Source organism: Muscardinus avellanarius (assembly GCF_963383645.1).
Source record: "Muscardinus avellanarius genome assembly, chromosome: 14".
Taxonomy (NCBI): domain Eukaryota; kingdom Metazoa; phylum Chordata; class Mammalia; order Rodentia; family Gliridae; genus Muscardinus; species Muscardinus avellanarius.
Genome location: NC_137800.1, coordinates 91,933,894 through 92,056,015, shown reverse-complemented (window position 1 = coordinate 92,056,015; position 122,122 = coordinate 91,933,894). Strand labels below are relative to the sequence as shown.

The following is a 122,122-nucleotide window of genomic DNA, read 5'->3' as shown; positions in this document are numbered from 1 at the left end:
AGACAGAGAAAGGCCTTGGGTACTTCTAACTCTATACATCTGGTGGGGGCAGGATTTTTCTAGGGGAGGGGTACCGAGGGTTGAACTCAGGGCAGTCTACCACTGAGCTACACCCCAGCCCTATTTTACTTTCTACTTGCTGAGGCTCACTGCAAACCTGCGGTCCTCCTGTCTCAGTCTCCGAAGTACTAGGATCAAAGCATGCGCCACCACGCCCAGCTTATTCTACACTTCTGATGAGACGGACACGGCTATCCGTGGCAGAAGGGCCATCCCAGAATGATTTTTGCATCACTATCATTTTACCAGAATAATTAAGGATTCACGTAACATGATGCAAACACTGGATTTTGATTTATTTCATAATGTTCAAAATGGAGAAGAGCCAGGAAAGTTTTTGACCAGAGTAAGGAACAAGAGTCGCCTTGGGACTGAGACAGAAGAGTGGGCAGGACACTGGGCTGGAGAGAGGCACGGTGCTGCACTTGAGGTTCAAAAGCAGCAGCTGTGTGCGTGTGTGTGTGCGTGTGCGTGTGTGTGTGTGCGTGCGTGTGTGTGTGCGTGCGTGCGTGTGCGTGTGTGCGCGTGCGCGTGTGTGTGCGCGTGTGTGTGTGCGCGTGCGTGCGTGCGTATGTGCGTGCGCGTGTGTGTGCGTGTGTGCGTGCGCGTGTGTGCGTGCGTGCGCATGTGCGTGTGTGCGTGCGTGCGCGCGTGTGTGCGCGCGTGCGTGTGTGTGCGTGCGTGTGTGCGTGCGCGTGTGCGTGTGCGTGCGTGCGCGTGTGCGTGCGTGTGCGTGTGTGCGTGCGTGTGTGTGTGCGCGTGTGCGCGCTGGGGATTGAATCCAGGACAGCCATCCATCAAGCTACATTCCCAGCCCCTTTTATTTTCTGTTTCCGAAACAGAGTCTCACTAGGTTGCTAAGAGTCAAGTTCCTGAGTATGGGCTCAACTTGTGATCCTCCTGTCTCACCGTCCCATGAAAAAGTCATTAACCTGATCTAACGCACTCATTTTTAAGAATAAGAACCCACCTCCACAAAAAAGAACAGAGACAGGCAAGCACCAAGTCACTATCACCCGTGCAGAGACAGGTACGTGAGAGGTAAGCAAGAGAAAAAAGGATAGAATGGCATGATTGTGAGACTACTGTGGACGCTCCAAAGTAGTGAATGCAGTACGGTTTAAAACAGCTTATGGTTGCAGAGAACTCAAAACGGGCAAACAGGGTGGGCGACCACCTGGGCTGCAATCCTCAGGGATAGTGGCCGGGTTGAAGAATTGGTTTAGAGCCGGGGGTGGTGGCGCACGCTTGTAACCCCAGCATTCGGGAGGCCGAGACAGGAGGATCACAGTTCGCGGCCAGCCTCAGCTACTTAGGCCCTGTGCAACTCGGTGAGACCCGGTTTCAGAATAAAGAACAAAATATCGGGCTACGGTACAGCTTGAAGGCAGATGCTCCGGGGTTCCATCCCCAGCACCACAAAAAAAAAAAAAAAAGGAAAGAAAAAGAAAGAAAACAATGAGAAACGGAAAGCTGCCGCTGATCCCAGCAATCTCACCAGCAACCCGCCACACTGGGGCTGCGGCTGAAGGCGGCCGTCGCCGTGCGAGCGCGTTCCCCAAGGGAGCCGCCCGCCCTCGGACCCGCAGCCCCCGCAGCCCCCCAGAGCCTCCCCGCCCAGGCGCGGCCGTCTCGGCAGGGCCCTCGGGGGCGGCGCGGGCAGCCTGAGCGGAGGGAGCGGCGGCGGGCGGCGGCGCGAGCTGGCCCCGGGGAGGCCGCGGCCGCGAGGGCCCGCCCAGGGACCCGCACGCCGCCGGCCGGACGCAGCCCGCCGGCTCGCCGGCTCGCCAGGCCCCGCGGCCGGGCGCCGACCCCCCGCCGCCCGGCACTCACGAGGGAGAGGCGCCCGCCGCGCCGCCGGACCGCCGCCGCCGCCTCCCTCAGTTTCGTTTCCCCGCCAGCCCGCCCCGGCGCCCCGCCGCGCGGTCGCGCTCGGCCCCGCCCTGCGGGCCGCGCAGCCTGATGACGTCGCGGGCAGGCCCCGCCCCTGGGAAAGGCCGCGCGGCGCGAGCCCCGCCCGGCGCGCATGCGCGGGAGCCCCGGCCGGCCCCCGGCGAAGTACTAAGGCCGAGCCGGGAGGACCGCGGGCTCACGGCCAGCCCCAACTACTTGGACCCTTCGCAACGCAGCGCGACGCTGTTTCACAGTAAAAAGAATCAAATAGGCGTGTAATCCCAGCATTCCCGAGGCTGAGACAGGAGGACCGCTGTTCGAGGATAGCCTCAACTACTTAGGCCCTTTTCAAAATAAAGAATAAAAAATCGGGCAGGAGGTGTAGCTCGGAGGAGGAATGCCCCGGGGTTCCATCCCCAGACACGCAAAAAAATAAAAGGTTTATCAGGGCGTGGGGGCGCATGCCTGTAACTCCATTACCTAGGAGGCAGAGACAGGATCATAGGGTCGCTGCCAGCCTCAGCAACCTAGCAAGACCCTGTTTCCAAATAAAAAAATAAACAATAGCCCAGAGGTAAAAGGTCCCTGGGTTCCACCCCTAGCACCACACACACACAAAAAGAGATAAATAAAAATTTAAAAGTTTTGGGAAACTGGGTGTGGTGGCACACGCTTGTAATCCCTGCAGTTGGGAGGCTGAGACAGAAGGATCACGCAGGTTCGAAGCCAGCCTCAGCTACTTAGTGAAACCCTGTTTCCAAATAAAGTATAAAATAGGTCTGAGAGTATAGCCCGGAAATAGAAAGCTTCTGGGTTCCACCCCCAGTGCCACAAAAAAAAAAAAAAAAAAAAAAAAAGTTTTGGGGTTTAGTTCATTGGTTAGAAATCTCCAGTTGAATTCATAATACCACCAAAGAACAAGAACAACAAGAGAGAGGCTGCAATCTGAGTGAGGGGTGAGGGCAGGAGCCCAGTGTGCCTGACCTCTGCGTGTCCCAGGACGCTCAGCGCAAGCTGTATGAAGAGCGGGGCTGGTGCAGCTCGGTGGCTCGCCCAGGCCGGGGAGCCTGGCAGACACCACCTGGGGCTCCATCCCCAAAGCCCAGGCTGTGCTGTGTCCGGAGGCTGCTGCTCAGGCCGAGGTCGTCCTGGGCACATCAGTTCTAGCCCTGCCTCCTGTTCTCCCCCGAGAAATCCCAGGCTCCTCCGGCTTCCTCATTCCCGGCGCCTCCAGTGCACCTACCTCCTGCGCCTCTGGATTTTGTCTGCTCCTTCCCGCTTGCCACAATCCAGCTCCCACTGGCTCTTGGCAGGATTTCTCCAGTGACGGGAGTCCTGGCACCTGAGTCCTCTTCCTTCAAAGGCATTCTCCACAAAACCACAGTGGTCTGTCTCTCCCTGCCTCTTTTTTCTTTGGTAGTGGGGGTTGAACCCAGGTGTGTTCTACCACTGAGCCACACCCCCAGTCCTTCTTATTTTGAAACAAAGCTGTGTTTTAGAGGGAGACATTGTTTTGTTGTTTTTGTTTTTGCTACTAGGAATGAAACCCAGTACCTCCCACTTGCCAAGCAGGGGCCTACCCCTGAGCTACATCCCTAGCCCAATGTTATGAGAGAAGAAATATCTCCACCCGTCAAAGATGAGAACCTGCCAGGCCGAGAGCCTGCAGTCTGCCGGAGCGGGCTGTCTGCGCGGCTCTGGTTTCCCGGCCCTCCCTCTCTGTTGATCAGCCATGGCGGATCTCCTGTGCGCTGACGGCCCTGCCTGGGTCCTCAAGCTTCCCTGGCTCATCCCTCAGGTCTGCTCACTGTCCTTATCCCTGACCCCACAAGCCCGTCTCCAGGGCCAGAGCACGGCCCTTCAACCATCACCTATTGCTCACGGCCTGCCAACTCCCCCAGTTGCCCACGCCGGCTAAACTCGGTACAGGAAAGGTCTCGTCTGTCTCTGTAAGTCCACCGGGTTAGCACAGCGGCTGGTGGTAGGTATCACAGACATTTTTTTTTTTTTTTTTTTTTGCGGGTCTGGGGATGGAACCCACGGGCATTTGACCTCCGAGCTACACACCCTGCCCGATTTTTTATTCTTTATTTTGAAACTGGGTCTCACTGAGTTGCAGAGGGCCTCACTAAGTAGCTGAGGCGGTCCGCAAACCGCAATCCTCCAGTATCAGCCTCCCGAATGCTGGGAGTACAAGCGTGCGCCACCACGCCCGGCTACAGATGATTGAAGACTTAGTGGTACCCAAGGCCATAGAGCAGGAAAACTGTAAGCACCTAGCTCAGGCTTGCGGCCGCTGATGCCGCACGGGGAGAACCCTGGCACCCCCCGCCAAGCTGTGCCCCCCGTCCCTTTTTACTTCTTATTTTGAGACAGGGTCTCATTATGTTGCTCAAGCCTACTCCAGCTTTGCTCCTCCTGCCTCAGTTTCCCAGGTAGCTGGAGTTACAGGCATATGCAGCACCCATGGCTCTTGGGTCTTCCTGGTTCTAGAGCCAAATGTCTTTCATCTCACCAAGAATTCATGTTTTTTAAGTTTTTTGGTTTTGGTACTGAAGGTTGAACCCAAGGGCATTCTACCTCCAAGCTTCACCCTCAGATCTTTTTACATTTATTTTTTAAACAGCATCTCTCTAAGTTGCTGAGGCTAGCCTCAAAACTGCAATTTTCCTGTCTCAGTCTCCCAAGTACTAAGATAATAGGTGTGCACCACCAACCACCACCCCTGGGTTCACCAACATTTCTTTTTTTCTTTTTCTTTTTCTTTTTTTTTTTTTTTTCCTTCAGTACTGGGATTGAACCGAGGGGCATTCTACCTCCAAGCCACATCCCCAACCCTATTTTTTATTCTTTTTACTTTGAAACAGTGTCTCACTAAGCTGCAAAGGACCCCACTAAGTAGCTGAGGCTGGCCTCAAATCATGATCCTCCTGTCTCCACCTTCCAAATACTGGGATTACAAGTGTGCACCACCACACCTGGCCCTTCAACAAGAACTCTTAACATGCTTTGAGACATGGATACCATTGGTAATCATTTTGTTTATTTGTTTATTTATTTATTTATTTAGCACTGGGTATTGAACCCAGGAGCAGTCTAACTCTGAGCTATACTCCCAGCCCTTTTAATTTTTTTACTTCAAAACAGGGTCTCAGCGGGGTATAATGGCACACACTTGTAATCCCAGTACTTGAGAGACTGAGACATGAGGATTGTGGGTTCGAGGCCAGCCTCAGCAACTTAGTGAGACCCTGTTTCAAAATAAAGAACAACAACAAAGAAATGGAGCTAGGGGTATAGCTTGAAGGTAAACTGTGCCTGGGTTCAATCCGCAGTACCACACACACACACCAAAAAAAAGACTTAAAAAAATTGAATAGCCAGCCAGGCGTGGTGGGCACCCTTGTCATCCCAGCATTCGGGAGGCTGGGACAGGAGGATCGGGGTTCGCGGCCAGCCCCAACTACTTAGTGAGGCCCTCTGCAACTCAGTGAGACCCTGTTTCAAAATAAAGAATAAAATATAGGGCTGGGGGTGTAGCTCGAAGGTAGAATGCCCCTGGGTTCCATCCCTAGTACCACAAAAAAAGAAAAAGGAAAAAGAAGCTTCCAGTCTCGGTCACAGAGGACAAAGCGCACTGACCCCGCTTCTCCGCTGAGTGTAACATAAAGCCTTGGAGTGCAGAGGAGCAGCTCTCTGGGGATCCTCGGGAAGGAATGGAGCTGGGCGGCAGCCAAGGGGGGCCCTCCCGGCCCTCTGCTCCCTCAGCCGGACTCCGAGGCTGGACTCCGAGGCGGCCGAAGCTCCGCATATTACACCACGACGTGAACGCAGCTAAGGGAACCAACTGGACACTTCAAAATGGGGCCAGAGCCGGGCGTGGGGCGCACACTCGTAAGGCCAGGACTTGGGAGGCTGAGACAGGAGGAGCCCAGGTTTGAAGCCGGACTCAGCAACTTAGTGAGACCCTGTATCAAAAAAAATAAAATAAGCTGGGCGTGGTGGCACACACTTTAACCCCAGCATTTGGGAGACTGAGACAGGAGGATCATGGTTCATAGACAGCCTCAGCTACTTAGTGAGGCCCTCTGAAACTCAATGAGACCCTGTTTCAAATAAAGAATAAAAAATAGGGCTGGGAGTGTAGCTCAGAGGTAGAATGCTCCTGGGTTCCATTCCCTGTTACACACACACACACACACACACACACACACACACACACACACACACACAACAGTTATAGAAAGTCTAGAAGAAGCCAGACGGGGTGGTAGCACACATTTGTAATCCCAGCATTTGGGAGGCTGAGACAGGAGGATTGTGCACGTTCAAAGCCAGCCTCAGCTACTTAGTGAGGCCCTTTGCAACTCAGTGAGACCCTGTTTCAAAGTAAAGAATAAAAAAATAGGGCCGGGAGTGTTCCTCATAGGTAAGAATGCGCCTGGGTTCCATTCCAAGTACCACAAAAAAAAAAAAAAAAGAAAGAAAAAGAGAGAAAGAAAGAAAGAAAGAAAGAAAGAAAGACTAAAAGAAATGGATAAATTTCTGGATGCTTATGACCTATCAAAATTAAAACAAGAGGATAAAGAAAGTTAACTAGATCAATAACAGTAATTATATTAAAGAAGAAATAAAAACTTTCCCAGCAAAGAAAAGACCAGGACCAGATGAATCCATGCCGATTTTGCCAGACTTTTAAAGAAGAATGATCAGCCGCGCTCCTCCAGGTGCTCCCTAGAGGAGAAGGGAGCGTGCCTCCCACGCTGGTTCAGTCAGTGTCGCCCAGCTAACAAAGCCCCATAAGGACTCCATAGGAAAAGAGACCACAGACCAGGGTCCCCCATGGACGCGGATGCAAAACTCCCGCACAGAACGCTCGCAAACCCAGTTCAACAGGACCGAGAAAAGAGAGTACACCGCGAGCGAGCAAGGATGACGCCACACATTCAATCAATAAATACCATACAGCCATAAACAGAATCAAGGATGAAACCCAGGTGACCAGCTCCACCGCTGCAGAAAAGCCTTTGATGGGACCCACGTCCCTGGGGCTCGCCTGTCATCCCAGCTACCGGGGTGAGCCGGAGGCAGGGGTGCGGCACTCAGGGCCAGCCGGGTAACTCAGTGACACCCATCTCAGAGCAGAACAACGGGCGGGGCGGACTTCAGTGCACCGAGTTCATCCCTGGTGCTGCGCGTGTGCGCGCAGACACACACACACACACCCACACCCACACGCACACCTGCAGAGACCAGGTACAGAAGGACTGTACTTCAACACAACTAAGGCTCTACAGGATAGGCCCACAGCCGCCTTCACAGTAAGTGGGGAAAGAGGAAAGGTTTGCTCTAGCCAGGAGCGAGCCAAGGGCGTCCACCTCACCACTCTCACTCAGCTCACGCCTGGAGATTCAGCCCAAGGGACGGACAAGAGAACAAGTCAAAGGGATCTCAACAGGACAGGAGGAAGTCCAGCTACCCCTGTTTACTGGTGATACGGCTGCAGTTAGAAACCCTAAAGATTTCAGTACAGTTCTCAGAGCCGATCAACGCAGTAAAGCATCTTAAAACAAGATTAACATACACGGAGCAGTAGATACCCAGCTGGACGTGGTGGGAGGCTAGCCAGGAGGATCGCAGGTGTGAGGGCAGCCTCAGCAACCTAGAGTGGCCCTCTTTCAAAACACAAACAAACAGGACTGGGGCATGTAGAGCTTGGCGGTAGAAGGCTCATGGGTTCATTTCCTGGCAACAAAAAAAATGATGGCTTAAGCTACTGACTGGCTATTAAAATGGATAAGTTAGACAAATGCAAATAAACAAATTATGTCTAAATAAGAAGCTGAGCATTGACAGCCAAACATAAGATATGTACCTGTGACCATAGCTGTGTTTATACCTAAGAACTAGATGTGCTGTGCACCTGGATTCACCTCAGTATGTCAAAAGTTTATAAGTTAAAGGTGTATGAGTTTCATATTTATATGTAACCTGACCAATAAGATCTTTTTTGTCATCTTTATTCAAAAAGTTAGCATTAAGACCTGGTTAACATGTTTTACCTGACTGAGTAAATGTCTTACTACTGGGCAAAAACCCCACAATCGTCTGTCAGGTAACACGTTTACCTTTTATTATTGTTAATGCTGTTCTCTACAATAATAAAGCCTAGAGCTGAGTTCTGTCAGCACCATTAGCTCACACAGTGGAACCTGCTCTCTCACACTGTGTCCCGTTGTTACTTACCTCCTTCTCATGGGAATATCTTGTCTATGCCTATAATTCTTTTCTAGGTCCAGATCTGCAAGAGCTCTCATCCTCTCTCCTCTCTGAATTTTCCTTTATTTCTTCTCTCTTCCCTCAACTTGCAGAGAGGGGTACTTAAGAACAGCACCACCTACTTTTATTTGTAAACAGGGTCTCTTAAGCCAACGCACTGGCTTCAAACTGGCGCGATCCTCCTGTCTCCGCCTCCCAAGTGCGGGGATTACAAGCGTGCGCCACCACGCCCAGCAAGCACCACCTACTTTTAAGAACTGTGCTTAAAATGTAGTTTTAACCTCTTGTTAACATTTGATTTTGCTTTAGCTGGAAAATGTCCTTAAGATTACAAAAGTGAGCCTTGCAAATTATAGTGAGATTATGATGTGGACTCTTGTTCCTAGCTGGTTCTCTCCCTCCTCCCATTCTGCTTGACAAAGTTTTTCTTTTTCCAAATGCAGCTGCAAGTCTGCCAACTATTTCTGCCTCTTGTATTGGATTTATAATAAAAACATGTTACTTGGCTGGCAAGGTCGGGGGCTACATGATACATTCCTGCTTTGAAGTTTGGGGCATGTACTGTCCACCTGTGTCCTTGGTGAATTTTTAGACTTTTTCTATCTCTATCTGCTAAAAGTAGTCTTTTGTGTCAAAAACTCAGCTTATAAATATAAAAAAAATACAGGGATATAGTCTCTTAAAACTCTTTTGTATAATTGGTAATTAACATTGGGTTAATACAGCTTGTTTTTTTATCTTTTAACTTTAGCCTAAAGTATTGTAAAAATCTATATAATACTTTTTCTAAGTGCGGGTGTCTATGTTTTAATATTTGGAATTCAACTGGGCTAACAGCCGAGTTTTAGCTGACCAAGGTCAATACTGGCTGCAGGTCTTGGCTGACAACTTAGAGGTAAAAAACTAATTTTGTTGTTTTGCCTATGTAGAAAAGCTTATTCTTATTACATCTTAGTTCATGTGGTTTAAGTTTTAAAAGGTTTAAGTTTGTTGGTAAAATCAAAACAGAAAAATGTCACTAAAATTAAAATATTTTGTTTTCCTTAGGCTAAGGCAATTACTATTATATTGTTTTCCTAGTAAATGTTTAAATCATAATGTTCATCTATTTTTTTTTTGGTGGTACCGGAAGCCCTTCTACCTCGGGGCTACACTCCCAGACCTATTTTTACATTTTTATTTGGAAACAGGGTCTCCTAAGCCAGCGCGCGGCTGGCTTCGAACCTGCGCGATCCTCCTGTCTCCGCCTCCCAAGCGCGGGGATGACAAGCGTGCCCACCACGCCCGGCCTCATTAATTTTTAATGTTGAATCATCTATTGTCTGGAAGTGTCACAGTTTATGCATTGACCTATCCAGACACTTGGATCGTTCCAGAGTTGGTAGTTATGAATCGAGCTGCTATAAGTGTCTGTGTGCAAGGTTTTCTGTGCGCCGAGGTTTTCAGCTCAGTTTGGAAGACCTGACCGCCTCCAGCGGTGCCAGCTTGCTCTCCCGTCAGCATGGGTGAGCGTGGCCCCCGCCTCTGCAGCGTCGGGCGCTGTGGGTATTTTAGGTTTTGGCCACTCCAGTAAGGTGTGTGTTGGGTTTGTGATTCCTCAGCGACATGTGGGGTGGGTATCTCTTCACATGTTTATTTCACATCCGCGTGTCTTGGTGAGATGGCTGCTCATGTCTTTAGTCCATTTTTAGTTCTTTGTATGCTTTGGGTAGTTTTTTGTTTTTTGGAGGTCTGAGCCCCCCCCACCTTTTGGTGGTCTTGGGGTTCCTGGAAGCCCTTCTACCTCCGGGCTACACTCCCAGACCTATTTTATGTTTTTATTTGGAATCTGGGTCTCTTAAGCCAGCGTGGCTGGCTTCGAACCTGCGCGATCCTCCTGTCTCCGCCTCCCAAGCGCGGGGATTACAAGTGTGCGCCACCACGCCCGGCCATAATGTTCATCTTGAGGATTTATTTTGTTAAAACGATGGTTTAAGCCAGGTGTGGTGGTGCACGCTTGTAATCCCCACACTTGGGAGGCGGAGACAGGAGGATCACGCAGGTTCGAAGCCAGCCTCGCTGGTTTAAGAGACCCAGATTCCAAATAAAAATATAAAATAGGTCTGGGAGTGTAGCCCGGAGGTAGAAGGGCCCAGAGGTAGAAGGGTTCCATCCCCAGTACCACCAAAAAAAAAAAAAAAAAATAGGGCTGGGGGTATAGCTCAGAGGTAGAATGGCCCTGGGTTCCATCTCCAGTTCTGAAAAAAAAATTAGAGCCCCATATAGGGACATCTCTCTGGGGGTGATAGTAACCAATCCCCTCTTCACAGCTAAAACTATAGGTCCTCTAAATCAATCAAGCTAAAGGTCAGGATGGGCCATAAAAGTTGCCCAATCAAATAGCCAGGCGTGGTGGCGCACGCTTGTAATCCCAGCATTCGGGAGGCTGAGACCTGGAGGATCACGGTTTGCGGACAGCCTCAGCTACTTAGTGAGGCCCTCTGCAACTCAGTGAGACCCGGTTTCAAAATAAAGAATAAAAAAAAAAAAACAGGGCAGGGGATGTAGCTCGGAGGTCAAATGCCCCTGGGTTCCATCCCCAGACCCGCAAAAAACAAACAAACAAAAAAGTTGCCCAATCAAGAGGCTCTTTGTCTAAAAAGGTATAAAAATAGAGACTAAAGGGTGCTCAGGGCTCCTGTTCAGAATGATTTGTCAGGCACCCAAGCTTAACTTGAATAAAGGCTCTTCTGCTGTCGCATACGGATTCAGCTACCTGGTGGCCTCTCCAGGACAAAGGATCTGGGCACAACAGTATCATGTTTGTTTAGGTACTGGGAATTGAACCCAGGGGCATTCTATTTCTCAGCTACACCCCCAGCTCTATTTTATTTATTTATTTATTTATTTTTGGTGGTACTGGGGATGGAACCCTTCTACCTCCGGGCTACACTCCCAGACCCATTTTTTAATATTTTATTTGGAAACGGTCTCTTAAGCCAGTGAGGCTGGCTTAGAACCTGCGCGATCCTCCTGTCTCCACCTCCCAAGCCCGGGGATTACAAGTGTGCCCATCACGCCCAACTATTTTTTTAAGTTTGGAAACATGCTCTTACTAAGTTGCAGAGGCTGGCCTCGAACCTGTGGTCCTCCTGCCTTAACCTCCCAAGTACTGGAATTATAGGTGTGCACCACCAGAACCAGCTTGATTTTGGTTACACACTTCAGAAATTAAATTGTATGAGATGGTCTTTGACTTTATCTTTTGTTGATACTCAATTTTTAGTTATTATTTCATTGGCCATGAATGTTAAAAATCTCTATTTGTAGATTATCCAAAAATAACTATTGCTAGCTGGGCATGGTGGCACACACTTGTAATCCCAGCACTTAGGAGGCGGAGACAGGAGGATCCCATGTTCAGGGCCAACCACAGCTACTTAGAGACGCCCTCTGTAACTGAGGAAGACCTTGTCTCAAAAGAATAAAAAATGGGACTGGTGGTGTACCTTGGAGGTAGAACACCCCTGGGGTCCATCTCCAGTGATAGAAAAAAAAATAATTTTTTTTTTTGTGGTACTGGGGGTGGAACCCAGGGGCTTTCTACCTCCGGGCTATACCCCCAGCCCTATTTTTTTTTAATAATTTATTTGGAAACAGGGTCTCACTAAGTTGCTGAGAGCCTCACTCAGTAGCTGAGGCTGGCTTTGAACCTGTGCGATCTCCTGTCTCAGCCTCCCAAGCGCTGGGATTGCAAGTGTGCACCACCACTCTTGGCCAAACAATTTTTGTAAAACAAGTAAAGCTTCTAGAAGTCGGACATGGTGGTGCACACTTGTAATCCCAGCATTCAGAAGGTGAGACCAGAGGATCTGGGTTCCCAGACAGCCTCAGCTACTTAGTGAGGCCCTTTGCAACTCAGTGAGACCCTGTTTCAAAATAAAAAATAAGTGCCAGGTGTGGTGGCGCACACTTGTAATCCCCGCGCTTGGGAGGCGGAGACAGGAGGATCGCGCAGGTTCGAAGCCAGCCGCACACACTGGCTTAGGAGACCCTGTTTCCAAATAAAAAAAAATATAAAAAATAGGTCTGAGAGTATAGCCCGGAGGTAGAAGGGTTTCCAGGAACCCTGGTACCACCAAAAATTAAAATAAATAAATAAATAAAAATAAAGAATAAAAAATCGGGCTGGAGGTGTAGCTCAGAGGTAGAATGCCCCTGGGTTCCATCCCTAGTACCACAAAAATTAAAAAAAAAAAAAGAATTAACGCTTCTAGAGGCTATTTCTTTATTTATGCAGTTCTAGGGATAGAACCAAGGGGCATTTTTTTTTTTTTTTTTGGTGGTACTGGGGATGGAACCCAGAGGCTTTCAACCTCCGGGCTATACTCCCAGACCTATTTATATTTTATTTGGAAACAGGGTCTCACTAAGTTGCTGAGAGCCTCACTAAGTAGCTGAGGCTGGCTTTGAACCCATGTGATCCTCCTGTCTCAGCCTCCCAAGCACGGGGATTACAAGCGTGCACCACCATGCCTGGCTCCAAGGGGCATTCTACCTCCAAGCTACACCCACAGTCCTAATTTTTTTTATTCTTTTTTATTGTGAAATAGAGTCTCACTGAGTTGCAGAGGGCCTCACTACATAGCTGAGGCTGTCCGCGAACTGTGATCCTCCTGTCTCAGCCTCCTGAATGCAGGGATTACAAGCATGTGCCATCACGCCCAGCTGAGGGTTTTTATTATTATTTTTTTTGGAATAAAAATTTATTTTATTTATTTATTTTTTTTATTTTTAATTTTTTATTGGTGCACTGTATTCATACGTCATAGTGGGATACAAAAAAAACTTTTGTAGACATACACGCACACTTCGCCAGTCAACCCCCACCCGATCCCCACCCCATTCCCTCCCCAGCCCTCCTTCCCATGCTTGGCTTAGTGGTTGACATCTAGTATTATAGCAATTTATCCAAAATTAAATATGATAATCTCACATAACAGTTTCATTTGTCTGATACCAAGCTTTTGATAACTTAAAGATAACATTTCAATATTTCTTTTAGGCCCTAAAAGAGGGACCAGGTTATAATTGTTTTTGAAAAGTGTGCTACAAAAATGGATGGCCTGTGATAAGCCAGGTTACAAAGCAAGGATGGGGTAAGGGAGGGACGTTTTCTTCCAGAGAAAAAACAGCATTTCTGAAGAGTCCCAGTCCATATTTTTCCAAAATGGGTGGAAGAGGGGATAAAATCTCCACATGATCTCCAGCGTCCTTTCTCTGTGAGGGACCAGTCGTTGCCTTGCTCAGGGGCGTGCCGAGTCCCCGGCTGGGGAATGGGAATGGAAAGTTTATTGCCCGGTGGCGGTGACGTAAGCTGAAGCTCGACTGGCACTGAATTCTCTAGGAGGTTTCTTCTAGAAACAGACAACTCAGACTCTTCCTCTCACTTCAGCAGGGAAGTTATTTTTAAAAGCACTTGGGAAGTCCTCCCTCCACCCCTCAGGCGAGGAAGGCTCAGAGAAGGGAGTCATCAGTACAGCCGCCTTCTAGGCCATAACGGAATTCCTGAAGGTTGGAGACCCCGTAGAAGTGGACGAAGGCCGCAGCCACCACCAGCACGTGGAAAATCTGATGGGACTGGAACCGTATGTCAAACTTTCCAGGAAAGAAGCGCTCAGGAATCCGAGCAGCATAAAGGCCAGCTCCGGTGATGTACATCACAGCCACGAGGAAGAACCAGCCCATCTGGCCCACTGTGGTGGCCTTGACAAAGCCCTCAGCGATAGTAAAGGGCATGGTGGGCACCGCACCACTCAGACCCAGTCCCAGGAACACGCCTGCTCTTGTCTGCCGGTGTTTAGGAGTGGCAAATCGGTCCCACTGTGCTACGATGATGGCAGAGACGCCCAGGACACAGACGATGGAGAGGTGGATGAGCCGAGGCTGTGGGGAGCAGTAGAAGGAGTAATAGAGCCAGGGGACAAAGCTCCCCATAATTAGTAGAGCGATCCCTGAATAGTCCAGTGTGGAAAAAGTCCGAGAGACTTCTCTGAATGACAACAGACGGTGTGAAAGAGCCAGGAGAAGCTGAGGCAGAGCACTGCACCCAGGAAGAACATGCTGAAAACCACCTTCTCCTGAAGAGGGGCCGTGGGGTACATACTTGGTCTGAGCATGGTCAAGAGTCCCAAAAAGAGAAACGGCAGGAAACCAAGTAGATGGGTCCAGATGCTGCCGGTTTGTGTGGATGCGGAAGATGCTCTTGAAGCGAGCCCGAAAGGAGGGCATGGGTGGCCTGTGGCCATGTAGCAGGGAATCGTCGTCTTTCAGCCAGTCAGGGAGCACATCATACGGAATGACCCGCCAACGTCCCTCCCAGACCTTATACACGAACTCCTCCATCTTTTCCATGGCATGGTGGGCCTGCAGGGGCAGCGTCAGCACCCGCACCTCCTCCTCTTCTTCCTGGGGCACAGGGCATGCTTGTTCTTCTTCAGCGTTGTTTGGGTTGGCGATGACCCGCTTGCCCTTCTCTTCCAGCAGGGGTCCCAGTTCAGCCAGTTCCACTGTGTCAGTTTCCCGGTTACTGGCAGGAGCTCCATTGCCTTGTGCCACCACAGAGCCCTTGTGGGAAGACATCTGGCTGGTACCTCAATATCCTGCAGCTTCGCCTTGGGGAAAGGCTGGGGCTCTCAGCCCCAGGGGGCAGAGATCTCCCTGTGATGGCAGGCACGCGGGCTGGGACGGCTCTGCTGGGGGCCGCGGTCCCCCGGCCGAGCGGCCCCGATCTTCAGCACCCTCCCCATGCCGGAACTGAAGGTTTTTATTATTAATCAAGGCAAGAAAAATCCTTTTTTTAAGATATAAAACAATTCCCAAAGCTTTTTTCAGTTAAACATCTACTATTTGTTGGTTTTGTTTTATTTTGTTTTTGTTTTCTGCTGTTTTTGTTTTTGCAGAACTAGGGATGGAACCCAGGGCATTCTATCCCTGAGCCACACCCACAGCCCTATTTTTTATGCTTTAATTTTTTTTTTTCTTTTTTTGGTGGTACTGGGGGTGGAACCCAGGAGCTTTCTACCTCCGGGCTATACTCCCAGACCTTTTTTATATTTTACTTGGAAACAGGGTCTCACTTAGTTGAGGCTGTTTGTGAACCATGATCCTCCTCAGCCTCTGAGGCCAGCCTCTAATTTAGTGACATCCTGTTTCAAGATACAACTTTAAAAAGGGCTCATGAGCCAGGCGTGGTGGCGCAAGCTGGAACCCCTCAGGAATCCCTCATTTGGGATTACAGACACGCACCTCCATGCGTGGCTTCTTGTTGTTGTTTTGGTTGGGGATTAGGCCCGAGGGCATTTAGCTGGGTGTAGTGGTGCACACTTGTTATCCCAGTGCTTGACAGTCCGAGACAGGAGGACTGTGGGCTCTGTAGTGCCGACTCTGACACTGAGTTGAAGGGTTGGACTCACGCACAGTGGCCGGAGTCTGCCAGAGAAGCCGGTGCATCAATAGAAAAGCTCCCCGACATCCCGAGAGTGGACTTCTGCTTTTATTTCATTTTAGGTAAGGTACCATTTCTGCCCTAGTTTGGGAAAGTGCTTCAAGGGATGTCTCCAGGAAGGCCAGCACCCCTCTGTGTGGTAGGAGGCAGTTCATAGTTTGCGTTCTCTGTGTGTGTTTGGGGGTGAGCCCAGGGCGTTCTACGTCCGAGCTACACCCCCAACCCATTTTATTTTTTAGTTGGAAACAGGGTCTCACTAAGATGTGGAGCATCTCACTAAGTTGCTGAGCTGGCCTTGAACCTGCGATCCTCCTGTCCCAGCCTCCCCAGTACTGGGGCTACAGGCAAGCACCACCACACCAGCTTTGCGCTCTTCTTCTCCTTCTCCTTCTCCTTCTTCTTCTTTTTTTTTTTTTTTTTTTTTTTTTTTTTGCAGTACTGGGGATGGAACCTCTGAGCTGCATCCCCCAGTCCTATTTTTTAGTCTTTTGATTTTTTGAAACAGGGTCTCACTGAGTTGCAGAGGGCCTCACTAAGGAGCTGAGGCTGTTCGGGAACCGCGATCCTTCTGTCTCAGCCTCCGGAATGCTGGGATTGCAAGCGTGCGCCACCACGCCCGGCTTATTTTTTGTTTTTGAACAGGGTCTTACTAAGTAGCTGAGGCTGTCCTCGAACCACGATTCTCCTATCTCAGCCTCCTAAGTACTGGGGTTATGAGCATGCACCACCACACCGGATTAAAAAAAAATTTTTTTAAATGTGTTTGACTCAGAGACCTGCCTCGTTGATGACAATTATGGTTGTTGACAAAACTTCAGGCCCATCAGAGGGATCTTTGATGCCAGTGTGTGGCTGTGTGAAGAAAAAACAATAGTGACGATGATGCCAACGTGCGAAGTTTGCTTCCTCGTTAGACTAGCGAAGCTCAGAGCCGCGCTGCGAGGCCCATCTGCGCAGAGGAGGAAGGCCTGTCTCCAACGCTTTGCTTGGCAGAAAACCCTCTTACCAATTCCACGTTCGCAGCCTTGGTCGTTTAAAAAGAGACCACAAAATAAGAATTCCTCTTTGCCGGCACTACCATGCAAAATGGGAATTAGAGAGAGGGCGCCGGGGGTGTGGGCCGCGGAGGCCGCTGCAGTCCGCGCACACTCACACACGCGCACGTGCGGCCCGCGGGCTCTGTCCGCAACCTCTGACCTTCCGCAGTAGGAGTGAGGAAATATAACGCAGGATTCTCATCACTCATTCTTTCTCTTGACATTTCTCTTTAAATACATGGGGTTTGCCGGGCGTGGGGGCGCAGGCTCGTCATCCCAGCACTCGGGGGGCGGAGACGGGAGGATCGCGGTTCGTGGCCAGCCTCAGCTACATAGCGGGCCCTTCGCAACCCAGTGAGATCCTGTTTCAAAAATAAAAAGACTAACAATAGGGCTGTGGGTGGAGCTTGGAGGTACAATGTCCCGGGTTCCATCCCTGGTACCGCAAATAATAATAATACTAATAATTAATAAACAAATGGGCTTTGTAAGAAGCCTGAAACGAAGCTCACAGAAAACGCTGGCTTCGACTGACTTCTTCTAACCTCTGACTTAGACATGATTCAGACTGGAGAAAGGGTGCGTCATGCAAGGAGCTTCCACACGCCTCACCTGGTCTCCCCGCCATATCTGGCCACATTTTCTGTCACTTTCTCTACATACAATCAGTCCGCGCCTCACTGCTCTGACCCTGCCTCATCTCTGTGGAATCACATTCTTCTCCGTATATACAGTTTTGTCTCGTGTGCGCATGCATGTGTGTTGCTGGGGGTGGAACCCAGGGGCATTTTACCTCCGAGCCAGACCCCAGCCCCATCTTATTTTTTATTTTGTTATTATTATTATTATTATTATTATTATTATTATTATTTGCGGGTCCGGGGATGGAACACAGGAGCATTCAACCTCCGAGCTATACTCCCTGCCCAAATTTTTTTTATTTTGAAACCGGGTCTCACTGAGTTGCAGAGGGCCTCACTAAGTAGCTGAGGCTGTCCGCGAACCGCGATCCTCCGGTCTCAGCCTCCCAAATGCTGGGATTACAAGCGCGCGCCACCACGCCCGGCTCTTATTTTTTATTTTGAAACAGGATCTCACTTAGCTGTTGAGGCTAGCCTCAAACCCGAGATCCTCCTGTCTCAGCCTCTAAAGGGCTGGGATTGCAGCATGTGCTACCACACCCGGCTTCACAGTTTTCTCTATTTCATTTTACATAAACACATTCTCATTTCCATGTCTCTCTCAATACATAGTTTTTTGTGTTTGTTTGTTTGTTTGTTTGTTTGTTTGTTTGTTTGGCTGTACTGGGGATGGAACCTCTGGGCTCCACTACCAGACGTTTTTTATATTTTATTTGGAAACAGGGTCTCTTAAGCCAGTGCGGCTGGCTTTGAACCTGCATGACCCTCCTGTCTCCGCCTCCCAAGCGCGGGGATGACAAGCTGCGCCACCACGCCCGGCTCAATACATAGTTTTTATGAGCCATTTGAAAGTAAACTGCAGGCAGAGCGCCTTTCCCCCAATACTAAAGTATTTATGTCATGAAACAAGGATATTCTCTTAACTTCAGGATACTTTTCCCACAAAAAAGAGTAAGAAGATACTCTGACCTGTAAACCTTTTTCACATTGCTCCGGTCGCCTCGCCGTTTCCTTCTAGAGAGTGACATTTTCCAATCCGGAGACTGATCCAGAATCGCACCTCGATTGGCACGGAAACCTCTTCTGGTGTCTGTGGATCTGAAAGGCTCCAGAGCCTACTCTGTCTTTTCAGAACCTTCTGAAACAGTTTCAGAGTCTCTTTATCATAACCTTGATGCCTGAAAAAGAAGTTACTTAAAAGTTATTTGCTGAAACAAATATTCCATTGGCTGTCACTTCACAATCCAGTTGGAGTCATGGGCTGTGGGCAACAAAGCCTGGAAAGAATACTGTACCTCCCCCGACTGGAGGCGTGTGCACCAGTGCTACCTCCAGACTAACACTAATGCCGATTTCCTGTCCACGTGCTGTTAGTCAAATGTCTCCACCTTAAATTACCATTTTTCCTTTGCAATCAAAGTGTTTTGAAGCGGGGCGCACGCTTATAATCCCAGTACTTGGGAGGCTGGGACAGGAGGATCACAGGTTCAGGGACAGCCTCAGTAACACAAAAAGACTCAACAAGGTATTGAGACCGTTTCAAAACAAAACATAAAAAAGACGGGGATGTAGCTCAGACATAGATGTAGCTTCTGAGCTCACAGTAAACCTCCACACAAATATTTTGCAAATAGTTTTCTGATCAAACTTTCACCAACTAGGTTTACACCCACTGATAACTCTTGCCTAAAATGATTTTTACTGAGATATGTTGTTACCCCAGTAACAGAAGGCCGAGTACGACTACAGATAATAAGCAAAAGGGAGCCGAAAGGGGAGCGATGGAAACGGTGTGCACTTGCACCACGTGTAGCTCTGTGCACAGCCTGGATCATGTGCCAGCAATACGTTCTCGTGCTTATAATTATACTCTCGTCCACGAGTCAAAAGATTAGGCTGAGCCGGGCGTGGTAGGCACACTTGGAATCCCAGCATGCGGGAGGCTGAGACCAGAGGACTGCAGTTCGTGGACAGCCTCAGCTCCTTAGTGAGGCCCTCTGCAACTTAGTGAGAGCCGGTTTCAAAATAAAGAATAAAAATTAGGGCAGGGGGTGTAGCTCGGAGGTCGAATGCCCCTGGGTTCCATCCCAACCTGCAAAAAAAGAAAAAAAGATTAGGCTGCCGTGTAGAGAATTCTCATTTGGTCTGTCTGGTTTACAAAACCTTAAGTGAGTAGGGTGTGGTGGCGCACGCTTGTAATCCCAGCATTCCAGAGGCTGAGACAGGAGGATCGCGGTTTGCTGACAGCCTCAGCTACTTAGTGAGGCTCTTCACAACTCAGTGAGACCGTTTCAAAATAAAGAATAAAGAATAAAAAACAGGGCAGGGGGTGTAGCTTTGAGGTAGAATGCCCCTGGGTTCTATCTCCAGTACAGCAAAAAAAAAAAAAAAAAAAAAAAAAAAAAAAAAAACCTCCTTAAGTCAGCAATGAAAACAACTCATCTCTTTTGCTTAACAGACAATTTTTATGGAAATTTCTAGAAAGCAGCAAAGATGCTATCTGGAATTTCTATAGGGAAACACGTGTCACACTTGGCGGCTCCAGAACGCTTAGCTAGGGGCCAGTGGCACCACACAAGCATGTGTAGACGGAGGATTGTGGTCACGTGTTATCTTGTGCTAGATCTAATCATGTGGCAGCTCTGGAATAGCGAGTAGAAATTGCATTCTCAAGTATTCAGGGCATCGACATGACATGAAAATACCTATTATTTCTATCGGTGACAAAGTCACAAGTATTATTACTATTACTGGTTTTACTGCCTGCTCTAAGTTCTCTGTTGCTGCCTTGAACAAACAGAAGAACGCAGCTGCTGAGACGATGTTTCTCACAGGGTGCCCGAGGGCCGGGAAGAAGCAGCTGGCCTGAGCCCTCGGGAGCGGGGCCTCAGGAGCGGGAGCGGGCTCAGGGCCGGCCTGTGCTGGAGGTTCCCTGCAGCTGGCAGGTCACAGCACGCTGGGGCAGCGTTTTCCCAGAATTTGGAAAGATGCGGCCCAGGATGGCCTGTAGCGGCCGGGGAAGCCAGGCTGCCCACACGGTGGGGGGACCCTCCTGGGTGGGGCGGACTCCCCAGGCCCTCCCCCGCCCCCTCCGCCTCCTGGCTGTACTAGCTCAGCTCACTGTCCGGCCCCCCACCCCCGGATGAGTTTGGACCCAGGAGTCCTGGGACTGACTAATAGCAGCTACTTTTTTATTTTTTGGTGCTGGGGACCATCCCAGGGGCATTCTACCTACAAGCTATACCCCCCACCCCAGGCCATTTTAGTTTTTTGTTTGGAAACAGGGTCTTGCTAAATTGCTGAGGCTGTCCTCAAACCTGCCATCCTCCTGTCTGACTCCCAAGCACTGGGATTACAGGTGTGTGTCGCCGTACCTGGCGGAAAACGGGATTCTGAAAGTATCGGTGCCTCCCGAGGTACAGAGAGGGCCGTGGGAAGGGCTCTTCTGCCGCTTCTCCAGGGACAAAGCTGCTAGCGTCCCGGGCAGCCCCAGGCCAGAGAGGCCGCCCTGGGCTGAACCGTGGCTCTCCTGCAACGGGGCCCTGGGGCTGTGGGGACAGAGATGTTGTGCAAACAGCTAGACGGAGGTACGAAGGCCCCTGATGGCCAGCACTGGCCGCCTCTGCGACACTAGCGCTGCCGCTGACTGCAGCCACCGACATGGCCCCGCTGAAGGCTCACCCCCAGCCTTGTTTTTTGTGGTCCTGAGGATTGAGCTCAGGGGCATTCTACCTCTGACCTGCATCCCCAGCCCTATTTTTTATTCTTTATTTTGAAACAGGGTCTAGAGGTTGTGGAGGGCCTAAGTAATTGAGGCTGGCCATGAACCTGCGACCCTCCTGTCTCAGCCTGCCCCCTCCTTTTTTATTTTTTACTTTGAAACGGAGGCTGAAGTTGTTGAGGGCCTCCCAAAAAACTCAGCCAGGCGTGGTGGTGCACATCTGTGATCGCAGTGCTTGGGAGGCTGAGACAGGAGGATCGCAGGCTCACAGACAGCTCTGGCAACTGAGACATTCAGCAGCTTATCAAGACCCTATTTCCAAGTAAAGAGAGAGTGCTGGGGATGCAGCCCAGTGGCAGGAGACCCCGAGTTCTACTCTGTACCACAAAAGTAAATAAATGAATAAAAAAATAATGAAAGGCTCCTGGTCTTGGAAGGCTGCCCCCTCCCGCCCCCACCCAGGGGCTGCCTGGTGCAGTTCCCACCTGGGAGTTCTGGGCTGGGCCTCCCGTGGCCTAAGCCCTTTCACAGAGGGCTGCTGGGCAGCTGCCCACCCGCGCAGGCCTGTGCCACGAAACACTGCAGGCCCACCCTTGCCAGAGACACCCAGCAGGCCCCGGCTGGCATCGGAGCTCTAAGCTGGCCCCCACATCCCGAGGGGGGTGACCAGGCCAAAGGGCTGAGGACATCCCAGCCCCGGGGTGGGAGGCCCTGGCCAATGTGGACGGCCCCGCGCACCCGCAGCTCTGCTGCTGGAGCTTAGGACCACAGAGCAGCACCGTCTTCTTTTTGGTGGTGCTGGGGATTGAACCCAGGGCGGTTCGGCCTCTAAGCTATAGCTGTTTTATTTATTTACCCAACTTGTTTTAGTTATTTCTTGTGGTCCTGGGGATGAAACCCAGGGACATTTTACCTCTGAGCTACACCCCCAGCCCTATGTTTTATTCTTTATTTTTGAAAGTGTCTCTCTGAGTTGCGAAGGGCCTAAGTAGCCGAGGCTGGCCACGAACCCCGATCCTCCTCTCTCGGCCTCCCAAACACTGGGATTATAAACGTGCACCACCACACCTGGTTTTACTTTTTATTCTGAATCAGGTTTCACTAAGTGGCCGTGGTGGGCCTCAAACCTATGATCCTCCTGTCTCAGCCTCCAGGCCCAGGGTTACAGGTTGCACCACCGTGCTGGCTTCCTTCTCTTGTCTACTTTGATAGACAAGCTAGCCATGGGCTTTGCCAGGGGGCAGCTGTTAAGAGTCAGATAAACATACCTGGGAGCTGGGCATGGTGGCACACCCTTGAAATCCCAGCATTTGGGAGGCCACGACGGGAGGAATGTGGTTTTCGGACAGCCTCAGCAACTCAGTGAGATCCTGTTTTAAAATAAAGAACAAAAGCCGAGCGTGGTGGCCCGCACTTGTCATCCCCGCGCTTGGGAGGTGGAGGCAGGAGGATCGCGCAGGTTCGAAGCCAGCTGCTTTGGCTTAAGAGACCCTGTTTCTAAATAAGATATAAAATAGGTCTGGGAGTGTAGCCTGGTGGTAGAAGGGTTTCCGGGAACCCCAGTACCACCAAAAAAAAAAAAAAAAAAAGAACAAAGAATAGGGCTGTGGGTGTAGCTCAATGGTAGAATGACCCTGGGTTCCATCCCCAGTACCTACCGCAAAAATAAATAGAAATTAAAAAATGAAGAATAAAAAAATGGGTTCACAGACAGCCTCAGCTATTTAGTGAAGCCCTTTGCAATTCAGTGAAACCTTGTTTCAAAAAAAAAAAAAGAATAAAAAAACAGAGCTGGTGGTATAGCTTGGAGGTAGAACGCCTGGGTTCAGTCCTCAGTACTGGAATCCCACGCCTGTAATCCAAGCACTGGAGAGGCTGAGGCAGGACAGCAGGTTCAAGGCCAGCTGTCAGCAATGTGGTGAGGCGCTTCCACACAAAGATGATCAGTCAAGGACAGGGGTTGTGGCTCAGGGATGCCCTGGGTCCAATCCCCAGCACCACACCCCCACAGCACATGGATAAGTGAACAAATAAAGGGAGTGGACGACATCTTTTCATTTCTGCCAAAGGGGGAGAGAGCACATCAGTTGTCAGCAGCCGCCGGCCATGGTCCCTGTGGGAGAGCAGGCCTGCCCGCACAGCAGCACCGGAAGGGCGGACGCCCTCCCAACCCGGACAGGAGGCGGCCGGGCTGAGTCCAGGGCCTCCTGGGCGACCTGTGAGCGCAGTGTTTACTCGTGAGACGGTCTCGGAGCGGGAAGGAAGGAGGCAAATATACCAAAGCCCAGCTGAGCAACCAGCAGGCTTTACATTTTATTTCCAAGAAATGACATCTTGCTTTCACAAAAAAAAGATAAAGTAGCCTCTCCTAACACAGGCTGCCTTCAGGGGCAGCGGCGGGGTGTACCCCGCTGTCCAGAACAGACGCCAATGGCGTTTCTGAGGTAGCAGCAGCAGCAAAAAATTAAAAAACAAACCCAAAGTCAAGCCGCCCATTCAAGGTGGTGCAGCAGCCCAGGAAGCCCCCAGGAAGGCGAGCCACGTGAGCCCCATCAGCGCCTGTCCCACGCAGCCTCAGGCCACCTCTAGGGTGGCCCAAGTCGTGTCCAGAGAGAATCTTCAGAATACCACCAGCTCCCATGGGCTGCCAGAGCGCAGTCTGGGGGACAGCCTCTTGGTTTTGGAAAGAGAACTCAAGAAGCCCGGGTCCCTCCCTGGCCGCGGCTCTGTCCTCACCAGCCCTGGTCTCGTCCCCACAGCAGACAGCAGCGAGGCCGTGCAGCTCCCTCGGGTGCGCGGGGCTCCACTGTCAGTCCACGTCCCACGCTGGCCTGACAGGCGCTCGAGGCCGGGAGGGCTGGCGGCTGGTCAGGCCTGGCTCACTGGCAGGGCGGGAGCTGGGCTCCAGTGGCGTCTGTGTGCTCGGGCGCAGTGGAGGCCGCTCTCCGACCCAGGAGCGTCTCCAGCTCTGGGTGAGACTGAGAAGACCCCGAGCACTGAGCCCTGAAGCCAGGGGCAGCCTGTGTGCTGGAGTCCAGCGTGTGTTGTGTGCCGGCCGGCCGGCCGGCGAAGGGCAGCCTGGGCTGCCAGCGTCTGCAAGGGCAGCTCTGAGCATCACCACGACGAGTCTCAAGGGACCTGGCGGTGAGTCCGGGCCGCTGCCGCTTCGAGGACAACCCTCCTGCGCTGTTCCCAGATGCCCAGTCATTTCACACTGCATCCTGAGACGTCAATTAAGGGCGGGGGGGGAAAGAAATTAAACAGATGAAAACCCCACTGTGGTGACAAGGACGGACCGCAGGCGGCCCCAGAAGCGGTAGAGGGCGGCCCTGGGAAGTAATAAGGCCGGCCTGCTCTCTACCACATCACCTTTCTGCAAAGCACCAATTTTTGAAAATCCAAACGCGAAGGGCAGCGTCCTGTGCCATCCGAGTGCAGGCGCAGGTGGCCCCCGCTCCACCGGGCCCCGAGGGCCTTTCCTCAGCAAACACCATCCTAGGCAAGACAGAGGCGTGGACCTCGCACACAGGGCACTCGTGGGCGAGCCCCGGTCCTGCCAGTGAGCGCCCTCCCTGGGAGAGCCTGGCCAGTGTGCGCACGGGAGTGTGGTGCTGGGGATGGAGCCCAGGAAGCTCCCTCCGCCACACCTCCAGCCCCATTTTATTTTTTACTTTTTTTTTTTTTTTTTTGCGGGTCTGGGGATGGAACCCAGGGGCATTTGACCTCCGAGATACAACCCCTGCCCTATTTTATTTATTTTAAAACAGGGTCTCACTGAGTTGCACAGGGCCTAAGTAGCAGAGGCTGTCCACGAACCACGGTCCTCCAGGTATCAGCCTCCTGAATGCTGGGATTACAAGCGTGCGACACCACGCCCGACTTTATTTTTTACTTTGAAGCATGGTCTCTCTTAGTGGCTGAGGCTGGCCTAGAACCCACGATCCTCCTGTCTCAGCCTCCCCAGTACTGGGACGACGGGCCTCGGCTGCAAGCATTCCTTTACAGAGCTCTCTTCCAGCAAAGGAGGATGGCAAGATCATCCGGAGAAAGATGTCCGGGGAGCAGAGACTTCAGAGCCCGCCTCAGCTGGTTTCCCCCATGATGGACAGAGCGGCAGGTGGCCTCACAACCCCCGCCAGCGCGCCGAGCCGTGGTACCCTCGCTAGAGCCCAACCAACACTCGGGCAGGGGAGTGTGAGAGCCAGAGCTGAAAGCAGCGTGGGAGCCGGGCTGAGACGGAGGACCGCGGTTCACGGCAGCCTCTGCTACCTAGTGAGGCCCTCTGCAGCTCAGTGAGACCCTGCTTCAAAATGAAAAATGGGGCTGGGGGTGTAGCTCGGAGGTAGAATGCCCCCGGGTTCCATCCCCAGACTCGCAAAAAGTAGATAAATAACTAAAGCTGGAGATGGGCGTGCTGGCAGGCCCCTGTAATCCCAGGACTCGGGCTGAGACAGGAGGACGGTAGGCAGAACGACCCTGCGTTCAACCCCAGTACCACAAAAAAGAAACCAAAACCCAAGAGATGAATGCTGTAAGGACCAACGAGACTTTATTTCTAGATCCTTGGCGTTCTTCTTTTCTGAGCACGAACAAAAGAAACTGTGAGGGAAAGGAAAGGGTGAGACGTTAACGGGCGGGGGCCGTGGGGTCACGGCCCGTCCCCTCCAGGAGGCCCAGGACACAGGAGCGCTGTGGCCAGGCTGGCCGAGCTCGGGTCAGCCATCGGCTCCAGCTGCAGACCCCTTTCTCCCGACACCCTCCTCAGCGGCCTGGACCTAGGGCCCAGCAGCTCACGCGCACAGCAGGCAGCCTCTGCTCTGACCCCCAGCCCTCCCCCAGGCCCCACGCCCTGGGGGCTCACACCCAGAGGCTCGCCAGGCCCGGTCCCCAGACCCTAGGGATTCCTGTGCACTAGGATTACCAGCTTTGGCAGGCGCTGGCATGGAGGTTGGCATTTGAACAGAGGGTTTTCCTAAAGCCCACACGGCAGCCCAGGAGGCTGCTCGGGGCTCTGACCTGTCTCTCCCTCAATCAGGCCTCAGAACTTCCTGCTTTTCTCTAGAGCGAACCTCCAGGCAGCACTCACTGTGAGCCCGCAGCCACAACTGTCGCAGCGAGCGCGTGCCCACGGAGGGCGGTCCACAGCGGCCCTGTCCACTGTGCACCTCTGGAGGGAGGGGTCGGGCCAGGCGCCCTGCATGGGGCCCTGGGGAGGGAGCAGGGGCCACTCACGGCCTGGGGAGGGCGGGAGGGCTGTGTAGACTCGGCTCAGAGGCCTCGACCTAACCCTGCGTAGACCTGGCTCTCCGACAGGGCGGGAAGCTACCAAGGGCTGGGAGGCCTCCGCACACGCCACGCTGCAGCCGTCCTCTGGCCACCTGTCCAACACACATGCCCAGTCTCTTGTTCTGTGGCCCTGCTGGGGACCGAGCCTCAGGCACTGAACCCAGCCTTTTTACTTTGAGGCAGTGTCTCACCAAGGTGCTGAGGCTGGCCTCTAATCTCCCATCTCAGCCTCCCAGGGTCTGGCAGAGGAGCCTGCCAGACTCGAGTGCCCTTGGGGTCTGGCGTGGGACCCCAACGGTGCACCGTGGCTGCCGGGACTGGGCCCAGGCTGCCCGCCTGCAGCACAGAGCCTCCCGAGGCGAGGCCAGCCTCAGGGCCCATGCAGGCTGGAAGGGACAGCGGACAGAAGACCTGTGGCCAGCAGTCTGGCTTTCAGGCCTTCCCTCTTGTCTCGACTTAGAAAGGTACAAGCACAGATGCACAAGCACGCAGGCTTCTGACGGCCAGGGCCGCCAGGGGCAGCGACTCCTGCTTCCGCCCCGCGGGCCATGGCCAGAGCTTCCCAGGGGCACTGTTTGCTGGACTCCCGAGGGGACGGACAAGGTGATTGTCTCTACCCGCCGTGACTGATCATGTGCGGGGTTGGATCCAGGGCCATTCTACCTCTGAGCTACACCCCCAGCCCTAGTTTTTATTCCTTATTTTGCAACAGGGTCTCACTGAGTTGCAGAGGGCCTCAAGACGCCCGGCTACCCATAGTCCTTTTTATTTATATATATTTTATATATATTTTGTGGTACTGGGGATGGAACCCAGAGGCATTCTACCTCTGAGCTACACCCCCCAGTCCTATTATTATTATTATTTTTTTTTTGCGGGCCTGGGAATGGAACCCAGGGGCATTCGACCTCCGAGCTACAGCCCCTGCCCTATTTTTTCTCCTTTATTTTGAAGCAGGGTCTCACTGAGTTGCGGAGGGCCTCACTAAGTAGCTGAGGCTGGCCGCGAACCCTGATGCTCCTGCCTCAGCCTCTCAGTACTGGGATGACAGGTGTGCGCCACCCGCCCTGCTGGCATCGTGCTTTGTTCTACTGTGAAGCACACATCCCCAGTGCTCCCGGTTCCCTACTCCTTCCTCAGGTAGTCCTCACACAGCTGTGTGCCCTCCCGCCCTTGGCTCGGGAATCGTTAACTCTTTCTTCCCCACCCCGAGGGAGAGTGCGGAAGTGCCTCGGGAGCGCTCACCTTTCCGCTCGCGAAGGAGGTTGGCCCGTCGCGTCTTCACCTCCGGGCCCAGGTGGTCCACCATCTTACTGATGCAATTGTCCAGAACCAGGGAGCGGGTCCTGGACTCGATGTCCTTCCGACAAATGGGGCACTCCATCTTCCGCCTCATCCACTCACTGATGCAGTGAGAGCAGAAACTGTGGGCGCAGTTCAAGGTGGTGGCCTACGGTAAGAGTCGGACACAGGCTCGTTCCCACCCTGCTCTCCTCACGCTGGCACCGGGGCCCGGGGTGTGGATGCACGCACGGTACTGGGGTGAGACTCAGGGGCATTCTACACCCCCAGCCCATTGTTTATTCTTTCCTTTGAAACAGGGCCTCACCGAATTGCAGAGGCCTCACCAAGTAGCCGAGGCTGTCGCGAGCTTCCCAAACACTAGGATCCCAAGCGTGTGCCGCCAGCCTGGCTCGGCCACGGGAGCGGACTTCTACAGAGGAAGGGCGGCGACAGTGCCACGCGGGGACTCACGGAGGGGCAGTCACCCTCCAGGAGGCCCCACGCTTCCGTTCATCGCCCCGTCTCAAAGACCACAGATGGAGCTGGGGCCAGAAACGCACTTGTCTCTTTTCTACAAACTGAGTTCTACCAACTGCCAACAGGATTAGCTCCTTGCAAACAACTGGATGTAAGCAGAACATGGGTAACTGCTACGGTACAAAAAGATCACTGATGCACTCAGGAAAAACAAGCTTCTCTCCTGCTGAGGCTAAACTGGAACCTCTATTTTAGAAAGCCAGGGGGAAGCTACACTGAATGCTCTGTACAGACAAGCAGGTGTACCAGCCGGGCCTGGCGTGCACACAGCTCATCGCAGCAGCCCAAAAGGCTAAGACAGGGGGATCTCAAGCTCAAAGCCAGCCCGGCAACCAAGGAGAGCCTGGCGCAACAAGTAAAACAGCCAGGCGTGGGCGCACCCTCGCAATTCAGCATTCGGGAGGCGGAGACCAGGGGATCGCGGGTCGCAAGCAGCCTCAGCTACTTAGTGAGGCCCTCTGCAACTTAGTGAGACCCTGTTTCAAAATAAAGAATTAAAAACAGGGCTGGGGGTGTGGCTTGGAGGTAGAATGCCCCTGGATTCCATCCCCAGGGCTGCAAATATAATAAATAAATAAATAATAAAAATACTATGCCGGGCATGGTGGCGCACACTAGTAATCCCTGCACTTGGAAGGCTGAGACAGGAGGACTATGGTTTGTAGACAGCGTCAGCTACTTAGTGAGGCCCTCCACAACTTAGTAAGACCCTGTTTCAAAATAAAGAATAAAAAACAGGGCAGGGGGTGTACCTTGGAGGTCAAATGCCCCTGGGTTCCATCCTAGACCCACCCACACACACACACAAAGTAAAAAATAAAAACACTAAAAAATAGGACTAGAGGTGCAATGGCCCTTGGTTCCATCCCCAGTACCACAATAAATAAATAAGTAAATAAATAATTAAAACAATAAAAAGGTCTACAGATGTAGCTCAGTGAAAGCATCTCCAGGTTCAAACTCAAATACTGCAAAAACAAAAAATTGTAGGAGGCATTATCACTAAAGATAGTGAACGCAGAATAAAGCCAGGTACGGTGTTGCACACTCATAATCCTGGTATTTGGGAGGCCGAGACAGAAGGATCCCAGGTTCAAGACCAGCCTCAGCAACCAGCAAAAGCCTGTCTCAAAACAAAACATAAAAAGGCCTTGGGGATGTAGCTCAGAGGCAAATTACCCTGGGTCCAATCCCCAGCACCACAAAATACTAATCCAATAAAATAAAACGGGGCTGGGGCGTACGTTAGAGGCAGAACATCCAAGGGTCCAAGCCAGGACTGCCACCAAAAGTAAAGTAACACCAGGCCCCGGGCTGGATGAAAAGGAGCTTCGGGAGCTCCGGGGCTGCCTATGCCCGCCACACTTCAGAGGAGAAAGCAGAGCAAGCTCAGAGGGCCTCTGAGCTCACTTCCGAGGCTCTGCCGGCCTCTCACGCCAGGAGTGCACACCTCCCGTTCCCGCTCAGAGCAACTCCCCTCCTCCTCTTCCTTTTGGTACTGGGAGATGAACCCCTGGGCAGTGGCAGTCTACCTTTGAGCTACACCCTCAGCCTTATTTATTTATTTATTATTATTATTATTATTATTATTTATTTATTTATTTATTTTTGGTGGTACTGGGGTTCATAGAAACCCTTCTACCTCCGGACTATACTCCCAGACCTTTTTTTTTTGTTTGTTTTTGAAACAAGGTCTCTTAAGCCAGCGGGATCCTCCTGTCTCCGCCTCCCAAGCGGGGGGGGGGGGGGGGATTACAAGCCTGTGTCACCACGCCTGGCTTTTTTTTTTTTTTTTTTTTTTAAACTGGGGATGGAACCCAGGGGCATTCTACCTCTCAGCAACACCCCCAGCCCTACTTTTTAGTCTTTATTTTGAAACAGGGTCTCACTGAGTTACAAATGGCCTCACTAAATAGCTGAGGCAATCAGCGAACCTGCAATCCTCCTGTCTCAGCCTCCCAGGTACTGGGATTACAAGCGTGTGCTACCATGTCCGGGTCCTTATTTTATTTCTTATTTTGAAACAGGGTCTTGCTAAGTTGCTGAGGCTTGCCTCAAGCCTGCAATCCTCCTGTCTCAGCCTGCCAAGTACTAGGATACTAGGTGTGCAATGCCAAGGTACCTGCTTCAGAGGCTCAGAGTCCTCATCCTGCTTTTAGGTCAGCAGTGGAAAATAACAGAGCTTATGTACTGAAAAAAAATGTCACGGAAACCTAGAAAGCTAGGAAACTACGGCACTGTTTAAAAGGATTACAAACTGGACTAAAGACCTGTCTGATTAAAACGAAGCGTGGTGGCGTACACTTGTAATCCCAGCATTCGGGAGGCTGAGACAGGAGGACTGCGCAGGTTCAAAGCCAGCCTCAGCTACTTAGTGAGGCCCACTGCAACTCAGTGAGACCCTGTTTCAAAATAAAGAATAAAAACTAGGGCTGGGGGTGTAGCTCAGAGGTAGAATGCCCCTGGGTTCCATCCCCAGGACTGCAAAACAAATCAAATGAATCACCTTTTTTGTGGTACTGGGGGTGTGGCTTCCTCCGGTGTGCACAGCCCTGCACAAACACTGCGTGCCTCCAAAGTGGGGAATTCTCTCACTAGAAATATGGGGGACGCTCTGACCTTGAGTCAAGATGAACCCGGAGCAGCCAGGCATGCCAGTGCACTGGGACAGTCTCAGCAAGGAGCGCGACCCTGTTGCCAAATCAAATAGGGCTGGGGGCGTAGCTCAGAGGTGGACTGCCCCTGGGCTCAAGCCCCAGTACGGCGGTCTCCCCAGGAGCAGCCCAGGAGGCCGGCACCCCCGAGTGCCCTCGGTGCACGGGAAGGCAGCACCCAGAGGCAGTCTTGGAGGGTTTAAGCACTGCCATTTAACAATCTGCGGCCAACATTCGCAGCCCAGCACAACCTAGTCACAACTGGTAGAGCCACGCACGCAGCACAAGACAAAAAAGAAAAGGCGGAACAGGGCAGGATGAGCCAAGGGCCAAGTCCCTGAGACCCGCCAGCGGCCCCACGCGCCCAGTGAGCCACGTTAGTGACATTCCCCTGCCTTCCCTCAAGGCTGCACTGCGGGCCTACTCTTAGCACTGTGCTCACTCAGAGTGAAGGAAAAAAGCTGAGCTGGGCGCCGTGCGCAGCCTGGCGTCGGTACTCGGGAGGCTGGGGCAGGATGGTTACAGGTTCAGGGCCGGCCTCAACAATTCAGTAAGGCCCTGTCTGTTTCAGAGTAAAAGATAATTTAGGGCTGGGGGTGTAGCTCAGAGGTAGAATGCCCCTGGGCTCAATTCCCAGTACCACACAAAAATAAAGCTTGATAAGTAGCTATATTCTGACACTTAGAATTCTAAACACAACGTGGCCCATTTCCTCCTCTCCCTAACAACAAAGAAAGATTTTATTTCAGCTAAGTATGTTAGCTGTACAAATAAATATCCAAGAACAAATAAGAAAAAGATAGTGAAGGAAAAACCAATAAAACCCAACGAGCAGACGTCGCTTTGCAATCACACAGCTCCGTGGCTGGGAGGAGGAGCTCCTCCCCAGGGCCGTACCTCAATGAAGTACTCGGAGCAGATGATACACTGCAGCTCGTTCTCCAGCACGTCCGCCACGCGGCTGAGCACCTCCTCCTTCTCCTCCTGCAAAGGCACACACACCGGTCAGCAGGGAAGCAGGAGGGCGGGCGGAGGCTCAACTAAAATCATCTGGTGCGGGCGGGCGGGCGCCAGGAGGAAGCGTTTTCCCTGTGGGTTGCCATTCCTCAAGAACGGCTTCATTTCTTTTCTTCTTCTTCTTTTTTTTTTTTTTGTATCTGGGATTGAGCCCAGGGATTTCTATCTGAGCTATACCCCCAACCCTACTTTATTTTTTAATATGAAACAGGGTCTCCCTAAGTGGCTGAGGCTGGCCGTGAACCTGCGATTCTGTCTCGGCCTCCCCAGCACTGGGAAGCCAGGCGCGCTGGCCGAGAACTGCCTTCTGGTACAGAGCACTCCTTCCTTCCCTTCGTCACCCCACTTGCTAAGGTCCTCACGTCTGTGTCTCCCCAAAACCCATGTGCAGGGAGGCCTGACTCTCATGAGATGGCGTCAAGACACGGGCCTTCACGGCGAGCCTGGGCCTGTGCCCCTCCACCACGGAGGGCAGAGCAGGAAGACGTGGTCCGCACCCCGGCACACAGGGCCGCGCCTTGGACCTGTGCCCAGGCAACAGACACTCTGTGGCCTCCTCTCCCCGGTCTATGGCACCTTGTCAAAGTGCCCGAGGGGGCGACAGTGCCACTTTTTCAGTATCTGCACTATAGCTTCCACCTCCTTCTCCAGAATTGACCAAGTAAAGAAGTCCCCTGGGAAAGCTACAGCTCAGGGGCAATACACATAAAGCCATCCCCCAAAACAAAAGCCTCACCGGACAAGAAAGAAAACACAAAGACCATGCAGAAAGGCAGAAGCTAGCGGGCTGGTGGCGCACACCTGTAACCCAGTACTCGGGAGGCTAAGACGGGAGGATCCCAAGTTCTTGGCCAGCCTCAGCTACTTAGTAAGGATCTGTTTCAAAACAAAATATAAAATACAGATGGGGATAACTTCAGAGGTAGAATGCCCCTGGGTTCAATCTACACACACACACACACACACACACACACACACACACACACTGCACACAGCCAGGTACAGAGAACTTAGGAGGCTGAGACAGGAGAGTCACAGGTTTGAAGCTAGCCCACAGGAACTTAGATGTTGTTTCAAAATAATAAAACAGTGTGGGGAGCCGTTAAGGTCTTCCCCTTACCTTTACTAAAAGTATACTTCTGCCTGTCCTTCCAGCCAGTCAACAAGGTTTGGGGTCATGGAGGTTTCAAAGTAATTAAGGCTCTCTCAGAACTAATGATGCTATTGTTCTGTCTGAGATTTGAATTTAATTCCTAGAGTTACATTATTTCATCTTCACCCCTCTCTTCGGAACTGTACTTTTGCCGGCTGGCTCCAGCACTGACCTTGAGCCAAAGTTCGGTCGGGGGGCCCGCAAGAGCCTAAGCCCCCATGAAGTATGAATAGCATCTCCTTCTTCAACAAATTATTTTAGCCGGGCGTGGTGGCGCACGCTTGTCATCCCCGCGCTTGGGAGGCTGAGAATGGAGGGTCGCACAGGTTCGAAGCCAGCCTCAGCTGCTTAGTGAGGCTCTCAGCAACTTAGCGAGACCCTGTTTCCAAATAAAATAGAAAAAAGGTCTGGGAGTATAGCCCGGAGGTAGAAAGCCTCTGGGTTCCACCCCAGTACCACCAAAAAAAAAAAAAAAAAAATTATTTTAAGATTTTTTGGATCAATACATGTAATTGGAATTTTTATGTATAAACATTATAACTAAAACAGGTGTGCGATGGCTTGTGAGAGACTCAGTCAACAAAGAATTTTTCCCCAAGGACAAAGTCTGGGCCAAAAGATTAAGTCCCAGCTGACCTGAGTTTGAGCCAACATGTAAGATTAGGTTCAAGCTGGCCTTGTGATAGAAGACAAAGCTGACTTTCTATGATTCATTAAATGTCTGGCACCCTCCCTGAGGCTTTTTTCTCTGAACTTTCCTGCTCACGTGAATATGTTTTTTTCTGTCCTGCATGAAAAAGTATAAACGATTGTTGTAAGTTCTAAATAAACGGAGAAGACTGATCTCGTGGCAATTCTTTTCTCATTTTGACCTCGGCTCTTTTCTCACTGGCACACAAACCCCGACTTATGCTAGGGCTGGACCCCGGCAAAGCAGGGCCGGGGAAGGAGCTCGGATAGAACACTCCCGGGCGTAATCCACAGCACCATCAATACACGCATACAAACACCTCAACTTACACGCGCGCTAATGTGGAAGCCGACGACCAGGGGAGGACTCAGGCAGACCCTTCCAGAGGCCTGAGTGGTCTCCCGGTCACCCCCGAGGCAGGGCAGCCGCTCTCCACACCGCAGGGCCTGCACCGCTGAGGGCACGGCGCTGCACTGCCCAAGCCGGGCCTCGTCTTCTCCCCAGTACCTTGGTCTGCTCCAGCTCTCTGTCCTTGGCTTGGATGATGGTTTCAAAGTCCTTCCTGCTGCGGCTCAGCTCCTCCATCAGAGACCGGTGCTGCGGACACGCGGGCGAAGCGGTCAGGAGGCTGCGTCCGCTCCAGCCTCGTGCCTGCCTTCGCCCCGGCATCCCACCCACTGCTGCTTTTCACAGAGGCCCAGCACCCTCCCTCGCCCCCAGCCGAGGGGCGCTCACTGCAGAGAACCTCACCAGCGCCCAAGAACCAGTACGCAATAGGAGACGACTCAGCCCAGGGAGCAGCTTTCCAGAGTCCAGCCGGGCGTGATGGCGCACACTTGAAATCCCAGTGCTTGGGAGGCCCAGACAGGAGGATCACAGCAACCTAATGAGGCCCTCAGCAACTGAGTGAGACCCTATTTCAAAATAAAAAATAAAACAGGGCTGGGGTGTAGCTCAGAGGCAGACATCTCCAGGACCGTACAGACAAAAAGGACCATTCACGGAGCTGGGCACAGCGGCTACTTGGGAGGCAAGGAAAGAGGATCCCAAGTTCCAGGCGCACCTGGGCAGCTTAGCAAGACCTGTCTCCAAACAAAAAAAATAAAAAGGAGAAATGGAATTCAGGGATACTAGGTAACCATTTTCATTTAAATAAAAAAGCCTTTTATCCGGGCATGGTGACACAGGCTTGTAATCCCCGCGCTTGGGAGGCTGAGACAGGAGGATCGTGCAGGTTCGAAGCCAGCCTCAGCTACTTAGTGAGACCCTGTTTCCAAATAAAATATAAAATGGGTCTGGGAGTATAGCTCGGAGGTAGAAAGCCCCTGGGTTGCACCCCCAGTACCACCAAAAATAAATAAATAAAAAAGCCTTTTAAGCTTTTATTCTACAAAGTACAAAGAACACGCTCATAGGGCTGCCTAAGTCCACCAGCGTCTTCCGGAAGGTGGCCAGCCCAAGCAAGGTCAACAGGTGGTGTGGACGGCCGTCTGCACACTGTGGAGAGGCGTACGGGAGCGCAGCGGGGCTGACCTGACTGGAGGTGGGCAAGGAGGTATCTGTGAGCACCCTGTGCACAGTACAGCTCATATCTTAGACGCTCACCTAAATTCCTCTCAAAGGAAGGGGAAATGACATGCTTATGAAAAGATATTGTTTATTGTGGCACTGAGGACTGACCACAGGGGCATTCTGCCTCCGAGCTACATCCCCAGCCTATTTTATTTATTTGGAAACAGGGCCTAAGTCTCCAACGCTGGCCAGGAACCTGTGGCTCTCCTGTCTCAGCCTTCCGGGTAATGGGATGTGCCACTAAGCCCCCTACCTTTCTTATTTTGATAAGAAAATATGGGTACTGAGCCGGGCGTGGTGGCACACGCTTGTAATCCCAGCATTCAGAAGGCTGAGACGATCACATTTCACAGACAGCCTCAGCTACTTAGTGAGGCCCTCTGCAACTCAGTGAGACCCAGTTTCAAAATAAAGAATAAAAATTAGGGCAGGGGGTGTAGTTTGGAGGTAGAATGCCCCTGGGTTCCATCCCCCAGACCCACAAAAAAAAAAAAAAAAAAAGGTACTAAGCATTTGGGAAAGTTTCCAGAGTTCTAGGTAAATGAGATTTCTTTAATGGGCCTGGTGAGCAGCTTCGGAAAAGCCACGAGGTGGAATGAACCCAGCCACAGCTTCAGCACGGGGTGTGGAGCCAGGACCTGAGAGCCACGGTGCATCTTGGGGCGCATGGGCTCTGTGGGTGCAGAACTCAGTGATCCCTCAGGGACTCCCAGGAAGCAGAGCCTAATTCTCTTCCAGTCAATTTTAATGACACTCCAAATGGAAACATGCCAGCCCCACCCCATAACGGGAAAAGCTCGGGAAATGAGATTCCACAAAGTCAGAGACTCTTCCCGAATCCCTCCCAAAGCTGTCTGGGGGCTCGGGGAAGTCGAGGCGCCTGCGGCTGGGCCCGGGCGGCGGGAGGCAGCGTGTGTACGGGGAGCGGCCCGGACAAGCCCCTCTGCCTCTGCCCACCCCTCAAGAGCTCTGAGCCCTAACACGGACCTCCTGAGACTGGCACCAGCATAAACACGCACGAAGCGAGAGGGGAGGCAGGAATTAAGATGCGCCGCAGCCAGGTAAGTGAAGACACCGCAGCCGCCTCTCGGGACGCAGACCCGTGAGGCCTGCTCCTCTGTGAGGGGATGTCTCGCTGACTGTCCACTGCAGCCTCTCCAGTGGCTTCTGGGGCCGCAGCTCAGGGGTGGGCAGGGTGGTGGGGCCAGGGCCGCTCTCTGCTGCCCGCCTCTCCCAAGGACAGCCCTCCCCCGGGAGCCTGAGCGGGCCCTTACCTCCTGCAGGGCCCGGGCTAGCTGCTGCCTCAGCGCCTCTTCTCCCTGCACCGCCAGACCCTGCAAAGCCAACACAGAGCAGACGTTCCTGCAGAGGGGAGACCCGCTGCAGGGCAGCCGCCACTGAGCACCGGGCACGCCCGCCACCCGGCCGTCTGGGCAAAGGGTCTGAGCGAGGCCCTGCACCCCTTGGCTTCGCCCTGCAGCACACTCCAGGCTGATGGCCCGCCCTCCCCATGGTGCTCCCTGGCCAGCACCCCATGTCCCCTCACTCTGCACTGACACTCTAGCCAGAGAAAGCACCTCCTCCGCCCGGGCTCCACCGCCCACCCCGGCATGGTGCCTCCCCAGGAGCCAGCCTCCCCAGGACCCACCTACGCGCACAGCAGGGCAACTTCAACTGCGGGCCAGTTTAAAACACTGACCGAAAACTGCTCTCTCTCTTTTCATGTGCATAACTCATCTTTCCTCTTGGACGAGGTAAATTACTTAATGGTAATTCACTGGGCATTTTCCTGCCCAGCCGACTGCGTAGAGCAGGCGTCATGGATGCCCAAACCGCGGGTGGGCTGGGCTAGCCAGGACGAGGCTGCCTCTGAGCCACCTATACAGGACCTGCAGGAATTCCCCAAACCAATCTTTTTCACCTTCCTCCAACAATTTGCTACAGAAAAAGCTTTTGTAGCGATACCTTTAAGCACCTGCAGCGTGGTGCAGCGGGGTTACTAATAACAGTAACTCTTGGGGACAGAGCTCCTGGTGCCTGGTGAGACACAGGCACAGCAAACCAAGCAGCTGCCCTGCTCCCCAGCATGCTTTCAGAGGCTGTCCTGACGTCTGACACACTGAGTAGGTGGCGCTAAGCCCCCACGAGCCCCAAGGACTAATGGAGGAGGCACACACACGGCAACCGCAACGTATGCCCTTGGAGAGTGAGTTAATCCCTGGCTTCAGCCTCTACTACCAGCTCAAGGGGTCAACAGATTAGAATGCAATTTATAAATTATTAGAAATGCCCAGAACAACCCAAAAAAAAAAAAAAAAAAAAAAGCAGATTCGCTTCAGTTGTGATTGGTGCTTCTAAGTCAATTGGGGAATTCTGACACTCAGCGGTACCTGCGCACACCTGGGGGAGTAAACGCGTCCCTGCCAGATGGACTGACATTTTGAGCAGGGCTAGGGTCAGCTCAGCTGAAGCTCTGTGTGACGGCCAGAGCCTGCGCAAACGATGAGAGGGGCCATGGAGGTCTTCCTCAGACAGTCCTCACTTCACCTAATGGGAGCGGCTCGCCACACAGCCCGGCGGCAATGGCGTGGCGCGCCTGCGACAGGGACAAAACACCTGTCCTTCTAGTCCCCCACTTCCCAGGCTGGCAACGGCTCCCCTACCCGGCCTGGCCCGGCCCACACCGTCAGGCCCAAAGGCAGAGCAGAGACGGACGTCAAGAGTGACCCGTGCTCCCGCGGCGCCCTGCCCTCCACCAACCTCTCCTGAAGTGGTCTGAGGCACCTCCGCCTGCACTGGCACCGAGTCTGTGCCTCCTCCTCTGCACTTTCCTCAACCTCCTTCTTTCATAGTCTGCCCTCCTGGGGGTGTAGCTCAGAGGTCAAATGCCTCTGGGTTCCATCCCCACACCCACAAAAAATAAATAAATAAATAAGGCCGGGCGTGGTGGCGCACGCTTGTAATCCCCGCGCTTGGGAGGCAGAGACAGGAGGATCGGGCAGGTTCGAAGCCAGCCGCGCGCGCTGGCTTAGGAGACCCTGTTTCCAAATAAAAATGTAAAAATAGGTCTGGGAGTGTAGCCCGGAGGTAGAAGGGCTTCCAGGAACCCTGGTACCACCCAAAAATAAATAAATAAATAAATAAATAAATAAAATAAAGTCTGCCCTCCTGTCCCTTCCTGCCCCGTGGTGCCCAACATCTGGCCCCTGGACCAGAGACAGGCCACTCCGGCTGGGGGCTGGCAGCGGCCGGCCGCCCTCCCTCCGTCCCTCAGGCCGCCCTCTCCGGGCCCTCGGCCCTGGTACCTGGAGATGCTGCTCCTCCTCCCGGAAAGTCTCCTCGAGCTGCGCCACCCGGGCCTGCTGCTGCGCCTGCTCCGCGCTCAGCTGGCCCCGCAACTCCTGTAGCTCCTGCTCCATCTGCGCGATCTTCTTGGAGCTCCCCTTCTGGGTCTGCTTTCTTGCGCTCAGCACAGCTTCCTGCTTCTCCTGCATCTGCGTCTTCAGCTTCAGCATCCTGGCCATGGTCATCTTCAGCAGCTCCAAGCTGCCCTGGGACGCCAAGGCTCTCTGCTCAGCCGTGGAGGGGGGCCCGGGGCTGGCACACGCCCCCGAGGCCTTCTCATCGCCTTTAAGCGAGGCCAACTTAGGGTCCGAGGCGTCTGAGGGCTGAGCGGCCCCAGGGCCCTTCCCACGGGGCTCCGCCGGGTGGCAGGCGGCACGCGGCCCCCGGCCTGCCTTGGGTTTTGGGTGTGAGGGGCCCTCCGGCTCCTCTGTGCTGGACTTCCTCTTGGCCCTCAGGCCCTTTCTGTCTGCTGTGCAGTCACTCCTGGGGGCCAGGCAGCGCCGCACCCTCTCCCAGTCTTCCTCGGCAACTTCATACTCATACTCGGCGTTCTCCTTGTCCTCCAAAGGCACCCCGAGCTGCACATGGTCGCCCTCACGGATGACAGAAACCCTGAACGGCTGCAGGCGCTCTCCATTCAGCCAAACACCATTCAGACTCTGGGGAAGAGAGAGAGATGAAACACGCCTCTGACCTTCCTGCTCTTAATGGGACTTCTCTCTGGCTGCCACAGAACCTCCTGCCGTTTCAGAAAGACCCCAGGTGCTCGATCCACCCTCCCTGGAAGCAGGTCCTTCAAACAGTGCCACCACCTTCCTCCACAATCGCACTCCACAGAAGAATCACCCGCATACACCCAGGAAGACTCCAGCCGGCTCCCCGCTGGCCTAGCTGGGAAGCCTGCCAGGGGCAAGGGAAGTAGCACCTGCAGGGGGGCCCCCGCGGGGGCGCTTACTCAGGAACCACCCTCAGAAGTGCTGTGACAACAGGCCAGCAGCGTGCACCAGAGAGAGCTGGCAGGGTCTGAGCAAAGGCGCGGAGGCCCGGCACCGTGCCAGGGCACGCGTCCTTCCTTAACCTCTGCCTGTTTTGTATACGGTACAGCGTTCACCTTACACTGTTCCTACATGGAATGAATAAAAGCTGGGCATATGCTGGGTGTGGTGGTGCATGCTTGTAATCCCAGCATTCGGGAGGCTGAGACCAGAGGATCACGGTTTGCAGACAGCCTCAGCTACTTAGTGAGGTCTTTTGTAACTCAGTGAGACCCTGTTTCAAACTAAAGAATAAAAAATTGGGCAGGGGGTGTACCTCGAAGGTCGAATGCCTGAGTTCCATCCCCAGACCCGCAAAAAAAAAAAAAAAAAAGCTGGGCATATAAAACATATAAAAGCTGGGCGTGGTGGTGAAGTACCTGGGAGTCTGAGACAGGAGGATCATGGGTTTGAGGCCAGCCTCAACAACTTAGTGAGGTCCTGTTTCAAAACAAAAGGAAGCCAGGCATGGGGGCACACACTTGTAATCCCAGCATTCAGGAGGCTGAGACCACAGAATCACGGTTTGCAGACAGCCTCAGCTACTTAGTGAGGCCCTCTGCAACTCAGTGAGACCCTGTTTCAAAATAAAGAATAAAAGTAGGGCAGGGGGTGTGGCTCGGAGGTCAAATGCCCCTGGGTTCCATCCCCAGACCCGCAAAAAAAAAAAAAAAAAAAAAGGAAAAAGGGCTGGGGTATAGCTCAGAGGCAGACTGCCCCTGGGCTCCATCTCTAACACCATAAGTAAAGCACAGAAAACAGGCAGAACAGTGACTGGCTTAGTACGTGCTTGATGGTTACGTGCCCAGCTTTAACGAAGTCATAGGACAAAGGTCAAGAATATGGAACCTGGGCTGGGGCTACAGCTCAGTGGAGCAGCACTCCTCCAGCATGCACCGACACACACACACTCACACACTCACGCGCCCCCCCAAAGCCAGAATGCCCAGGTCTGCAATTTGGCTCCATCACCTAACAGGACCAATCTCTCCTCTCTTTATGGACCACTTACTCTTCTGTAACAGGGAACAAGAGCCTTCCCTCCTCTGGGATCTCCGTGCGACTTAATCAGATCGCACAGGCAAAGGGCTCTGACAGAGCCTGGCACCTGGTGATTATAAATGCTCACTGCCCCAACTGATTTATCAAGTCACTTCAATCCTACGCTCGGCATCGTACAAAATAAACACATCAGGTGCAAAAGGAGAAGACAGAAAAATAACTTTCAGCAGCTGGCTCTGGAAAGGATGCCACAAGGGCAGGGCGAGTGTGCGGGCTCAGGCGGCACAGCCCTCAACACGGGGAGCCAGGGTGACGAGATGACAGGCCCAGAACTGATGCGCAGCGGACCCCAGATGCAGGGATGACGGACCCGCGCTGGCACTTTATCTGAGCCAGGACTTCGCTCCAGGGCAGAGCCGGAGGTGAAGGCACTTTTGGATGGAGGCTAAGACTTGTGGCGGAGGGGGGTGCGACTCGGTGTGGCTGAGCTGCTGCCTGGCATGTGCAGCCACCTACTGTCAAAGCCCTGCTCACCCGAGGGCCGGGGGCGTAGCCAGAAGGACAGAGGACGACAGGGAGGAGAGGCCGGCCCCCGAGTCTGCTACGGCGGTAGTGGTCACCTGCTGCCTTGGCCTGACAGCGGGCCTGGGCGGCCTTCTGAGCACTCTCTATTCAGCCCGGAAAGCCACAGGGGGTGACGGGCTCTGCAAAGCAAGGCTGGCCAAGAGGGAGGAGGGCACGGAGCCAGAACCATCTGAGACCAGTGAGAGTGCGTGCAGAAAAGGTCTCAGGTAACGTGGCAGGGAGCCAGTGCCAGCCCAGCCACGGAAACTTAAGGAATGTCTCCGAGGCAAGGGTGAGACAGGCTACCAAAGGAACCCCAGGCTGGAGAGAACAAGCCATTCCACCACTTCTTGGCGACACCTACTGGCATACCTTGAACCAGTGCTACGGCACACTGTTCACAAGGTGCTGCCCGTGTAGGTCTCAAAAACAATAGCGTAAATAATTTCCCCCGCTCAAGGACTGAATTCAGCCTCCTGAGCTTGCGCAACGCCCAGCAGTGGGAGTGCTAAGCGGTGAGCAGCCTGCCGGAGGTCTCTTGCCATCACATGGCAAAAAGGTGGGAGAAGGAGCCAGGCGTGGTGGCCCACACTTATAATCCCAGCATTTGGGAGGCTAAGACAGGAGGATCGCGGTTCAAGGACAGCCTCAGCTAGTTAGTGAGGCCCTCCGCAACTTAGACCCTGTCTCAAAATAAAGAATAAAAAGTAGGGCAGGGGTGTAGCTCAGAGGTCGAATGCCCCTGGGTTCTATCCCCAGACCCACAAAAAAAAAAAAAAAAAAAAAAAAAAAAAAAAGGGTGGGAGAAGCCATGCCCCTGGACCTAACTAACTTCGCCTGCGGCTCAGCTTCCTCCAGATGTGTTTGTGTACAGGGGCTAAACCCAGGGACATTCTATCTCTAAGCAGCATCCTAGCCCTATTTTATGTTGTTGTTGTTTTTTTAACTTTGAAATAGGGTCTAGCCGGGCGTGGTGGCGCACGCTTGTAATCCCAGCATTTGGGAGGCTGAGACCTGGAGGATCGCGGTTCACATACAGCCTCAGCTACTTAGTGAGGCCCTCTGCAACTCAGTGAGACCCGGTTTCAAAATAAAGAATAAGAAAATAGGGCAGGGGGTGGAGTGTAGCTCAGAAGTCAAATGCCCCTGGGTTTCATCCCCAGACCCGCAAAAAAAAAAAAAAAAAAAAAGGGTCTAAGTTGCCAGGGGCTGCACGAGGTTGCTGAGGCTGGCCTTGAAGCTATGATCCTCCAGTCTCAGCTTCCCAGGCCTGGGATCACAGGTGTGGGCCACCACGCCCACCTAGCTTCTGTCCAGATTTTTTTTAAAGGAGGGCAGAAACCCAAAGGCAATGTTTCCTGGAATTTTCTGGAGGATTTATGCAGCTCAGTGGTTCTCAAGCCTGGCTCTACAGTTAAAAAAAAAGGACCAGGGAGGCTGAGACCGGAGGATCGCGGTTCACGGACAGCCTCAGCTATGTAGTGAGGCCCTCTGCAACTCAGTGAGACCCTGTTTCAAAATAAAGAAAAAATAGGGCAGGGGGTGTAGCTCGGAGGTCAAATGCTCCTGGGTTCCATCCCCAGACCCGCAAAAAAAAAAAAAAAAAAAAAAAAAAAGTCAACTTTATGCCAGGTCATTTCTCAAAGTAGTCCTATTGATGCTTACTCCCCCCACCCCCAAGAGGAAGAGCCCACCTGCCCTACATCCGCTGGTCTCCCTCAGCCGCGCCGGGGCTGCGGGGATTGTGCCCTGGGAGTCCGTGCTGGTTTGAGTTTCACTTCCCCAGCCAGCATTCGTGAGGGTGCGTAACTTTTCGTAGAGAAGCCCATTCGGGATGGTCTTCTGTGAAGTGCCCATCTGCATTCATTTTGAGAATAGGCTAACGTCTGTCACTTTGAAACCGAATGAAGGATGTGGACGTGTGAGGAAGGCCTCTCATCAGCACAAGGCGCAGAGCTTCCACCCAACTGCCCGTCCATTCACTAGCAGCCCTTTATTTACTTATTTTGTGGTACTACCTCTGAGCTATCCCCCCATTCTTTTTTAAATTTTTGTTTTGAAACGGGGTCTAAGTTGCTGAGGCTGACCTCCAAGTGGCGACACTCCTGTCTCGGCCTCCCAAGCGCTGAGGTTTCAGGCGCGCCCCACCACACCAGCTATCCCTGGCCCTATTTTCTTTTTAATTTTGAGACAGAGCCTCACTGAGTTGCCCAGGCTGGCTTCAAACACTTCATCCTGCCCCAGCCGGAGTCGCTGGGCTCACAGACATGCACCACCACGCCCGGTCAGCCTAGAAAGGGGAAGAGCACACATGCAAGGCCCTGGACTGTCTTCAGTACCCCCAAAAGCCAGTCGCGGCTACTCCAAACTGAGTTACTGTGGAAAAACAATTAAAGCTAGGAGGTCTGCATCGACTGTACAGAAAAGAGGAATCAAGGACACATCTTTCCTCGAGATTACCTGAGACCTGAAAAAAGATCACCCTGAGCTGGGCCCGGTGGCTCACGCTTGTAATCCCAGTCCTTGGGAGGCGGAGACAGGAGGAGCACAGGTTCGAGGCCAACCTCAGCTACTTAGGCCCTCCACAACTTAGTGAGACTCTTTAAAGAATAAAAAGTAGGGCTGAGGGTGCAGCTCAGAGGTAGGATGTTTCTGGGTTCCATCTCCAGTACTGGGGAAAAAGTCACCATGATTTTGACAGCCTCAGAAGGCCGTGACGCAGACACCACAGCGCAGCCCAGAGCGCAGCGAGAGCTGTCGCTGCTTCTACTTCATGGCAGGCGCTGGGGAGTCCCACAGTGCGCGGAGGCACCGGCCAGCCTCCAACGCTGCCACCTGACGCACTCACACCATGTTGTGTGTGCTGGGGTGGGGCCCGGGGGCTTTCCGCCTCCGGCTACACTCCCAGACCTATATTATACTGTATTTGGAAACAGGGTCTCACAAAGCTGCTGAGGGCCAAAGTAGCTAAGGCTGGCTTCGCACCTGTGCGGTCCTCTTCTTAGTCTCCCAAGCGCTGGGATGACAAGCGTGCACCCTGCGCCGGGCTTATTTTCTTCTTCTTCTTCTTTCTTTTTTTTGCGGGTCTGGGGCATTTGACCTCCGAGCTACACCCCCTGCCCTATTTTTTTTATTCTTTATTTTGAAACAGGGTCTCACTGAGTTGCAAAGGGCCTCACTAAGTAGCTGAGGCTATCCACGAACTGCGATCCACCGGTTTCAGCCTCCTGAATGCTTTGATTACAAGTGTGCACCACCACGCCCGGCTTTATTTTCTTATTTTGAAACAGGGCTTCACTAAGTTGCTGCAGCTGGCCTAACCTGGGAGTCTCCTGCCAAACCCTGGTATTACAGACATGCGCCATCACAGGTAGCTTTATAGTCTATATTTTTGCCATATTCCTGGGTGCTTATTTATCTGTGCTATAAGTTTTTTTTTGTTGTTGTTGTTTTTTTGCAGTACTGGGGATTGAACCCAGGGGTGTTCTACCTCCAAGCTACACCCCTGCCCTGCCCTATTTTTTTTCTTTTGCAGTACTGGGGGATTGAACCCAGAGGCATTCTACCTCTGGAATACCCCTGGCTACACGCCCAGTCCTATTTTTATTATTTTGAAAAAGGGCCTAAGGAGCTGAAGCTGGGCTCCAACCTGCTACCCTCCTGTCTTAGCCTTCCAAGAGCTGGGATTACAGTGTGGGCCACCACTCCTGGCTGATGGTAAGCTTCTGAGTTATACCACGGCTTGAGGAAGCCAAAAAAAGGGAAAAAATTAAACCTCAACCAAAGTAGCCAGCCATTTGTGAATACCTATACCTTGTTGTCCATAATTGTCCACTGTCCCTCAGAATTCTGCTTCAAGACACAGTGGTTTCGAGAAATCATCAGCGGGCAGAGTTTCGACACCAGTTGGTACGTGACCCCAACCCCTCGTCCTATGGTAACCTGGAAAGACAGTGGGGTAAGAGATGCAGTCAGTCCCGGGCTGAGAAGGGAGCCGAGGCGGGAGGGTCGGGTTGGCGGCCATCACCAGCACAAGCCCGCCATCACCGGGCGCGGCCTGGCTGAGGACAGCAGACCTCAGCTGCCACTGGACCCGCCAGTGGGAAGAGCAGCTATGACCGGGAGGGCGGGAGGGCCCTCCCGTGGCTGGGTCTGGAAGGCACCTACTGCAGGCTCCTCCAGATGGAGGGCCTGTGCACCCCGGGAACCCAACGGCGGGGCAAGGCTCCACCGGCTCCCTTCTCCCCGAAGCCCATTCCCGGGACACTGTCTGGCATCCTCCGGCCTGGCAGGGCTCCAGCATCTCCTCCCCGCTCTGCGCTCCCAGTGACTCAACACAAATTTCCAGGCTGTGTGTATATGTGTGAGACTGATTGATTTGGGATTAAAGCCTTGGCCTTACACCTCTGAGCTACAACCCCAGTCCTTTTTATTACATTTTTTATTTTTTGGTATGAGTCTCACTACTTGCTGAGGCTATCCTCAAACCTATCATCCTCCTGTCTCAGCCTCCCAAGTATTGGGATTACAAGTGTGAGCCACCATGCCCTGCTATATATATATATATTGTGTGTGGGACCCAGGGGCATTCTACCTCTGAGCCACACCCCCAGCCCTGTTTTTATTATTTTGAAATAGGGTCTCACTGAGTTACAAAGAACCTCACTAAGTAGCTAAGGCTGGCAGCGGACACAGATCCTCCTGTCTAGCCTCCCGAATGCTGGGATTACAAGCATACACCACCATGCACAGCTTCTCACCTAAAGATTTATATTTTTTAATGTTTATTTATTTATTTTTATTTTTATTTTTTGGTGGTACTGGGGTTCCTGGAAGCCTTTCTACCTCCAGGCTATGTTGGGGTCTGCACAACCTCCTGACAGAACTTCCGGTGAATCAGCTACATGTAGCGTCGAGCGCAGGTCTGCACAGCCGCCTGAACTTCCGATGAATGAATCGGCAACATGTAGCGCCGAGCGGATATGGAGGGCGTAACTACTCTCCTTGCCCCCGCGAGCCCAATTTGGTAATGTTGAGCCTTATTGGCTCAAATAATGCTTCTGTGCTCGTGAACCCCTCGTGCACTGGATAATGATTGGCTGCAAGTTATGTACTTTACACATGCAAGGGTGACCTTTATCTTGATAGGTTAGAAGTTTCCTGTGGAAATCCCCCTTGCGGTTTTTTGCTTTAAATTGGGTTGCCTGAGAGAAATAAACGAGATCCTGCTTGACACGTCTCCCGGCTCCGTGTGGTTTTGTTCGGGCCGTCAGCACTCAACCTTCTTGTTCAGCCCCACAGCTGACGGGCTGGACCCCTCAGTCTGGTGCCCCATGTGAGGCTCCGCCGCTTCTTGCTCTGAAGGAAACGCTGACAGGTAATCAGTCCGCGGGTGAGTGTCCCCCATAAATTATGGGGAAGTCCAGTTCTAAACCTGACCCTGCCCTAGAATCCCTTCGACTCTTTCTCAAGAGCCGAGGACTTAATCTCACCGATAACCAAGCCACCCAGGCCTGGGGGTACCTTTTAAAAACTGCCCCATGGCTCCCCGAAAGTAATCTTTTAGATTGGGATACCTGGGATCAAGTTGAGGGGCTGGTTAGGCTAGCCCAGACAGAGCAAGGGGAGATCCCCCCCTGGGGGTTTTCCCCACCATCTCCGTGCTTAAAAGTTGTTTTCCCCCGCGACCCCTGAAAAACCTCACTGACCGTGGCCCCAAGCCAGCAGGAAAAGGGGCTGCTGAACATACACCCTCCTCCAGTCCCGAAGCCCCTAAGAAACCTCCTGATCCCTCCGATCCCTTTGGGGACGCTAAGGACTCCCCACAACCCCTTTCCCCCGGCCAATTTCTTCTCCATACCCTCCACTCCGCCACTATATGCGGGTGAACCGGGAGCCGGAGGAACTGCGGGCTTCTTTCCTGTCAATGTCAACCCGGGAGAAAACCGGCCTGCAGCCTGGTACCTAAAAGAACTTAGAAAGGCTGTGGCAGAGGACGGGCCTAACTCACCTTGGGCAGACACCCTTACAGAAGGACTAGCCCACCAGGCGCTTGTTCCAGGCGACTGGCGAGACCTCACTAAGGCTGTGCTCCCTGGGACTCTTTTTCTTAAGTGGACAGCGTATTTTCAGGAAAAGTGTAAAATCCAGGATAAACAAAATCAAGCTGCTCAGCCTGTTATACCTCTAAATTATGGCATGCTCTTTGATACAGGCAATCAGTTCACCACTGGCCTCCAACAGGCGGCCTTACCCTCCCCCTACCAAGACCAGGTACGGACAGCCGCTTTGACAGCGCGAAGGAAATTAGATGAAGGGCCTACTGAAGCCCCTATCGCTGGGATAACCCAAAAAGCAAAAATACAAAAGTCAATTAATGAGGCATCCTTAAGGCGATTTAATCCCACGCTGCCTTTAATTTATGTGTTTTCATGGGAAGCACCCTATGCTTGGCTCTTCTGGCCCAGATGGGAGAGCCCATTCATTGGATGCACCTCTCCATAGGAAGAGCACCCCAAGTATATTCCATAACTGATCAAGTAGCAGATTGCATTACTAAAGGAAGAGACATGGCAAATCGGCTTTTTGGAATGGACCCTCAAGATATAATTATCCCCTACCGATTATCTGATTTCACCTGGTTACAAAAAAATACTAAAAGAGGGCCGGGCGTGGTGGCGCACGCTTGTAATCCCCGCGCTTGGGAGGCGGAGACAGGAGGATCGCGCAGGTTCGAAGCCAGCCGTGCTGGCGTAAGAGACCCTGTTTCAAAAATATAAAATAGGTCTGGGAGTGTAGCCCGGAGGAAGAAGGGCTTCCAGGAACCCCAGTACCACCAAAAAATAAAAAAAATAAAAAAAAATAAATAAATACTAAAAGAGTGGTAATAGAATTAGAGGGATTTTTAGGTAACTTTGATTGTCATTATGGTCCCTATAAGTGGATGAGCTCTTTTACTAGATTGGAGTGGAGGCCCCCAAAAATCTTTATCCGAGAGCCTAATTCAAATTTCCTGATGGTGTTTACCGATGGGGGGGCGTATGGGGGCAGCTGTGGTTATATTTCCTTTATTTGTCAACAGACAAGACCCACAGCCAATTCAAACAATATCCCAGCCAATGGAAGCTCCTCCCAGTTCAAGGAATTATTTGCAGTAGTATTAGTGTCAAATGCCATTCATGAACACATCAATTTATTTTCAGATAGCCAATATGTGGCTAATCTGTTACCTTTATTGATGGAGGCCCATATTAAACTAGATTCCAATCCTATGACCCCTCTAATGATTCAAACACAAACAATTTTAAAACAACAAATACATTCTATATTTTTACAACATTTGCGAAGCCACCAAAATATACTGGGCCTCCTCTCTAAAGGCAATCAAACTGCAGACAAATTAGCCTCCTCTATTCCCTCCATAACAGAGGCCACCGAATTCCATCAACTTACTCAGTCAATTGGAGGGGCTTGAAACATAAATACCCACAGACATCGGCAACTGATTTAAAAAAGATTGTGCGTGCCTGCCGATCCTGCCAACGCTTCCTTCAAATACCCCCCTACAAATCTCGGGCAGCAACCCTCGAGGATTGTGCCCCAACAATCTTTGGCAAATTGATGTAACTCATTATTCCCCCTTTGGCAGACTAAAATATATCTTTGTTTCAGTTGATACCTTCTCCTGGGCATGTTGGGCCTCAGCCCATGCTGGGAAAAAGACCAAACATGCTATTAGTCATATGCTACGGTGTTTTGCCACCCTCGGGTTGCCCGACCAGATAAAAACGGATAATGGACCATGTTTTATTGGCAAGGCCTTTGCTGTTTTCCTCCAAACTTGGAATATCTCCCATACTACGGGCATTCCGTATAATCCTAGAGGACAGGCCACTGTAAAAAGATTTAATCATACCTTAAAGGTTGAATTACAAAAACAAAGGGGGACTCATTACCCCCACACGATCAGCTTAGAATATTAAATTTTTCGAAATACAGCCCAGAACTTTCACCATTCCAGGAACATTGGTCATCCTCAATCACATATGCATCTGTCCTGGTGAAATGGAAAGACCCGCTCACAGGCATGTGGAGAGGGCCAGACCCATTGATTACGGCGGGAAGGGGATTTGGACGTGTCTTCCCTCCAATGAAAAAAGACCCCTGTGGGCACCAGCAAGGGACATTAAATATCTTCCTCCATGCACTAATAATTGTGATTCCAGGGGAAAAGAGATCCCTGAGATTAGCTCCCTCTTCTTAATTGCAAAAAGAGAGACGAAAATCCTCATCAGTCTAATCCTATTAGCACAAATAAGGGATGGTATACAAGGATTTGGAGACCCAGGCAAGGCAGGAGAGATCCTTAATAAAGGGATGGGGCGGCCCTGTGATTGTGGAGGGGGTGCCTTCCCAGTACTCCCGTAGATGGACAGGCTGTCCAGCCATTTTACAAGCCACCTTTAGACTCCCTTGCAGGTGTAGTGTTACAAAACCGGAAAGGATTAGACTTATTAACGGCCGAAAAGGGAGGCATCTGCTTGGTTTTACAGGAAAAATGCTGTTTTTACCTTAAAAAACACTGGCAAGATCTACAAGACAACCCATCATGGACAAGCTTCAATGGGCTTCTGCCTTATTTCTTCCCTCTATTGGGCCCCCTTGTGTCTCTCCTGATTGTACCCTGGGCCCCTGTATCCTCAATAGATTAGTTCAGTTTGTAGAAAAGTACATCAAGTAGAGATCCAACATCAAAGCTTACCGAGAGAGAGCCCAATCAGTACAGCTAGCGTTCTATGAACATCCCCCCTCTGCTCCCCATGTGCCCAATGACGGGTAAGATCCTCAGAGGAGGACGACCTAAGACAGGGGCTGGGTGGCTTATGAGCAGCTATCAAGCATGAGTACCCAGTGACGGGTAAGATTCTCAAAAGAGGGCAACCTGAGACAGGGACCATGCATTTCACCCTCATATATAAAAAAAGAAAGGGGGAGATGTTGGGGTCTGCTCAACCGCCTGACAGAACTTCCGGTGAATCAGCTACATGTAGCGTCGAGCGCAGGTCTGCACTGCCGCCTGAACTTCCGATGAATGAATCAGCAACATGTAGCACCGAGCAGATATGGAGGGCGTAACTACTCTCCTTGCCCCCGCGAGCCCAATTTGGTAATGTTGAGCTTTATTGGCTCAAATAATGCTCCCGTGCTCGTGAACCCCCTCGTGCATTGGACAATGGTTGCCTGCGAGTTATGTACTTTACACATGCAAGAGTGACCTTTAGCTTGATAGGTTAGAAGTTTCCTGTTGGAAATCCCCCTTGCGGTTTAAATTGGGTTGCCTGAGAGAAATAAACGAGATCCTGCTTGACACGTCTCCAGGCTCCGTGTGGTTTTATTTGGGACCGTCAGCACTCAACCTTCTTGTTCAGCCCCACAGCTGACGGGCTGGGCCCGTCAGGGCCTATTTATATTTTTTTAACCTATTTTATATTTTTTATTTATTTGGAAACAGGGTCTCTTAAGCCAGCAAGGCTAACTACGAACCTGCGTGATCTTCCTGTCTCCGCCTCCCAAGCGCGGGGATTACAAGCGTGTGCCACCACACCAGGCAAGATTTATTTTTAAAACAGGGTCTCAGCTGGGCATGGTGACACATGCCTGTAATCCCAGTACTCAGGAGGCTGAGATAGGAGGATCACAAGTTCACTGCCAGCCTCAGCAGTTTAGCGAGGCCCTTTATAACTTAGTGAGATCCTGTTCAAAATTAAAAAATAGGGCTATGGGTAGAGCTTGGAGGTAGAATGCCCTGGGCTCGATCCCCAGCAAAACACACACACGCACACTCACTCATGTGCGCACACACACTCACCTGGTCGGTCTAGCCTATCACCGCAGCGTGTTGAGATCTTTCTGAACCTCTCATCTGCCATCAGATCAGGCAAGTCCAACATCCCTCCAGCTCTCACCTACCACGTTGACAGGGCAGCTGGTTCCTGGTAAGGCTTGACTGTGGAATGTCCCCCAGAAAAGCTCGGGTGTTGGCAAAATGTTCAGGGTGGGCACACCTGGGGGAGGAAGGCCAGCTCGGCTGTGGTCCTGGGGACTGCATCTGTCCCGGCCGCTCCCGCCCTGTTCTCTGCCCTGTCGTCATGAGCTGAGGAGCCGTCTGCCTTGGAGCCAGCCAACTCTGGACTGAGCCCTGAAACGCTGAGCTAAACGGGCTTCTCCTCCTCCAAGTCGTTCTCATTAGAAAAGCTGCCTAAGGGGCCGTAGCTCGGATGCCCCTGGGTTCCGCCCCCAGACCCGCAAAAAAAAAAAGAAATGCTGTCTAAACCTGATGCTGTTGTTCAGGAGTCTCAAGAGCTGGTGTGTGCGAGGCGTTTGAGAAGGTCTGCAGAGGCAGGCTGGAGAGGCCGTGCCATGGCAGGCTTATGGGCGATTCTGGTGGGGCTCGGAAGACCAGATTGGTGACAGGACCTGACGTCAGGCGTACAGGCAGTAAAGACTGCTTGTGGGTTTCAGATGGGGAGGAGGACTGTATCTGGAATTGAGCCCATTCATGCTATGTTCTGGTGAACAACAGAAGTCCTGTCTTTGTGTGAGGATGAATTTAAAGGTACTAGACTAATTAATCCGGCAGAGGAACTCTTAAGGCAGCACAGCGTTCGGGGTGGCACAGGTAGTACTGGGGCTTTCATCCAGGCTTACCATGAGAACCAAAGCAGAAAGATTCTAAGAACTTAGAGGAGCCGGGCGCGGTGGGCACGCTAGTGAGGCCCGCACCTGGGAGGCTGAGACAGGAGGATAGAAGGTTGGAGAACAGCCTTAACAAGTAGTGAGCCGGGCGCGGTGGGCACGCTAGTGAGGCCCGCACCTGGGAGGCTGAGACAGGAGGATAGAAGGTTGGAGAACAGCCTTAACAAGTAGTGAGCCGGGCATGGTGGGCACGCTAGTAAGGCCTGCACTCGGGAGGCTGAGACAGGAGGATCGCGCAGGCTCGAAGCCAGCCTCGGCTACTGAGTGAGGCTCTCAGCAACTGAGTAAGACCCTGTTTTTTTTCAAATAAAGTATAAAATAGGTCTGGGAGGATAGCCCAAAGGTAGAAAAGCCCCTGGGTTCCACCACACACAAAAAAAAGAACTTAAAAGTTTGGCCAGAAAGGCACATATAAATATGGAGCCAAAGAGAGCCAGGCGTAGTGGCCGCACTTGTAACCCCAGCACTCGGGAGGCTGAGACAGGAGGAGCAGTCGACACCCTTTGCAACTCAGTGAGACTCTGTACCACACACACACAAAAAAAAAAAAAAAAAAAAAAAGAAAAAGAAAAAAGAAGGAAAAAAATAAAATAGGGCTGGAAGTATAGCTCAGAGGTAGAATGCCCCTGGGTTCAATTCCCAGTACTGAAAAAAAATGAAAGAAAGAAAGAAAGAAAGAAAGAAAAGAAAAGAAAAGAAAACCTTTTGAGCTAGGTGTGGTAGTGCATGCCTGTAATCCCGGATCACTGGGAGGCTGAGACAGAAGGATCGCAGGTTCACAGCCACCCTCAGCAACACAGAGAAGATGATCTCAGCAACTGGCTGGGAATATAGCTCTGAGGTAGAATGTCCCTGGGTTCAATCCTCAACACCACAAAATTAAAAAGAAAGAAACACTACCGTAGTCTCCATTCATGGCCAGTCCCAGTGACTGACACTGCCGTCCCACCAAAGGCCCCGCCTAAACCCAGAAGCCACCTCCGGCTCATGGGTCCCTTGAGGCCACGTGTAAACACGGCCATTCTACTGGCTGCCATTCATAGGTCTTCATCGCCTCAGTGGCCTCTAGGCTGCCGTAGCCCAAACTCCCTGCCTCCTGCTGCTTCTGCTCTGGACTGGCAATGCTACGGAACCAAGAGTCTCGCTGCACTGTCGAGGCTGGTTTAGAACCTGCAGCACTCCTGTCTCAGCCTCCCTCCTGGGACTCCAGGTGTGTGCCACTGCACCCTGTTTACCAGCAACGCTCCATAGCCTTCTAAGCCAGCAACATTCCTCCTAGACTCCAAGAACCAGTGCTCTCGAGTGTTAGCATAGGGCCCGCCTCGTGGCACTCAGGCACTTGAGGCTGTACAGCCTGTTCTCAGGCAAGCCAGAGACTCTGGGCACAGAAGTTACTACCTGGCCCTCCTAGAAGTACACCGAACAACATAAGCCCTCAGCAAACACCCGGGAAGTGGGATTGAGACCGTGTGGCTTATTAGGAAAATCTAACTATATATACATAATAATCAAGACTTTAATTTAAACACCAGCTGCTCGGTATTACTCAAAATGAACCTTTCGTACCAATTATTTCCAAAACCCAAATGGTTTCCCCTCACCACAGGCCTGTCCCTGATCTGGCTTTTCCAAGCTGACCCAGACACTCACATCTCTTTCTCTCTCTCTACCACCCCGGTTTTAGCAGCTTCCCACCAGAACCTTGGGCAGCGCTGGCCAGTCCTAGCCCTCCCACTGGACAGTTCCAGGCAAGAGGCTCAGAGGTTTGAGGCCTGCTTCAGCAAGCAGTAACACTCTCATCAACCTAGTGAGACCCTGTTTCAAAACAAAAATAAAAATAGGAAGTTGGGTGTGGTGGCACACACTGGTAATCCCAGTACTTGGGAGGCTGAGAGAGGAGGACTGAAGGTTTAAGGACAGCCTCAGCAAGTGGTGAGATTCTCATCAACCTAGTGAGACCTTTTCCAAATAGGAAATAAAATCGGGCTGGGGTATAGTTCAAAAGTAGAATGTCCCTGGGTTCAACTCCCAATGTCAACAACTAAATAAAATAGGCCTGGGGGTGTAGCTAAGAGGTAAAATGGCCCAGTGCCCCCCCACATCTTTTTTGACCTTCCATTGATGACTGCATTACCAAGCCCTGTCAGCAACCCTGAAGAAAGGTCTGGATCTTCCCAGAAGGTGCCATTTGGTGGTACTCACACTTCCAGAATAAATGTGGCCCATCCCAATTGTGCCAATTTTCCTCAAGAAAATGGAAAGGAAGAAGACATTTTTAAAGTTCGAGTGTTTCTAAAGACAATAACTCTAAACTCACAATCCTTTTCAAAATAAACTCGAGAAGACAGGCATAGTGGTGCACACCTTTAATCCTAGAACTTGTGAGGCTGAGACAGAAGGATCTCAGGTTCAAAGCCAGTGTCAGAGACCAGCATGGTGGCTCAGACCTGTATCTCAGGACTTGGGGGGCTGAGACAAGAGGCTCACAGGCTTGAAGACAGCTTCAGCAAGTAGTGAGACTCGCATCAACCTAGTGAGACTGTGTTTCAAAATAAAACAGGGCAGCGGGGGGTGATGGGCACGCTTGTAATCCCAGTACTTGGGAGGCTGAGGCAGGAGGATCGCGCAGGTTCGAAGCCAGCCTCAGCTCCTTAGTGAGGCTCTCAGCAGCTTAGTGAGACCCTGTTTCCAAATAAAATATAAAAAGAGGTCTGGGAGCGTAGCCCGGAGGTAGAAAGCCTCTGGGTTCCACCCCAGTACCACACACACACACACACACACACACACACACACACACACACACACGCACACACACGGCTGGGGGGAGCTCAGAGACAGAATGCCCCCGGGTTGAATTCCCAGCCCCCCAACACAAATAATTGACTGATTTCAAAGCCAGCCTCAGTAACTCAGTGAAGCCCTCAGAAACTTAACAAGACCCTGTTTGAAATCAAAGGCCAGCTGGCTGAGGTGAAGCTCGGAGGCAGAGTGCCGGCCCCCAGCACTCCCCAACGCTCAATGGCGCTCGAAGCCAGCTTCACCGAGAGCTCCCGGCAGCCTCGGGAGACCCTGCCGCAGTCGCGTCGGGCAGGCGGGCGCAGCGCGGGCCGCCATCCCCGGGCGGGCGCCATCCCCAGGCGGGGCGCCATCCCCCGGTGGGCGCCATCCCCAGGCGGGCCGCCATCCCCAGGCGGGCCGCCATCCCCCGGTGGCCGCCATCCCCCGGCGGGCGCCATCCCCAGGCGGGGCGCCATCCCCAGGCGGGCCGCCATCCCCAGGCGGGGCGCCATCCCCCGGTGGGCGCCATCCCCAGGCGGGCCGCCATCCCCAGGCGGGGCGCCATCCCCCGGTGGGCGCCATCCCCAGGCGGGCCGCCATCCCCAGGCGGGCCGCCATCCCCCGGTGGCCGCCATCCCCCGGTGGCCGCCATCCCCCGGTGGGCGCCATCCCCCGGTGGGCGCCGGCCCGGCCCACCCGCCGCCGGCCCGCGGCCCACCTCGCGCCCGGCGTCCAGCAGCAGCCACTCGGCGTCCATGCCCACCCGCCGCAAGCACCAGCTGCGGCCGCCGGCGCGCCCTCCCGGGGCCGCGCAACCCGGCTCCGCCATCGCCCGCTCGGCCCGCGCGGCTCTCAGCGGCGAGCGAAGCCCCGACCCGGGCTGGAGCCTCCTCCCGGCGGCCTAGCGGGCGCCATCGCTGAAGGGCAGACAGAAGCAATCGCAGCCGGCGCGCGATCGACGCGAACGCGCTCGGCCTACGCGCCTGGCGCCCGGCGCGGGGCAGCCCGAGCTGCGCCTGCGCGACCGGAGCCCGGGCGGACGGCGCAGGCGCGGAGCCGCTGTGGGGGCGGGGCCTGGGGCGGGCCATTAGAGGGGCGGAGCCACAGCGGGTGCCTCAGCCTTCGACCGTTCTCTTGCTCTCAACAGTTTTCTGGAACCACCGGCTAGGTCTTACCCGCCGAACCTGGAACCTCGCCTTCCTTTTCCTCTTTTGTAAATTTTGCTTTATGACCACATGATAATAGCCATGCAATTTAAAACGACAGCCCACTTTTTGTTTTTTCAGTAATGGCGATTAAGCCCAGGGAAACTTCCTAGCTACATCCCAGCCCTTATGTGGTACAGGGGCATGCTACCGCTGAGCTACAGCCCCTTTTTAACTAATCGTTGATTTTAGTGCTACTGGGGATTGATCTCAGAGGCATTCTACCCCTGAGTTACACCCCTAGCCTTTTTTGTTTTGATCCAGGGTCTCACTAAGTGGCTAAGGTTGTCCTTGAACCTGTGATCCTTCTCAGTCTCCCAAGTACTGAGAGCACAGGTATGTGCTGACACGTTCGACTTCCAGGCCTTTTAAATTATTTACTATTATTATTATTATTATTATTATTATTAGTCTGGGAATGGAACCCAGGGGCATTGGACTTCCAAGCTGCACCCCCAGCCCTTTTTTTTTAGTCTATTAATTATTTTTGCGGGTCTGGGGATGGAACCCAGGGGAATTCTACCTCCCAGCGACACCCCTTGCCATTTTGTATTCCCTATTTTGAAACGGGGTCTCACTAAGTTGCGGAGGGCCTCACTAAGTAGCTGAGGCTGTCCGCGAACAGGTCTCTAGAATGCTGGGATTACAAGCGTGCACCACCACACCCAGACCCTTTTTTTGTTTTGAGACAGAGTCTCACTAATTGCCCAGGATGGCTGCTAACTTGCGATCCTGCCCCGGCCTTCCCAGTGTCTGGGAATAAAGGCATGTGCTACTGTGGCCTGGCTCTGTGTGTGGCTGAGACTGAACCTGCAGCCTTGGAGGCTAAGCATTGGTCTACCATAGAGCTGCACCCCCGGCCGCTTATTGCCCACATAGGAACGTTAAACTTGTGATCATTCAAGTCTGTTTAGTCTGTTCCTAAATAGCTTCTTTGTGGTCCTACCTCCTTGTTATTGAAGTTTTAAAACTTAATCTAGGAAATCTACACAAATAGAAAGCATAGTTACTAGGGGCTGGTGCAGGAGTGGGGTCGAACGTAAACAGGCTGTGGGGCAGTATTGATAGAAATATTCTAAAATAGGTTGTGGTGATGACTGCATGGTGGTATATAGCTACTGAAGGAGCCATGCATAATGGCTCACACCTGGAATCCCAGGCCTCTGGAGGCTGAGACAAGGAGGGCCACATGTTGGAGGCTGGCCTCAGCAAGGAGTGAGGCTCTCAGCAACCTAGCCAGACCTTGTTTCAAAATAAAAATAAAATAGACCTGGGAGTGTAGCTCCAAGGTAGAGTGCCATGGGTTCAATCCCCAATGCCTCGCGCGCGCGCGCACACACACACACACACACACACACACACACACACTGATAGTCATTGAAGTGTACACTTCCAATGGGTGAACTTGTGGTATGTAAATTATCCTCGACATTTTTAAAATTTCAACTTCTCTGAATTTTTCAGTATAGTGTGATAGCTGCTACCTATAGTAATCACCATTGACACCTTTTATCTTTTCAGTGTCCCCATAGCATAACTGGCCAGCAATTTTCATGTAGCAGAATGTGTGTGTGTTGTGTGTGTGTGCACATATCAATGAATTATGCAAAGTATAACAGTAAATGGCTAATTTATTGAGAGCTAAGTGCCAAGCCCCTTCACATCTGACCTTACCTGTTCTTCGAGCAGTATGGTTATGGTGGTTACAATTATAATTCTTAGTTTAGGGATGATAGGCAGAGGAAAGGTTAGGGTTCTTTCCAAAGTAACAAATAGGGTCTGAGGATGTAGCTCAGTAAGAGAGCATGTACCTAGCTAACTTGAAGTCCTGGTTTTAATCCCCAGCAGCACAAAAAGTAACCACATAAAAGTAACACTTTAAAAAGTAATAAAAGGCTGGGCATGGTGGCCCAGGCTTGTCATCCCAGCACTCTGGGAAGCTGAGATGAGGATCACCGTTCACAGCCAGCCCGAGCTACCTAGTGAGGCCCTCAGTAACCTAGTGAGACCCCATTTCAAAATAAAGAATAAGCCGGGCATGGTGGCGCACGCTTGTAATCCCCGCACTTGGGAGGCGGAGACAGGAGGATCGCACAGGTTCGAAGCCAGTTGCGCTGGCTTAAGAGACCCTGATTCCAAATTTTAAAAAACATAAAATAGGTCTGGGAGTGTAGCCCGGAGGTAGGTTTTCCAGGAACCCTAATACCACCAAAAAAAAAAAAAAAAAAAAGTAAAATATAGGGCAGGCGGTTTAGCTCTGAGGTAGAATGCTTCTGGGTTCAATTCCCAGCATCACAAAAATAAGTAAATAAGTAAATAGTAACAGAAGGTATTTGTGGTGTCCTTGGGTCTGTCCCCAAGGCCCACCTTGCCAAGCGGTGCGGCCAGTGCCAGCCTGGGGTCTGTCTGGCTGGAGAGCCGCCCGTGATGTCACAGAGGTCAGGACAGTTGGGGGCGCCCACCCGCACGGCACTGTCAGCGAGCCTGCACGGGAGCCCCCGGCCACGCCGCCAGGCCCTGCCCTGCGGCCACACCCTCACAGTTCTCGCTTTTGGATGCCCTAGCCAGTGTGTGTGTGTGCACGCCCACGTGTGTGTGCGCTGGGGATTCTACCTCCGAGCTACACCTCCAGACCTATTTTATTTTGAAACAGGGTCTCATTAAGTTGTGGGGGCTGGCGGTGAAGCTGCGATCCTCCTGCCTCAGCCTTCCAACTACGGCGGTTATGAACATGGACTGCCCCGCCCCGCTTAACCCAGGACCGGAGGGGTGCCAGTGAGGTGCTCTGCAGACACGCTCACTGTGATGGCCTGAGGTTTTCTCATGATTAGACAAGCTTGTGAGTTTGAAGGAGGAAGACCACAGAGGAAGCTCCACCCTGTCAAGGTGCCAACACACAGGCCCAGTCCTTTGTGTGTGTGTGAGGTACTGGGGATGGAGCCCAGGGGCATTCTACCTCCGAGCTACACCCCCAGCCCTAGTTTTCACTCTATTTTGAAACAGGATCTCACTAAGCAGCTGAGGCTGGCTTCGAACCTGCGCGATCCTCCTGTCTCCGCCTCCCAAACGCGGGGATGCCAAGCGTGCGTGCGCCACCACGCAGGCTAGATACCCAGCCTTGATGCTAATGTTGCTTACCTGGCGGGCCGAGGCAGGCTTCCTCCGTATAGCTGCCTTTCCCCGTGTCTGTAACTCACTCTGGATACTCTGGAAGGAAGCCGGAGCTTAAGGAGCCGGGGGCTATGGGCCCCACGTCCTCGGAGCAACAGAAGTATTTGGAACTCCTCTGCATAGGAAGCGGCATCTCCTCCCCTGTTCACTTATGCAATCATTCACTTCTATCATGTTGACTGTGTGTGAGTGTGTGCGCGTGCGTTACTGGGGTTGAACTCAGGAGCATGCTACCTTTGGGCTGCACCCCAGGCTGACTTGATTTATTTGAAATGGCCCAGTAGGTTGATGACAGTCTTGCTACTTGCTGAAGCTGGAGGATCACAGCATGTGACACCACGCCCAACTGTGTGACATTTTATACTTTGGATTACAATCCAATTTTTGCAGTCAGTCATGGTGTTACGTGCCTGTAATCCAGTACTTGGGAGGCTGAGACCGGAGGATTGCAGGTTCAAGGCCAGCTTCAGCAACTTTGAGAGGCTCTCTGCAACTTAGTGAGACCATTTCCAAACAAAAAATAAAATAGAACTGGGCGTGGTGGTGCACATTTGTAATCCTAGTACTTGGGAGGCTGAGACAGGAGGATGGCAGGTTTGAAGACAGCCTCAAGAAGTCAGTGAGAGCCGGGCGTGGTAGCGCACACTTGTCATCCCTGCGCTTGGGAGGCTGAGACAGGAGGATCGCGCAGGTTCGAAGCCAGCCTCAGCTACTTAGTGAGGCTCTCAGCAACTTAGTGAGACCCTGTTTCCAAATAAAATATAAAAAATAGGTCTGGGAGTATAGCCCGGAGGTAGAAAGCCTCTGGGTTCCACCCCCAGTACCACAAAAAAAAAAAGAAGAAAAAAAAAAGTCAGTGAGGCTCTCAGCAACGTAGTGAGACCATTTCCAAATAAGAAATAAAATTGGTCTGGGGCTGTAGTTCAGAGGTAGAATGCCTCTGGGTTCAATTCCCAGTACCACACACACACCCACCACACACACAACCACACACTGACACACACACACTCTCTCCTGCTTTATCTACTTTGTTACTCAAATTGTCCATGTTTTAGCAGGGAGAGTTCTCCCAGCTAGCCGCGCCCCATTTGCATCTGAGGACTTATTTTCTGGGACAAGGTGCTCTAGAATCAGCCAGTTCTCCAAGGAACCTTAGTTCCACTTATTTATTTTGGAAAATGGTATCAGGAAACAAGATGTGGGCACTAGGCGTGCTCGTGGCTACTGGGCTGTTGTTAGCTCTAGACCCAGTCAAGTGGCGAGCAGGTGAACATACGCACGAGCTGCACCCCAGCCCCACTTTTGTTTCTTTACATATTCATTTTGTGGTACTGAGGTTTGAACTCAGGGTCTACTACACATGTGGCAGGTGCTCTACAGCTCACCGACTTCCCCGGCCTATTTTTCATTTAGAAACAGGGTCTTACTAAGTGACTGAGGTTGGCGGTGAACCTGGGATCCTCCTGACTCGGCCGCCCCGTGCCAGGCCCATGAGCGTCGCGCACCGCCACGCCGGCTCCCGGTTTCCCCACAGAGATGAAGGTGAAGCTAACGGTAGCGCCTGACCTGGGACAGCTCTGCCCGGTGCACAGTAAGTACCCAGTAGCGCTCGGCAGCCTCCCGAGGTCAGGTGCGGCCCAAGTCTTCTCGTCCGGGAGTCACAGGAGTCTTTCTGCAGGTAAGATTATAAAGTAGAAATCCCTTCTAGCAACTGTAGACTTTAGAAACCCAGATCAAGCAAGATGGGTGTCTGAAAAGTGTAAGCCAGCGCCGGGCGTGGTGGGCACGCTTGTGACCCCAGTACTTGGTCCCAGCTGCCCAAGTACTAGGATTACAGGTGTATGCCATTGGGCCTGGATAAAACATCTTCATTTTACTATTTTTAAAGGAAAATGACTTAGGGAGCCAAAAGAGGAGGAGGAAAAATGAGGACATCTCAGCCGGGCGTGGTGGGCGCGCTTGTCATCCCCGCGCTTGGGAGGCGGAGACAGGAGGATCGCGCTGGTTCAGAGCCAGCCGCGCTGGCTTAAGAGACCCTGTTTCCAAATAAAAAGTATAAAATAGGTCTGGGAGTGTGGCCCGGAGGTAGAAGGGCTTCCAGGAACCCCAGTACCACCAAAAAAAAAGAAAAAAAGGACATCTGCTTTGGACAGCTTGTGCTTTAAGTGCTATTTTCTGTAAACAGAGTTTCAAGTAGAGAGCTGTAAGATACTTCTGATACCTCTAATCACGTTTACTACACTTTGGAAGCACCTGTAATCACTGTCATCAACGCGGTTATGCTCTGGCGGTCTCCCTGGCTGGTAATTGAAGTGGGTGTTTCAGAGGTGCTTCAAGTTAGTCCTGCTTTCCTCTTCAGGCGGGCCCTGGATGGGGAGTGCGACCACGCCAGACACTCATGACCCACCTGGTGGGAAGGGGAGAGAAATGGAGGCGGTGGGATCTGGCATCAGTCATCGCGGCCTCCACCGGGCACGTCGTGATCCCCGGCCTGGGAGGCTGAGGCAGGAGGATCGCGGTTCACAGCCAGCCTCAGCTACTTAGCGAGGCCCTCTGCAACTCAGACCCTGTTTCAAAATAAAGAATAAAAGAGCCGGGCATGGTGGCTTGTAATCTCAGCATCCGGGAGGCGAAGACCAGAGGACCGCGGTTCACGGACAGCTTTAGCTACTTAGTGAGGCCCTCTGCAACTCAGTGAGACCCGGTTTCAAAATAAAGAATAAAAAAATAGGGCAGAGGGTGTAGCTCAGAGGTAGAATGTCCCTGGGCTCCATCCCCAGATCCTCAAAAAAAAAAAAAAGGAATAAGATAGGACTGGGGTGTAGCTCGGAGGTAGAATACCCCTGGGTTCAATCCCCAGTACCACAAATAAAAAAGGACAAGCCGGGCATGGTGGCACACACTTGTAATCCCCACGCTTGGGAGGCTGAGACAGGAGGATGGCACAGGTTTGAAGCCAGCCTCAACCACTTAGTGAGGCTCTCAGCAACTTAGTGAGACCCTGTTTCCAAATAAAGTATAAAAAATAAGTCTGGGAATGTAGCCCGGAGGTAGAAAACCCCCTGGTTCCACCCCCAGTACCACACACACCAAAGACCAATGACCAAAAACCAGAGCCTTGGCGAGGCCCCAGCCGCAGGCAGGCCCAGGGCTGGGGCGTGAAGCGCTCACTATCTCCAGGCTGTCACTGGCGTGGAGATCCTGGCCTGCCTCCTGGCCTCCTGGAGGGTCTGCGCCTGGCGGCGTCGGCATGGCTCGGCACGCGGGAAGGCGTCCCGAGACGTCACCGCCTGCGAACCGCGCGCTCGGTTCTGCAGCTCATGCAGCTCAGAGAAGGTGCCGCGCACTCCGAGCGCCCTGCGGGCTCCGTCTCCGCTTGCCCCACATGCAGGAGGCCTGTCCCCACATTTACCAGAACCCGCGGGAAGCACCCCAAGAACAGGAGATGCCTTTAGGTCCAGGTCTCACGAGTCCACAGAGGAGACGCAGCAGGTGGAGGAGAGGAGGAAATACACTTTATTTACAACGTGTTCACTTCATCCACAATTCCCGTACAAACATAAAAACTAAAAAAATAAAGCCACCACTTGGGAACACAAGTGTCTTTCTCTAGTCAGTCTGCTGGGGGCAGCACGGCCTGTCCTGTGTGAAGGAAACCACCAAGCCACGCAGAGGGGAGGCACGGGGCGCCTGAGATCAGCGGGGCGCGCTGGGGGCCCGGGCTCAGCTGGCGTTGCGGGATGCTGCCCTGCCCTGCCCGGCCGCCCCGCGAGCCGTGTGGGTGCGGCGTGGGCAGACGCGGCGCTCTGGGGTGAGCAAGCCTCGCCTTGGGGACACGGCCCGTCCCTTGGCACTGGGATTCTAGGGGAGGGCCAGGAGGGAGGCGGGCGGAGGTCCAGCAAGGCCGGGTGGGGACTCTGAGCCAGAGGCTGGGAGCCCGCTGGCCCGCCGGCCCCAGCCACAGCTCCCTCCTCGCGGGTCTCCTGGGCGGCCTTCACACACTGATGCACATTGGAGATGTACAGCCACGTCTGCCTCAGACAGCGACGTTGTACATTTCCACCCATACACATAACACAATTTACACATAATATCTTGGAGTGGGTCATCATGGAAAACAGGTCCCGAGAGGTGAGAGCCTCCCTCCCCGCCCCGCCCCTGCGCAGGGACGCTTCGGCCCGGGCCACCAGCTCGGGCGGGCTGCCGTGGACACAATGCAGACAGAACGGAACATGGATGGTGTGTAAACGCACGCGTGCGCGCACACACACACACACACAGAGGTCTGGTGACAAAAAGAAAACGCCTCCTAGCCCTTGGTGCAGGCCTCTTCCCAGAGCCACCGGGCGGAGCGAGCGCGGGGCCCAGACAGCCGCCCTGGTGGCTCAGACCAGGCAAAGGGAAGGCCAGGAGACCGGGAGCGGGAGGTAAGGCGTGTCTGACCAAATCAGACTGAGTCACGACAGGCAGCCCCGTCAGAGCCCGCCCGCCGTAGTCTGTCCCCTCTCCTTTAAAACAAAAACCCCGGTGTGGCGTGGGGCCCAGGTGAGCTGCGAGCTGAGACCTGCGCCCCCTTCTCAGTCCAGTCTCCGTTAGGGGCAGTGACCCTGTACCTCCTTTCCTGTGCCCTCCCACGGCTGGGCGGCCGCGCGCCGTGGAATACCGACGGTGGGCCGAGGGTCCGGGCCGCGGCGTGGTGGGCGCCAGCTCAGGCCGCGCGGCGGGCTCTGTACAGCGGGAGCGGCTCCTGGCGCCGGCCGCGGCTCGCGCGGTGGCCACAGTGATCCGACCGCCATCAGAGGTGGGGCGTCGGGGTCCCGGCGAGACAGCACCTATCGGCGGTAGTGATTGGGGGCGTCGGCGAACATGTACTTGAGTCTGTAGGCCTCGGCCAGGAGCAGCCCGATCTCCTCGTTGCCCCAGTGGATGGTGGGCAGGTTCTGCAGCAGCAGGAGGAGGCCCTGCAAGGCAGACAGCGTGAGGCTCGCCCCTGAGCCCGGGAAAGCCGCCGGCCCGAGGACCGGCCCCGAAGGCCGGGGACAAGGGAGACAGCACAGGACTCCGCGGGAGGAAGAGAAGCCGGGCGTGGAGGGCACGCCTGTCACCCCAGCACGGGGGGCTGCCACGGAGGACCGCAGGGTCGCGGCCAGCCTCGGCAAGTAGCGAAGCCTCCACAACTTCGTGAGGCTCCGTTTCACAATAAAGAAAAAGATAGGACGGGGGTGCAGCTCAGAGGAAGAACACACCTGGGTCCAGCCCCAGGGGCCGCAAGGCATGTCTTTGTATATTCCTTGTGTGGTATAACGCTTTCATCTAAACAATACACACTCTGTGGGACTTTTGTCTAGCAAGAAATAAAAACACAGACGATAAATGACCTGCAATTTCATGGCCACGAGGAGGCTGTTCTTACCCTGTCGCGGCCTCCCAGCCATTCCCTGGATTTACACAGTAATATCTTCTCGATGTAATTTGAATCTAGTTAGCATTAATCACAAGCACTTCCTCCAAACCAAAGACACCCTGAAGACATTTCAACACCCAAGAAGTTTCCATGATGTAAGCTGCACAGTAATTTACAGCCTCTTGTTTTATGTACTTATTTCTGGGTTTTCACTGTAATGAAGTTATAACGCACATATTTGTGCAGAGGCCATACTTTGCTCCCCCTCCTCTCTCTATACTGAGGACTGAACCCAGGGGTTTTCTAACTCCGAGCCACATGCCAGCCTTTTTTATTTTGAAGCACGGTCTCACTTAGTTGCTAAGGATGGCCTCAAACCTGCAATCCTCCTATCTCTGCCTCCCAACTACTGGGATGAAAGTGTGCGCTATTTCTTTGGAGCTAAATTCCTAGAAATGAAATGAAATTACTATGTCAAAGGGCACAACTTTTTTTTTTTTTTTTTGGTGGTACTGGGGTTCCTGGAAGCCCTTCTACCTCCGGGCTACACTCCCAGACCTATTTTTATATTTTTATTTGGAAACAGAATCTCCTAAGCCAGCACACGTGGCTGGCTTCGAACCTGCGTGATCCTCCTGTCTCTGCCTCCCAAGCGCGGGGATTACAAGCGTGTACCACCACGCCCAGCAAGGGCACAAATATTTTAAAAGTACTTAATATTTGTCCAGAAAACACATTTCAGGAGGAGAACATCCTTCTCCCTAGGTCTCTGCCAACATTCTCAACACTGACAGACAATGTTCACTGTAACCCCTCCCCTTCCCTACACCCCGTCCAGCTGAAAACAAAACTCCAGACCCAGCCGGGCGTGGTGGCGCACACTTGTAATCCCAGCACTTGGGAGGCTGAGACAGGAGGATTGCAGGTTCGAAGCCAGCCTCAGCTACTTAGTGAGAATCTCTGCAACTTAGTGAGACCCTGTTTCCAAATAAAATATAAAATAGACCTGGGGAGTAGCCAGGAGGTAGAAGGCCCCTGAGTTTCATCCCCAGTACCACAAAATAGATAAACGAGTAAATATATAACTACATAAAACACATAGTAATCAAAATATTCTAAAAGCAAATGGGGCCGGGCGTGGTGGCGCATGCTTGTAATCCCCGCACTTGGGAGGCTGAGACAGGAGGATCGCACAGGTTCGAAGCTAGCCTCAGCTACTTAGTGAGGCTCTCAGCAACTTAGTGAGACCCTGTTTCCAAACAAAATATAAAAAGGTCTGGGAGTATAGCCCGGAGGTATATCCACCCCAGTACCACCAAAAAAAATTAAAAATAAAAAAATAAAAGCAAGTGGGCTATTTGGGAGGCTGAGACAGGAGGATCACAGGTTTGAGGCTATCCTCAGCAATAAAGTGAGACCCTGTTTCAAAATAAAAAATAAAACAGGGCTGGGAGGTGTTGCTCAGAGGTTAGAATGCCCCTGGACTCAATCACCATTACCATACACACCCCAAAAGAGAGAGAGACAGAGAGACAGAGAGAGAGGAGAGAGCAATATTTACCTCCATGTGGTAAATTTTCGTGTGTCCATTTGTTTCTTACTGGCACTTTCCAATTTTTCTCTAATGGTTTGGTTTGTGTGATCAGTAGCAAACAAACTCAGCTAACACAGGGTTCTGACCTCTCCTCTCTGGGAGCTCTTCTAGGAGGCTTGCAAGTAGGGACCATCAGCCCTCAGAGGCGGCGCTGGGCGGAAGGAGCCACAGCGCCCCCTGGTGGCGACGCCGGGGCCGGCAAGCTCCACCGCGCCCCGCGGCCGCGCTACACAGCGCTGCGGCTATCACAGCCAGGCGCTCACCCAAGGACGCAGAGCGAAAGGGCGGCGAGCGCAGGGCTGCATGGGGCCGCTCTCACGGGGGCTCCAGCATCAGAGCCATCGCCTTCCACAGCAGAAAGCTGGGAACCCCAGGGGGAGGCCATCGCACAGGAGGGGCAGGTAGCCAGGGACAGAAGGTGCCAGCATGGGGCAGGCCTGGAACCCAGTACTTGGGAGGCTGAGACAGGAGGAGCACAGGGTCAAGAGCAGCCTCAGCAACTTATGTTTGAAAATAATAACAACCAAAAAAAGATAATAATAATAATGGGCTAGGGGTGTGGCTCAGAAGTAGAATACCCCGGTTCAATCCCAGCACCACAACAAACAAAAAAAACCCTTCCCTAGTCAAGTGCATACTTTAACAGGCCCGGGGATCGGTGGTGTGGGAGCACGTGTCTCCTAAACCCAAGAGAAGGGTTCCATCCCCAGTACCACCAAAAAGAAAGAAAGAAATAAAGAAAAAATAAAGAAAGAAAAAATTTCTTGTCCAGGCCGTAAGCTTGGGCGCCAACTCCACCCGCCGCCCCTGCTGACCAGCGGTGCGCCCGGCACACTCTCCCCTCGGAGATGCACAGGGCCCGGGGTGGCTCGCTCTGCTCACGCCGGGGCAGGATTCGCACTGGCAGACCTCTGCCCTGGCACAGCACAGCCCCGTGCTGGCAGGAAGAGCCCTCCCTTCACAGGCCTCCCAGGCTCACCCTGGTGGCCGCCCTTGGCTCCTGCACCACCACCCCGCCCGCGTTCACTTCCGTGACGTGGCAGCCCGCAATCCTCGTGGTTACCCTTTCCCACGAGCCCCGAGACACCAACGACACCAAGATCACTTGGTCCCCAGATACAAGATCCCCAGATCACTTGGACCTCGCTTCCCGTAAGAGGACGCGCCAGTCAGTGTTCCGGTGAGCGTCACGGGCCACCCCCTTGCGAGGCAGGCGTCAGTGCCTGTGAGCTGGTCCAGGCTCCAGACAGGCCCAGGGTCTCCTGCCTGCCACCCGCCACGGGTGCTGAGAGCCTGGCTCCCGCCCGCAGAGGCCGGCCCTCGTCCTGGGAGCCGCGGGCAGAGGCGGAGCACGGCCCACAGCGGGAGGAGAGCCCAAAGGCCAGAGGAGTGAGGAGGCCCTCGGAGGGCTGCTTTGCAGTCTCTAAACTTTCCTGTGGTACTGGGGATGGGACCCAGGGGTATGCTACCTGAGCTACACCCCAGACATACATACACACACACACACACACACACACACACACACACACACACACATGGGGGGGTACTGGGGATAGACCCATGGGCTACCTTAGAGCTCCACCCAGCTCAATTTTTTATTTCTTTATTTTTTATTTCTTTATTTCTTTATTTATTTTTGGTGGTACTGGGGATGGAACCCTTCTACTGCCAGGCTACACTCCCAGACCTATTTTATATTTTTACTTGGAAACAGGGTCTCTTAAGCCAGCGAGGCTGGCTTCGAACCTGTGCGATCCTCCTGTCTCTGCCTCCCAAGCGCGGGGATTACAAGCGTGCACCACCATGCCCGGCTTTTATTCTTTATTTTGAAACAGGTCTCACTGAGCTGCAAAGGGCCTCACTAAGTAGCTGAGGCTGGCTGTGAACCACGATCCTCCTGTCTCAGCTTCCCGAATGCTGGGGTTACGAGCGTGCGCCGCATGCCCGGCTGTGTATGAGCATTTCAAATTCAATGCGCAGCTGAACATAGATCCCCGAGCCCTGCTCCTCCCCGCCCTCGCCACACATGGCAAAATTCGCACCCTATTCATCTATTGCACAGTACATCCTAAACCTGGTCCCTCCTCACACCTCCACCGCCTCGGGCTCCCTCGGGGCTCCTCCCCGCAGGCTACTTTATGTGAAAGTACAGCTTGGGCTCCCCGGCGCGCCTCATGGCCCAGGCCTCGCTCACCTCCCTAGGCTTGTGGGTGCCAGGTGAGCACTGGCCTCTGAGCCCCGCCTGCAGCTGCCCTGCTCGACTTCTGTGCCATGAATTTACCCCAGCCAGGCACAGCAGCACTCGGCTGACTCCCGCCCATGGGAGGCTGAGGCAGGGAGACCACAAGACCACGGCCGGCCCAAGCCACTTAGACCCTGTCTTCAAATGAAAGGGCTCGTGCTGTAGCTTAGTGGTGAAGTGGCCCTGGGCAAGGAGAGGGGAGGGAAGAGGAAGGAAGAGGGAGGGAGAGATACTGCTGAGAGGTCTCTTTGAATAGCTGAGGCTGGCCTTGAACCTACGATCTTCCTGTCTCAGCCTCCCAAATGCTGGGATTACATGCATGCACCACGTCTGGCTTAACAGTCTTTTAAATTTACTATTCACTCTGCTTCTGGTTTTTGTACGTCTCCTCTCAACTCATAAACAGGCTCTCTATATTACATAACGTATGTTACATGTAAGTTACATAGAGACGTCTCTGTTTCATTTCTCAACATGTCCTCTGCCTTCAACAGGGCCTAGCACCTCGCGGTGCTCAGGAGACGCGCCAGTGACCCCGTGAAATGCCCTTGGGCCTGCCGGCCGCTCTGCAGCCCCCCTGCCACTAAGACCCTTTCACACCAGCTCTGGGCCCAGGACCGCTGCGCCCGGTGGGCCTCCCCTGAGCACCACTCCCCACCCTGCGGCCGGCCTCCCAGCCCGCCGCTCACCTGGAAGTCCTCCTCGTCCAAGATCTCCTTCCTCCACTTGATCAGGAAGGCCGCGCACACGTAGAGATGGAAGTGGGAGAACCCTTCGGGCTCAGCCTGGGAGGAGGAAAGAGCAGCCTCTGAGCCCGGGCGCCCGGCGCGCCACCCTGGGCCGGGCACGCCACCCTGGGCCGGGCGCGCCACCCTGGGCCGGGCACACCACCCTGGGCCGGGCACACCACCCTGGGCCGGGCACACCACCCTGGGCCCGGCGCGCCACCCTGGGCCGGGCGCGCCACCCTGGGCCGGGCACACCACCCTGGGCCCGGCGCACCACCCCGGGGCAGGCGCACCTGGTATGTGTCCCACAGGCGGATGGTGCAGCGGAGGGGCAGCTCGCGCATCAGCAGGTTGTTCATCCAGCGGAAGGCGAACTGCAGGTACTCCACCTCGTACCTCCTGAAGTGGCCGTGAACCTGCTCTGAGACAGGAAGCGCCGCTGGCCACTGGCCCGGAGCCCGCGGCCTCCCGCCAGGAGCGCGCGGCCCACTTGGCTGCCTGGCCCCGGCACCCATCGGGGGAACAGCCAGCAGGCAAAGGACAGGCGTCACCTTGGCCGTCTCTAGTGAGGCGCCCCTCTCCCGCCTCCCTGGCAGATGCCGGCCAGCAGGGGCCTGGACGCTGCCCACGGACGGGCTCGCTGGCCCTCCCAGGGCGGCCTCCTCGCTAACACACTGAGTGGCAGGCCAGAAGGCACTTGGCCACATTCAACAGACCAGCTGCCCCAGCCACCGCCTCCGGCCCGTGAGTCTGGAGCAAGTCAAGGCAGAGCCCCGCTCCGCGCGGCAGCCCACCGAAGCCTTGACCGCGCTTTCTCTCCCCGCAGCCTGGAGGGAGCTCTGCAGCTCAGTCACACCCAGGCTGGCGGCGAGCCCGCGGTCCTCCACCACACTCCCATGGAGTGGGGAGACAGGCACGCGCCACCACAGCCAGCTCGACAGTTCTCGTGAGAACCACCAGCCATGGTTACTTCTGGGGAGTAGAATTGAGGAGGGGAGCTAGGCGTGGTGGCGCACACCTATAATCCTAGTACTTCGGAAGCTGAGTTAGGGGGTCACAGGTTCGAGACCAGCCTCAAACAGCTTGACGAGACCCTACTTCAAAATAAAACTAAAATAGAGCTGGGTGTGGTGGCACACACCTGTACTCCCAGTGCTTGGGAGGCTGAGAAGGGAGGCTTGCAGATTCGAGGACAGTCTCAGCTACTCTCATCAACCTAGCAAGACGCTGTTCCAAAGTAGAAAGTAAAATTGGCCGAGGGTGCAACTCAGAGGTAGAATGGCCCTGGGTTCCATCCCCAGTGCCGTACACAAAAAATAAATAAAATAGGACTGGGGAGGTGGCTTGGAGGTAGAAGGCCCTTGGGTTAAGTACTCAGTACCACACACAAAATTTAAAAGGGGAGGATTTCTACTTATTTTGTGGTTTTCTGCATTAATTTTTTGCAATAAAGAAGTATTCTATAATGCAAAGAAACAATAAAAGATACATCTTGAAAAGGCTACTATCAGCCGGGCGTGGTGGCGCACGCTTGTAATCCCAGCATTCAGGAGGCTGAGACCTGGACAATCACGGTTTGCGGACAGCCTCAGCTACTACTTAGTGAGGCCCTATGCAACTCAGTGAGACCCGGTTTCAAAATAAAGAATAAGCCAGGCGTGGTGGCGCACGCTTGTAATCCCCGCGCTTGGGAGGCTGAGACAGGAGGACCGCACAGGTTCGAAGCCAGCCTCAGCTACTTAGTGAGGCTCTCAGCAACTTAGTGAGACCCTGTTTCCAAATAAAATATTAAAAAAAGGCCTGGGAGTATAGCCCGGAGGAAGAAAGCCTCTGGGTTTCACCCCCAGTACCACCAAAAGTAAATAAATAAATAAATAAAAATAAAAATAAAGAATAAAAAATAGGGCAGGGGGTGTAGCTCGGAGGTCAAATGCCCCTGGGTTCCATCCCCAGACCCGCCAAAAAAAAAAAAAAAAAAAAAAAGGCTAAGGCTACTATCATAAGTGCTATACCTTTATTTATTAGGTATCTGTAATAGCAGGGAAAAAATAAAACGAGGGTGGCCAGCAGATGAGCAGCCTGGCCGCCGGCTCAGCACCCGGAGGCAGCTGGCGCTCAGCCTGCTCCTGCGGGACCTGCACGTGGGCCCACCGCGGGGCGAGGCCGGCGCATCCATCTGCACGCGGGGGGCGATTGTGAGCACACAACTCACACAAGGCCGGGACACACTCAGGACGGGAAGTGGAGCGGTGCAAAAGGGGACGGGAAGGAAAGAGGGAGGCGCTGGCGGTGGCACAGCGGGTTTTACGAGGGCCGCGCTGCAGGGCACGCGGGGCGCAGAGGCAGACTCCTGTTCCTGCCCCTACCATCGATCCGGCTGACGAGCTCCTCCAGCGCCTTCACCTTCTTCTGGATCCCAGGCTGTGCAAAAGTGTAGTTATCCTGCAAATGACAGGGGCCGGGATGAGTGGGGGCGGGGTTGTGCCGCCCCCAGCTCACGGAGACAGCACCCCCAAACCCGGCGACGCGGGCTGGCCGAGCGGGTGAGAGGCGGGCTGCCACTGCGCCCAGGCCGCACCTGGATGCCGTCCAGCAGCTTGCTCATGCACCAGAAGCTGTCGGCCTCAATGCTCCGCAGCACGTCCTGGGACAAGTTGGTCACGTCAAAGTTCTCCACGTCCTCCTCTGTAAAACAGAAGGTGAGGAGAGTCCAGAGGGCCTATCGAAAACGCAGAGGCCGGGCGTGGTGGCGCACGCTTGGAATCCCGGCATTCAGGAGGCGGAGATTGCAGTTCACAGATAGCCTCGGCTACTTAGGCCCTCCACAACTCAGTGGGACCCTTTTTCAAAATAAAGAATGAAGCCGGGCATGGTGGTACACACTTGTAATCCCAGCATTTGGGAGGCTGAGACAGGTGGATCCGGGTTCGCAGACAGCCTCAGCTACTTAGTGAGGCCCTCCACAACTCAGTGAGACCCTTTTTCTTTCTTTCTTTCTTTCTTTCTTTCTTTCTTTTTTTTTTTTTTTTTTTTTGCGGGTCTGGGGATGGAACCCAGAGGCATCTGACCTCCGAGCCAAACCCCCTGCCCAATTTTTATTCTTTATTTTGAAACAGGGTCTGAGTTGCAGAGGACCTCACTAAGTAGCTGAGGCTGTCCACAAATCATGATCCTCCAGTCTCAGCCTCCAGAATGCTGAGATTACAAGTATGCGCCACCACGCCCAGCTAGTGAGACCCTTTTTCAAAATAAAGAATAAAGCCGGGCGTGGTGGCGCACGCTTGTAATCTCGCGCTTGGGAGGCAGAGACAGGAGGATCGCGCAGGTTCAAAGCCAGCCGCGCACGCTGGCTTAGGAGACCCTGTTTCAAAATAAAAATGTAAAAATAGGTCTGGGAGTGTAGCCCGGAGGTAGAAGGGCTTCCAGGAACCCCTATACCACCAAAAATAAATAAATAAATAAATAAATAAATAAATAAAATAAAAAAAGAATAAAGCCGGGCGTGGGGGCGCATGCTTGTAATGCCAGCACTTGGGAGGCTGAGACAGGAGGATCGCACAGGTTTGAAGCCAGCCTCATCTAGTGAGGCTCTCAGCAACTTAGTGAGACCCTGTTTCCAAATAAAGTATAAAATAGGTCTGGGAGTATATCCCAGAGGTAGAAAAGCCCCTGGGTTCCACCCTCAGTAAAAGAGAGAGAGAGAGAGAGAGAGAGAGAGAGAGAGAGAGAGAGAGAGATGGAGAGAGAGGGAGAGAAAGATAGATAGGGCTGGGGTGCAGCTCGGAGATAGAATGCCACTAGGTTCCATCCCCAGTATGGAAAAATAGTAATAAAAAACAGGGGTGGGGGTGTAACTCGGAGGCAGAGTGCCCCTGGGTCTCATCCCAGCACTACACACGGGCAGGAAGGGTTCCGTAGACAGAGGCAGCTGGGAGGCTGTGTGCTCCGTACCGCCACCTTGGGGCTCACCAACGCCACAGCACCCAAAGGACCTGCGAAGGCGGAGGAACCACTGCCTTAGCAAAACCTGCCTCACCAAGCTGCCCCAGCGCTTCGAGCTGCGATCCTGCAACCCGGTCTCTCCCACACAGGACCACCTGCCGGTTCCCCATGGAGACCCCAGTAGGCACCAGGAGGACAAGCCGTCTGCGCTGAGGTCCAAACCCTCCAGACACCTGAAGAAACAGGTGTGGTGGCGCGTGCGTGCAATCCCCGTGGACTGGGAGCCTAAGGCAGGAGGGCGGCAAGATCGAGACCAGCTTGGGCGACTTAGCCAGACTCTGTCTCAAAATAAAAATAAAAGGCTGGGGATGCAGCACCGGCCAGCCCAGTTATTTCAGATGAGGCTTGTTAGAAGTGCACGACAGGGAAACGCCACAGCGTTAAGGGGAAGCAAGGCGCAAAGTTCCTTGCGGTGGACTTCCCCCTGCTGGACGCACAATATTTCTGCGTGTTTGTGTACACACAGAGGGAAGACAGAACATATCACAGGCTTATGGCGCTGATTTCCCGGGTGGGATAAATACAAGGTTTTATTTTCCTGAAGCTTTACTGGAGCTTTCAAAATTTCTACAATAAGCATAATTTTTATAGTCCTCAAAAATGCTTGTTAAATATATTTTTTTTAAGAGCCAATTGAGTGCACGTGCCCTTTTATCACCAAAAAGGAAGAAAGCTTCTGTGAAACAACGCTAAGCTAGCAGAAACGGAGAGTTCAGATAATGTGCAAAGGTCCATTTGGGAAATCGTGGTAGGGAAAAACCCAACCAAGAAACCCCACTGCTTTGTGTCCTGTCCTGGCATTTATCCGCGGTGGCGTTCTGGGGAGCAGGGGCTGTTGGACTGTTAGTAAGTGCGGCCAGGTGCAGTGAGCCTGCGAGCCGTGACGCAGGGGGCTGAGGCAGGGCACGGCATGCTGGAGGCCCAGCCTGGACAACTTAGTGAAACCCTGTCTCGAGATAAGAAATAAAAAGGCCCGGGTGTAGCGCACTGGCAGAACGCCCCTGGGCTCAATCTACGCATTGCAAAGGTAACACGCAGGAGATGCCGGGCGCTGAGGCCCGACCGAGTCCTCCTCTTCCTCCCGCTTCACCTCTCAGGCCTGAGATCTTCCCAGGCCGAGACGCGCCTCACTTCCTTCTGCAGGGCGGGCACGCTCCACCCACGCTCCAGGGATGGCTGAACCTCGGCCCCTCTAACTCTGGGGACCGCAGCATCCCAGGAAGGAAGCCTGGGCATGCGGGTGAAGTGCACGGCCTGCACTCGGGCCCCAGACACAATAGCAGCGGCAGCGGCAGGCCAGCCGGAAGGGACACTCAACTCCCGGCTGCACCCCAGCACCGGGGCCTGCTCAGCTCCACACCTGCTCAGCCGGGGACGCGAGGACAGTGTCAGAAGCCATTACTATTTTGGCACTGGGGATTGAACCTATGGGCATTCTACCCTCACGCTACATGCTCAATTCTGCTTTATTTTGAAACTGGGTCTCACTAGGTTGTGGAGAGCCTCATTAAGAAGCTGAGGCCGGCCTTGAGCCTGCCATCCTCCTGTCTCAGCCTCCCAAGTCCTGGGATTACAGGTGTGTGCCACCACACCTGACTCAGAAGACATTATAAAGACCTGGGCGTGGTGGCGCACGCTTGTAATCCCAGGACTTGGGAGGTTGAGACAGGAGGCTCGCAGGTTCGTGGCCAGCCTCGGCTTAATTTAGTGAGACCCTATTTCAAAATAAAGAATAAGAAATAGGACTGGGGGTGTAGCTCAGAGGTAGAATGCCCTGGGTTCCCAGTACTGAAAAAACCAAAGAAGACATTATAAGGATTAAATAAGTAAATATATGAAAGGGATAACAATAGTGCTTGGCATGAATAAGCATTATGGGAATGTTAGCTGGCATTACCATTATTACATGAGAAAGAAATATGCTTCTATCTTTAAGCCGCAGACGGTTTATGTCTGTATTATTTGCAGCCAAATCTAATCTTAAATGATAAATCTGTCATCCCCAAATGTGCCTTAAAATAAGTCAATTTAAAATAAATAAATAAATAAATAAGCCAATTTCGCCAGGTGTGGTGGCACACGCCTGTGAGCCCAGTACTTGGGAGGCTGAGACAGGAGGATCCCAGACTTGAGGCCAGTTTCAGCAACTTAGCAAAGCCCTCAGCAACTTAGTGAGGCTCTATTTCAAAATACACAACGCAAAGGGCTGGGGTGCAGCTCAGAGGCAGAATGCCCTGGGCTCCATCCCAGCACCACGATGATGATGACGAGTGTGGGGCGGGGTGCAGCTGGCAGGACGCCCCTGGGTTCAATCTCTAGTACCCAGAAAGGGAAGGCAGCCCGAGCATCCCCTCGGGCTCGCGGCCTCGCCAGGAAGCGCCAGAGCACACCTTGCCTGCTGGGGCCTGCGGAGCCACGTGGCGTGCGTTTGTGTGGCGTGGGGGCTCGGGCCTGTCCAGCTCGGTCCCGAGACCCTCCCCTGCGCGACATGCGTCAGTGCTGCTGCGGAGTCCCGGCCCTGAGCCCGCATCGCTGCGTGCTACAACACGGCGTGAGCGCTGCTGAGGGCTGTTAGGGCTGCTCCCAGCTCCCGTCCGCTTCCCGTCCACGTTCTCGTACCAGCCTTGGGGCTGTGCGTGCTCATATTCCTTGGAGAAGTGACTACAGCCGAAGTCCACGGTCGTGACTCAGTGTGAGGCAGGGGCTCAGTAAGTACTCGCCCCGACGGTGGTGGGGCTAACTGAGCAGGCAGGAAAGCGGGGCTCACTGCCCTGCAGTGGCCAAGCCCCGTGGGCTGTAGCACTGCTGAGGCCCTCCCGTCCACCCAGAGGCGGACGCCAACATAGAGGTGCTTGGCATATGAAGAAATTCAGAGTGGCACCTGGCCTGCAAGAGCCGCGGCCAGTGGCAGGGGAGACGGCAATGGCGGTGTGGGGGCGGCCGCGCACCAGCCTGCGCTGGGCCTCGGAGACCACAGGAGCCAGGGAGTCGAAAGGCCGCACGAGGTGTGCCCAGGGAGGAGGCGTGCCCAGGGAGGAGGCGTGCCCAGGGAGGAGGCGTGCCCAGGGAGGAGGCTTGGGCTGCTGAGCGCTAGGGAGGGAGGCGGCGAGCCCACGGCCTGGGTCCTTGCGCGCTGCGGGAGCCCTGGGTGTGCGTGTGCACGTGTGTTTGCATGCATGCATGTGTGTGTGTGTGTGCATGTGTCTGGACTGAACCCAGGCCCCTTCTACAAAGTTCTGCTCCCAGTTCATTTTCTATTTTGAAACAGGGTCTTGCTGAGTTGAACCCACAGTCCTCCGGCCTCCGCCTCCCAGGTACCACCTCTCCCCAGAGGCGGCCCTCGGCACCGGCCCACTGGACCCGGACACAGTCGGCTTCGGGAGAGAAGACGCGGCTTGGAGCCAGGCGAGCAGACGGCCCCATCCACCGGAGCGGGGTGTCGGGTCTTCGCGTGCCCACAGCAAGCGCGGCGCTAACTTAGCAAGCGGCCAAGGTGGTGGGGACAGACGGGAGCGCGCCTCAGCTCTCGGGGCGGGCCCGGGGACAGCACTGTCCACAAGAGCCCTCACAAACAGCCTAGCATCTGCTCACCAAGGCCTGGCAGTCGGGGAGGGCTGCACGCCTCAGCCTTTGAGGTCTGATTTAGGGCCGACGGGCAGACGCAGAGGGCTACATGGTGAACCACTGCACCACATGGGCTGGGTGACCGCTGCCGCAGGGCGCGTCTTGAAAACGCGGATCCGGCTTCAGCGCCTAGGAGAAGTGCCATCTGGCTATGACGGCTGCCGCTGGGTTGCTCGGGAGGACAAGAACGCGATTTGGGGTCGGTTGACACCCAAAGACTGGAGTGCACCCTTCATCTGAAAGTTTTTAGAAAATCAGTGATCACCCGGGCATGGTGGAGTGCGCCGGAGACAATGGGATCACAAGCTAGAGGCCAGCCTCAGCAACGGAATGAAACCGGGTTGAAATAAAAATAATAATAAAATAAGGTTGGGGTGTAGCTCGCAGGTAGAACACCTCTGGGTTCAATCCCCAGTAAAATATCCAGTTGCCAGATAAGAGGATGGAAACCCTGTAGGTTTGGGTCTATTTATTGATTTGTGGTGGTACTGGAGATTGAACCCAGGAGCATTCTACCCTTGAGCTACACCCCTAGCCCTATTTTTAAATTCTGAAACAGTCTCACGAAGTTGCTGAGGCTGGCTTCGAACCTGCGCTCCTTCCATCTCGGCCCTCCGAGGGCTTATGTCCTCTCTCTTGACTGTAGTCAAGCTGGAAACAGGGTGCGGTGTGCACACACCCAGTATTTGGGAGACCAAGACGAGAGGATTGCAGGCTAAAGCCAGCCACAGCGAGAGACTAGGCAACATAGCAAGACCCTGTTTCAAAACAAAAAGTAAAAATAGGACTGGGGGGTGAAAACACGGATCCCGGGACACAGACCTGTGGGCGAGGGCTGGGGCAGGAAGGGGCCACACACAAGACCGCTCCCCTCTCCTTGGCGGCGGTGGGGCCTGCTGGGGGTCAAGCCCAGGCTGAGCCGCAGGCCACCCCAGCACCTCTTCAGAAGTGATTCGTGTTCTAACACTGACCGGTGATGGTTATACAGCACCATAAAGCACTGAGAACTACTGACTTGTGCCCTTTAAATGAGTAAATTTTATGGTGCGTGGGTTACATCTCAATAAAGCTGCTACCAAAAACCCCACAAAATTTGATTAAAGAATTTATTGAGCCCGGCGTGGTGGTGCATGCCTGTCATCCCAGTATTTGAAGCAGAGACAAGGGGATCACAGGTTTGTGGCCGGTCATAGGAACTTAGTGAGCCCGTCCACAATGTGGTGAGCATTTCCAAATAAAGAATAAAGCAGGGCTGGATATAGCTCAGAGGTAGGACGCGTCTTGGCTCAAGCCTTAGACACACACACACACACACACACACACACACACACACACTCGGTGGTGGTATCAGGAATTGAATCCAAGGGCATTCTACCCTGAGCTACACCCCAGCCCTGTTTTATGTGGAAACAGGGTCTCCCTAAGTTTCTGAGGCTGGTCTCAAGCCTGAGATCCTCTGTCTCAGACTCCCAAGTGCTGGGATTATAGGTGTGCACCACCATCCAGCCTATTTCCTTCCTTCCTTCCTTCCTTCCTTTTCTTCTTTCTTTCTTTCTTTCTTTCTTCCTTTCCTTCTCTTTCTTTTATTGCTAGGGATGAAACTCAAAACATTCTACCCCTCCAGGCTACATCCCAGCCCTGTTTTTTTTAAATAGGGTCTTACTAGGTTGCCGAGAGTCTCACTACTTGCAGAGGCTATCTTTGAACCTGCGATCCTCCCGTCCCAGCCTCCCAAGCACAGGGCTTACAGGTGGCCTATTTTCTATTTGGAAACAGTCTTGTGAGATTGCTCAGGCTGGCCTGAACTGTGACCCTCCCGCCTCAGCCTCCCAAGCTGCAGTTAGGGAGCGTGAGGCCCAGGCACGCTTGTTTTTAGGGCAGCAAGCAAAGCAGTGTGCTGCCCACTGTGGCACGAAGTCTGCGGAGGGCGAGCTGTGGACGTGCCAGGAAAAAACCCAAGCTCGGCGCCCAGCGTCACTGGATGGGGTCTGGGAGCTTGCCGAGCCCTGGCCCTTGGCTCTCCCGGTGAGATGGACTGACACCCACCCTGAGACAGCGGCCTTCCCGACTAAGTCAGCTTGCCACTGCTGTCCACGTGGAGCAGTGCTTAAGGATCGGCGAGCTGGTGCTGCCGGGACAGCAGGGCCTCTCTGAATCCCAGGAAAACCAGGGCCCAGAGCACAGAGCAGTGCCGGGGCGGGCACTGACGGCTGAGCAGGAGCGAGGCATGGGGGCGCCGCAGGCCAGCGCTGCTCAGGACGAGTTGGTGGGCGAGCGGCCAGCAACACGTCAGAGCGGCACCGCCGCTTCAAGCACAGGGTCGCGACCCGAATGACGGCTTCCCAGCCTCGTCCTTTATGTTCCCAGACAGGGGCATACTTGTGTTACTGGACTGGCCTCAAACTCCTGGGCTGCAGGGACCCTCCTGCCGCAGCCTCCCAGCGCCTGGGCCCCCCCGGCCTTGAGAGCTGTGTTTGAAACTTGCTGGGTGGTAGTCTGTGCTCAGGAGGAGAGGGGAGGGAAGGGGAGGGGAGGGGGCAGAAGGTACGGGAAGACTAGTCTTGCTGCTGGGGATCGCTGCAAAGCGGCCTGGGCATTGGACCCAAGGGTGCTCTGCCAAAGAACTACATGCCCAGCCCTCATTACTTTGTTTGAGACAGGGTCTCGCTGTGTGGCCCGTCTCAGCCTCCCACGCAGGCAGGGTTAAGGCGGTCCCCACTGAGCCCAGCCCTCCGCCCAGCCCCAGCCTGCCTGCTCCAGGTGAGCAGGATGACGGATGGTATTCTACACTGGAAAGTGAAGCGAGGCTGCCTCGGAGCTACACCTCCAGCCCTGTTTTGTTTTTACCTTGAAACAGGTCTCATTAGGCTGATGAGTCTCAGTACTCGGCTGAGGTTGTCTGCAAATCCGCGATCCTCCTGCCTCAGCCTCCTAAGTACTGGAATTACAGGCATGTGCCACCACATCCAGCTGCCTTCACTTTCTGAGACTGCCCCATGCAAAAAAAACCTAATCAAGTTTTACAAGCCTGGCGCACACTTGTAATCCCTGTACTTGGGAGGCTGAGACGGGAGGACCATGGTCCGCATCCAGCCTCAGCTACTTAGTGCGACCCTCTGCAACTCAGTGAGACCCTGTTTCAAAATAAAGAATAAAAAATAGGGCTGAGGGTGTAGCTGGGAGGCAGACTGCCCCTGGGTTCCATCCCCAGTACAAACCAACAATAAACACACACACACACACACACACACACACACACACACACACACACACACCTGAGCAGAGCTGGGTATAATCCCAGGAGGTGGGAGGCTGAGACAGGAGGATCAGACTCACGGCTGGCCTCAGCAATGTAGCAAGACTCTGAGGCGCCCACTAAGACCCTGTCACGACAGACTGCAGCAGAGCTACGTGTGCAGCTCGGAGCAAGCGCCACGAAGCAAGCAGAGCACCTCTGCCTATTCCTCCCACCCCAACGGCCTGGCGCCCGGAGCCCAAAACCCGTCACCCCAGAACTGGGGAGGCCGAGACAGGAGAGTCACAGGTTCGCAGCCAGCCTCAGCAACGTGGTCAGACCGTGTCCAAATCAATAAAAACCAGGGCTAGGGGCATAGCCCGGAGGTAGAATGCCCGGTTCTTCCGAGTACCACAGAGTAAAGGGCTGTCCTTGCTGCGCCGCGCCCGGAGGAGCCGCCGGGCTGAGCCCTCTCCGGGGTCCTGGCTGGCTGAGGGGAGCGGGCAGGGCCGCGGAGGCAGGCGGGCTTGCTCGGGACCTCTGAGGCGCAGGGAGCAGGGCGCGGCCCTGGCTCCTTGCGGGCCTTGCTGGTCGGCGCAGGAGGAGAGGCTGGACTGAGAAATCCTACCGCACCATGAAACCTGCCGCTCCCCCTCGTGACAAGCACCCGGCAGCGGCTGAGCGGCGGAGGGCAGGGAGAGGGCAAGGCCACCCCAACAGGAGCTGGACCCTGCCACCCCGCCTGGCCCCTGCCCCACGTCCCGCTCCTAATGCCCAGCCCGGGGCTGAGGTGTCAAGTCTGACGCCAACGTGGAGGACGGCCCGCGCAGGGTGCGAGCTCGGGACCTCAAGAAGCCTCCACTAAGCCACCGCGGCAGAACAGACGTGGCCGGGCCGCCCCGGGGCTGAGCTCTGCCTTACAAAGCGCCCGGTCTTTTTCAGTGCGGCCGCCCACCGGCCACAGTGGACTGACGGAGGGACAGACGGAGGGACAGACGGAGGGCAGAGGAGCGCGGCGCTGGGTCGGCACGGCACGCTCGCGCTTCTTACCCACATATTCTGAGAGGAAGACGACAAAGAACGGAGTGACGAGGTCGTTGATCCCCTGCACGTACCCACTGGCGGGGTGTCGGATGGCCCAGATGAACAGGATTCTTTCAAAGATCTAGGAAAACGAGAGGAAGCGGGCACGCGATAATCAGCGGCGCACTGCCGCCACTTGCCCCGCCGCGGCCGCCTCGGGGCTGGACTTTTAGGAAAACTTAAAACCCTTTTTATGTCCTGAGGAACTTTTAGTTTTGTTTTTTATCTGCCCCTTAGAATTTACAAACTGCTTATATTGATGCCCTGAGGAATGCAGCTTCCTGTCTTTTTTCTTTTTTTTTCGGTGGTACTGGGGTTCCTGGAAGCCCCTACTGCCTCCGGGCTACACTCCCAGACCTATTTTATATTTTTATTTGGAATCTGGGTCTCTTAAGCCAGCGAGGCTGGCTTCGAACCTGCGCGATCCTCCTGTCTCCACCTCCCAAGCGCAGAGATTCAAGTGTGCGCCACCACGCCCGGCAGTGTCCTGTCTTTCAAGACACTCCCTGACCTTCCCGTGTTCCCAGGTGTCTGGTGTCACGTGCTTGGACCCAGGCTGCTGTGGCGGCACCGGTTCCAGCCCGGCTCTCCGGCATAGGTGCTGCGTCTGCTCGGGCAGGGACACGTCAGTGCGCCCTCTCTGGGTCTTTTGGGCCGCTGACCCTGTGAACTCCAGGGAGTGCCTCTCCACGGCGCCCTCCCTGCTGGGGGGTCTCAATGTGGCTCCATTCTAGCCGGACCAGGACGGTGACAGCCCAGACACGCGGGAGGCCCCTCACATACCAGGACAAAGGCCCGACAGGCGAGGGCCCAGCCCCTAGGACTCACAGCCACAGCCGACACCAGTGGAGGGCTCCGGGATTAAACCATCAGTCACGAGAGGCAGGGGCCCAGGCTGGGACAGGAAAGGCGGCCTGCCCTCAGCCTGCCGGTCCATCCCCCAGAGGAGTGGGGGATGGACTCTGAGGGGTCCCTCAGCCAGTTCTGGGGGCAGAACAAGCAGGCGAGGCACCCAGGGAGGCCCGGGAGGAGGAGAAGGGGATATGGCCTAGAGTGAGTACAGGAAAGACGGAGGGAATGCAGAGACATGGGCTCTCGGCCAGCTGCCTCCAGCTGCTGGTGGGTGGTGAGGACGTGAGAAACGCATGGCTGCCCTCCATGGCCGGGCTGGGGAGGGCGTGGCTGCCGCTCGAGGGTCAGTCCCTCTGAGCAGGCACACCAGTCCTCTGTTGCTGAAGGCCTGAAGGCCTGGAGGTTGATCATCACGTGGGGGGGGAATATATATTTCTCAAGAGCCCCGCCCATTTGGTTTCTGTTAGACGGCTCCTCTACATGGGCAAGGTGGTGCACGCTTGTAATCCCAGTATCTGGGAGGCTGAGACAGGAGAGTCACAGGTTCAAGGGCAGCCTCAGCAAGTAGTGAGACACTCATCAACCTAGCAAGATCCTCTTTCAAAAATAAAAACAGTGGGTATAACTTAAAGGTGGGATGTCCCTGAGCTCAACCCCTTCGTACCACCAAAAAAAAAAAAAAAAAAAAAACCAGAATACAAACTATCCTATTTTTCTGATTTACTATAAATGATTTAAATTTTAAAAAAAAATGTACTTTCCTGTTCTTACTACAGCTCCGTACTTTGTAAGCATTTTTTTTTTTCCCGGTGGTACTGGGGACGGAACCCTTCCACCTCCAGGCTCCACTCCCAGACCTATTTTCTATTTTATTTGGAAACAGGGTCTCTTAAGCCAGCGCGGCTGGCCTCGCACTCGCTCGACCCTCCCATCCCCGCCTCCTGTGTAAGCACGTTCCCTTCCTGTGCCGTGCTGTGCAGGGCTCCCGGTGCTGCATTTACTTCCCAACACGTACTGATCCTCCACGATACGCAAGCTTTCATGTGTCCTCTTTCAATACATGTTGAGCGCACCACTACACCCTGAATTGAATTTATGCTAATAAAGGTGTTTTCAGAAAAATAAATAAATGGAAATAAAATAGAGCCGGGGGTGTAACCTGGGGTCAATCTTCAGTACCAAAACAGAAAAAAAAAGAAGAAAAAGCCCCCCCAGCAAGTGGGGTGAGCAGCTGCCTAGCCGGTGGAAGGCCCTGGTCCGATCCTTAGCACTTGGAAAGAAAAAGGAAAAAAGCCCTCCTCCAGTGGGTCCTTCTGTGCGCACCATCGGCCCCTTTAACCCACACCTCCTGGCGTCCAACAGACCCGCAGCAGCCAAGCCTCTCCAGGGAGGGTGGTGACGTGGGTGTGCTTGCCGTGTTGCCAGAGGTAACAGAGGGACGGGACGGGACGGGCTACCCTGAAGGCTTCCTTCAGCTGGTGCTGGAGGACAGTCCCGCCGTGCTGGGGCAGCGCTAAGCTTCTTCCCACCTGCAAAGCAGGCCTCTCGCGCTCAGTGCCGTCTGCATACTCTGCGTAAGATGAGGACAGCCTATGCCAAGGGAAGGCAACTGGAGAGGTAGCACCCAGCCAGGCGCAGCTCGCACACCCCTCAGCACAGCTGCTAGGGGCGCAAGTTCAAGGCCGGCCTGGGCAACTTAGAGCCCGCCTCAAAAGAAAATTTAAAAAGGGCCGGGGATAGCCGGGCATGGTGGCGCACGCTTGTAATCCCCGCGCTTGGGAGGCGGAGACAGGAGGATCGCGCAGGTTCGAAGCCAGCCGTGCTGGCGTAAGAGACCCTGTTTCGAAAATATAAAATAGGTCTGGGAGTGTAGCCCGGAGGAAGGAGGGCTTCCAGGAACCCCAGTACCACCAAAAAAAAAAAAAAAAAAAAAGGGCCGGGGATAGCTCAGGGGTAGAGCAATCGCCTAGCATGTGCGAGGCCCTGGGCTCAATCTCTAGTGACATTAAAAAAAGAGTTGGCCGGACGTGGTGGCGCACGCTTGTCATCCCCGCGCTTGGGAGGCTGAGACAGGAGGATCGCGCAGGTTCGAAGCCAGCCTCAGCTACTGAGTGAGGCTCTCAGCAACCTAGTGAGACCCTGTTTCCAAGTAAAATATAAAATAAATAGGTCTGGGAGTGTAGCCCGGAGGTATACAGCCCCTGGGTTCCACCCCCAGTACCACAAAAAAAAAGTCGATACGGTAAACCTTATGTGTGTCTTACAACTTTACGAAGCTCTACTTCCAGGGGATGAAGTCGAGCAAACTGGGACAGGAGTGGTGAGATGCGGGGCAAGGACCCTGCAAGTGCCTCTGGCTCGGGCTGGGGGCCGTGGGCAACGAGGCGGCGGGAGGGATCTGAGGCCAGGCTGTGGGGGGCCTCACCTCCTGCACAAGCGGCTGCTGGAAGAGCGGGATGAGAGGATTCGTCCTTGGAATGTCGATGTGGATCTGAGGGAGAAGCCACAGTCAGAACCACACACGCCGCCGGCGTCTCCCTGGGCGAGCTGCGCTCTGGGAAACTGCCCGTGCAGCGCCTCCCCTCCCCATGCCAGGGAGGCACAACGCCGGGCCCAAGGCATGCCTCACGGCCAGGAGGGCCCACTGCTCGCCCCGGCCTGGCCACACTGAGCGGCTCTGCCAGGGCCCTGGTCACCAACAGGGGCCCAGAACTGAAAGAGCGACAGCGGCAAAGAGCAGGGGTGGGCCGAGAGGACGCCCTGGGCCCACGTGGAGTCAGGAAGGACCAGGCTCGGCCTTCAGTCCCTGGGGCTGTGACCGAAGGTCACTGCGGCTGGCATGGGCTTTGCGGACGCCCAACGCCCAGTCTAACCATCCAAAAGGCAGAGTCGGCAGCGGTGGCGGCGACGGCAGACCCAGCTCTCCGCTGGCTCCAGGCAGCCGCCCACCCGCCGCCTCCACCACCCAGGCCAAGGAGGCCCCACTGCACTCGGGCATCCCAGGGGCGGGCGGGCCGACGGTGCTCTGTGGAGTCCCGGGTGGGCTTCCCCAAGCCCTGGTGATGAGTGCGCTCGCGGGTTGAGGAAGCGTCGCTGTATGGGTGCAGGAGCAGCTGCCGTGGGAGCGGAGGCGCTCGGGGTAGACCCACGCCTGCCCTGCCGGCCAGGCGGCACAGCTGAGCCTCACTGAAGGCCGGCGGCCTCACCTGCCTGTAGGTGTCCTGGTGGTGCTCCTCGTTGCGAGATGCGTAATACTGCTCAATGAAGCCGAAGTACTCCTCCCGCTTGCGCTGCAGGGTCATCCTCCTCCTCTCTGTGTTTGCCGGGAGGTAGCCCTGCGGAGTGGGGCAGACGTTGGCGGGGGTCCTTGGCTTTTACTGTAGCCTGAGCGTGGCCTGGGAGCCGCCAAGGGACAGGAGTCCGTCCCCTCTGGGTTCTGGCCACCGGCGTCTGCCTGTCCTCAGAGTGATCCCCACGGGCAGATGCCCCGGGCCAGCCTTCCCGGCAGCTCCCTCGGCCCCTGGAGCCCGTGGCGCAGGGAATGCAGGTCAGTGGGAGGGAACTGGACACGGTCACGCCTCTCCCGGAGGGCCTCGCGTGCGCAGGGCCGCGCCTCGGGAACACAGGCTCGGTTAGAACATTCTGAAATCAACCCCAATACATACAAAAAAGTTGTCCAGCCAGGAACGGTGGCATATTCCTATAATCCCAGCTGCTCCGGGCGGGGGGGTGGGGGCTGGGGGCTGGGGCACAAGGATGGAAGTTCAAGGCTAGCCTCAGTAACTCTGAAAGACTCTTTCTCAAAATAAAAAGTAAAAGGGTCTTCGCATAGCTCAGTGGTCACGGCAGGGAGCAGGGAAGGCCACGCGCGAGAGCAGCACCCACGTGGCCGGCCAGCCGGAGGGGACGGCGGGACTCACCGACAGCAGCCTCCAGGTGACCGGGCGGACCTCCCTGGGGACGCCTGGCCAGCTACACTTCCTCAGCTCATCTGCAAGCAGAAGGAGCCCGGCGGGGTCAGCCTCCACAGCCCGAGCCGAGCGGCAGAGGGGGCCCGGCCGGGCAGGAGACCGGGCTCACCCAGGTCGGTGTTGTGGCTGGAGAGCAGCTGTCGGAACTTCTCCAGGCGGGTCTTCTCCCGGACTGTCATGGGGGGCGCCCCAGACGCGTTCTGGTCCGAGATCCGGGCCACGAGGGGGATGATGGGCCGGAGAGGGAGTGACTGCTGTTTGTGGAGTGGGTTCCTCAGGCAGGTGCCACCTGGCGTGTGACAGAGAGCACAGCCACGTGAAGCGCTGGGAGGGAGGTTGCCTGGCCTCCCGGCAGGGCTGTGTCTGCAGACTGGCGGAGCCCCCGCTGGGGGCGGCTGAGCCCGCTGCCCCACCTGGCCCCGGGAACAAAGGCAGAGCTCGTGGGCAGGGCCCAGGGAGTCAAAGGTTCTGCTTTTCCCCCAGCCTACGCCCTGGAGCATGAGACTCGGCCCCAGCAGCACCCTCCTCCCCGCTCCATGCGGCAAAAGGGCTGTCCCGAGGGCTGAGGGAGCCCTGCTGTGACTCCATGCCTGCCAGGGGAGTGCCGGGGAGCAGTTCTGGCCCCTGGCCACCCCGCGCTGGGTCACACCCACTCCGAATGCACTCTGCTGCGGCTGCAGTACATGACGGCCACCGGGTCACCAGGGATCGTCTGGCAGCGCTCACAGGGGCAGCCCCGGTGACCTGACTGCTGCGCCTTGCTTTAGGTGCTTTGTTTTAAGTTAGATATTAAGACTTAGTTTAAGCTTTACTACTATGAAATATAGTCATTAGGAAAATTAATAATTTAGTGCAGTTTTTAGAAACTACTTTGTAATAAGCTTGATTCTATAAGTGTTATTTCAGTCTTAAATTTATGTGTTCCCCTTGAGATTTAAACCCAGGCACAGGGTGCAAATAGTTTATGGCCAGTAAAGAACAATCAATCTCCTGTGCCAGGGCTGCCCCAGGCCCTGGTTATCTTAAAAATTGTCTGTATAAGTTACTCTAAACTGAAGAAATGTTATGACATGCCTTTAATCAAATGCTTAGGTTCTAATCTGAATAGTATAGAGGTGTTAAGATGGGACCGATGAACTAGCCTACTTTTAGAGATTGTACTTCAACAGAGTCTTAGCCCAGTCCTAAATAATGCTGACTCTATCTTAAAGCCTGTCTTCCTCTTAACAGTTTTAAGAGAAGACCCGGGCACCGGGTGGGAGTAAGCACCCAGAGCCAGCTCGCTATGCCCTTGTGTCTGAACAAACACTCCACAGATAAGAGACCCTCTTCCCATGTCAGTTGTGTGCTTTATGGCTGCCTTTAAGTATACAAGTTGTAAATGTCAAGAATGTCCAGGCTGATACAGTGGAAATGACTAATGACCTCACCGACATATATATAAGGCGGCCTTCGAGTGTGACCGACACCTTTGCACTTGTGTGGAGACACATGCGCTTGGGTCCAGGCTCGAACCTGTAATAAGGTGTGGCCTGACGGACTAACAATTGGCTATGGACAGTTACTCACGCTCGCTAGGTTACAACACTGACCACGAGGCGTTCAGAAGCACCGAGAGGGTGGTGAGCCTCAGCGTCCGGCTCCGTGCACGAACCCCCACCACGAAGAACGCTCACTGTACCTGCGCCGCCCTTCCCCGACCGCTCCGTGTTCTCAACAAGCCTGGGGTCGGCGGGCACAGCAAGCACTACACACCGACCAGCCAGCACGACCGCAAGGTTTACAGAACAGCAGCCGCGAGGTGGAGGGAGGCGCCAGGGCAGCGGGCGGGCGGGCCAGGGCACACTGAGAGTGCTGGCTCCTCGTGCTGGGGACCTCTGCAGGCCCCAGTGGTGGCACGCAGACGCTTCACACAACTGCAGGTTCAAGCGGGGGCCGGAATCGGGATGGCAAGTGGCCGTGGAAGCATCGCAAAACCCTCGCAGCCGCCCACGCTCAGCCTGGGGTTGTGAAAGGCGTCCCCTTAGAACGCGAGCCAGGACGCTCTGGCCGAATTCGGTCCCCTCTCCCCTCCCAGCCAGCACCTCACCTTTCAGCAGGGACAGCGCTTCCCTCCACAGCTCAAAACAGCCGACTTCCACTAAACCCCTGGGCAGCCTCAAAGTCTGCAGTGGACACTCAGAACCTCTGAGCGTCCCCATGCATCTCCTAAGACCGCCATCATGCCGACCAGTTAGCAGGGCCAGTTTCCTCCCCTCCCTGCAAGCCAACGGACAGGAAGCCTGGCAGGGGCCTCCATCAGACGGCTCCCTGCACAGACACAGGGAGCCCACCTGAGGCTACCGACTGCTCCTGGGGCCGAGGAAGCGCTTGTGAACCTCGGCCACCGACGACTTGCGGTGTGTAGCCAATGATCATAGAGCCGACGGCCCTAGAGCGACGTGAAGCGCTCAACCACAAAGGCTCTGAACCCTGATGCGGCAAAGGAAGAGAAGGAGAGGAGGCTGCTGGCGACACTGGTGTCAGGAAGTGAGAGCCAGGCCGCAGGGCTCAGCGGCTGCCTGAGGGCCACGAGGTAATCAGTACCTGCGGCCTGAGTCTGCTTTTAGCATCCCACAGCGGAGCCGTGATGCTCACGGGACATCACCTCAAATCAAGTGCACTCGTGGGATGGACTTACTGGAGTTTCTGGAGAGCTGGGCATCACTGCTGGACTTGATGACCTTGTGGTTGGCGGGAACGTCGGCCGTCGTGGACTGGGACCGTTCGGGTTTTGCCCGCAGCTTGCTGTGGGTTTCCAGGACCTGGGCTGCGGTGGCCAAAGCAACTTTCGAGTTCAGGGTCTGGAAAGAAGGCGCGGAAAAGTCCTCCTCCTCGTCATCACCGATGTCCCAAGCATCGCTGGTGTTCCGAGCAAACTCGTGGAAGCTCGAGGCCTTCTTGTTCTTCAGAGGAACGGCATTGGCTTTTGACCGCTCCTTGATGAAGCTGCAAGAAGGGGGCACCGTGACCAAGGGGCTCCTGGCACGTCCGCCCACCTCACCTGTTTGCCAGCTGCGCGCACGTGTGTGTGTGTGTGTGTGTGTGAGAGAGAGAGAGAGAGAGAGAGATAAGATAGAGAGAGAGAGAGAGAGAGAGAGACACCAGGTGGAACCCCCAGGGACACTCCAACTCTTAGTACACCCTAGCCTTTGTGTTTTCTGTTTTGAAACAGGGTCTTGGTAGACTGCTAAGTCTCGCTCCGCTGCGGGGCTGCCCTGGAACCTGTGCTCACCCGCCTCAGCCTCCCAGGTACTGGGGTTACAGGCGGGCGCCGCCATGACCAACTGTGCGCCTGCATTTACTTGCTTATGTTTATTTTACTGGGGATTGACCTCGGGGCACTCTACCTCTGGGCTACACCTCCAGCCCCTTTTATTTTCTAGTTAGAGACTAGCCTCACTGAGTTGCTCAAAGTCTTGCCATGTTATTGAGACTAGCCCTGAACCTGCGACCCTCCTGTCTCAACCTCCTACTAAGTACTAGGATTACAGATGTGTGCCACCACACTGAGTTTGATCTCTGTATTAAAAAGAAAAACAAGCCGGGCTTGGTGGCACATGCTTGTCATCCCAGCATTCAGGAGGCTGAGACAGGAGGATCACGGTTCGCAGACAGCCTCAGTTACTTAGTGAGGCCCTACATAACTCAGTGAGACCCTGTTTCAAAATAAAGAATCAAAAAGGGGGGGGGGGCAAGGGCATAGCTTAGAGGTTGAATGCCCCTGGGTTCCATCCCCAGATCCGGGAAAAAAAAAAAAAAAAAAAACCTGAGTGTAATGGTGCATGCCTATAATCCCAGTACTGGGGAGACTGAGCCAGGAGTCAAAGCCAGCCTCAGCAACTTAGTGAGACCCTGTTTCCAAATTAAAAAAATAAAATAGGGTTGGAGTGTATCTCCGAGGTAGAATGCCACTGGGCTCAATCCCCAGCACCCTCCCCGCACACACACAATTGCCTAGTCGGGCATGGTGGTGCACGCCTGTAATCGCAGTACTTGGGAGGCTGAGACAGGAGGACCCCAGGTTCAAAGCCAGCCTTGGCAATTTAGCGAGGCTCTCAGCAGCCTAGTGAGACCCTGCATCCAAATAAGAAGTAAAATAGGGCTGGGGGCATAACTCAGAGGTAAAATGCCTCTGGGTTCAATCCTCAGTACCAAAAAGAAAAGAAAGCATTCAAATGAAAAACAGTAAGCCAGGCATGGTGGCACATGCTTGGAATCCCCGCATTCAGGAGGCTGGAGACCAGAGGATCGCGGACAGCCTCAGCTACTTAGTGAGGCCCTCTGCAACTCAGTGAGACCAGGTTTCAAAATAAAGAATAAAAAATAGGGCAGGGGTATAGCTCAGAGGTCGAATGCCCCTGGGTTCCCCAGACCCGCAAAAAAAAAAAAAAAAAAAAAAAAAAATTAAAAACAGTAAAACTAGGCCGGGCGTGGTGGCTCATGCTTGTCATCCCCGCGCTTGGGAGGCAGAGACTGGAGGATTGCGCAGGTCCGAAGCCAGCCGCGCTGGTTTAAGAGACCCTGTTTCCAAACAAAATTATAAAAAAATATGTCTGGGAGTGTAGCCCGGGGGTAGAAGGGCTTCCAGGAATCCCAGTACCACCCCCCCAAAAAACAGTAAAACGAAAGCAACGGAGTACAAACATCTGCAAATGTAAAACGTACCCAGGCAAGGTGGCCAGCCACCGACTGAGCCTCACGCAAGGCCGTGCCCAGGACCGCGTCTCCTGGAGGAGGGTGTCCGCGGTGCCCTGCAGGGCACTTCAGGCTCATGGTGGACAACCGACTGGCGGAAGTGTAAGAGGAACAACGTGTGTGCCACGGCCTGCTGCACGGCCCTGAGCTTACTAGGGTGAAATTTACACCACAGCAAGGGCACGGAAGTGCCCCGGCAGGCTTGAGGCTAGCCAGGATGGCGGTGACGATTACGGGTGTTGCTAGGGATGGAGCCCAGCGGCATTCTACCTCTGAGTTCTTCCCTCAGACCTTTTCAGGTTTTGTTTTGAACAGATCTTGCCGGGTGGCTGAAAGTCTCGCCACGTGGCTGGGCCGCCTCAGCCTCCCAAGTGCCAGGGCGACAGGCCGCATCACTGGCCTGCCTCTTCCAGCCTGTTTTATGGGTGAGGAGGCTGCCGGTCAGAGGGAGGCTGAGCAACTTCCCCGAGGTCACGAGGGGCACAGGGAAGGCCTCACAAGTCCAGGGACACTGGGACAGCCCAGACGAAGCAGCGGCCGCTCGCTCGCTCGCTCGGTGAGGCTATTTTGAAGAAGCAGGGCCACCGGTTATACCCGTCGGAAGCCGAAGACCAGTCACGGCATGATGCGATAAAGCCGCGCTGCTCCAGCAGCCTGCTTGTCGCACTTCACAGAATGCTTTGGTTGGTACACAGCATTCTTACATATTTTGAGGGGCCCTAATACAATTGAAAAAATTGTCTGACATTGGTAAACGACGGGAAGCCAATGAGAAGTTTGGTAAAATGCAAATAAACCCAAGTGCCCGAGAAGCTCGAGCGGCCTCATCACTTGAAGGAGGACTTGAGGCTTTAGCCTCAGTCCAGAGAACAATCGACCCGGTAGCCTGGGTGCCTCTGAGGCCTCCGGGGCTGCTCGGCAGTAACATTCATTTTATCTGGGCTGTAAAAATTACTGCAGGCAGTATTATCTGTACTAGTAATAACGTGACAAATGGAACTCGGCACACGGGGACAGGAATGAGCTCTGCGGGGACAACTGAAGATGGCGTCCACGCTCTGCGGGAGGGACCAACGGCCCCTGAGGCCGCCTGCGGGGAGCGGGGAGGACAATAAACGCGTGCCAGCAACGGCACTAAGGGGGTGGACGCTCATCAGAGCGCGCTGGGACTGCCCAGTGGTCTGGGCTGACCCAGCTGCCTGCGGTGGAGGATCCACCGGCGTGGACGGGAAGGCCCGGGGCCCCCGACCTGCTCCCCGGAGTGGGGGCTCAGTGGCGACAGTGGACTGGGTGGGGCCCCGACCCAGACGTGCAGCAGAGCGGTACGCCCCGCCTCCTACCGGCTGGACAGGGAGACTTCTGTCCACAAGTCTCCCGAATACGCGCTCATCAAAGGAATTACAAACCTCCTGCCTGTGATCTGATGTGTCTGACTGTGCCGGGTGTGGTGGGCACGCTTGCAATCCCAGCACTCGGGAGGCTGACACAGGAGGATCCGGGCTTACAACCAGCCTCAGCTCCTTAGTGAGGCCCTCTGCAACTCAGTGAGACCTGTTTCAAATGAAGAATAAAAATAGGGCAGGGGGTGTAGCTCGGAGGTAGAATACTCCCTGGGTTCCATTTCCAGACCCGCAAGCAAAAAAAAAAAAAAAAAAAGAAAAGGGAAAATGTATTAAGATTTGCACTGCTGGGCTTCGCGTGGTGGCGGTAGCACACGCTTGTCATCCCAGCATTCGGGAGGCTGAGACCTGAGGATCGCGGTTCACGGACAGCTTCAGCTACTTAGTGAGGCCCTCTGCAACTCAGTGAGACCCGGTTTCAAAATAAAGAATAAAATAGGTTAGGGGGTATAACTCAGAGGTCAAATGCCCCTGGGTTCCACCCCCAGACCTGCAAAAAAAAAAAAAAAAAAAAAAGAAAGAAAAATAAGATTTGCACTGCCGGGTGTGGTACACACGCTTGTAATCCCCGCGCTTGGGAGGCTGAGACAGGAGGATCGCACAGGTTTGAAGCCAGCCTCAGCTACTTAGTGAGGCTCTCAGCAACTTAGTGAGGCCCTGTTTCCAAATAAAATATAAAATAGGTCTGGGAGTAGAGCCTGGAGGTAAAAAGCCTCTGGGTTCCACCCCAGTACTATGAAAAGAAAGGAAGGAAGGAAGGAAGGAAGGAAGGAAGGAAGGAAGGAAGGAAGGGAAAGAAAGAAAGAGATTAGCACTGGTGAATCTTTTTACTAGTGAGAGGCCCCAGGGAGCCCTGGCTCTACTGCCCGTGTGCCTGAGCTCGTGCAGTGTCAGAGGCCGCAGAGCGCTGACAGCTAGGTGGTCGTGGTGCGGGGAGAGGCGCAGGCGCTTACAGTCAGAGGCAGTGAGCCCCAGGAGTCACATCTCCCGGGGGGGTCCTCGGTCCCGGCTTTCCCTCGCAATACTTAATCAACAGGCACCTTTGGCCAGAACAGAGAATCCAACACCAAACCCTCCATACAGCAGCTCCCAGGGGAAGAGAGTCCAAAGTCTCTGACGTGCGCTGATTTCCTATTTACTAATGGACCATTTGCAGGTAAGAAAACTGTTCATCTCCTGGTCGAGAATAGGGCAGAGGAGAAGCTGGAAAAGGCCGAAGTGGAAACGGTCATTTAAACGCAGCGCGAGGTTGCGGGCACGGAAGCAGACGCGGGGCAGGAAACGCGTGGACTTACTTTTTGGTGAGCCGCGGGTCCAGCGGAGGGTGCTGAGCTCCGTACACAGGCTGGATGCTGAGAGAGAGACGGGAGGAGGTGAGCAGTCAGGAGGAGGGCTACCGGGTCAGAGCTGGGCTGACTCAGAACCACGTTAACTCCAAGAAAGACTGCGCCCAAGCCCACCCCAGAAATAACCGTCTTTTGTGTGTGTGGTACTGGGGGTGGAACCCAGGGGCATTCTTCCTCCAAGCTACACCCCGGCCCTAAGTTTTAGTCTTTTTATTTTTGAAACAGAGTCTCACTGAGTTACAAAGGGCCTCACTAAGTAGGTGAGGCTGTCCTCCAACCGCTATCCTCCGGTCTCAGCCGCCTGAATGCTGGGATGACAAGCATGCGCCACCATGCCCAGCTAGTCTACTCTTTTTCAAAAGTCTCTGGTGTGAGCCGGGCGTGATGGCGCACGCTTGTCATCCCAGCACTTAGAGGCGGAGACAGGAGGATCGCATAGGTTTGAAGCAGCCTCACATACTCAGCGAGGCTCTCGGCAACTTAGTGAGACCCTGTTTCTATTAAAATATAAAAATAGGTCCGGGAGTGTAGCCCAGAGGTAGAAAGCCCCTGGGTTCCATCCCCAGTACCACACACACAAAAAAGTCTGTGGTGTGGAGGGTAAAGCTCATACACGCTTAGCATGTGCCACGCCGCAGTAGTTTTAAATTCCCAGCATACACTGCAATTCAAATAGGTTCATAAAAGCCTTTGATAATGTTCATTTCCCTGGTGTAAGGTCGAGGCTTTCCACACGCACCATCCCGCCCTGTCCGTAAAGAGGGCTGCACGGGAGGCGACAGGCTTTAGGGTTACAGAAAGCCGAGTTGAAACACCTGCTCCAGCACCGGACCACTGGCCACCCACACCAACTGAGCGGACGCCCTGAAACCCGCGGTCTCCTGTGAGATGGGGCGCAGCCGAAGGCCAGGGCCTCCATCACTGGGGCCAGCATCTCAGAACCACCGCACTGCGCCCCCTCAGCCGTGTCAGCCCGGCTGAATTTGTAAGCACACGTTGCACCAAACTGCAGTGAATCTCAACCCGATGGACCCAGGGCACTCAACCTCTGAGCCCCACCCAGGCCCTATTTTTTATTCTTTATTTTGAAACAGGTTCTCACTAAGTTGCGGAAGGCCTCACTAAGTAGCTGAGGCTGGTCATGAACTGCGATCTTCCCAAGTACTGGGATTGCAAGCGTAGCGTGCACCACCACACCAGCAAGACTATATATATATATATATATGGTTTTTTTTGTTTTTTTTTTGGAGGTACTGGGGTTCCTGGAAACCCTTCTATCTCGGGGCTACACTCCCAGACCTATTTATTTTATACTTTTTTTTATTTGGAAACAGGGTCTCTTAAGTCAGCACGGCTGGCTTCGAACCTACGTGATCCTCCTGTCTCCGCCTCCCAAGCGCAGGGATTACAAGTGTGCGCCACCACGCCCGGCCAAGACTATATTTTAAAAAGAAACTACTTTGCTTTGTTTGGTACTTGGGATTGAACCCAGGGGCATTCTACCTCTGAACCACACCCCAGACCTTTTTATTTTTATTTTGAAATAGGGCCAAGTTGCTGAGCTCAGACCTGTGGTCCTCTTGCCTCAGACTCCCAGCAATGGGATCACAGGCACACGCCACCACCTGGCTCAATAAATTAGTATGTACAGTTATTTATTTGTGGTACTGGGGATTGAGCCCAGGGGCACCGTACCTCTGAGATATACGCCCAAGCCCTATTTTATTTTTATTTTGAAACAGGGTCAGGCTAGGTTAATGAGAGTCTCATTACTTGCTGAAGCCAGCCTCAGCAACTTAGTGAGATGCTATTTCAAAAAAAAAACAAAAGGCTGTGGGTACAGCTCAGAGACAGAATGCCCTGGGTTGAATTCTCAGTACCACAAAATAAAGAAATATATACATAGAATAAAAAATAGCTCAGAGGCAGAATGGCCCTGTGTTCCATCCCAATACCACAAAAAAGTAATTAATTAAATAAATAAAATACATCTTATCTTTATTGACAGAGTAATGATATATTTATGGGCACATTGTGGTATTTCAATACATGTATACAATACCATGATTTTGTGTGTGTGTGTGTGTGTGTGTGTGTGTGTGTGTGTGTGTGTGTGTGTGGTGCTGAGGTTCCTGGAAGCCCTTCTACCTCCGGGCTACGCTCCCAGACCTATTTTATACTTTTTTAAATTTGGAAACGGGGTCTCTTAGGCCAGCACGGCTGGCTTCGCACCTGTGCGATCTCCTGTCTCCGCCTCCCACGCACGGGGATGACAAGCGTGCCCACCATGGCCCACTACCATGATTTTCTTTTTGCATTTTCTTCTTTTGTGACTCTGTTTCAAAACTTAAGCAAGGGTGTGGGTGCAGCAGGTGGAGTGCCCAGGGTTCAGTCTCCAGCAATAAAACATGATCCGATCAAAGCCACGCAAGCAACACGGGTGGGGCAGAGGTCAGGGCTAAGGGACCCTGGACCAGCGCACGCCACTTAGTGGAAGCCGGAGGCTGATGGCCACGTGTTCTCTGCGGAGCAGGCCCAGCCATTCTGTGGCTAGAAGCCGGCCCCTGCAGCTCTCTGCCTTAGCAGGCGCGGGCCGGAGCCCACCCAGGCGAGCCCAGGCCCCGCGGGGCAGCTGCTGTCCTCATCTGGCTTTCAGGTCTCTGCAGCCGGAAAGTGCCCTCACGCACGCAGGGCCAGGGACGAGCAGGCCGCCTCCACAAGGCCGCCTCCGCGCCCTGCAAACCCCCGCGTAGGAAAGCCAGCAGGCGCATGTGGCTGACACGGGGCCAGAGCAGGCCCAGGAATGGGGGTCCCGTCCCATGTGGAGGCCGCCGTGCTGCAGCCGAGCTCCGGCACCAGAACCGGCCTGAGCCGCGGACCACGCACTCCATCAGTAAACACGCTCCCAAGCCAAACCAGGCCGGAGCGGGCCTGCCTAGGCGGCCGGGCACTGCGCAGTCCACCCTCAGATTCGTTAAGCCAGGCGAGGTGGTGCACGCCTGTGATCCGGTCCTTGGGAGGCCAAGACCAGAGGTTCAAAACCAGCCTCAGCAACTCAGCGAGGTTCGCATCAACTTAGTGAGACCCTGTTTCAAAATAAAGAATAAAATGGCGCTGGGGGTGTAGCTCGTAGGTGGAATGCCCTTCATTGCCCTGTACCCCACCACACACAAAAGCACAAGACAGAAAAAGCTACTGTTGGCCCCACTCCTCAAATCGACCCCTATCAACCATGCCCAGCGTAACAAAGCCAAAGAGAAATACCCAGCCCACCATTGGAGTGGCTAAATCTAAATTTCACTTGCAAGCCGGGCATGGTGGCGCTGGCTTGTAACCCCAGTACCCCAGAGGCTGAGACAGGAGGATCTTGGTTTGAAGACAGCCTCAGCTACTTAGTGAGGCCCTTTGCAACTCAGTGAGACCTTGTTTCCAAATAAAGGGGTGTAGCTTGGAGGCAGAAGCCTCTGGGTTCAATCCCCAGTACCACAAAACAAACAAACAAACAAAGTAATGAACTGATTTAACCCTCAGGTTTAACCTGAGCCCCTCACTACACAGGCCAGGAGAGCAGCCAGAGGGAAGCCCAGGACCCGCCACGCCCCGGCTTCTCTGCAGGTGCGGCACCACACCGCGCGCTGAGGGGCGCTCCGGGATCTGCTGAGGACAGCCCGGCCTGCGCATGGCGGCCTGCTGTGGCTCTGCCCCCGGCCTCGCCTAGCCCAGCGCCCGCCTCACCACCGCACCCAGCCTGCCACCTGCCCACACTCAGCCCCCACACGGGCTGGCGTGTGTGGAAATGTGCGTGGAAGGACGTGCGTCCCAGTAACTGGTGGCCTTCATGAGGCCAGGGCCAAGGACGTTGAGCCCCCCAGCCACTGAGGCAGGAGGGCGGCTCAATGGCAGAGGCTTGCCTGGCCTGAGCGAGGTCCCTGGTTCAATCCCCCGCACCACCAAAAAACCCTGCGGCCACCAAAAGCATGCCTGGCTACATTGGCACTGATTTATTTGTTTGGTTTTAGTACCAGGCATTCTCCCTCTGAGCTACACCCCCAGCCCTGTGTTTTATTATTTATTTTGAAGCAGGGTCTCACAAAGTTGCTGAGGCTGGCTGTGAACCTGCGATCCTCCTGCCTCGGCCTCCCAAGTACTGAAGTCACAGGGGCATGCACCACCACGCCAGGTTTATATTGTTGCTTTGCTTTGAGTACTGGAAATTGAACCCAGGGATCTTTTGCCTCTAAGCTGCACCCCAACTGTATTTTATTATTTTTATTAATTTATTTTTGTGGTACTGGGGATGGAGCCCAGGGGCATCCTACCTCCAAACAACACCCCCAGCCCTATTTTTTTATTCTTTATTTTGAAACAGAGTCTCACTGAGATGCAGAGGGCCTAAAGAGTAGCTGAGGCTGTCCGCGAACCCTGATCCTCCTGTCTCAGCCTCCCAAGTGCTGGGGCTACACGCGTGCCCACCACGCCAGGCTGTATTTTCTTTTTAAGCAGGGTCTCACTGAGTTGGAGTGGCTCACTAAGTAGCTGAAGCTGGCTAAGAACCTTCAGCCTCCCAGACAGAGATTACAGGCATGCACCACCTTGCCCATCCACGTTGTTGGTGGTGGTGGTAGTAACAGCGGTACTGGGGATGGAACCCGGGGGCATTCTACCTCCAGGCTATGTCCCAGCCCTAGTTTTTATTCTTTATTTTGAAACAGGGTCTCACTGAGTTGCAAAGGGCCTCACTAAATAGCTGAGGTTAGCCATGAACCCAGATCCTCCTGTCTCGGCCTCCCGATGCTGGGATTACAAGCATGTGCCACAGGCCCACTCGGCTGCATTGTTATTTTTAAAAAGAATGTTTCCTTCATTTTGAACTTTATTTTTTTGTTGTTTATTTTGCTTTTTGGTAGTGCTGGGGATTGAAGCCAGGAGCATTCTACCTTTGAGCTACACTCCATGCCCTTTTTATATTTTTATTTATTTGGAAACAGGGTCTCACCAGGTTCCTGGGGCTGCTGCCCTCAAAGCCATGATCCTCCTGTATCAGCATCCCAAGTGCTAGGATTACAAGCATGCACCACCACGGCCTGAAGGCACTTTAATAAAATTCCTATTTGTGTCTGGAGCATACCTGTAATTCCAGTACTTGGGAGGCTAAGACAGGAGGACCACAGGTTCGAGGCCAACCTGAGCAATTTAATTTATAGAGACCCTTGGCAATTTAGCAAGACCCTGTTTCAAAATTGAATGATAACCAGGCATGGTGGTGCACACTTGCAATCCCAGTATTTGGGAGGCTGAGACAGGAGGATCACAAGTTCGAGGACAGTCTCAACATGTAGTGAAACTCTTATCAGCATAGTGAGACCCAGTTTCAAAATAAAAATAAACTAGGCCGGGCGTGGTGGCGCACGCTAGTAATCCCAGCACAGGTTTGAAGCCAACCTCAGCTACTTAGTGAGGCTCTCAGCAACTTAGACCCTGTGTCCAAATAAAAAATATATATAAAATAGGTCTGGGAGTGTAGCCTGGAGGTACAAAACCCCTGGGTTCCACCCCCAGTACAATAAATAAATAAATAAATAAATAAATAAATAAATAAATAGGGCTGGGGGTGTAGCTCAGAGGCAGAATGCCCCTGAATTCAAACCCCAATACCACTTTAAAAAAAAAATCTCCAGTACAACACATACACAGCAAAACTTCTCTTTGTTGCCGGTGACATTACTGGCTTGTGGTCAAGGAAAGTGAAGCAGCCATCCGGCCCTCTGAGGGTTCACCTTTGAGTGACTCGTCCCCTCCCGGCTGGGGCTGACCCCGCTGGTGCCCGCTCACTTGCTGGTCTCCCTATCCAGGAGGAAGTTTTCTTTCTCCAAGACCAAGAGTCCAGATGCGCAAGTCCTATTCTCGAGAAAACGCCTTCACGTCTTCCTTAAACCAGAGCAGGGACCTTAGTTTCCTGCCCCGCGCAGGGGCTCCTGGGACTTCCCTGCCAATGCACACAGCCCAGCCCGGCTGCTCTCCAACCACAGCAGGACAAATAACCAGCACTGGAGGAAGGTGTGAGAAAGTCTTTTAAAGGTCGACAGTGACGGTCTGTGGAGCAGCTCTAGCTGCTGGAATACTGCCCCAGGGGGGTTTGTGGGGGGGTTGCAGGGCTGGGGACCGAACCCAGGGACACTCCTAACCCTATTTTTTATTCTTTATTTTAAAACAGGGTCTCACCAAGTTGCGGAGAGCCTCACTAAGTAGCTGCGGCTGTCCTCGACCCTGCGATCCTCCGGTCTCAGCCTCTCAAGTACTGGGATTACAAGCGTGCCCACCACTCCTGGCTCTGTCCCAGGTTCTTTACAAATAGGCGATTGCATCTAGTCCTCACAGTAACACTGAGAAAACAATTTTTATTCTTCATTTCATATATAAAAAAACTGAGGTCCAGGTGACAGACATACACTTATATGTCCATACATGTAACATAAAATAACCCGTCTTCTTTTGGAGATGGGGGAATGGGGATTAACCCAGGGAAATTATGACTCTGAGCTACACCTCCAGCCTTATTTTATTTTGTACTTGGAAACAAGGTCCTGCCAAGTTGCTGAAGCTGGCCTGGAAGCCGCGGTCCTCCTGTCTCAGCCTCCCGAGCACTGGGATTACAGGTGTGCACCACTGCAGCTGGCTGGCTGAAATAACCCACGTCTTTCTGAACTCAAAAGTTCTTTCCTTCTAAATTATTCAAGATGAAAAAGAAAGTCAGAAACTTGAAAAAAACTAAAGTTGACTATTTCTGTAGTCCAGGAGAAGAAATTCAGAAGAAAGATTGTTAATACAACCAGCTGTCAGAAGGCAAGCCATGTCCCACATCTCCTATACTGGTTCCTCATAAAACTCTTATTATAATCCTAGGATGTCAAAATTTATTATTGAGGCTGGGTATGATGGCGCACGCTTGTAATCCCCGCGCCTGGGAGGCTGAGACAAGAGGATCGCACAGGTTTGAAACCAGTCTCAGCTACTGAGTGAGGCTCTCAGCAACTCAGTGAGACCATGTTTCCAAATAAAATATAAAATAGGTCTGGGAATATAGCCCAGAGGTAGAAAAGCCCCTGGGTTCCACCCCCAGAACCACACACAAAAAAAATTATTGCTGAATGTAGTGCCTGTAATCCTAGTACTTAGGAGGCTGAGACAGGAGGATTGCAGGTTTGAGGACAGCCTCAACAATGTAGTGAGACTCTCATCAACCTAGTGAGACTCTTTACCAAAATAAAAATAAAATAGGTCTGGGGTGTAGCCCGGAGGCAAAATGCTGCTGGGTTCAATCTTCAGTGCCGCAAAAATAAATAAATAAATAAATAAATAAATAAATAAATAGGGCTGGAGGCAGTGTAGCTTGGAGGCAGAATGCTCCTGAGTCCAATCCCCAGTACCACACACACACAAAAAAAAGTTAATTATCTATCTATAGAGAAGACAGAGAACAGCAGTTTGCCCAACTGGATAGCTCATTAGGCCAGGAAGGAAAAAGAAGTCAGGAGGCAGGAAATGCTTGTCTAAAACCACCCCTAGCCTGGAGATGACACTGTAACTCCATAGCCCTTCACCTAGTTTTTATCTTTTTGGTACTGGGGGTTAAACCCAGAGGCGCTCTACCTCCAAGCTGTACCCCCAACACCCCCCTCTTCTTCAAAAGGGGCCTCACTAAGTTGCTGAGGCTGGCCTCCAGCCTGGGACCCTCCTAAGTGGGATTCGGGTGCACCACAGCTTGCCCTGCAGCACTGTTCATCTTACACTTCCTTTGCTTTCAGCAGTATTGTTTTAAAATGTATCACTAAGAGCTGATTCTAACCTACTTGCCATATATGTCCAAAAGGGTTTGTGTGTGGTACTGGGGTGGAACCCAGGGGCTTCCTACCTCCAAGCCCCACTCCCATAGCCGAGGCCGGCTTCGAACCTCTGTGAGCCTCCTGTCTCAGCCTCCAAGCCCGGGATTCCAAGCGTGCACCACCACGCCCGGCTTGATCTTAAATAAAACAAGACAGCTACATAGCCAGATTCTCTCTTGTTTAGAGAATTTTCAAAAAGGCACAAGGTCACAGGATTATCCCAAAAAGAAAAGAACAAAACCAATCGGGGAAGTAGGCATGAGAGACATAACCAAATGCGTCTCAACACTGGCTGGCAGAAATCTGAGATTCACCGCTGAGCACACACCTCCTGGTACTCTTCAGGACTCTGCCCAAAACAAATTGAAACTGTAAACAAGCAGCACGCTGATGACTGGACAATGGCTAAGAATGTCAACATCAAGAAGTAACTGCTAGCCGGGCGTGGTGGGCACGCTTGGAATCCCAGCATTGGGAGCTGAGACCGGAGGATCGTGGTTCATGGCCAGCCTCAGCTACTTAGTGAGGCCCTCCGCAACTCAGCTCGGAGGTCTAATGCCCCTGGGTTCCATCCCCAGACCCAGGGAAAAAAAAAAAAAATTGCTTAGCCGGCCGCCACACTTGAAATCCCAGCAGTCAGGAGGCTGAGATGGGAGGATCGTGGTTCATGGATAGCCTCAGCTACTAAATGAGGTCCTTCGCAACCGACTGAGACCCTGTTTCAAAATTAGAAAGAAAAAAAATAGGGCTTGCGGTGTCGCCCAGAGGTAGAATAGCCCTGGGTTCCATCCCTGGTATTGCAGCAAAAAAAGAAAGAAAGAAAAAGAAAAAGAAGTAATTGCTTGTCATCCCAGCATTCGGGAGGCTGAGACAGGAGGACCGAGCTTCTCCAACAGCCTCAGCTACTTAGTGAGGCCTCTGCAACTCAGTGAGACCCTGTTTCAAAATAAAGAATAATGCCAGGAGTGGTGCACACTTGTAATCCAAGCTCTTGGGAGGCTGAGACAGGAGGATCGCACAGGTTCGAAGCCAGCCTCAACTGACTGAGGCTCTCAGCAACTCAGTGAGACCCTGTTTCCAAATAAAGTATAAAATAGGTCTAGAAGTATAGCCTGAGGCTAGAAAAACCCCTGGGTTCCACCCCCAGTACTAAAAAAATAAAATAAGGAATAAAAAAATAGGGCTTAGTGGTATAGGTTGGAGGTAGAATGCCCCTGGGTTCCGTCCCCAGCACCCCCCTCCCAAAAAAAGAAGTAATTGAGGAGACAGGTGTGGTGGCGAATGCCTATAATCCCGATATTTGGGAGGCTGAGACAGGAGGATCACAGGTTTGCAGAGAGTCACAGCAAGTAGTGAGACGCTCATTAACCTGGCAAGACCCTGTTTCCAAATAAGAAATAAAATTGGTCTGGGGTATAGCTTGAAGGTAGAATACCTCTGACTTCAAGCTCTAGTACCACCAAAAAATAAATTTAAAAAGAAGTAATTTACGGGCCAGGCGTGGTTGGTGCATACCTGTAATCCTAGCGGAGGCATGAGGATCCCATGTTCGAGGACAACCTCAGCGAGCAGTGAAACTCTCATCAACCTAGCAAGACCCTGTTTTCAAGCAAAAAATAGAACAGGGCTGGGATGTAGCCCAGAGGTAGAATGTCTCTGGGTTCCATCCCCCGTACCACAAAAAAGTAAATAAACAAATAAAACCAAGAAGTAACTTAGAAGGTCTACTGTACAACCGTGCAATTAAGGGCATGAGAAAGCCAACTTTGGACTGGGCAAATCCTTAGAATATGCCAAGGAAAGACCCCTAACGGGGCCGGGCGTGGTGGCGCACGCCTGTCATCCCAGCACCTGGGGGGCTGAGACAGGAGGATGGCAGGTTTGAGTCCGGCCTCAGCAACTTAGCAAGACCCTGTTTCCAAATAAAAACAATCGACAGGACTGCAGGTACAGCCTGGAAATAGAATGGCCCGGGGTTCGGCTTCCAGCACCCCCGAAATTAATAGCCACAGACACAGTAACGAGAAGGGCCGGCTCGCGTGGGGCTGGGCGGCGCCGCGTCCCCGGCGCCCCGGCCCCGGGCTGCCCTCGCCCGCGGAGCCGCCGGCTGGGCGGGGACCGGCGGGGTGCGCGGCGGCGCGGCCCCGGGAGTGCGGCTCTCGCCGCGCCCGCCCGCCGCAGGCTCGGCGGCGGGGCCCGGCCCGGGGCCAAGTCCGGTCCCGCTCGCTCTCGGCGGGCGGGCTCACCTCCCCGGCAGCTTGGCGCTCCTCTTCCAAAACTGCTTGCTGTTGTCGGCGGCCATGGCTCTGGCCGGGAGCCCGGTCGGCGGGCGGGGGGCTGCGGGCGGGACGCCCCGCGGCCCGCGATCTCAGGGCCCGGCCCGGCCGCTTCCCCGCCGCCGGTCACCCGCTCGCGGCTCCCGGGGGCGCCATCTTGGATGTGGGCAGCCCGGGCCGGGCCGCTGCCATTGGCCGGCCGCGCAGGCCGCGACGCGCCGACCAATCGGGAGCCGAGACGCTCGGGCCGCCGCAGCGCGTGACGTCAGGGCCGCGCCGACCCATCGGAGCCGAGACGCTCGGGCCGCAGCGCGTGACGTCAGGGCCGCGCGCCGGGCGGAGCTGCGGGAGCGCGGGGCGGAGCCGACGCAGGTGCGGGGCCCGGCTCGGGTGCGGGGGCCGCAGAGCGTTCGTAACCGGCAGCCAGACCTGCCAGGCCCTGCGCCGTGTGTCCATTGGAGAAAACGCCCAGCCTCACCGCGGCTGTGCCCCACGGCCCCTCTGTCGAGATCTCAAGTGATCCTTTTTCTTCTTTTCCTTTTTCCGCGAAGTAAGATGGGACGGCTTCCTCAGCCCGGGGGTGGTCCGGAGCCGGCGAGCACCTGGCCCACGGGAACCTGTTCATCGGACGCTGGGGAGGGTCCGCGCCGCGGGAGCCGGGCGCCCTCGGCCGGGAGCGAGGCCCGGAAGCGGCTGCGGCGCCGCCCCTGTCACCCAGCACTTGGGAGACACGGGAGGATCACGGGTTGGCTTCAGCTCAATGAGACCGTTTCGAAATTAAAAAATAAAGTAGGGCTGAGGGTGTAGCTCAAAAGTAGAATGCCCTGGATTCGACCCCCAGAAAAAACAAACGACAAACGAAGACAGTGCTTAGGAAATGTTCTTATTTTATCCACCCAGTTCATATTGCCGAGCACCCTTTCTTTTGAGGATATATATAATCTCACCGTGGCACCCATCACCCAGATTGAGGATCTACCCCTCCCTGGCAGTCTTAATTTCCTCTATTAACCTATAATAAATATTTCACTCCACTTCTGAATTTATTTTTAATCTAACTTTGACTTGGAATGAGATCTAATATTAGTATTAGATCTCTCGTTTATTATCTCGAGTCCTTTGAATGTCTTGTGATTCTTGGGCTTTGTGAGTTTCTGTGGATGTGATCTCTGATGATAGAGGGGGAGAGGGAACAGTCACCAGTAGGTTGTTTTTTGTTTTGTTTTGTTTTGTTTTGTTTTTTGGCCGTCCTGGGGATTGAACCCAGGGGCATTCGACGTCAAATCTCCATCCTCAGCCCTATTTTATTCTTTGTGAACAGAGTCTCACTGAGTTGCAGAGGGCCTCACTAAGTAGCTGAGGCTGGCCAGGAACCTGTGATCCTCCTGTCTCAGCCTCCCCAGTGCTGGGATGACACGCGCGCCCCCCAGGCCGGCTTCAGTGTTTCTTTAAAGCACACACACGTACCCTTTTATGTGTTACTTTGCCACCCTCTCCTCCCCTGAGAATGCAAACGCCACAACAATGGGGCTTTGTTTTGTCCCCACTGTATTCCCCAGCACCTGAGACAGAGCTCAGTGCCCAGTGCATCCGAGGCGCTCAATAAATGTTTATTGAAGGCGTGGTGGCGCACGCTTGTAATCCCCGCGCTTAGAAGGCTGGGACAGGAGGATCGCACGGGTTTGAAGCCAGCCTCAGCTGCTTAGTGAGTCTCCACAGCTCAGTGAGACCCCGTTTCCAAATAAAGTATAAAATAGGGCTGGGAGTGTAGCCCGGAGGTAGAAAGCCCCTGGGTTTCACCCCAGTACCACACACACACAAAAAAGGCTGGGGGTGTAGCTTGGACGCAGAATGCCCCTGGGTTCTGAGGCAGGCATATGCTAACCTTAGAGATAAGTACTGAGTAGAAAAAGACTTGAGAAGTCACAGGGGTCATTTCAGAGGAGGGCCTCCATTCAGAGGATAAAAATGAAGGTCGGGTGTCCTGGTCCTCACCTGCGGTCCCACACAGGGAAGGCTAAGGCGGCAACCTCACAAGTTCAAAGCCAGCCTGGGGGACTGTGAGGCCCTGTCTCGAAAAATAAGTAAAAATATCTGGGCTCAATGGCACATGCAACTCATCCCAGCCACTCAGGAGGCAGGGATCACAAATTCTGGACCAACCTCGGCAGCTTAGCGAGACCTGTCTCAGAATTTAAAAAAATATTTTTAAAAAGCCAGAGATGCGGGGCGTGGTGGCGCACGCTTGTAATCCCCGCACTTGGGAGATGGAGACAGGAGGATCCCGCAGGTTTGAAGAGACCCTGTTTCCAAATAAAAAATATAAAATAGGTCTGGGAGTGTGGCCCGGAGGTAGAAGGGCTTCCAGGAACCCCAGCACCACCAAAAAAAAGAAAAAAAAATCAACCAGTTTGAGGCGGACCACGCCTGTCTTCCCAGTGGTAGGGAGGCCGAGACAGGAGGATCACAGATTCACAGCCAGCCTCCGCTACTTAGTGATGCCCTCTGCAACTATCTTTCTTTCTTTCTTTCTTTCTTTCTTTCTTTCCTTCTTTCTTTTTTTTTTTTTTTTTTTTTGTGGCACTAGACAATGAACCAAAGGCATTCTACCCTTGAGCTAAACCCCCAGCACGATTTTATTTCTTATTTGGAAACAGGGCCTCTAAGTCGTATAGGGCCTTGCTAAGTTGTCTAGGTTGTCTTCAAACCTCCTAACTCAGCCTCCCAAGTATTAGGATTACAAACAGGCACAACCACACCCAGCTCCCTCTGCAGCTTAATGAGACCCTGTTCCAAAATAAAAATAGGGCTGGGATGGACCTCAGAGGAAGAATGCTCCTGGGCTCAGTCCTCAGTGTGTGTGTGTGGGGAGGGGGTACTGGGGGTGGAACCCAGGGGCTTTCTACCTCCGGGCTATACTCCCAGCCCTTTTTAATGTTTTATTTGGAAACAGGGTCTCACTAAGTTGCTGAGAGCCTCACTAAGTAGCTGAGGCTGGCTTCGAACCTGCTGTCTCAGCCTCCCAAGCGCGGGGATTACAAGCGTGTGCCACCACTCGCGGCTACCCAGCCTTTTTTAAAAAAGAAAAAATATATATTTTTTAATTGAAACAGGGTTTTGATGGGTTGATAAGAGTCTCACAACTTGCTGAGGCTGTCCTGGAACCTGCAATCCTCCTCTCTCAGCCGCCCAAGAACTACAATGCCAGGGGTGTGCCACCATGCCCAGCTCTAAGGGGATTTGGGGGGGGGTACTGGGGATGGAACCGTGGAACCCAGGGGCAGTCTACGCCCGAGCTACACCCCAGCCCTATTTTTATACTTTATTTGGAAACCAGGTCTCCCTGAGTTGCAGAGGGCCTCACTAAGGAGCTGAGGCTGGCCGTGAACCGCGCTCCTCCGGTCTCAGCCTCCCGAATGCTGGATTCCAAGAGTGCGCCAGCACGCCTCTAAGGGGATTTATTTAGTTATTTATTTTTGAAGATTTAAAGAAGTTTATTAAAAGATAGAAATACAGAAAATAGAAATGCAGCCCCACGCCCAAATGGCATGAGGGCTGACTCGAGATGGATACGCCCCTTAGGGGTTAGAAAGCCCTCCCCTCGGAGCCTGCGGCCAAGGTGCAGAGCGGGGCTCAAGTCGCGTCATCTGGGCCCTGTTTATTTTTATTTGTATTTTTTGTAGTTCTGAGGATTGAACCCGGGGGGCATTCCACCTTCAACCTACATCCCAGCATCCCCTTTTTTGTGGTACTGGGGATTAAACCCAGAGGCATTCTAACTCCAGGCTATACCCCCAGCCCTATTTATTTATTTATTTGTTTGTTTATTTATTTTTGTGGTGCCAGGAATGGAGCCCAGGGACATTCTACCTCTGAGCTATACCCCTAGCCCTATTTTTTATTCTTTATTTTAAAACCGGGTCTCACTGAGTTGCAAAGGGCCTCACTAAGTAGCCGAGGCTGTCCGCAAATCGCGATCCTCCGGTCTCAGCCTCCCGAATGCTGGGATGACAAGCGTGCCCGCCACGCCCAGACCCTTTTCTTATTTTGTGAAGCAGGGTCTCACTACGTTGCTGAGTGCCTCGCTATGCTGCTCAGGCTGGCCTTGAATCTGCAGTCCTCGTGTCTCAGCCTCCAAATACGGAAATTATAGGCATGCGCCACCACACGCCCAGCTTCCTTTTTAGTTTTTATGTTGAAACAGGGTCTCACTAGATTGCCGAGGGCCTCACACAGTTGCAGAGGCTGGCTGCAAACCCGCGATCCTCCTGCCTCAGCCTCCCAGGTACTGGGATGACAGGCGTGCGCGTGGCATTGTGAAGCTGGAGCCGAGACCCGCCCCCTGCAGACAGCCCTGGTTTCCATCTCTCTCTCTGGTTTCCAAGGTGGACTGGGACTTGGGCCAGAGCAGGCCTCAGGCTCGAGCCTCCGCCAGCCTCAGCATGAAGCGGCAGCGCTGGAGTGGAATGACGGCCAGGATGGGCACGGTGCTGTCGGGGGCCTTCACCATCATGTCCACCAACCTGTACCTCATCTTCGAGCAGAGGCAGCTGAGGACCGGCAACTGCACGGTCAACCTGCGGGACAACTTGACCCACAACGAGTTCCAGCAGCTGGTGCGCTGCTGGGGCTGGGAGCTCGTGTGCCTGCTGTCCGTGGTCTCCCTGGCCGCCAGCGGCCTCCTCTTCTACTCCGTGTACGCCCAGGTCTACCGGGGCCTGCTGCTCTACCTCGGCTGGGTCCTGGTCTACGAGGGCGCCAGCCTGGGCATCCAGGTCCTCACCAACCACTTGAGCCCCACCGAGGTCCGCGTCCTGCGCTGGTTCGGCTGGGTGGCCCGCGCCGTGACCCACTGCTACTGGCTGTTCTTCGTCACCATCTACACCCAGATCGTGTACAAGAGCCAGAACCAGGGCAACATACTGTCCTACAACCGGCGCATCTCCATGGGCGCCGGCGAGGCGCCGCGGCGCAAGTCCAAGATCCTCAGCTTCGCCCAGCACTACGAGTGACCGCCCCGCCCTGTCTCCTTGGGTCTTGCTTCCGTTCAGCGGGTTGGCAAGCAGAGCCCCTGGCCGCTCTCGAAGGGGAGCAGGGGAGGAGGCGTGGTCCTGCCACCCCTAAAACGCCTGCTCCCCAAAGTGTTGCAGTAAACGGGACCGTTTGTCAAACCCTCGCTGAGTCCGCCAGCTTATTGGTCAGAGTGAAGCGGGGCCAAGACAGAGATGACGAGGGACTCCATGGCAGCGGGCCGCCCCGGCCTCCGGCCTCCTCCCGCCCCACGCAGTTCTGCACCCACGTCCAGACACGACGACGGCCGCTGGCCTCGGGTGGGTGTGTGCGGTGCTCCCCGCACAGCTCCTCTTCTGTATGAGAAGGAAAACTGGAAAAACAGAGGAAGATCATTCTTCCATTTCTGTCTCCAGTTTGCCCCTCCTTTGTCAAGAAGTGCTAGCTGGGCATGCTGGGGCACACTTTTAATCCTAAAATTTAGGAGGCTGAGACAGGAGGATCGCAGGTTCGCGGCCAGCCTCAGCTACTTAGTGAGGCCCTTTGCAACTCAGACCCTGTTTCAAAATAAAGAATAAAAAATAGGTCTGGGGGTGTAGCTTGGAGGTCGAATGGCCCAGGTTCAATCCCCACTACCCTCCACACACATAGAATTAAAAAGAAAGGACTGAGGGGTGTAGCTTGGAGGTAGAGTGTTCAATCCACTGGCTCGATCTCCAGTATCGAAAAATAAAAAAGTAAGTAAGCTAGTGAGTATATCATGAGTTCATTTTTATCTCAAAAGTGTAGCCGGGTGAGATGGAGCACACCTGCAACCCCATCTCTCGAGAGGCTGAGGCAGGAGGAGTGACAGTTCTAGGCCACCTGAGCACTTAGCCCAGAGGGATAGTGTTGGACAGGAGGGTGAGCTGTTACCTGCCGCCATCTCCACACAGCGTGTTTACAGTGGCCCATATTTAGCTAAAATGTTTCACAGACACTGATGTCCATGAAAACCAGGGCAAGAAATCACATTTTATTTATTTTTTCTGGTACTGGGAGTGGAACCCAGGGGCATTCTGTTCTATCTCTGAGCTCCACCCAGCCCGATTTGATTTTTTTTTTTTTTTTTTTTTGGTGGTACTGGGGTTCCTGGAAACCCTTCTACCTCCGGGCTACACTCCCAGACCTATTTCTATACTTTTTTAAATTTGGAAACAAGCCGGGCGTGGTGGCGCACGCTTGTAATCCCAACACTCGGGAGGCTGAGACAGGAGGATCACGGTTCATGGACAGTCTCAGCTACTTAGGCCCTCTGCAACTCAGTGAGACCCTGTTTCAAAATAAAGAATAAAAATAGGGCAGGGGGGTAGCTCAGAGGTCAAATGCCCCTGGGTTCCATCTCCAGACCTGCAAATAATAATAATAATGATAATAATAAATAAATGCCAGGCGTGGTGGCGCACGCTTATAATCCCCGCGCTTGGGAGGCTGAGACAGGAGGATCGCAGGGGTTGGAAGCCAGCCTCAGCTACTTAGTGAGGCTCTCAGAAACTTAGTGAGACCCTGTTTTCAAATAAAATATAAAAAAGGTCTGGGATTATAGCCCGGAGGTAGAAAGCCTCTGGGTTCCACCCCCAGTACCACCAAAAATAAATAAATAAATAAATTAATTAATTAGGAAACAGGGTCTCTTAAGCCAACGCGGCTGGCTTCGAACCTGCAGGATCCTCCTGTCTCCGCCTCCCAAGCAGTGTGTGTGTGTGTGGGGGGGGTTTACAAGCATGTGCCACCACGCCCGGCCCTTATTCTTTTATTTTGAAACAGGGCCTCACTAAGTAACTGAGGCTGGCCGCAAACCTGCCATCCTCCGGTCTCCGTCTCCCAAAGATTGGGATTACAAGCATACACTACCATGGCTGGCATAACACTTCAGAAAGGGACTCAGTATGCTCGTGATAGAATTTGATCTGCTTGGAGCATGGATGTGAGGAAGCTTCCAGCGACTGAAAACTCCAGAGAGGGCGCAGAGGGCGCTGGGAAGAAAGACAGCGGTCCATGGGAGTTCCTTAGTCCAAATGGAGTTTTTGTTGCGAGGGCTGGGACACGGGGCCTCGCATACTCTAGGAAAGCCCTCTACCACTGAGCTGCACCCCCGTTTCCTGTTGCATCATTTATTATTTTTTGTGTGTGGTACTGGGGACTGAACCCAGAGATATTCTTACCCCTGAGCTACACACCCAGCCCAAATTTATTTATTTATTTATTTATTTATTTATTTATTGCGGTACTGGGAATTAAATCCAGGGGCATTCTACCTCCAAGATGCACCCCCAACCTTATTTTTTATTCTTTGAGACAAGGTCTCACTGAGTTGCAAAGGGCCTCACTAAGGAGCCGAGGCTGGCCGCGAACTGCAATCCTCCTATCTCAGCCTCCCAAATGCTGGGATTACAAGTGTGCACCACCACGCCCGGCTTGTTTTTGTTTTGAAACAGGGTCTCACTGTGTTGCTGAGGCTGGCCTCAAACCTGCGATCCTCCTGTCTCAGCCCCCCAAGTCCTGGGATCTCAGACACGCACCCCAGCCTGCTCCTTTTCTACCTGTTCAGAGCACCTTTCTTTCTTGTGTTTACCTACGCTTCGCCAGTGCCAAACTCAGCCCCTGGCACACAGGACACACAGTGGATGTGTGCTGAGTGCATGCGGAATGGGTGGGGTATGCAGAGAAACCGCAGGACGCAGGGAGAAGCCGGCTCGATCTCACAGTGACCCAGGGGAGGTGCACAGCTGACACCGAGGTGGCCAGGGACGGGCAACTAAGGGATTGATGGGTTTATTGTGTGCGTGAGTGGGACTGGGGCTTGAACCCAGGGGCATTCTACCTCTGAGTTATGCCTCCAGTCCTATTTTATTTTTATTTGGAAACTAGGTCTCACTAGGTTGACAAGAATCTCACTACTTGTTGAGGCTGTCCTCGAACCTGCAATCCTCCTGTCTCAGCCTCCTAAGTACTGGGATTCTAGGTGTGTGCCTCCACACCCAGCTGTAAGGGGATTTCTGAAGCCCTCTGAGCCTGTAGCACAGGCTCAGAGCGGGAGGACCAGCTGCAGGTTTGGGGCCCTGCTTTGAGACGGTTCAGGCCAACACCCCAGGACTGTGTGCTCCGGGAGCCGGTCTAACAGGCAGGGCGGAGGCGGGACGTGGTTGGTGGGGACGGGGGCGTGTCCACACAGCTGTCAATCAGCCTCGTACTGTGTCTCACCACCCCGGCCCCTCAGGACCTGCGGGGCCACGAGAGGTCTGTGTGCCGCAGCGCCCGTGTCGGGGGGAATGATGGGAAATGACAGGAGCGAACCTTAAGAACACTAGACCAAGCCGGGCGCGGTGGTGCAGCCTGTCATCCAGTGCCTGGGAGGCTGAGACAGATGACCTAGCCAGACCCTGCTTCAAAATAAAAAGGTCTGAGGGCGTGGTTCCGAGGTAGAGCACTGCTGGGTTCCGTCCCCAGAGCCAACACACACACATAAAGGTTAATTTCATGTTACATAAATGTTAGCGTACTTGGCACTGACCCAAGGTTGGAGGGAGGCCAGCACGGCTTGTCCTGTGACCAGCTGATCAGGATTCTGTCCTGGCCGCCGCACCAGCTCCCAAGTACTGAGCCCTGTGTTCCTCCGGGTTCCCTCCCTCTCTCCCTCCCTCCCTCCCTCCCTCTCCCTCCCTCTCCCCCTCCCTCCCCTCCCTCTCTCATTTTGGGGATTAAACTCAAGGACATTCAACTTCCCAGTCCACCCCCAAGCCTTTTTTTTTTTTTAACTAGGGCTGGAACCCAGGGGCATTCTACCTCTGGGCAACACCCCCAGCCCTAATTTTATTCTTTATTTTCAAACGGGGTCTCACAAGCCGGGCATGGTGGCGCACGCTTGTAATCCCCGCGCTTGGGAGGCTGACACAGGAGGATCGCACAGGTTCGAAGCCAGCCTCAGCTACTTAGTGAGACCCTGTTTCCAAATAAAATATAAAACAGGTCTGGGAGTATAGCCTGGAGGTAGTCACCCCCAGTACCACCAAACAAACAATCAAACAGGGTCTCACTAAGTTGTGGAGGGCCCCACTAAGTGAGGCTGGCTGTGAACCTGTAATCCTCCTGGGATTACAAGTGCGGGCCATCACCTCACCCGGCTCCCCTGAGTCTTTTTCATTTTTATTTTGAAACAGGGTCTTGATAAGTTGATAAGTACCACTATTTGCTGAGGCTGGCCTTGAACCTGTGATCCTCCTGTCTCCGCCTCCCAAGTACTGGGATTACAAGTGTGCACTACCACACCTGGATTAGTCTGGTTCTCTACAGGAAAAGGACTATAAAAGTATTTATAATTACAGAAGGGGAGTTATTAGATCATCTCCCTTGATCAGAGGATGGATTATTTCTCAGCAGCTGACTCACTGCAGGCGGAGAACCAGGAGCAGGAGGGCGAGGAGGAGCAGGAGGAGGAGTGAAGGAGGAGGAGCAGGGCTGAAGGTGTAGCCTGGGAGGTCGCTGGAGAGTCACTGATGTGCATCTGGGCTCAAAGGCTAAAGAATCTGAGTCTGACGTCCGCAGGTGGGGGCAGCAGCACCCGCTCAAGAAGTTGGACGCACGCCTGAGACAGGAGGATCGCAGGTTCGCAGCCAGCCTCAGCAACTTAGTGAGGCCCTCCACAACACTTAGTAAGGTCCTGTTCTAAAATAAAAAATAAGGAGGGCCGGGCGTGGTGGCGCACGCTTGTAATCCCCGCGCTTGGGAGGCGGAGACAGGAGGATCGCGCAGGTTCGAAGGCAGCCTCAGCTACTTAGTGAGGCTCTCAGCAACTGCTTTTCCCCGGCAGGAGCGACGCGGATCGGACCAGCATGAACGCCCGCATGGTCTCCTTCCTGATGGGCATCTTCTCGGTCCTCAACACCATCCAGTTCCTCATCTTCGACCTGAACCAGACCACGCACATCGGCTTCGAGGAGAAGTACAGCATCTTCCTGGCCCAGAGCACGGCGCTGGCCTCCTGGGTCCTCTCGTACCGGCAGGTGGTCAGCTGCTGCCTGTCGGTCACCACCATCCTGGTCAGCTGCTTCCTTCTGTACTGCGTACACAGGAACGTGTACACCGGGCTGCCCGTGTACGCCGTGTGGATCGTCACCCACGAGCTCCTCTGCCTCTCCGCCGTGATGCTCCTCTACACGGCCGTCAGGGAGCAGTTCAGGGCGCTGGCCCACCTGCACCTCGTCTTCCAGATCACGCGAATGGCCCTGCACCTCTCCGGCCTGCCCTTCGTCGTCAAGCACGGCTACAGCCTCTACAGGAACCCCCAGGTCCTCGGCAAGGTGGGCCGCCGCCGCCGCTCCTCCGTCAGCACGGTGGACTCGCTGCCCGCGGGCCTGGGGGTGCTGTGCCGCAAGCTAAACTGAGGCGTGCTCGAGGCGGGGACGGAGGGCGCACGGGCGGATGCTGGGCGAGCGTGCACACGCCCTGCCGGGGCGCTAACCATGTGATGTTTTGTGCTCACTGAAGCTTCTCTTACCGTCTCTCTTCCTTTGTGGTGCTAGGTATTGAGCCCAGGGGCACTCCACCTCTGAGCTACACACACACACACACACACACACACACACACACACACACAATAAAGTAGGCTGTTGAGATCGTCTCAGTAAGTGGCTGAGGCTGTCCTCGAGCCTGTGATCCACCGGTCTCAGCCTCCCAAGTATCGGGATTACAGGTATGCAACACCACACCTGGCAAAAACTGCTGTTTTCTTTATTTTATTTTAATTTTGTGTATGTGGTACTGGGGATTGAACCCAGGGGTATCCTACCTCGGAGCTACACCCTCAGTCCTATTTTATCATTTTTTCCAAACAGGGTCTCACTGAGTTGCAGCGGCCGGTCGTGGACTGCGGCCTTCCTGTCTCAGCTCCCGGCCCTGGGGTCACAGGTGTGCACATCACACCTGGCCTCAAACACTGCTGTTCTAGAGCAAGGCCTCCAAGTGCTGCGAGCCGGTAGGCTACTACCGCTAGTCCATGGATTAAGTCCTCCTGGAGCCAGGAGGGTCACAGGTTCAAAGACAGCCTCGGCAACTTAGGGAGATCCAGAAGAAGGAGAAGGAGGAGAAGAAGAAAGGGTTGGGGGTGTAGCTGGGAGATAAAATGCCCCTGTACCCCCCAAAAAGTGAAGATGCAGAACAGTTCCCCAGGTGACCACAGGGTGGCGGTCGGCGATAAGTTTCCGCTTAGCACCCGTCTAAGCAGACCTCCGCAGGGTGGGAAACTTGAGGTTCCCCAGCTGATGAACGGAGACTCCCAGTGTGTTTCTGCTCTAGTCTCAAGGGTGTGTGTTTGGGGGCTGTGGCTTGTTATTTTTATAGTTATTTATTTATTTATTTTTGGTGGTACTGGGGTGGAACCCAGAGACTTTCTACCTCCGGGCTATACTCCCAGACCTTTCTTATATTTTATTTGGAAACAGAGTCTCACTAAGTTGCTGAGAGCCTCACTCAGTAGTTGAGGCTGGCTTCGAACCTGTGCGATCCTCCTGTCTCAGCCTCCCAAGCGCGGGGATTACAAGCGTGCGCCACCACACCCGGCATGACTTGTTAGTAAAAAAAAAAAAAAAACAGCTGGTTGTGGTGGCGCACGCTTGTAATCCCCGCGCTTGGGAGGCTGAGACAGGAGGATCGCACAGGTTCGAAGCCAGCCTCAGCTACTGAGTGAGGCTCTCAGCAACTTAGTGAGACTCTGTTTCCAAATAAAGTATAAAATAGGGCTGGGAGTGTAGCCCGGAGGTAGAAAGCCCCTGGGTTCCATCCCTAGGGCCGCAAATAAATAAAACGGTAAGGAGACTTCTGGGTTCTGACCCCCTGTCCTTGTCGGGTAGGAGTGGAGAGGTGGGGTGGGGATTGGAGACCTGTGTGTTGAAAAGGCAAAGAAGTCAGTGTGATGGGGTGCCCGGCAATCCCAGCACTTGGGAGGCTGAAACAGGAGGATCACAGGTTCAAAGACAGCCTCAGCAACTTAGACTCTCAACAACCTAGCAAGATCCTCTTTTGAAATAAGAATAAAAAGGGGCTGAGGGTGTGGAATGGCCCTGGGTTCGACCCCCAGGACCACAGGCAGGCACAGAGAGCTATACAGGCAGGAAAAGGCCTCAGACAGAGGCGATCTCAGCTTTCCCCTCCTCTTCCCCGGCTCCTTCCCCTGGTGCCAGCCACACCTCCTTCCCCAGGGTGAGGCCAGCCTTCCTAGCGGGCAGGGGTCCCTGCTCAGTGTGGGCCCCGCCCCCTTGCTCCCCACAATCTGTCTAGCCTCACAGACCCCAGGCGGGCGCCAGGCAGCCCCCAGGGTGCCAGGGCTCTAGGGTCACGTGGGCCCTGCCTGGCAAGTGCCGCAGGAAGCTCTGGGGGCGCAGGACAGGCCCCCACTGGGGGCGGGCGGGGCGCCAGGGCGGTCTTCCTGGAGGAGGACAGCTTTATCTTCTTTGGTGTGTGTACTACTAGGGACTGAACTCAGGGGCCTTCTACCTCCAAGCTACACCCCCAGCCCTATTTTAGTTATTTCAAAACGGGGTCTCGCTAAGTTGCTGAAAGCCTCACTAAGTAGCTGAGGCTGGCTCAAACCTGCAATCCTCCTGTCTCAGCCTCCCAAGAACTGGGATTACAAGTGTGGACGCCATGGCCATCTGAGGAGGACAGCTTCCGGAGGAGACCTGGGGGACAGTGTGGGCCCCGAGCCGGCGAGGACAGAAGGGGAAGGTGCCGGCGAGGGGTGGCAGGGGCTGTGTGCAGGGACGCAGCGGAGGGAGCTTCCCCAGAGAAGACGGGGTCTCCCCTGTTCCCACGCCCGGGGGTTTCTAAAGCCTCCTCAGGCTGCTCCTGGCCTCTCTCACTTCTGGAGACCCCGCGTAGATGTGGCGGGGCCCTGGCCGGGGAAGCCCTCTCCTCCCCTCCCTGGCCCTGGCGACTGCTCTGTGTGCGCACCCCAGCTGCAAGGTCTCCCCCCTCTACACCCCAGCTCCAAGGTCTCCCCCCTATGCAGTGCTGGGGTTGAAAGCTACATGCTCAGCCCTTTTTAAAACTCTGAGACAGGGTCTCGTCAAGTTCCCAGGCTGACCTGACACGGGGTCCTCCTGCCTCTGCCTCCTGAGACACTGGGATGACAGGTGTGTCCGTGGCCCAGCACACCTCGTTTCTCTTTCCCTTCCTCACCCATTCATCAAGACACACGGCTCCGCCGGGCTCGGCGGTGTGCGCTTGTAATCCCAGCACTTGGGAGGCTGAGACGGGAGGTTACAGGCTTGAGGCCAGCCTCAGCAACATAGCAAGACTCAGAAACCTAGCCAGACGGTTTCAAAACAAACAAACAACCAAAAAGAAAGTGTGTGGGGGGGGGCAGGCAAGGGGTTTATGGGACGCGTGGGCATGAGGGCCCCCGGCCGCCCTAACACGCTAAGGGGCAGCCAGCCGTGGGGTGCCTCCCCCTGTGGCCCGTCTCCTCCCTGGCCGGGGAAGCCCGCTCCTCGCACAGGCGCCTGGGGTGGGGAGCAGGGCACTGGCCAAGCCAGGCCTCCACCCGGCCCGGGACCAAAACAAAGAAAAAAAGAAAAGGGCTGGGATCTATCTGGGGGCAACCCCACTGGGTTAAAGACCCCCATAAAGTGGGGGTGGGAGGGAGGCTGATTGCCAAGGCCAGACTCCAGGGTCTGTGGCTGCCGAACTGCCAGTGTTTGTATTTTTAGCGGGAAGTACTCCTGCATGCCACCTACAATTTATACCTGGAGCCTGGTTTTTTTATCCTTAATTTATTTTTATTATTATTTTTGCAGTCCTGGGGATGGAACCCAGGGACATTCTACCTCTGAGCTACACCCCCAGCCCTATTTTTTATTCTTTATTTTGAAACAGGGTCTCACTGAGTTACTGAGGCTCTCTAAGTAGCAGAGACTGGCCTTGAACCTGCGATCCTCCAGTCTCAGCCTCCCAAGTGCACCATGCCTGGCTTTGCCGCAGTGCTGTGTTCGCAAGGGTTGAGTCCTATCTCCACCTCCTCTGTGTTAAATTGGCACTTAAGGGTCTTGAGGGGTGCCTGGCAGCCCCCTCTTTGAACTGTGGTACCCCAGGGAAGACCTGCTGGGTTTCCAACACGTGGCACACCACACTCGGAGACAGGGCCGCTCCCAAGCTCGGGGACGCGCTCCCTTCACCCGTCCCTGAACCCCTGGAATCATTCACCTGCCTGACTGAGCCGCTGCCCTGGGACCCGGGGCTAGGCCTCTGGTGGCCTCATTAAATTACCATGCTCTCGACTGCAGACGCCAACATAAAGGTTTGGCCAGAAAAGAAAGAAGAATTGATACTACCCCATCTGTGTGTGTGTGTGTGTGTGTGTGTGTGTGTGGTACTGGACTTAAACCCAGGGGCATTCTACCTCCGAGCTACACCCCCAGCCCTTTTAAGTCTTTATTTTGAAACAAGGCCTCACTGAGTGGCTGAGTCTGTCTGAGAACCTGTGATCCTCCTGTCTCAGCCTCCTGAATGCTGGGATAACAAGCGCGTGCCACCAAGCCCAGCTCAAGTATACATTTTATTTTATTTTTTTATTTAGGTACTGGGGATGGAACCCAGGGGTATTCTACCTCCGAGTGACACCCCCAGCCCTATTTTTTTTATTCTCTTTATTTTGAAACAGGGTCTCACTGAGTTGTAAAGAGCCTCGCTGCGTAGCTGAGGCTGGCTGTGAACTGTGATCCTTTCTCCGCCTCCCAAGTGCTGGGATCGCAAGCGTGCGGCACCTCGCGCTTTCCACGGCCTTCCTGTGAGATTATCCATCGGGCTGCGGCTCCTCCCCCGGGCGGATATAAATAAACGCGAGAGCTACTTCTCACAACCACGTCAAGCCGGGAGCTGTGTCACGCAAGGGGGCGGCGGGGGCCGACACCCCGCCACGGCGTGACGAAGCCACACAAGACACCGTGCATTTTAAAATCACTAACTTCAAGGGGGAAAAGGCTTTTTTGGGTAAAATATTAAAAGTTTCTTAGGAACCGAGCCCGGCAGGGCACACACGTGATCCCAGCTACATGAGAGCCTGAGATAGGATCTCAAGCCCCGGGCCAGCCTGGGGAACTCCGGGAGACCCTGTCTCAAAATATTTTTATTTTTAAGAAAGGCCATAGCCGGGCGTGGTGGCGCACGCCTGTAATCCCAGCATTCGGGAGGCTGAGACCAGAGGATCACGGTTCACAGCCAGCCTCAGCTACTTAGTGAGGCCCTCTGCAACTCAGTGAGACCCTGTTTCTGAATAAAGTATAAAAATAGGTCTGGGAGTATAGCCCGGAGGTAGAAAGCCCCTGGGTTCCACGCCTAGTACCGCCAAAAAAAAAAAGCACATTAAGTTACCAAAAATATAAGCTCTGTTCTACAAATGTATATATGTATTTATAGTCTGGGTGTGCTAAAAGCACTTCTCTCTAGAGTGGTAAACTTGTACCATACAACTTTAATTCACGTTCTACCATTATTTAAAAAAACAAAACCATGAATCAGCAGGCATAGTGGCACACGCTGCAGACCCAGTGAGGCAGGAGGCTGAGGCAGTGCTCATCAGAAGGTCAAGGCCAGCCTCAGGGATGTAGCAGGACCCTGTCTGAAAATTTTTAAAAAAAGCCCGACGTGTTGGCGCACACCTGTAATCCCAGTACCTCGGAGGTTGAGACAGGAGGATCGCATGTTTGAGGACGGCCGCACAAGTACTGAGACTCTCATCACCCTAGCAAGGATGAGAACTCAGGGTCGTTCTACCTCCAAGTTACACCCAGCCCTATTTTTGTTCTTTATTTTGAAACAAGGTCTCCCTGAGTTGATCTGGCTAAATTGCTGAGGCTGGCCTTGAGCCTGCACCCAGGATCCTCCCTCCCTGTTTCAGCCTCCCAAATCCTGATATTACGGGGCTGGGGGTGGAGCTCAGAGGTAAAACGTCCCTGGGTTCAATCCTCAATCCTAAAAAATAAAGAGAACGCTGAGCCTGAAGTGCAGGAGAGCGCGTGCTTCCCGGGGAGGCCACGCAGACACACGGGGTCGCGGTGAACGTCCGGCGCTCCGGGGCTGTGATAAGATGCTCTCACAGCCAGCCCTGCTCACACTGCACCCGGGTCCCCATCAAGGCAGCCCCGGGCCTCACATGAACTGGGAAGAGGAATAGAAATAAAGTCCTCGGGCCGGCCGGGAGTTCTCCTGCTTTCTGCACTCCCCCGCGCCAGCGCCAGCGGCCACCTCGCTCTCTGCGAGGGAGCTCCGGGGCTGGGCCGGAAGCTGGGGTGAGGCCGTATCTGCTGCCCTAGGTCCTCTGTGGTGAGGGTTTCCAAGAACCAGCAGACAGTTAAAGGAGCTGAGCAATATTTACAAGAAATGGGGCCCTGCCCCCCCGCCCGGCCTCGGCGCCTTCCCCCCATTTAGACCTCCCCTCCACCCCTCAACTTAGTGAGACCATTTTAAAATAAAGAATAAAAAATAGAGCCAGGTGTGGTGGCGCACACTTGTAATTCCAGCATTCAGGAGGCTGAGACAGGAGGATCGTGGTTCGCAGACAGCTTCAGCTACTTAGTGAGGCCCTCCGCAACTCAGTGAGACCCTTTCAAATAAAGAATTAAAAAAAAAAATAGGGCAGGGGGTGTAGCTTGGAAGTAGAGTGCCTCTGGGTTCCATCCCCAGACCCACCAAAAAATAAAAAAAAGAATAAAAAATAGGGCAGGGGTGTAGCTTGGAGGTAGAATGCCCCTGGGTTCCATCCTCAGTACCACAAAAATAAATAAATAAATACATAAATAAATAAATACAAATAAACATAGTGAGTAGAGTGGACTGTGGGCCCACTGCTTCCTGGGCGGGAGGCTGAGGGTCCCCACCTGTGAAGTGGGGTACACAGTAGCGGCTCTCTCGGAGAGCGCTGTGAGGGTACAGACGCAGCGCGGGCCGGAGCTCTGAAGAGGCTGAGACAGGAGGGTCACAGGCTCCAGGCCAGCCTCGGCAGCTCAGCACGGCCTCGACTTGGTGAGACTTAGTTTTCCAAATAAAAAAACAGAACTGGGTTGGAGCTCATAGGTAGGAATGCTCCTGGGTTCCATCTCCAGTACCATGAAAAAAAGTTCATTCATGGAAAACATGCCAGTGCTGAGCACACAGTCGCACCAGGTGCCACCGATGTCTCTAAGGAGCTACAACTCCCGCCTGCCGCGCGCCCTGGAAGGCAGCTTCCATCCCCCTTCTGACTCCAGGTTTCTAAGCCTCGCCCTGCCCTCCAGAATAATCTCAATTCTGGGGAGAGGCCTCCTCTGAAACCTGTCTTTATATTCTCAGAATTCAGACTTTGTAACACCCCATCCGCCTGCGCGATTAGCCCGAGCAGGTGGGAATCCACTCCGATAAGGCCCCCACAAGGCCCAGCCTCCCTGCCTCCGCTCTCCCCTGAAAACCCTTCACACCCAAGCCTGAGGAGGTAGGGCTTTTTAGTTGGGGCTGCCCTTGAAGAAACCTAACTCCTTCCTACCAACTTAAAATGTCAAACTGAGGCCGGGCGTGGTGGTACACGCTTGTCATCCCCGCGCTTGGGAGGCTGACACAGGAGGATCGCACGGGTTCTAAGCCAGTCTCAGCTACTTAGTGAGGCCCTGTTTACAAAAAATATATATAAAAAGGTCTGGGAGTATAGCCTGGAGGTAGAAAGCCTCTGGGTTCCACCCCCAGTACCACAAAAAAATAAAAATATAAATAAATTAAATAAATTAAAAAAAATAAAATGTCAAACTAAGGCCGGAAGCCGCTAGAGCCTGTGGTCCTAGGGAGGCTGAGATGGGAGGATCAAGGCCAGCCAAAACCTGGACAGCAAATTAGCAGCACCCTTTATTGGCATGGTGGTGTTCGGCAGTAATCCCAGCGAGGAGAGGGTGAGACCAGAGGATCGCAGGTCTGAGGCCAGTCTCAGCAACGCAGCGAGGACCTAGCATCTTAGTGAGATCCTATTTAAAAATAAATGACAGGTGTGGTGGCGCACGCTTGTAATCCCAGATCGCACAGGTTCGAAGCCAGCCTCAGCTACTTAGTGAGGCTCTCACAACTTAGTGAGACCCCGTTTCCAAATAAAGTATAAAAAGGTCTGGGAGTGTAGCCCAGAGGTAGAAAAGCCCCAGGTTTCCACCCCAGTACCACACACAAAAAAAAAAAGAAAAAGAAGCAACATTTACTAATACTTCGAGTATAAACTGAAGAACAGGGCTCCGGCGGGGGCTCAGAACACACCCTGATCACGCATGCTAAGCCGACTCCGGGCTCTACCAACCAGCCTGTTACTCTAATAGACAAGGGCCCAGGAGGCAGATTCCTGCAGAGAAACCCGGGACTGGATACTGGCCCCCAGGAGCCAGCAGCGGGATCAGGGGCGGGGCTGGCATTTCACCAGCACACACCAGTCCCCGCCCACCTCGCCAACGCGGAGCCCTCACTGAGGGTGCGACGATGCAAACGAGCCGGGCCAATCCCAGTACTGAGACAGGAGGGTCGCAGGTTCAAA

At 53.8% G+C, this 122,122-nt stretch overlaps 4 protein-coding genes and 1 pseudogene across 7 annotated transcripts; 2 read left to right on the top strand and 3 right to left on the bottom strand.

Annotated features, from left to right (window-relative positions):
• Positions 1 to 13,728: 13,728 nt before the first annotated feature.
• Positions 13,729 to 14,853, bottom strand: LOC308273694 (adiponectin receptor protein 1-like; annotated as a pseudogene). Its single transcript has one exon. The product of its transcript is annotated as an adiponectin receptor protein 1-like (transcript).
• A 9,143-nt stretch (positions 14,854 to 23,996) lies between these two features.
• Positions 23,997 to 55,618, bottom strand: RNF8 (ring finger protein 8; the record flags this gene model as incomplete). The annotated part of the gene is made up of 11 exons (XM_080710430.1): positions 23,997 to 24,303; positions 24,414 to 24,612; positions 26,204 to 26,323; positions 26,700 to 26,789; positions 27,634 to 27,853; positions 31,776 to 31,862; positions 34,247 to 34,336; positions 36,586 to 36,645; positions 38,617 to 39,315; positions 45,070 to 45,198; positions 55,508 to 55,618. The coding sequence occupies 11 exons, from the start codon at positions 55,616 to 55,618 to the stop codon at positions 23,997 to 23,999; spliced, it is 2,112 nt and encodes a 703-aa protein (XP_080566556.1).
• Positions 55,619 to 63,997: 8,379 nt separating this feature from the next.
• On the bottom strand, positions 63,998 to 103,568 carry TBC1D22B (TBC1 domain family member 22B; the record flags this gene model as incomplete). Of its 3 annotated transcripts, none has more annotated exons than XM_080710600.1 (13): positions 63,998 to 64,126; positions 69,095 to 69,190; positions 69,427 to 69,554; positions 71,500 to 71,575; positions 71,712 to 71,818; positions 81,045 to 81,159; positions 84,355 to 84,420; positions 85,136 to 85,264; positions 85,850 to 85,920; positions 86,010 to 86,240; positions 88,581 to 88,888; positions 93,333 to 93,389; positions 103,513 to 103,568. In XM_080710600.1, the coding sequence occupies 13 exons, from the start codon at positions 103,566 to 103,568 to the stop codon at positions 63,998 to 64,000; spliced, it is 1,569 nt and encodes a 522-aa protein (XP_080566726.1). The 3 variants fall into 3 exon arrangements, with proteins under 3 accessions (XP_080566726.1, XP_080566727.1, XP_080566728.1); XM_080710601.1 differs by having other exon boundaries at positions 86,010 to 86,189; XM_080710602.1 differs by lacking the exon at positions 93,333 to 93,389 and having other exon boundaries at positions 86,010 to 86,189.
• A 4,416-nt stretch (positions 103,569 to 107,984) lies between these two features.
• TMEM217 (transmembrane protein 217) lies at positions 107,985 to 108,554 on the top strand (the record flags this gene model as incomplete). The annotated part of the gene is made up of 1 exon (XM_080710428.1): positions 107,985 to 108,554. One exon carries the CDS (start codon positions 107,985 to 107,987, stop codon positions 108,552 to 108,554), a length of 570 nt encoding a protein of 189 aa, XP_080566554.1.
• Positions 108,555 to 113,423: 4,869 nt separating this feature from the next.
• On the top strand, positions 113,424 to 113,975 carry TMEM217B (transmembrane protein 217B; the record flags this gene model as incomplete). Its single annotated transcript, XM_080710427.1, has 1 exon — positions 113,424 to 113,975. One exon carries the CDS (start codon positions 113,424 to 113,426, stop codon positions 113,973 to 113,975), a length of 552 nt encoding a protein of 183 aa, XP_080566553.1.
• Between the last annotated feature and the right edge of the window lie 8,147 nt (positions 113,976 to 122,122).